This window comes from Acinonyx jubatus, chromosome B3 (assembly GCF_027475565.1).
Source record: "Acinonyx jubatus isolate Ajub_Pintada_27869175 chromosome B3, VMU_Ajub_asm_v1.0, whole genome shotgun sequence".
In the NCBI taxonomy this organism is placed as follows: domain Eukaryota; kingdom Metazoa; phylum Chordata; class Mammalia; order Carnivora; family Felidae; genus Acinonyx; species Acinonyx jubatus.
Window position 1 is genome coordinate 65546304 of NC_069386.1, and position 144179 is coordinate 65690482.

Sequence of the window (144179 nt, forward strand, 5' to 3'; positions counted from 1 at the left end):
TGGTGTCGCAATTCCATATTATGTGTGTGTATATATACACATACATACACACATAACACATCTTCTTTATCCAGTCATAGCTCATAACACTTTGTAGTCATCTGTTGACAGACAGGTATTTCCATATCTTGGCTATTGTGATGAACATGTAATAGACATGGGCGTGTAGATCTCTCTTTGAGATCTTTTTTCCCCACTTCCTTTGGATACATACGGGTATATATGGTAGCTCTGTTTTAAATTTGAGGCATCTCTATGCTGTTTTCACACCGTGGCCGCACCAATTCACACCACTACCAGCAGAGCACGAGGTATCCCTTTTCTCCACAACCTCACCACAACTCCTTGTCTTTTCGAAGACAGACATTCTAACAGGGGTGAGGTGGTATCTCACTGTGGTTTTGCATTTCCCTGACAACGAGTGATGCCGAGTGATACTTTTTCGAGGTATTTAGGTATCTTCGTTTTCGAGTCCAGCCTCCTCTATCCCTTCATGCCCCACATCTACCCTCCTAAACACCGTGTACTTTCTTATCTCCAGGACATCGCACATGAGGTCTCCCAAACCCAAGATTTCCTTTCTGGTCTGTTTGGCGTACCGCCCGTCATACTTTAAGACCCAAATCTTACCTCTGTGGGCAAAGTGAACGTCGAATCCTCACTGTTCCTGCAGGGGTCCATGTGCACAGCTACCACTCTGACTACTCCTACTAATTGTATGCATTGTTGTTTTTTTGTGTTTTGTTTTGGTTTGCCAAGCACTTTATTAGGGACTTTACATTGAATATCTCACATTCTCGTGATTAAAAGGTAACTATTTCTTGATTTGTTATTCCAAGTTAGTAACAGCTAACTTTGTCAGTTGTAGCTTATATTCCAACAAATGTCATATACCAACTTTTGAACAAATTAACATCCTGAAAATTCAGTTTGTGGTAAGCATGATACTTGCCACTCGAGTAAATGGCAGTCTCTCTCTTTACGGAGATAACCACCTAGTGAGGAGGCAGGCATGTAAGCAACAAATAAAATTAGAGAGGCTTAATTCAAGCAGGAGAAGCCTGACGTTATCTAGAGTCCGTATAGGGAAGTGGTCATGTATACACCACTCGAGGAAAAAGGGAAACATGAAAGAGGGGAAGAGCCCAATAAAGCAGGATATTATTTCTCCTGTGACAAACAGGGGAAATACACAATACCTAAACAACCAAAACTTTGAGTCACATTGCAAACTTGGGCTTGCTTTGTAAGTTGGTGAGAAATGTTACAAGGTCAAATGGCAGGTGACAAAACATTTATTAAAGATCAATAATTTTGTCAGTAGATCTGCTCTAAATCTCAGATCTCAACTAGGAAGAGTTACCATCTTGCCCTGAGAGTTTCACCTGCCTTCTAAATGGAACACACTGGGGGCACCTGTGTGGCTTAGTCTGTTAAGTGTCCAACTTCAGTTCAGGTCATGATTTCCCTGAGATTCTCAGGTTCATGCGTTCAAGCCCTGCATCAGGTTCTGCGTTGACAGCTCAGAGCCAGGAGCCTGCCTTGGATTCTGTGTCTCCCTCTCTCTCTGCCCCTCCCCTGCTCATGCTCTCTGTCCCCAAAATAAATAAAACATTTAAAAAAAAATTAAAAAAATAAATAAATAAATGGAACACATGGACATGAACAACATATCTGGGATAACGGTGACCACCTGACTCTCCTCCTTCTTCAGTTGGGCTTTTCCCTTATTACTCCACTGGAAATTTTTTTTAGGTTTTCCACGACTACGAAACAGCAGACATTTCTACCTTTCTCCCTCTGCTTCCAACTCCAAATGGAGTTATTTGACAAAATGAACATCAAATATCACAAGTCACCACAGAACAAACCTCTATCCCAATCTATTATTATTGATAGAATCCAAATTAATGAAATTACACTATAAGACACATTAACATTGTTAGATAAAAGGAAAATATGTCAAAATACATAGTATCAAAAATAACATTTTAATTAGATTTAACAAAGCTTTGCATAAATTAATAAATGACACATCAAAAATGTTATTGAAGGAAATCATAGCGCCCCTAGGAAGTTGTAAGCTGGGGATATTAGAAATATAAACATGTTTTTAAATGCTGAAGCCATGGAGACAAGTGTTTGTCTAAGCTGTTTTGTTCAGTTGGCTAGCGGGTAGGAAGGAGAGAAGAGAATCTTGGTAAAAAAGGTACAATTCTAGTATATATTTAATATATATTATGACTTCTGTATACACCAAAGTTAAGAATGCAATACATGTTAATCTGTTCAAAATTGATGTTTGACATTTGCTGGAAAGGTTCTATTTTCATGCCACAAAATCAGTTGTTACTAACTTGAATTCACAAGTTAGCAGATGACTATACTATAATAGAGTTTAAGATATTCCACGTACAGGGACTAATGTGGCGCTTAGTAAGAAGTGGGTAGACATTTCATACAGTTGTCAATGGCGGATTCAGAACAACAGACACACACGCAAAATTCTGCAGGCGTAGAGCAGACCATACAAGTCCCTTCATCTATGGAAGTTAGATTTGGGTCGTAAAGAATGACTGGACATTCCAACACTCCAGAAAGGAAATTCCAGGCTCAGGAGACAGAATGTGCACAGACATGGAGATAAAGTACATGGCAGTTAGGAGGGCAGATGTGGGTGCACAGAGAGAAGGTAAGATTGGAAAGGAGGCAGAGGCCAAAGTCTCTACAGCCCTTTATGCCATGAGAAGACAGATATTTTATCCATAATTTTTTTCTACAGCCCAGTGGTTTCAACCCTGGGTGTACACATGACTGAACTGGGGAAAATTTTTTTAAATGCTTATGGTTTATCTCTCTCCCAACACATGCAAACACATAGCCAGATTTTGCAAATAAAAATACCAGATACCTAGTTAAATCCAAATTTTAGATAAACACTATTTAGTATAAGTATGTCCAGTGCAAAAGTCTGGACACATTTATAATAAAAGTATTTATTGTTGACTTGAAATTCAAGTTTGAGGGTGCCTTTTTCTTTTCTTGGAACCTACCTTTTCAGAATAATCAAATCAGAATTTCTGAGGTGGAGCCTGGCCACTGGGGCTCTCCAAGTGATTTTCACATGCAGGCAGGATTAAGAACCCCTGGTCTAAGGAATAGAGAGTCAAAGAATTTCAAACAAGGGAGTGACGTGTTTAGAAAGATCACTGAGGGACACCTGCGTGGCTCAGTCAGTTAAGCACCTGACTCTTCATTTCACCTTGGGTCATGATTTCATGGTTCATGGGTTCAAGCCCTGCATAGGACTCTGTGCTGACAGTGTGGAGCTTGCTTGAGATTCTCTCTCCCCCTCTCCCACCTGTGTGTGCCTTCTCTCTCAAAATAAATAAACTTTCAAATAACGAACCATCTCTCTCAAAATAAACTTTAAAAGAACAAATGAACCAAAGAAAGAAAGAGAGAAAAAGAAAGAAAAGAAGGAAGGAAAGAAGGTAGGTAGAAAGATCACAGAGAACAATGAATGTTCTGACCATTTTGTGGAGTAGAAGCTAAACGAAAGAGAGTCTGGCAGCAGGAATCTGCTGAGAGATTTTGCAGGCATCTGGTCAAGACCTACATCTGACTGCAACTAAAGCTGTGATAGCAGATGTAGAGAAGAAAATGAGATTCTTGACCAGCAACTCAGGTCATGTTGGCTAAGAATTCATGGAAACAAAGATCACAGTAAAAGAAGAAGATGACCACTGAATCCCTGTCAGTGTCGCCATTCCTCAGCTCCCTTCCCTCCCCCTTCCTCCACCAGTTTGGGTTTGAGCACAGCTGCATTTTATTATCTAGATGACCTTGGACTCCATACTTAACCTTTGTAAGATTTAGTAGTTCTTCCGTAAAATGGTAAGAGTAATAGTAACCTATTTTGGAACATTATTTGTAAAGAAATGGTAAGAGAGTAATAGTAACCTATTTTGGAACATTATTTGTAAAGATTAAATGAAATACATTTAAAATGTATTAATACATTTAGAAGTCTCATGATTCCTCCAGGTATACTAAGTACTCAATGTATTTTGTCTGTTGTCACTATATTGTTGTGACTATAAATTTAATCTGTGTGATTCTGCTTGCTTTTCTCGCTCACATTCTCTCCTCTTTCTGGTTTCTAACTCCTTCCTTCTTCCCCCTTTCTTTTCCCTCAGTCATAACTTTACTTTTTTTTTTTTTTTTGAGAGAGACAGAGAGAGAGAGAGAGTGTGTGCACAGGGGAGGGGCAGGGACAGAGGGAGACAGAGAATCCCAAGCAGGCACCCTGATGTCAGCACAGAGCCCGACACGGGGCTCCATCCCAAAGAACCCTGAAATCCTGACCTGAGCAGAAATCAAGAGCTGGATGCTTAACTGACTGAACCATCCAGGCAGCCCTGACTTTTTAAATCCTGGAGTATCTAGTGTTACCTGTTTAGGAAGAGATTTGCTGAAGCCAGTTTAGACTCATTTAAGCAAGAAGATAGAACTAGGCCGAGCATGGTACTGTAACTAATTCTGAGAGGAAGTGACTATAAGATGGCTTAGGCAATCCCTGCACTATTCCATTACTCCATTCTAGATAACCAGAGTCAAAGAGCCATAGGTTCTGAGAATATTGCAGCAGAAAGGGTCTTAAGCATGTATGAACCTACTTTGATACAATATAAATTTCAATAATAACCACACTTAGGCACAAGTTTTTTAATTCTTATAACCTGTGAAGATCTGACTCTCCATCCAGTATTCTGGAGAGGCTGTATGTGGAGGAGTCCACAGGGAAGTGTCTTCCTTAATTGGACCCTGGTCAAGAACTAAGTAACAGAAGTCACTGGGCAGGCAATCTGGGAAATTCACATATGGACTGTAGCAGATGACATTATTGAATGAATGCTTATTTTTACGATGTGACAATGGCACTGTGGTTAGATGAGAGAATGCCCTTATTTTTAGCGCTAATGCATCATAGTCACAATAACTTCCTTTCAAATTTTTTTTTAACATTTATTTATTTTTTGAGAGACAGAGACAGAGTGCAAGCAGGGTAGGGACAGATTGAGAGAGAGAGGGAAAGACAGAATCTGAAGCAGGCTCCAGGCTCTGAGCTGTCAGCACAAAGCCTAGTGTGGAGCTCGAACCCATGAACCATGAGATCATGACCTGAGCTGAAGTTGGACACTTAACTGACTGAGGCACCCAGGCGCCCCTGACAATAACTTCCTTTCAGATGGCTTAGTAGAAACCATTTGAAATAAATACATACACAGATACATGCATTCATATTTGTATTTGTGGAGGGGGGGAGAAAGACAATATGACAAAACTGGTGAGTCTAGCTGAAAGCTGTGTGTGGTATATTACCTTTTAAAAGAAAATAAATCCAAGTTTTAAGATAAGCAGCAAGGAAAGTCAATTTCTTAAAAAAAAAAATTTAACACAATAAATAAATGACTACTATTATCCAAACAAGGATGAGAAGCAGGCTCTAGAATCAGACAGACCTGAGCCCCAAATGCGTGGGGCCACCTTTTTATTAACAAGGCAAGATTGGACAAATGAGAAACCCAAGCCTCAGTTTTCCCATCTATAGGACGAGGTTCATGATAACAAGAAACCCTACTCGCTATTCCATGGTCACTGTTGTCATAGTTGAGTAAGATAATGAAAGTGACATGCTTACACCAGGGACTGGCACATGCCAGGAGCCCACCGCAGAGTCCTCTCTTACCACTGTGACCTCAGACCACATGAGAATAAAACCAGGAAGATGTCCTGGGTTCTGTCTATGATCTGCCAGGTTCCTTACAACTGATCTGTCTGCAAGAAACTGAGACATCAGTAAAAAGCCAGACCACTCTTTCCTGGGCCACCAAAGTACAAACAAAAAGCTCTTTTCTGTAGAGTGGGTAGCTTAAGGGTGGCATTCCCCCTCACTGTCATCTCTAAAGCCAGCAATAAACAAATCATAAAAAATGTGCTTGGAAATTTCAGCTCCACAGTAATCGCTGAAACAAAGGCAGAAAATTGCAGCTCTCTGTGTAATAACTAAGCCTCTCGTTATGTGCTGCTGTATTAAATATAAAACATTTTCATTTCCTTTGTATAGGAAATTCAATAGGACCTGAAAAGGGGTCAACCAAGTACTGCGACTCCCACAATAAAATGTGAGTGGTGCTAATATTCCTTTTCCAACTCTCGAGTGACTGCAAATAACCAAACAGATAAAATGTAGCTTTCATAAAACTCCGAGGTTTGGTGGAGAATTAGCATGAGACTTGTACTTGCTACTTGCTAACGGAAGGTTGGCCAAGAGCTCAGATTTATGCCATGAAATTTAAATGGTTTTCTCCTGAGGTTTTCTTGACAATATCATTGTATGCGGCTGAGTTAGTTTATTGGCACGTTTGTACGGAGATTGTTTTTGGAGGAGTGGGGGGTGAGAGGGTAGGGGTGACGGTAACCTATTCCTTTAAGAAACCCAGCACTTATGGGGCTCTGGGGAATTTTAAAGCAGGGAATTTGGAAGAGTAACACATGCAAGAGTCTCCAAATGGTGAGGCAGAATCAACAACATTTACAAAATTACATTGGGGGAAAAAATAACATGGTAAGATCGCAGTTCTTTTGTTGGGGTGTTTATAACATAACACATGGCTTCCTCTCACCAGCCTTCTGAAATAGAATGATATTGCTAGAAGATTTTGTGTGGATCGGGCTTTGAATTTGCATGCAAGTTTGCAGGGAATTTTGTGCAAAGATGAAAACCCTATCTGAATTCAGACCCAGGTATTTTAGCAGCCACCAAAAGGTTATTCACTGCGCGCCCGATACAATGTCGCTAACTAACTTAGAAACAGGAGGTCACAGATTAAAGTTAAAGAGGAAGGTTAGGCCTATGAGCAATGCAAGCAGAATTTAATTACAAAAAGGGTAGCTGAATAATGGCACACATAGCTAAAGGCAGCAATAGATACAGGAATTGTAAATCAGTTCAAGGAAGCTCAGAGAAAAAGGAAATAAAAAAAAAAAGAAAGAAAGAAAACATATCAACTCTCTTAAAAATATCCTAGGGTTAACTGAGCAAGCCTCAGTAGATCAGAGTCAAGGCTTTATCCTTTCAACGTCCCTGTGCTTTGAAAAAGACACCTCAACAGCAGTTCATTGATTTCCGCAAAGGCCGAAGACCTGTGTCATCCACCCAATTGAATTCTTTTGTGCTGTACATGTGCTTACCCTATATTGTCTGTCCCCTTACAATTTTATCTCCCCGTGTATACATTTCTGCCACCCTGAGTAGGACACAATTATTCCATTCTTGCCAACATGAGCCGTATAATCACCTCGGGAACTGACATTTCATTCATGCCCTTGCAAGCCACGAGAGGAATTAAAGGTCCGTGTCCTCTGTGTCTTTACTGTTTTATTCCTTCCATGCATTTCGAGGGTGGTGGCTAAATATCACCGCAAACAAGAATTCATCTCAAGCTGGAACTTTACACAAAAAATTACACATCTAATAATAATTATGCTGTTTTTTTTTTTAAATGACTGTATTTCTGGACAAGGAAACAAAACGAAGCAAGGCCAACGTTAAAATGCCAAAATAGCAGAGGATGTCTGTGAAGTGGAGCTTACAATGGAACTGCCAGAAAGCTCGAGCTAACATTAGAATCATGTGAAAGTTGGCAACCCAGACTCACGTAGAGCTAAAGAAACAGTGTTTTTGTATATTCCAGTTCCTGTTGGTTCTGATCCCTTGAATGTTGCTTGGGGTATTACACTCCCAATTCCAAACAAATTTCAGCGAAACCTCAAAATATTTTCAACTATAAGAAACCAAACACGATTCCCACTAAGCATAATAAAACAGCTCAAATTTCAGGAAAGCTTTAAGAATCTCCTTAGAACACTGAGGTGTGAAAGTTCCCAGGAAAGAACCAACCATTCTCATGTCTAAGGCGCGTAATGCTTCGGTTTCGGCTTTAGGTTGATTTTCTGTTTTTAAGCAATTTCACTCCTACTCCTCTGCACCTCGCAACCCAGTGTCCAATGCTTTTGAATCAGGCTGCTTATTTTTGAAAAAATAACCCAATTGACATTTATTGGGCAGGTGGTAGCCAGGCGTCTTCTCTGTAGGGAAAGAAAATTATTTTAGGTGTTTTCCCCACTCTCCTGCCTTTCGGACTAAGTGAATTTCAGCACCTGATCCAAATCACAAAGGTCATCCATTAGCAGAAAACAGAAACTAATTTGGCTTTCCCTGGCACCTCTCATACTCTGCGATTGTCTAATAGTTTGCATGGTGATAAGTGGGAGGCTTGGAGAAGAATGGTTTGTATGCAGGTCGCGTATCAGAATGTCACCATGTTCTTAGGGCCAACCTGTAACACAGCTTCAGACAGAAGGATCTACTGTGGGAGGGTGGCGGTTAGTTTATTGACTGGCACGCTGTACAATGAATTGGTTTTTTTACTGGATCTCAAATAACTATTCTGCTCTTCATTAATAATCTTAAAACAGCAGCTACCCAAGTAGATTTATGGTGGATTTTCCCCCTTTTGTCATACTGTCTTCTCTCCTCTGTCATTAGTTCAACGACTTATCACTTCAAAACGGTAGGCCTAGGAAAGACATTTGACAGTTTTAAACCAATATTTGATTGGCATCATGGTTGCAGTGACATCCTAGATATAGATGGAATGTGTGGGGTGAATTCACCCTCTGCCTCCCAATGGCTTCTTTTGCAGAAAACAAGAGGACAGATTGATTGAGAAAACCCAGAAGAATAAATAAAGGTGAGAAATCTGCTGATGCAGCCCTACATGAAGAATCGCATTACTTATTTTTAGATTTATGCTTAGAAGACAAAGAAATCTATATGAGCCCCCGCCTGCCTGTATCTTTCCTCTAAGCTCTTTTAAAAATTATATGCAAGTATGTGTGTGTACACATATATATCTATATCTATATATATCTATATCTATCTATCTATCTATCTAGATGGATATTTCAATGCAATCACTTTGACGTTATTCCAGAGAAATACTTTTTTAGTCTTTCCTATTGATTCAGAAATTCTTCCTTTTCTCACCCTTGTCAAAACTTTTCACTTATGACCCAAGAGCTGGGGACCCAAAATCAGTACTGTCCTGTTTTGAGTGTCATTGTGCAGTGATCCTAAGTGGCCCCTAAACACTTTTGTCGATATTTATTGATGGGATCCACGGGCACTCTGAGTGATCCCACTCTGGAGGGGCACCAACCAATGGCAAGGTGAACGGGGGAAGGAGGTGGTCCTGCTGTAGGCCAGAGCTGGCAAAGCAGTGTTGGGATGCTCAGGGGTCATTGACAAAATGTCAAACATTTCAAATTTCTGACTAGCTCTCTGACTAATGCCATACTAAGCAGAAACATGGCCATTTCCTCCAAGGAACCAACAGACACACAGACACATAAACACACAGAAATAAATACAATCTCTGTGTTTTTTTTCTCTTCCATTTGCTTGCTCTCTTGCTTTATGTCTTACATGTGCATGCGCGCACACACACACACACACACACAAATAGTCTACAGGGAAATTAAGCGGTGCCAACGAAACAGTGTACTGAGAAAGTTCTTGGATAAATTAACAACGCAATTACATTACATGACATGCCACAAGATGGATGAGGAAAACTTGGCTGGTATTATGTTCTGTTTTCAAATTGCAATTTATTTGAGGGTTTTAATGGATGCCTTATTAAAACATCTCGGCCCTGGTCAGGTTTCAGCATATGTCACAGTGGCCTGTGATTGATGACACCCTCTGCTGCTTCTCTTGCACATTTGCAGGGAATTTAAGCAAAGAGGGAATGAGCTGAGGCCCAGCTTTGTATTGATCGTGTGGAGGTGCGCTGCCTGGGAGCACAGTCTAATAACATTCTCTTAGCTGAACTGCTTCACATGAAGGCATTTATTACAAGAACTAAAATGTTATATTGCTCAGAATAAAAGAATATTGTACAAACAAAAGAGTTAGCAGTGAGTGGGGGAGACGGGGAGGCAATGGCATGCTATGCAGCCAGGCCTTGTTATCTTTCAGAAGCCACATTTCTAAGTGTTGGTGGAAAACAATGAAGAAACCAAAGGTTTAAAAGAGGTAAAAGAAAGAAAGGGAAAATGCTGTAGGCTTGGTTTTTGCTTATTTCAACCAGTTAGTCATGCAGAACAGCGGAGTTTCACGACAAAGAGAAAGCCAGGTGAGGACTGATAAGGGAGCAGTCTTAAAGTCATTTGAAAAATAACTAAATATCCAAAGAGATCATAAGACATTATTTGGAAGGCCATCTGAAATCCTTCTCATTTTATAGAAGCTGTGGTTAATTTTTAGGACAAGCTCCCACCTAAAAAGCAAGAGCTATTCGTACCTAAGGGGTAGCCATACTCCCATCCACACCGTGGAAATCTGATTTCTGTCATATTTTAATTATAAAACGGGCTCCATTTGCAATTTCAATACTTGAAGCTTTATAAAGTCTTATGTGAATTGTGAAGAAATTTATATTTAATGTTTAATCAAAAAAGCATGATTCAGTTGGATAGGTTATAGACACAGGCACGTCTAGTCATAGAAAAAAGACTAGAAGGATATGAAAGTTATTAATTAGAGAAATGATAGTAATTTTCTTCTTTGTGCTTTTCTGTAGCATCTTAATTTTCTGCAATAAACACATATTACTTTTTAAGTTAAAAGGATAAAAAAGTATTTTAAAGATATTTTTATATCTTGATTTATAATAATTAGCAAAATAGGTATTCTCTGAGAGTCTTCAATAAATATAATCTCAAAAAAAAGAATTCATTTTGCAGTACTATAAGAGACTATTTCTTAGTAAGCAGACTCTGCACTGAAAATGTAAACGAAAAAAATAGTAACAATAGACAGAATGAAAATATCCCTATGCAATACAAAAAAAAAAAAAAAAAGAGTAAAAAGTAAAAAAAAAAAAAAAAAGCCAAAAACAGTAAGGAAAGAAGAAAGTATGTTGCTATTCCAAACTCTGAAAACATTAGGGTTTGTCAATCTCAGTCGGTCTCGGTGGGTTCAAAGGATTTTTTTTTTTTTGGCTTGACCTGCTGATTGCTATTATTTGAACTGCCACATTTATTATTTTGTTAGCCTTTGAGGGCCTATAAAAATCTCACCTAATTATATTGGAATCACCTAGCATCACAGCCGAAGCCAAAGAAGGTGAGAAAATGCCCAACAGCTTTTCCTTGAAATGGAAGGAAAAAATAGTTAAAGAACGAACAAACAGCAGGAACCAAGAACACTCAGGAAAGCCAGCTTTATGAGTCTCCCAAGAAATGGATACAGAAAACATTTTTTAAATGTTGACAGAAACTGTTAAGTTGTAAAAATGGATTTTTTAGCATTGTCAGTCGAATGCACCTTCTAATGTGCGAAATACCAAATTTACAGTCTTTGACTGAATTGTGATAGCTTTGGTGGAGTGGCGCTGGGGAAAAAAAGGACATGTTACTTACCCTCCAAGGCCTCTTTTTCTCTGGGATTGTAGATTTCATGTCCCTCTTCTAGGCCCTCTCATGGTCCCCCATCTTTTGTGACTGAATGTGTATCTGCTGATCAAAAGGGAACAACTTCCTCTCCCTTTTACTGTCGAAGTGGTTACATGGTATCAGAAACTCTAGGTTCTTTTGTTCTCAAAATCTCCAGTCTTGGGGAATTACTTTATTTAATTTCATGTCAATTAGTATTTATTGAGCACTGTCTATCTTTAAGGCAGTGAACACGGCAGGTGCTCCTTCATTGTGAGAGCCAGCTTGAAGAGCCAGCTTCTTCTCACTACAAATGCATACAACCCCACACACCACAATTTAGTCACTCATCAGCTCCAGCTTAGAACTGCAGAACTAATGCAATAAAATCACAAGGAGGTATGGCTTTTGTCAAAGCGATGAAAACAAACATGTATCAATATTTACGCAGTTCAGCTTGTGAGAAAAGCTATGGATAGGAAAAAAGAAAACCCACTCATGTGCTCTATCTTCCAGGATAGCTCACATATTGTATATGGCCTTTGTATGAAGTTTCCAGTAGCATAAAGGAGATTAAGAGCTCAGGGCAGATGTGACAGAACAGCATACAGCAAATGTTACAACACATCGGGAGGCACTTGGGACAGTGCAATTTGTGGGAGCAGGATCTCAGGGAAGTGTGAGACACAGAAGATAGAATCATGGGGCAAAGGGGGAAAATAGACAACAAAGTACAATACAGGAATAAAAAGAATGCTATGAACACCTTAAAGGAATACAATGTTACATGTCAGTTCTATCTTGAAATTGGTGGGGGTGGGGGGGCTGGAGGGTGGGCTGGTGAGAGGAGAATCCTTCACAGGTCCTGAAGTCTCTAAATATTATAGCTGTTCTTTGAATAACTTCCATGCTGAGGTCCACACAACATATACGATCACTAAATAAGAAAAGGAAACTGGGATTCCTACCCAGAGGTGGCTAAGTTAATATCACTGCCTGACTTATAACAGGTTCTATCAACTGCTCCCTGGTAAGGAATATTTGATCGCCAAAACTAATCAATATACATATAATTCACTGATAATTTAACTTCTAAGTGAATCTGTCTAAGTGTGTGGTTTTCTGTTAGTCTCAAGTAATCCCTTCGCATTTCAAAGTCCCAATTGAAGAACCTATGTTTTTGGGTGCTTGGGTGGCTCAACTGATTAAGCTCACAACTCTTGATTTCAGCCCAGGTCATGATCTCATGGTTTGTGAGTTTGAGCCCTGTGTGGGGCTCTGCACGGACAGTGCAGATCCTGCTTAAGATTCTCTGTCTCCCTCTCTTTCTGCCTTTCTCTCTCTCTCCCTCTCAAAAATGAACTTTAAAGAAATCTCTAAAAATAAAAGGATACAGTTTTTTAAAAAAGAACCTATATTATTTAAGATTCTTGGTTGTATTAGCAACCAATTTTGGCTAAATTAGCAAAAGGCAATTTCTTGGAAAATCATCAATAAGCTCAGAGAGTCAGTAAGAATTTAAATAGCTGGAAATGGAGACAGGCATATCAGCTGAGGACTGACCGGTCCTGGATGGCCTCCGTCGCATGTCTGATGATTAATTTTGCAAGAAGCCACTAGTTCAGGGTCTCTCTTCATCCATCATAGCCGACGCTTTTTCATATTGTAGATGGGTTCCAAAAGCAGCAAGTAAAAGAGGGTAGCCTAATGTGCAAGCCCTTTCCCAGTCTTTGTTGCATTTTGTTTATGCCCTGTTGGCCAAAAACAATCGCACGGGCAAGCCCAGAGTCCACGTGCGGTGGAGACACAACTGCATGCATACAGGAAAGTATAATTCGTTGGGGGTCACTACTGTAACTGTTTACACACTCAGCGTCTGGCTTCCATAATAGAGGAGAAGTGCCTGAACTCTTCTTCTGGCAAAGCTTAGTCACGATGAATTAATGGAATAAAAGGGAATAAGGGTGACATTAAGAAGAATAATGGATAATGGGTGGCAAAAATACATGATAAATGGTCACCATGGAACCCTGATTGGATTTTTGAAATGTAACTGAATCCACATAGATACTGTTTTATTCCTCTGAAAATTCTGGGCTGTGGACAGGTATCATCCATAAGGAATTCATAACTTCCCTAAAAAACCAGTTCCCCATTACAATGCATGTGAACTTTCCAAACTAGCCAAGGAAACTATGAATTATAATCTTGGTCTATTTTTTTTTTTGAACAGCCATAATAAATATTCTTCAACTGATTTAGGTTACATCTGTTCACATTTCAATTCTTGTGTCTAAATGAAAAATAATAGAAGCCAAATATGAAATGTATATTTTAAAAGAAACTCACTGCTCTAGAAACTTGTTATCTTATATGTCACACACTGTTTCTTTCAGTTTGATTGGTAAATAACAGATACTGTACATAACCATGCTACTAACAGTACATTGAGAAATGAAAATAAGTAGATATTTTCTGGCATTTTAGTGCACAAATATAACCTCTTAACCTGCAGAATCCGAAGGTTAAGTCTCAAAACTGAGTCCATTAACCTTTCTAAATGGTTGTGATATTAAAAACTGACTCTTAATAGCTATGGGTCATCGTCTAATGCAATAACCATCAGCAATAAAGAATTATGGATTAAGAACATTATCTATCTATAAAATGGTCATTTATGACACTTGTGCACAGACCATCTCTAAAATGTACAGATAACCATGGCCAAGAGTTCAGACCTAATAATATACATTATGCTTTTATTAGTATAGTTATGATATTAGTGAGTTTTAAGAGAAAGTCATTACATTTATAAAAGGCTCAGGGTGTTTACTTCAAACATGAAACTAACAAAGAAAACCTTCCGAATTCTCTTTCATTAAGCTCTAACTCAGCCAGGTGGAACTAGTAGACTCAGAAGGTCAAATAAAAAAGAAAATAAACATGTTTTTAAATTGTCTGGTGTCTGTGCCACAGAGCGAATTTGGACTCATCTACATCATTGAGGAACAGCCAATATACAAAAGCTTCTGTGTCTTCTATCAAATAGAAAATTATTTGGATTGAGCTCTTTTTTGTTGTTTTTATCGTAACTTAGAAAATTCAATATACACTTACAGACTAGTTACTATGTACCATCAGCAAGGATATGCTATGTCTGAAATTCCATAGATATGAATAAAAGAAACTTCGATTTTCTAATAGAGACTTAGCCTCAGTCAATATTCCTAAGGACTTCAGTTAATTTTCTTAAGGAATTGCCACAAAATAATCTTCTGAAGAAATAGAACCATAAAAATAGCCAAAATTAGTTATAGCTTCTAAACATATTTACTATATTAACCTGTCTTTTGTCTTCGGCCCTGCAAAAGCAAAAAACAAATGTACTCAGGGATGAAATTGCATTAAACCTTGTTCACCAGAAATGGAGAAAGACAAAGACACAGGGAAAAAAGACAGAAACTTGGGGTGCTTTGCATCTTCCAATATGTTTTTTAAAATTCTTTTGTTGAAACATGTGCTTTCTTGTATGTTACTTAAAATTTGTTTATTTTGATTTCCTCCTCTACATTTAGTTAATAATTTATATCCTCACTATATGACTTGTTGGATACAGAATTAATGGCCCATATAATTCCAAGTAACAATGAAATTTTTAAAAATGCCACTGTTCAGAAACTTAAAATATAGACTTGTTAATAGAAAAATCTAGAACAGTGGATCCCTAAAATGTGCTTAAAAACACATCTCCTTTAAAAAAATTTTTTTTTTTACATTTACTTATTTTTGAGAGACAGAAAGAGAGCACAAGTGGGGAATGGGTAGAGAGAGAAAGAGACACAAAATCTGAAGCAGGCTCCAGGCTCTGAGACATCAGCACAGAGCCCGACGCGGGGCTCAAACCCACAAACTGAAATCATGACCTGATCTGAAGTCAGACGCTTAACCGACTGAGCCACCCAGGCACCCTAAAACACATCTTTAGCAATCTGCAAATAAACATTCTCCACCTCATGGGGCCACTTAGGTCATCTTTAATAACTTTAATTCTTTTTAAAAGTTGCTTTCTTTTCTTCCCCTGCTTCTAGGAATCAAAGCCCTGATGCATTTACAACCGGTGCCTGCTGAAGAGAGACAACAATGTCTTTGTCAGTGAGGATCCTTGTCTCCATGGTCTAATTCAGATCACCTAGGCCATTCACCTTCCTCCCAAAGTCCTTCATGACATTTATCCCAACTCTCCACGATTCCCTGGACTAGGATGACTAATATCTGGTCCACTACATACATGATTGTAAGGCTCAAAAGCTTTGTCAAATAGAATTGCTAAAAAGAACTTCTTTTGTATTCCTCTGCCCCATATTCACTCTCAACTTACTGCTACTCAGGCTCAGGTCAGACGATTTTAAGTGTTTTTATTTATTTTTGAAGGAGAGAGAGAGACAGAGCATGAGTGGGGGGAAAGAGCAGAGAGAGAAGGAGACACCGAACCCGAAGCAGGCTCCAGGCTCTGAGCTGTCAGCACAGAGCCCGATGTGGGGCTCGAACTCACGAACTATGAGATCATGACCTGAGCCGAAGTTGGACACTTAACCTACTAAGCCACCCAGGCGCCCCTCAGGTCAGACTATTGTAAACCAATGCCAAAGAACTTGAGAAATTCTACAGGATTGAATTAGTAAATCATATTAGTAAGTCACACGCTGGATTAAATTATTAGGTTAATAGAAAAATAATTTCCAAGACACAATGACTCTCTAATAATCATAGAAGCATAGCTTTGGGGTTTTATTCCCTCTTACAGAGACCTCATGTTTATTTGGCATGCCAGACTGTAAGCTCCTTGGAAGAAGGATTTGTATCTTATTAACCTTTGCATCCAGCATATCTAACGTGGCAATCAGACTCCATACATGATATTTGTAAATTGATAATAACAAGTATTGAGCATCCTGTAGTTGAATGTTCAGTATACTTTGACAGATTATCACTGTATAAGCTCTTGAAGTGTTTCCAATCATGTTCTCAATTGGGCCACCACATACAAACAGAGCTGAGAGTAGCTCGCTTTCTTTTGGTAAATTTGCTCAGGATCTGTCCTGTCATGTGGCTAGTTTGCCAAATTGCTTTCACCACAGGATGTTAAAACACCACAATAAGCAACCAAACTATGTTAACCAGACTCCCCAAAGGCATATATCCCATGAAAAATGTAGGAGCAATGCAATTTCACAATAAGTATAACATCGTTTCAAAGTCTGTTGCCAGCAATTCTCAAAGGTGCCTTATGTGTGATCTCTTACAAATATCTGGAATTCTTTTTCTGTAGTTATCCTTGTGAGTTTTAGAATAACCCATTGGGATTTCAAAAAATATTTTTTCTACTTGTTTATCTTCTTCATCTCCTTCACCCTTCCTCTTATTCCTCTCCCCCTCTCCTTTCACACTCTCCTTTTGATTTTCAGATACTGCAAATGATAGTGTAGTCGAGTTCCCATTTCTTCATATTTCATTTCCTCAAATGCTGGGCATCCAACAAGTCTTATTCTAACCACTGTCAGCTAGATTTTTTTTTAATCTTTTTAATGTTTATTCATTTCTTGAGAGAGAGAGAGAGAGAGAGAGAGAGAGAGAGAGAGAGAGAGAGGGAGGGAGGGAGAGAGGAGGGGCAGAGGGAGAGGGAGACACAGAATCTGAAGCAGGCTCCAGGCTGAGATGCCAGCACAGAGACCGACATGGGGCTCGAACTCACAGACCAGGAGACTCTGAGCCAAAGTCGGATGCTCTACTGACTGAGCCACCCGTGCGCCCCCACTGTCAGCTAGATTATTAACCAGGTATTGATATAGAGGGAAAGGGAATATGTTTTAGAGTAAGTGTCTCCCTAAAGTGTGTACATTAAGTCAATTGCCCTTGAATAGTTATACAGGGAATTATTCACAACAGTCCCCTTAGGGGGCTTTACTTACTTCAACAATACAGATGCTGCTAAAACCCTGGAACTTCTCCCTTGAAGTTTCCTTCAGGGCCTCTGGCACATTTTATTGGAGAGACACTTGGATATATAAATGTGAGTACTTTTTATTCAAAAGTGGTACAGAAAATGGGCGGGACAAACTAGCTTGTTAGGATCTCACCATAAGTCAGAAGTTGTTTTTTTTTTTTTTTTTTATTCTTAGTATATTCTTAAATATTCTTAAAGTGAAGCCTTCCTTCAAATAGAAATATGGTTGTGCTTAGGTGACCTTGCAGGAGTTTCCTTCTTGTGGTAGAAGGAGGGGTTTCCATATGCCTTAAGGAACCGAATGACTGATGACAATCAGATTCACCTAAGAAGGAAGCTGTCTCTACAGTCCTTTTATGGCTTGAACATCTTCTAAGAAAGGACAGGAAATAAAGAGCACGGATCTTTTCCACTGGGAAGCCCCTCCCTAAGAGCACTCAGTTATGGTACTTGCAACAGATGACATGGAACAGTAACAGAGGACATGAGCCCCTCCCATCTACGATTTCCAGCTGCATCTCCTGGAAAAATGATGTGTTAGTGCATGACAGTTCACTGATCTTGGCAGAGCATGTCTATTTTGTGCAGAACGGAGGCTCAGAAGTTCACGTGGAGTCTCGTTTACCTTCCTGTTCCCTCCTGTTCTTTCCTCTGGCCCACTATTCCTCATTCCAGCACCAGACAACATGCATTGTATGGAGACATTTGATAAGATAGAGGAAGGAATATATGGCCAACCTTAGCATACTGCCCACTTGTCCTCTCCCACAGATGCACTAAAAGGGGGAACAGGAGTTAGGACACCCCTTAGGATATTAGGATGTCAGATGAAATATCCAGAACACATTGACGTTCCTTCCGTCTTTCCTTCTCTCCAACGTATTTTTCAACAACTAAAATTGTGGGAACTATTATCTGGACTTTAATATAAAGTTATGTACTTTCCTACAGAAAATTTCTACAGTCCATCCTCAATTTCCCATCTTTTATTTATTATTTATATATATATTTTTAAGACAGGATGAGTGAGAGTGAGCCAGCATGAGCTGGGGAGGGTCAGAGAGAGAGGGAGACACAGAATCGGAAGCGGGCTCCAGGCTCTGAGCTGTCACCACAGAGCCCGATGCGGGGCTCAAACCCACCAAATGTGAGATCATGACCTGAGCCGAAGTCAGACGCTTAACTGAGCCACCCAGGTGCCCCTGGGAAAGATTTTCTGTAACAAAAATACACGATACAGGCAGCTGTGCTCTCTGTCTCTGGTAATGGTGTATTAGAGATGTGACACTTGGAGCAGAATGGTCATCTTGAGACCCATAGGGATAATAGCTGTCATGCTGTGGATGGCAGAATAAGAATAGAATCTGGATCTAGTGATGTGGCATTGCTGCTTCATCACCCACCCCTGATATACCCTACCTTCAGACTTAACACATACATGACAATTTTTTTAAAGTCCCATTTGTCATGGCCTGAGCTGAAACCAAGAGGTGGATGCGTAACTGAGCCACCCTGTGTGGCTTCCCATGTCCCATTTGTTTTTTAAAGTCTCATTTGTTTTCTGATGAATTGCAACCTAAAGCATCCTAACAGTCGTCAAGACAATTCAACAAACACCCCCACTTTGCACTCATGAGCCCAGGAATCCATTTTCACGTACTACAGAAGGCTGATCATTATCTAAGGCCCTTAAACTCCTAAGGCTGCTTTACAAGAGGCTCAAGGAGTCCTCTGAAAATCTCCACTCACTGCTACAACGGAGATGGGATCTAGCAGTTTTCAGATATGGAAAGAAATTCCTCTACTGACTTCAGTTCTCTCTCTGCTTTCTGTTTTGGTCACTTTATTACAACATTGAAACTTATTTGTTTTCTGTAGCTTCTAAGAAGGCCAGATAGCAAAGTAGCTTAAAGAATGGGGTCTGGAGTCCAAAGATCTTTATTCAAATCTTATCCCCTCTACTTTGTGCAAATTATAGGACATGTAACTGATAGGGCCACTGTTTCCTATCTGAATAGACATAAAAGAACCTCCTTCCGAAGGTTTTACATGGAACTTAGTAGCCCTGAATGCAGTCATCTTATATTCAGGAAATCTTTAATTTTGCCTCTACAAGCTGACTGCCAATAGACAGACTTCAGGACAATCCAGATAGAGGACTGGAGGATTGGAAGGACTATTTCTGCATGGAAGTATACCTACTTATCTGGGGTCTCATTAAGATTTCTGAGCAGAACTCACAGCTTTTGAAAAGGACAGGAGAAATAAGTTCTCCATCCAAAAGAAGGTGCTCGTGGAGGGCTTCTTCACCTTCGTATCGAAAAGGACACTACTGATGAGCCCCACCAAGCTGAGATGAGCAGGCAAATTGAATACCACCCAGAAGCTCCCCTTAGGTGTGTGGGTTTAATGTCCTGTCTGCAAGGAATGGAAAGAGAACATTTTCATATACTTTGAGGAACAACGAGAAATATTGAAAGCACTGCCTTTTCACTTTGTCTTACCCAACCCCCTCCCGTTTTTTTGTTTTTTTTTTTTTCAGGTCAAATAGTTGCAGCACTGAAAATCCGACAGAGTCATCAGAAGAAATACAAAAGAGGACCTCTTCTCTCAAAATAAGCTTAAGCACCTTATACAGCGGCAGAGCTCACAAAAAATTAAGTAAATAATGGACGAACACTAACACCGCTGTGCATTCAATACATGATTTAAGTCTTGGAACATTTCCAAATGTTTATTTGCAAATATGTGCTTCTGGGCGTTCACATATCCAAATTCCAATTCTGCATAATTTAAATTCTAAACATTATATAGATAATGCAAAGTTTATACAAGGGACACCGAAAATCCATCTTCACAGCACTGACACTACATAAAGCAATATTTTCTGGTAATAATGTAAAAACCTTAAATTTTTAAATTGTTTCCTTTAAAAATAATTGCCAGGGTTAGCACGGCGAACGGTTTGACAAGGCAATAAAGCTTTGTGACTTTACAGCCCTGTGTTTCGTTTAAACAGTTACACCGTGACATTTGGTGACCATTAGGCACACTTAATCTGATAGATTCCCTGCCCTCTGTCCATTCCCACTCCAGACCCACCGACAGTAAAACAAACAAAAAAACCTTTCAGAACATTAGGACAAGTTTTGAACAAAGTTCCATTGTTTTCAGAGTCCTTATCTCACTTCTATTAAGGATTCAATAGTGCATTCCTGGAAGAGGCGATGGAAAGAATCGTGTTTAAGGGTTTATTCCAGAGGTAGGAGACAATCGTAAGTGGGGGGAAAAAACCCACAGAAAAGTCAAATAGCACCTTTTGAATTCTCTTCGAGTAAATCCTAAAAATGTAGGCTATGCTAATTATTACTTGGCATGCAAGATCATTTGTACTTTAGTAAGTCCCCTCTTTTCACTGGGGAGGAGACAGCTACATGTTTTGATATCTGCCTGTACCACAAGGTAGCCTTTGAGGAGTGCTGTGTTAAATAGAAGTACAAACCAGAGCCCATGTGTTTTCTGACCTTATAGGAATTTGATATGTAACTAAGCGTGGGCATGTGTTAAGTCATATTCTGGTCCAAATTAAGAAACTTGAATTAAACTGCTTCAGGAAGGATTTTTTTTTTTTCCTACATGTGAAACTAACCTCAGACAAAACACTGGGGTCTTGCTCAGGGGAAAACTGCTAAAATATAGCACAGAAGCATTAAAAACACCCAGTATTTGTCAAACAGATTTCACACAAGCTTCTCCATTGTAGGGCTGGGTAGTCCTGCCACTTTGGACCTTACCACTTATTTCTCTACAGGGTTTGATGTGGATGAATATAGGCTTTCTAAGATTTTTATGTGCCCCTTTATTTTTCTGATCATCTCTAAACCATGCCCTTAAAAGTAAGAGCCTTTGAGAATCTCTAGCAAGTTAAAATTTATCTTTTTCACCTATGTTCATTTTCCTCTAGAACACACCTATCTTACGGGTGTTTTTTTGTTGTTTTTCTATATAAAATAAAATGCAATCAGCCATTTTCAAATGCACAATAAACCCGGTTTACCCTAATAGAGTTATTATTACAAAGAGAAGCTTATCCATAGCATGTAGGTGGCTAATGAAGGAATGTACCTACAAGTATTTTGCCTGCTCAAGAATGCCAAGACCTCCAGTATTGTTTTTTTCTCTAAATTCTCTGTTAAACTAATTCCGTGTGATAGGCAGATATGTCCTCCACATGCTGGTGAATTAAAATTCAGCTTTCAGTGAATAAGATTAATTGCCTCTTCAGACAAAGCTGGATTTGCGCTCCTATTAGAGAAAGGGGGGGGGGGGGGTGAAGCATGGGGCAGGGTGCCAGCTAGACCGCAGTATTCAGTTACACGTGAAATGATTTGTAATTCTGAGTAATCACTTAGGACAAGCCCTTGCACCATTTTATCTATACATGACTCTAGGCCAAAGTCAATACTCATAGTAAAATAATGAGATGAAGCTAACTGAGCCCTTTTATTAATGCTCCAAGGAGCAAATCTGATGCTTGAGTTTCTCCCATTGAAAGTATCCACTTCTTCCTAAAAAATGAACAAGTGGGTCAGGATGCCCAGTAGCGGCCAGGGTACCGGCTTCAGCAAAAATCATAAATAACCAACCCTTCCTGCCTTCCCACTTTCTGTTTGTACACTAGGCTTTACCCGGCTGCAGGTGAAAACACATGAATTTTGCATTACCTCTAGGCTCATTAAAGAGATCTGGCTCTCTCCTAATAGCTTCCCCTCACTTAGGGGGAGACACACACACACACACACACACACACACACACACACCCCCATCATGAACCTTAAGAGAAACCATGCATAGTACTTTTGCTTTCTCTTCTTCATCACTCTTATAAAGAAAATCAACTGTTCTAGCAAATGCACAGCTTGGTGGCAGAGTCAGCATGCAACTGTGAGGAAAATGAGATGGGTAACCAGCTGTCCCAGTTTCCTGGGAATGGGGTTTGAGAAGGGAAAGGGGAAGGAAGGGTATAGGGAAATCTTGCTTTTAACCCTCAGTGTTGTTTTCCCCACGTTACCACCAGTCCTGTGACCAATCTTGCAAATAGGTATTAGCTTTAAATGGCTCCCTAAGTAGTGATCAATGTATTACTCTTCTCCATGCTGGTTGAAGGCCTAAAGATCCACTAGGAAAACTTAAAAAAACAATATATTATCCTTAATGTCATTTTCTACAACTTGGAGAAACAAACTAACTTATGTGGTGAGTAAAATTGTCTTTTATTAGAAAAATCCCACAGAATATTTCCACTTATCACCTAAAAACACATCCAAACTTTTAGTTATTAAGGCAAAATCTCCATATACATGTACTCCAATATAAGACAACATACGTATACTAGAAGGACATCCACATACCTGTATTCAAATTTCAGAGGGGTCTTCTATTCGCTAGGTGACTCTTCCAAGTCTCTTGATATCTCTGACCACAGCCTCCTCATCTGCAAAGAGAGGACCACACATTTACCGGCAAATTGTAACGAGTAAAGCTTAGTTCAATATCAAGTTCATGAATATGATTACCCACATCCCTCCATCCCCTGGATTATTCTTATTATGAGGGGTGTAAACCATTGATATAAATCGATCGTATAGAGATTTCAATCAAATGACTCCTAGTATTTCTCTAATGAGAGCTTTTGGTTGGTGACCAAAATAGCTTTTTTCTGAATTTCACTTCCATTGGTGTGTTCATTTGTAGATATGCCAGCAAACATGAAACTTCCCTTTAAAAAGCTTGGTCACCGGGTTGCCTGGGTGGTTCACTCAGTTAAGTGTCCGACTTTGGCTCATGTCATGATCTCATGGCTCAGAGCCTAAACCCTGCGTCAGATTCTGTCTCCCTCTCTCTCTGCCCCTCCCCCGCTCAGGTTCTGCCTCTCTCTCTCTCTCAAAAATAAATACACATTTAAAAAATTTTTTAAAAAGAAAAAAGCTTAGTCACAAACCAAACAGTCATGGGAAATTGCTAAAAGGTCCAGGTCCCTACGTACTGAGTACATACCGAGTGCATATTAACTTCATTTTTCTCAGCCTGAGCTTGGTTTTCTCACACAACCTGAACTTGGAGTGGTAGTTTTTTCATGGAGATTTCAGGACGCACAGTTCCTACGACTACACAGGTTGCATGTCCTTGGAGAAACTTTCAGTCTAATGAGGACTCCAGGTATGCAACACACACATCCACATGAACAAACCCATGTTTGGCACATGATTGCCAAACATATAGGGAAAAGGACCTTTAGGTAGAAGACAAAACACACAGAAAGTCACCACCACTTAAGAAAGCTTGGCATTAGGGTAGCCCGCAACTAGTCCGGTGTACGGGAGTGCAGAGAGTAAATGGAGGGAGGCGTGGAAAGAATGGAGAAGAGAAAGGAAAAGCCCCAGTCGGATGGTATTTATTGGCACTTCTAAAGTGTTTGTACCTGATCTGGAAGCCAGATCCTCTGCAATTTTAACATGACAAAGGATCACTTGGGGAGCTTGTTAAAATACAATTGAGGTCCTGCCACCATCAGTTCTAATTCAGAAATCCTGGTGTGACTCCTGAGAATCTGCTTTCCAACAAGCTCTCCAGGTGATTCCAATGGAAGGTGATACAGAAAACTCAATTTGAGAAACATGGCTGCAGGATATGGGGAGTCATTAGGGATTTATCAGAGGGGTAATATAATCAGATATATGACATAAGAAGATAAATAGTTCCTAGAGAATAAATTGGAGGACACCATAACTAGAAGGAGGTGCATAATCCAGTTGGGAAGCTTTTTCACTGGTGCAGGAGGGAAATTATGAGACACTGAACTGAGTACCATTAGATGAGAATATAAGGAAGAAGTATAAAGCTTTAGCAGGACATAGTGGCTTACTGTTTGGGAAGTGGAAGGAATCTAGCATGACTTCAGGTTTTCTGTTTTGTGTTCTGCTGCTGATGATTATGTTGAAACAGCTTATATAGGAAGATGAGTAATCTGGGGGCATAGGAGTTACATTTTTCATATGTCACGTTTAATAAAATGGTTAATGTATGGGCTTTGGAGTCAGATAAGCTGGATTTAAAGCCTACCTCTGTCGCTTAACTTCTGTGTAACATGGACACGTTGCTTCACCTCTCAGATGTAAACGTAGGGGAAAAGTTCAGGGATTTTGATGAGTAAATCAGCTAATGTAAGAAAAGACTTTAGTACAATGCCTGAAAGTGATTAACAAATGCCAGTATTTTTTATTTTTAATGTTATTTTTAATGCCATCATCATTAGCTAGCTAAAGATATTCCATAGCCAGATGAAAATATCACACAGATGATTATTAAAACTTTATTACAGATAAGATCATCCGGAGAGAGAGAAACGAGAGAAACATTTGAAAAAACAAAGACTAATAGAGTCCAGGGGAATATAAATGCTTCAGTTGATAGATGAACTGGATGAAGCCGAGGAGTGATCACACAGAAAAAATAAACAGAAGATATTGTAGGTCAACGGTGTAGAGCAGCTTAAGGTAGAAGAAGTTATCAACAGTGTCGCATGTTTCAAATGGTCAGGAAAAATAAAAGTCAAAAAAAAAAAAGTCTGCTGTATCTGACAAATGGGAAAACACTGATGACCTTAATTAGAATGGTTTCAGGGCAATGGGGGCAAACTTCTTCCCTCAGCTCTGAAACAAAGGACATAAAGAAGTGTTCAGAATGCCAGAAACCGGAGGTGCAGACTATAAAAGATGAATGCGTTCCTGTCAGAGAACACCAAGTTTCTCTCTAAAATTAGGGGGAGATCTCTGGTGAAAGCAAAGTGGTGATGCTGGGAAGCAGGGTAGGCACTAGAGGGAGAGGGGAGAATTTGGAATAAGTAACGAGGGACAAGGGAGTTTACCAGGGACTGTAAAAGCCACCCGGCAGCACTGAGGCACGACTATCTTGTACACTTATTTGGTTTTCTCTTCTTCCAAAGCTTGGGTGGGTGGTAAGATCAGAGAAGATGGATTGTGGGTTTAATTTAAATTTTACAGAGCAGATGTGGGAGAAGCACAGGCAATAAAAAAGGTCGATGTTGGAGAAAATGGAGTTAAAGTAATAGACGGAGATTTAATAGAGAAGAGAGTGAAGGCAGAGGAAAGCTGATGTCTGAGAGCACACTGACAGGACTCGAGGGGGTGGGGGGCTCAGAACAGGCAGAGAAGAGCAAAAGAACAAGGAAAGTGGAAAGACAGAACTGGGGGATTCGAGTGTGAATGAGGGGCATATAATTTCAGAGGTGAAGTAGTCTCAGATGTTGATAAAATTGTGTGAATGGCCACGGAGAGGACTGACACGCAAACGTTTCATGACTGGCGTAGAGAGGTCAAGCACTGTAGCCCCTTAGGCTGGAGCAGAGGATTGATGTTCCTCTACACAGGACCGGGGATTGGGACTGTGGAGAATTTTGGAGAAGTACCATGGGGTGGCGGGGGGGGGGCTGGCAGAGGGGTGGGAACATCGCAGCAGAAAGTGTTCAGCATCGAGTGTTCAACAGCCAGTGTATGCTGGGTGAACAGCAGGTCTACCACGATCTGGTGACTGAATAGAAAGATGAAGATCATTGGGGTAGAAGTTAAGGTGCTGATATATCTTCCACATGAATGTAGACATCCCCTAGGATGACGAATGGAATTGATGTGGAAAAATACCCAAGGTTGCTTCATTCTTCAGTGAGTGCAGACAAGTGCCCTAGTGATTGGTAGAAAACATCCATGAGGAAAAACTGAGAACAGTATAATCTAAGGCATTGCAATCCAAAAAAAAAAAAGACGGGAATTTCCAAATAACTATAGAAAATCAATAATCTGGAAGCCACAACTTGAAATTTAGGAAGGTGACCTCTGGGCTGCTTAGGAATATCAGGAAACAGGAGAGACTATTCAAGGTATTGGTTTTGGTTTTGGTTTTCCTTTTCCTTCCCCAGTGTGTAAATCCAAAGCTAAGGTTTACTTTCTGCCTCTCAGCTTGGATTAGCTGGCGATTGTTTATATCTGCTCTTATCTTCCCTTTTAACTCTTGGCCGCTGCTTATACAGGTAGATATTGTCATTATTGTCATTTTTCTTTGACATCCAAGTAAAGCAGGTTTATGAATCTGTTTATTTCGCTGTCAATAGGAGACATTTTATTTTATTAAGTTTATTTATTTTGAGAAAGAGAGCATGCGTGTGCGTGTGCGTGTGCGTGTGTGTGTGTGCATGCGTGCAAGCTGGGGAGGGGCAGAGAGAGAGGGAGAGAGAGAATCGCAAGTAGGCTCCATGCTGTCAGCATAGAGCCTGATTTGGGGCTCAGTCTCCTGAACCGTGAGATCATGACCTGAGCCAAAATCAAGAGCCTGACACTTAACCAACTAAATCACCCAGGTGCCCCAGGAGACATTTTGTTTGCCTTTTGTCTAGAATGGGCCCATTTGAGCAGAAACTGTGCTGAGGTTTGGAAGTGATCATTGCAACCCTAAAATCCCAGCCATGGATTGATCTCTCCCTTGCATTGTCCTCCTTTCTTCTCTTCCTCCCTATCATCCTAACTTTTTTGGGTTTTGTCTTTCTCTTTCATTATTTCCTCCTTGTTTCTCATTTAAATCTGACATCCTTCTTAGATATTCTGAGGCCCCCTCTCCCTCATCTCCAAACATACAATCTCTAAGAGAAGAAAGAAGCAAAGATAGACTCATAAATAAAACTCTACTTGTTTGAGCACCAGGGCATCTAAATCTATTTGAATAATTAATTTGCCTTTGTATCTTGTAACCCCAAATTTAGTTATCTGCTTCCGAAGTTTTGGCAATGGCCTCTGATAAATCCAATTGTCTCCCTTAGTTTCCCCCTGTAGAAAAATATCTACCATTTACTCCATCATTCTCCCAAAACCATTAACAGATTTAATAATTTAAGCTACTCTGTTAAAAAGGAAATATAGTTTTAAAGTCAAAATAAAGCTGGTGTCACTGCAAGATTGGCATTATTAAAAGCATGTTATTTGAGTGTCTAAGATAGATGCTACACATAAGTGTTTAAAATAATTTAAAATGACTTTTTGTTGTAAATTAGAATATATAAACATTTAAATCCTATCTCCGAGTGAAGATTGACCTATTTGAAGGATTTTTCTCATTTAGCAAACGTCTTATTATCTACAACATAAAGATAAAAGGACGTATTTGTATTTAGGCTTATGCAAACCTAAAAATACATAGATTTGATGCACAGAAATGGACTTAGTAAAAAGGAGTCCTTTCTATGTTGAATAAAACAACAAATAATTCTTCACATTCACTGAACAATACGTTATTAGAAAAAGAGCATCTCAAGACCTATTGTGTCTTTTTCTTCTTCTTCCTCTTTGAGTAACTCAGGCAGGAAACCTCAACATTTTATTTGATTATTTAAGAGTTCCCTTTGGAGTGGAAGTAGATAGAGCTTGATATCACTATGTATAAATAAATAATTCGAAGGTTTCTATGTCCAGATAAAATCCACAATCAGATAAGTGGGTTTCATTTTATCTCTTGTTATTTTAGTGGTGGTAAGCCTAGTTTTTCCCTCCACTCACTGGCCTATACTCCTCCCAAGATCACTCCCTTGGGCTCTCCTGTGGCCTGAGGGATGTATTTAGGATCTCATCAGCCCTTTTAATCTGATTGCCATTCTGCATTTTAATCTTTGCTCCTCGGCCCTCATAAATTGGGAAGAAACTGCATCATCTGCCCTCTCCCCCCACCTCCTACACCACACTCAGGCCACAGCAGCACAGGAGTTACAAATGCCAGATTATAGATCTGCTCCATTATGAAAACGTGTGTGGTGACACTTCTCTTCTGACAGTCAACAATGTTAGAATCAGTAAACAACTTATAACTGTATATGTCATTTGATATCATGATGGCTGTTAGTGATGCCTGCATGCTTTATAAAAAAGGTAAATGGAATTCATCGGTTCAGTTCTTAAACTTTTTTTTTTTTTAACAAATATTTGCTTATGACCTAAAGTATGCCAGGAATTAGGCTGGGCATTAAGAAAACAAAGATGAACAAACATGTTCCCTGCCTCCCAAAAAAAAAAAAAAAAAAAAAATCCTTCACAGTCAAGTAAAGAGGCAGTCATGTAAATAAGTTATTATAATAAAGTAAGACTAAAAATAAAGTATAAAATTCCATTACAGCACAGAGGATGAATGACTAATAAGACCGAGAAGGTCAGGAATAGTTAAGTTGGGTATCATACAGAAGACAATGTTTGAATAATCTTTGAAAGAGGAAGAGGAGAAAACAGAAGGAGGCCATTTTCAGCAAATGCACATATAAAAGAAGAAAAAAAAAGATGACGTAGCTACATACATGTCAATAGTTTGGCATATATAGAACATAAGATGACAGTTGGCATATTGCTGAAATTGAACATTACAAAATCCTTTGGGGAAATAATGACATTTGTTTTCAGTATCAGGATTTCCTCAATTTAGTCAATCCCTGAAGTTTGGCGGTAAAGCAGGAGGAGACAGGTGTGGCTCCCAGAATTGTAGAAAACCACATCAGATTCACGATGCCTTCCAGGAACAGATAATGGGATGATCGAAGCCCAGTTCAAAGGAGTGCTTTTGGCAACTAAGGAAAAGGTAAAGGTGATGTTTCTAAGACAAAATAAAATATATATTATTCTTGCATAGCCCTATCACAGCATTGAACAGAATTTGTGGGAATATAGAGAATTGTGGTACCTAACAGAATTCATCACCAAAAACTATACCACAAGCAGAATCATTCTTTCAAAGATCCTCTTTTCTTATCACACCTTTATTCTCCTAGAGCATTCCCACTGTGACAATTCTTTGATCCTTTATCCTTATTGCTTCATTTCTATTGACCAACCCCTCAGGAATTCACTTCCCTCCTTCAATAGCCCTTGTTCCAGAGTCTTCTTTATAATGACTCTTTTGCAAATACCCTCAATTCCCTGGGCTCTTTCTCCTTCCATCACATCCACTTTGCAAACCCCACTGATGAATCCAGCAATGTGTTTCCTCTGGGCCAGCATCCACGGAGCTAAACACTGCCGGACAAAAATCTTACAACAGGGAAAGCTGTGATCGTGATTCACTGAGGGTCCCCAGCCCCAAATGTTCATTCAACATGGAGAGACTCGAGTGATCTCCCTGCTCACCACCACGGTGGCTATTCAAAACCTTGGCCATGTCCCACCTACTGTCCCACTTTGGTTCTAGCACATCACCTGCTTCGTGGTTCACTGCGAACACAGAAACCACATAGTACATTCCACATTACCTTCTCATTACCAAATCTACATCTGCGGTCATCACTCATCTTCCCTCTCACTACGAAGGAGGAGCTAACCTTTTTTTCAAAATTCTATCTGTTCAGTGTCTCAGGTAACCATACCCTTTCCTGGGGTGCCTGGGTGGCTCAGTCTCAGTCAGTTAAGAGTCCACCTCTTGGTTTCAGCTCAGGTCATGGTCTTAGAGTCATGAGATTGAGACCAGGGTTGGGCTCCATACTGAGCATAGAGCCTGCTTAAGATTCTCTCTCTCTCTCTCTCTCTCTCTTTCTCTCTCTGTCCCTCTCCCATTCACACCCTTCTCTCTCTCAAAAAAAAAAAATCCCCTTTCCTATTTTTTCCACCTCTCTCTAATGGATCATTTTCATCAGCATTCACAGACTCTCTAATAGCTCTCACGTTCAAAAAAAAAAAAAAAAGAGAATCAAAACAGAATGTTCCCTTGATCCCACATCTCCAATTAGTATATAATTTCTCAACTTCCCTTCAAACCCAAGTTCAACTCCACTTTCCCCAAGGCGGTCTTGCTTGTACCTCCACAATCCCAGCTCCCTTTCTGATCACCATCAGTGCATATCATCAAACCAGTCTTGCCTTATTTGACCTTTATGCCACATTCAAACCCTTTCCCACCCTGTCCCTCCTGACATAGCCTCTTTGCTTCTGTGTTAATACACTTTCTGATCATATTTCTATTCCTTTGGTTCTTCCTTCTCAGACCCAAACAGAGCTTACGGTGTGAGGACTTGTGTGCAAGTGGTTGATTTGAGAGATGATCCAAGGGACTTGGTAGAGGAAGATAAGTAAGGAATAGAAGTGTGTTATCAGGGTCAGCATAGTAGGCGAGAGGGATAAAGAGATGAACTCCTCTGAGGTCTCCTGAGAGGTGTGCAGCATGCTTCCTCTTTTTTTTTTTCTTTTTTTAAAAATATTTATTTATTTGGGGGGAGAGCACAAGTGGGGGAGGGGCAGACAGAGGGGGACAAAGGATCTGAAGTAGGTTCTGTGCTGACAGGCTGACTGCAGTGAGCCCAATGTGGGGGTCAAACTCACGAACTGCGAGATCATGACCTGAGCCAAAGACAGACGCTCAACCAACTGAGCCACCCAGGTGCCCCTGGCATGCTTCCTCTTAATTGTCTGAATGACTTTGCTCTTCCTTCCTTCTTTACTATCACTTAATTTTTGTGGTCCTCAGGACTCAGTCCCGGGCTGTCTTTTCTCATCATTTTAAAGGGATGTTAATATCTCTTCCCAATAATCTCAGACATCCTTATGCTGCAAATGGCACCCAAGTGTCTACAACTCATAGATTTTTATCCACCACATAGATTGCAGTTCCAAATATAACTCTCTACATGGCCTCTCCATTTGGAGCTTTATCAGGCATCTCATATTAAGGATCCCCCAAATAATCTCTTGATTTTTCCCCAGTCCTGCCCCAAATCTTCTGCTTCTTTACTTTCTCATAGCTTAATAAATGGAACTTCCATTCACTCCTTTACACACAACAGAAACTTGAGTCATTTGACTACCCCCTTCTTCTCCCTTCCTACGTCCAATCCATCACTAAATTCTACCAATTGTACTGCCATTTCTACTGAAAATTTTTCCACCCTTTATCATCTCATTCCGCATCTAGGTGATTACAAGAGTTTACTTCCATTTCTGTCTTCCTCCAATCCATTCTGGACATAGTAACCAGGATAATCTTTCAAAAACATGTATCAAATTGTATTACTCCTCTTCCCAAAGATTTTCATTGTCTTTATATTATCTTTAAGTTGGTAACAATTTGATTTTCTGGGGACCCATCCTGTTTTATGCCTGTTGTCCTAGCTTCATTGTCAGCAGGGTCCTCTTTCATTCTTCAAAGTATCCCATTTTGGCTGATAAATTATATGGTCACCCTACTCTTTTTTTAAAAAAAAAATTATTTTATTTTATTTTATTTTATTTTATTTTATTTTATTTGTTTTGTTTTGTTTTGTTTTGTTTCAGAGAGAGAGTGTGTATGCGTGAGCAGGAGAGAGGGGCAGAGGGGGAGAGAGAGAGAAAGAGAGAGAGAGACTCTCAAGCAGGCTCCATGCCTGGCATGGAGCCTGACATGGGACTTGATTCCACAACGCTGGGATCATGACCTGAACCAAAATCAAGAGTTGGATGCTCAACCAACTGAGCCACCCACATGCCCCTGGTCACCCTACTCTTAAATACAAAATTCCCATATGACTTACTTCAATCTTATCTCATGTTATTTTACATTAGTCAACTTGAAGGCACCAACCATCTTCCACTTCAGAGTCCTTGTGCATGCTGTCACCTCTGAGAACAACACATTCCCTCTGAACCATCTGGCTGGCCAACTCCTCTTACATCAAGAGTCCACTTAAGGCCACCTTCTAAAACAGGTATTTCTCAGTTTCACAACATAAACCATTTCTACCAGGACACTTACTTCTTCTGTGTCTTCTCCCCTTCACTCTTTGTGTAAATATAAATTCATTTGTACATTTATGTGTTAATACATATTTTCCCCACTATGTAGTAAGTGTGAGGGCAAAAACATCGATCTGCCACTTAGTAATGTATACTCAAGCACAGTCGGGACCCCTTGTGGGTGTTCTTTAATATTGTTGAAAGAACCAAGAATGGGAGAGAGAAATGCCAGCCAAGGCCTTTTTAGTACACCCATTTTCTAAACCTGAATAAATACAGATTCTCTCATCACTCTGACCTACGAGAGCACAGTGAAGATGTTGAAAGAAAATGCCAACATAGGAGGTGCATGTACAATTTTCTAGTACTTTGTAAAAATGAATGCAGCCGTCTAAACACAATGGAGACCAATTCCACAGAAGCAATCGTTGGTAAAGAGGGGAGCTTTATTAGCTCTCTCAAAACAGGAAATTAAATGAAAGAATAACATACTTAATGAAAAATTCAGCTTAGAACAGAAATGCATTCATATGAGAATATATGCCAAATCTGTTCTCTCATTAAAGATCATAAACTGGTTAACATTTCAGAGCCAGAAGGACCATGGACACGAACTAGTTCAGTTCTGTCATCTTGCAGGGAAGGGAGTTGAGACCCAGGCAGCAGAGGTAAAATTAGCAAGTCCACAGTAATGAATGGTCTGCCATATTTCTGTATAATGAGACAGGTCTAGGGCAAATATACTTGTTATTTTCCTAGTGGCTAATTCAAAATCTCCTTAATATGTACCACTTTAGAAAATAAAATAATACTCATTCAATAAGAAGATAGTCTTTAGATAATCCTTTACATTAAAAACTGGGGTTGTATGGAAACCAGTTTGACAATAAATTTCATATTAAAAAAAAAGAAAAAGAAAAAAAAATCCAAAATAATTATTGATTAAAAAAAACAAAACAAAACAACTCTTCTCTATCCCATTGGCCTCCTATCATGAGGAGATTAAGATGCTGTGGTAAAAAAGAAAATACACATTCCGATTTATAGAACACAATTGCAAAGGTGAGTTATTAAATTACATTTCAGGGCATTCTTTTTAATGAAACAGAGTATCAGCTACTGCCATTTAACTAGTAAATTACTTTGTTTTATTTAACTAAAACGTGTTCTTAGGTTTCTCCTCTTTGATGGGTTTTATTTTTCACTCTATGAAGAGCATATCTCTATGTCAGTGATTTTGACAGTGAACTCATAAATCCCTTCCTAAGTTTTAAGCCTTCAAAACTGACACATATTTCACAGAAGGGTACCTGCTTTAAAGAATTTGGTTCTAGCACCAGATACTGGATACTTCCTTTACTATGTGAAAGTCACATATCCGTTTACAGAAAGCTCACACCATTTGTTTTTCAAAACAAACAAAAAAAGTCACCCATCCATCTCCCCACCCTGAACACAAAAGGTCATACCTATTGTAAGAAGTGTGCCTTCCATGGATGACCCACATCATTGCCTCCTAGCCACAAGACGGGCTACAATGACAGGATTAACACAGGGCGTGTAACACTGCTCTATGCCAAGATAAACATCCCATTGTAACTTCTGAGAATGAGGAGCCAAACATTTTCCTTACAGACATTCTATGCCCTCAGAAATTCCTCCCTAAATTCTTCTGACCAAGTCCAGATTTGCTGGCTCAGAGATCTTACACACATAATGTTATTTGTCTGACTCTAGAATGTAATTGGGTCTGCTGTTATGCTGTATCCTAGTTGTAATAAATATGAAAATTATTTTACATTTTTATATATGAATACTAAAGAATGCAAAGCATTTTTAGTATACATTAAAAGAGCATGATTTCTATTCAATGAAAACACAGAGCCTCAGTAATACAACAAATGAATGGAATGGAGAGATAGATATGGAAAAAATTATTTACTCATCAAGACTCTCCAGTACGTGACATTTTTCCAAGCTGGAAAACTTACCACGCAGAATATTCTCCACCCAGAAATGTAAGCCAGTATTTAGCAGTTATGTGAACAATGACTTTGAAGGCTGCGAAAAATCCCACGTGAGGTTTTCATTACAAAGACCTTATTTCATATACGTCAGGTCGAACTTAAAAATGGTAATTACATCTATAGAAGTTCAGGGCTTGGCTTTTATTCTTAGGTATTTTGGCTTCCTTATTTGGGGGGGGGGGGGGTGGTGCGGGGAGGGAGAGTGTCTAATGATGCCCTGGAAACAATTAAGTTAAAAAGAAACAGCTAAGAGTATTTGATCGTCCTTTGATGAAGTGTGAACACTAGGCCCCCTTCCCCCAAAGTAGAACTGGACTAAGCCAGCTCTGAGGGAAGGAAAGTGTAAGTAGAGGGAAAGGAAGGAACGCATTTGTTGTTGTTTCTTTATCTCAGGGAAGCTATTTCAAGTGATCACTGGTGGGAACTGCTGATAGTCAATCTCATATTTTCACTCCACATTTGACATCAATGTTGTCAATACGACATAATCGTCTCTGTCAAAAGCATCATTCATTTCCAAACTGCAGAGTTATTTACAGTCGTGTCTTCACTCAATGTAACACTACCACTCAACACTCAGCTGTCCCTTCGCTGTTTTAAGTAAATGTTTGAGCAGACTTTTAAAGAAGCTCTATTTTAGGTTAGGCTAACAACCTGAAAATGAACCCAAAGAAAAAAAACTTCTTCTCTTGTCCAAATACCATTTGGACAAATGGATAAAGTTTTTCACAAAAAAATGGCATTTCAAAATGAGTTCTGTTTGGTAAGAGACATGGTGCTGAAAAGTGACATTTATAATGACAGCAATATGGATCCCCAATAAAGAAGACGGGGTTGCATTTTGCTCTAATTATAACTTTTTTAGCTGTGTGTGTGCATTTTCTTAAGTTTGGAATCAATTATAATAATGTAGCTTTCCGTTAAGCACCTACTCTAAATCTCTGTTTACAAAAACATGGCCGATATGAGTCTTGGAACGCAACTAAATAGAAAATATTATGGGGAAAACTCAGTCTTATGCTTGTAAGCACCCAAATGAATAGCTATCTACTTCATGGCTTCTGGGCACCCACTGTGGTGCCAGAAACTGTATAGCAGAGGAAATAACAATGGCAATATGAGAGAAACTAGGGCTATTGGAGATCAAACAGGGTTTTGAAAATAAATTTACTTGTTTCTTCCTTCTATTATTTCAGAGAAGGGATTTTAAGACTCTTGGTGTAACCAGAACTCCCTATTTCCAGGAGGTAACTACTCTGCCTTTTTATGGCAGGACATGATAATAGCTAAAAAGAGCTGGATGGGATTTTGAAAATTGGAAGCAGATTTAAAGCTAATTTGACAGACAAACAGAATTTTGGTGGTCTAATGACTTTCAGAAGCCATTTATCCGTAGTGCCTTTCCTAAGAAAAGTATAATTATCCCTATCAACCTGTGGAGCTCCTTTCTCTTCATATAAAATGCATCAAGTATATAAACTAAAAAATAAATCAGGCATTCTAAATACATTTTTGTCATCTGAACAAATTAAAACTGGGTGTCTTTTGAAACCAGTGCATTTTTTAAATAATAGTACCTACTACTTACTGTGAGCCTACTGTGTGCCACTTTGTGTACATGATCTCATTTAGGTTTCCCTCCAGACCGTCCGTTTGTTATCATAACCCCCATTTTACAGATTGGACAACTCAGATGGACAGAGGTCCAGGGATTTTTGTAAGGTTCTGTAGTTACTATTCCTGGTGGTGTAGCTCACATTTATTATCAACATACATACTGTGATTTTTCTCATGGGTTTTCTCTTTTTAAAAAAAATGTTAATGTTTATTTTTGAGAGAAAGAGAGAGAGAGGGAGGGAGAGAGAGACTGAGAGGGCACTAGCCGGGGAGGGGCAGAGAGAGAGGGAGGCACAGAATCGAAAGCAGGCTCCAGGCTCTGAGCTGCTAGCACAGAGCCTGACAAGGAGCTGGAACTCACGAACCGTGAGATCATGACCTGAGCTGAATGAAGTCAGACGCTCAACTGACTGAGCCACCCAGGCGCCCCATGGGTTTTCTCTTTTAATTCTCACAACAATCTGGAGGTAGGGACTATTAATATCCTCATTTTATAGCTGAAGAAACCAATAAAATCTTAGGCTTTCAACAACTTGTGCCATACAACATCTTACTTAGCTAGTTCACGATTGGGCTGGGATCTGGACGTAAGTTTTGTAGTCCAAAGCCAGCGCTTTTCTCATCCAGACACACTCATCACCCCAAGACCAAAATCAGAATTTGAAGCCTTATCTTTTGTTTTCAATATGTGCACAAATTCCACTTTACCTCGCTGTCCTAACAAAAGTTTGAGAATGTCAAAATGCTTGCTTATTGTCTTCGTTTCCCTTTTTGTAATTTGCTTTTATCTCCCTCTTCATCCCATGCTTATGCAAGCCTATCCAGGACTCCTTGACTGTCCATTTCAGGAAAATCTTTCCTTTTACTTTATCACGTGGTGTCTGGGGCAAATGCTAATGTTTGTTTTTCATTGTATTGTGTTTTGCCCTATTTTCCTATAGCATGTCTCTTTTCCTATAGCTTTTCCTAAAGCATGTCTCTTACCAGGAGACCAGGCTCCTAACAATGTAGACTACCATAGTGCCATTTTCACCAGTTCATTTTGTATCTTGGTTTATTGGTTGGTGCCAAAGGACATCTTTCCTAGATATTCTCTGTATCTGGTTATTTTTAAGAGCCTTGCCCTCCCAATCTCTTTCACTGCTGAAGTCGATTGCATTGACTATCTTCTTTCCCCAACAACCCTTTGCCTTTTTCCCTCCCATTTTCCATGTGGGTTGTCTTTTCTATATTTCATTTTCTTTTCTATTTCTATATGTTCACTGATCCTACCACAGTCCCTTTTCCTCAATCCCCATCCATCATCATCCTGCTTTTCATGTACCCCACGTCCACCATTTTCTTTCTCCCTCAAAATGAAAATATTTTAAGCCCCATTTCTGTTGCTATGTACACACAGTTAAGACAACCAGAAACAACATCTCTAGCTACAGAGCAACTCACACATAGTGATAGATGTGAGTTGGTTTTAATAAACACATCTTTTATCATGATTATTACTGTCTTCATGCTTGTCTATAATTATATGTGTTATGCTTCTGGTTCACCTTCCTACTTCTTATTTCCTTGATTAACATTATAAAAATAAAAACTCAAGTTAATAATCACTAGTTATTGAATTGTCACCTCCTCACTCTACTTATTGACAATAATTTGGAAATAGCAAACATCTCGTCTGATTATTAGGCCATCCATTTACCATGACCTGGGGCCACTTCTAAGTGATTAACGATGTGTGAGTTTGCTGCAATATTAAAAAGATCAACCTGAACCTTAACTCAAAGCATAACGACATCTTTAGAGTCTTAGAACAATTTTGCTCGTTGGTGTTTTTTTGTTTGCTTGTTTCTATATGCCTACAATGAAATAAGTAAATCTCTCTCATTTCTTAATTTTGAAAAAAATAGGGTTAATTTATATAAAATTCAGTATCTATAGTTATTATGAAGATCTGTATGTCTTTTGAAATTTGTTAGCCAGTGATGAACAGTCTGGGTTAAACACACACACACACACACCCACACACCCACACACCCCCCACCACACACACACACACACACACACACACACACACACACACACACACACTTCTATAATTCCAAACGAGAAAAATGAAAGAATTCCTTTGGGAACATTTTACTTCTAGGTATTACACCTCTATGGGATATTTCAGATTCCTTCTTGAGTTATCTTTCTCATTTCAGTAGTAATTTACAGTCTTCAATGTCTTTTTTAAAACTTATTTTGTCTTACTTATTTCCTAAAAGGTAGCTAGGGCAAACAATGCTAGAAGTGGAGTGATATTAGGATATTAAATGGTTTTCCAAGGTCATGTACTAATCTGGGGCTTAAACCCAGGTCTTCTGAGTCCTACCTCATGATTCTTTCTATGCTACCATGCTTATCTAAATATTAGATCAGGGGCGCCTGGGTGGCTCAGTCGGTTAAGCGTCTGACTTCGTCTCAAGTCATGATCTCACGGTTCGTGGGTTTGAGCACCGCATCGGGCTCTGTGCTGACAGCTCAGAGCCTGGAGCCTGTTTCAGATTCTGTGTCTCCCTCTCTCTCTGCCCTCCCCCACTCATGCTCTGTCTCCCTCTGTCTCAAAAATAAACATTAAAAAAAATTTTTTTAATAAATAAATAAATAAATAAATAAATATTAGATCAGATACATACCACCAAAAGTGGGAATTAAGCTTTAATTCTTTAAATAGAAAAGGTTTCTAAAAAATATTTCATTATAATCTATTTGACCTGGTACGATGAAGGAAAAGAACATTTTTATTTTCTGGTTTCTAATTTCCAAAAATTCAAACCTGAAAAAGTGACATCATGAGAAAATTGAAACTTTAATCCAAAGGACACTTCAAAATCTTATAATACTTTAAGGTTATAATTTTTTCCCATTAATTTGTACTGTTTGATAGAGATAGTGTCAGCTAAGAGATTTCCAAACAGGACACCAAAGCACCTTTTTCTTTTCTATATGGCATTACTCTCTAGCTGTGTCAATAAAAATACACCACAAAGTAATAAGATTCCCCCCCCCCCAACTCAAAGCAGAAACATATTAAATACTTGCACATTCTGACACAAAAAGCTTTCAATTATGTGAGAGTACTTTAATTTTTCTAAGTAAGGGCTTCTTCTTTCCATTAAAATAATGGTTGCAAATATTTTGAAAATTTAGTTACTATGCTTTCAGATGAAATATTTATTTTTTTAGTGCTTATTTATTTATTTTGAGAGAGAGAGAGAGCGCATGCATACACACAGGAGAGGGGAAAGGGCAGAGGCGGAGAGAGAGGCAGAGAATTCTAAGCAGGTTCCACACTGTCAGTGCAGAACCCATCCTGGAGATCGATCTCAGGAACCGTGAGATGACGATCTGAGCCGAAATAGGATGCTTAACTGACTGAGCCACCCAGGCTCCCCTGAAATATTTATTTTATAGATATGTGCAGTAATAATCATTTCCACTTTGAAAAGCCAAGATCACAAATACATTACATGTTTTATTTTTCCAAATGGCCATAGGTGTTGAGTGAAGAAGATGAGGAAGGTGGAGGCGAAAACGAGTCATAAAATAGAGGAGAAAAGCTAACCCAAGTAAAGGTGTGTCTGGGGGTATATTAATTTCCAACTGATACTTACTAAAATGCCACAGACATGGTGGCTTAAAACAATACAAATTTATTTTCTTACACTGCAGGTGGTCAGAAGTTTGAAATGGGTCTTATGGGGCTAAAATCAACATGTCAGAGAGCTGTGTTCCCATGGAAGCTCCAGTGGAGAAACCATTCCTTGCCTTGCCTGGCTTCTAGAAACTGCCTGCATTCCTTGGCTTATGGCCACATCACCCCAACCTCTGCCTCCATTGTTATCTCCTCTGACTCTAACCCCCCTGCGGATCCATGCTGTGATGGATGGATGCTGATAATCTTGGATAGTCTCCCCATCTCAAGGCCTTTAACTTAATCACATCCATAAAGTCTCTTTGCCATGTAGGTTTGGGATGTTAGGACGTGGAGATCGTGGGAGGCCTTTCTGCTTGTGACGGATCCATGCTGATAATCTTGGATAGTCTCCCCATCTCAAGGCCTTTAACTTAATCACATCCATAAAGTCTCTTTGCCATGTAGGTTTGGGATGTTAGGACGTGGAGATCGTGGGAGGCCTTTCTGTTCATCGCAGTGTACATAAGGCATTATAATGTTTAAATCAACATAGAGATAGGGACATACTTGAAAAAAAAAATACTCTTATGTAGAATTGACTTCTTTAAACGGATACTGGGATCTGTCTAGGAAAAGCCTGACAAGCTAATGCTATATGTTGGTTGTTTTTATTTTATTTTTTAAAATTTTGTTAATGTTTATTTATTTTTGACACATAGAGAGAGACAGAGCATGAGGGGGGAGGAGCAGAGAGAGGGAGACACAGAATCTGAAGCAGGCTTCAGGCTCCGAGCTGTTAGCACAGAGCCCAACACGGGGCTCGAACTCACGGACCATGAGATCATGACCTGAGCCAAAGTCGGACGCTCAACCGACTGAGCCACCCAGGCTCCCCTATGTTAGTTGTTTTTAAAATCAATTCATATTTGATTAGTAAAGCTAATACCTGAAGTGGAAGTGTGTGTTTCCCTTTATAGAGTAGCATGTAAAAATTTTAAATTGTGAGAAAAGTGTTTTAAGCCAATGGGTACTGTGGAATATGTTAATAAAATAAATTTTCCAATTAAAATTGGCATTTATGAGTCTCTGGCTAATAGCTACTACAAGATCAGCTGTGACATCATTAGTGACATAAGCAGTAAGGAAGGCAAGAGTACATGTTAAACTGGTTTCCAATCTAATGGTGTCCCAAAGAATCAGGAGTTAAGAAAATATGGTGCCACCAAAGTGAATTGAGGTAAGGCAAACAGCAGTTTTGCCTCTTATAAAACACTATTTCATCCTATGTTTTTAAAGTTACATTCAATATCACCTAGAAATTGGGCAACTTAAAATGACTTTTTAAAAAGAATTTGAATCAAATAACTTCAATGTTTAAAGACTTGAGGCAAAAATAACAGGATCATCATCAATCATCATCATCATCATCATCATTTTATTATTGTTTCACCCTAATTCTTAATTATGACTCTCTAGGAACTACCATATTTGTCTTTTTTGATAATTTTGTTCTTGAATATTTTAAATTTTGTCTTATCTCTATGTGTATGTCTGCTTGTTCTATTAATTGCACAGTACCTGCCGCACAATAAACATCGAATAAATTATATCATATGGCAAATAAATAAATGAGCTGAGATTTTCTAAAATCCCCAACACAGTGCCTGACACGACATTCATTGAATAAATAATGGTTTATCAAGCTTTATAGATGTTGAAGAATGCCCTTACACTGGTCCTCTAAGTCCTTAGATACACATGATTGCCAAGAGTCAAAAGTACACCTTTTCACAAGATGCTATTAAAAGCTTCCATAGAATTTTGATTGCATAAAGGCCACAGTCTTGGGCCTACAAGAAAGAAAAGAGCATAGGAAGTCCCAGGGCTAGACTGAACTGGCCTAATGCAGTACTTTGGGATCTGGCAATGGCAACAGAGTATCATGGCCTTGCCATTAAACTCTGGAGACAGGTTTCATGGTTTCTGAATTGCATAACACAGTTGCTTGCCAACTCCTATATGCAATCCTCCAGTGTTGTGCAATTATATCCTCTTGCATGGATGCCAACTATATGGCAGCTTAATTTTAATCATGTACATTTGGAATTGAGATGTGCTTCTAGGTTTACAAGAGATATTCTCTAGTGACAAATAATTTATACTCCTTAATAAGTTTTACCCTTGTGGGCTAAAGGCCAAGGGTCCCAAGAAATGCTGCCCAGACCTGGTCTTACTATTGCTCTGTCTGTATTAATGTATGTGTGTATATATGAACATATATATGTATTTTTGTACACACACACATACACATAATACTTCTCATCTTGTCCAGGTATCTGCAGCACTTATGACAGCTAAGGCAAAGCCACATTAAAAGAGAATGAACATCCTCAGTGCCTACGTCAGTTTCTCTTGTAATTAATAAAACATTCATTTAAAAGATTTAAAAAGGTCACGTTTGTTTTATCATGCTAAGTTGTCAATATCATATTCATCTCACTTATGTAGATTGATCACAACTTCCAAATATTTTGACTAGCCAACTTGAAGACATGTACTGCTCTTGAAATGTGTAGAAAGTATTTTAATAAAAATTTCACCTGTAGACAACACCAACCACGCCCATTTCTCTATCAACTCATAGTTAAAAGCAAAAAGCATTATATTTTTTAAGGTTTAGTCATTTATTTTTGACAGAGAGAGAGAGAGAGAGAGCACGAGCAGGGGAGGGACAGAGGGAGAGGGAGAGGGAAAATCCCAAGCAGGCTTCACACTGTCAAGCACAGAGTTTCGTGGGGCTCGATCTCACACACCATGAGATCATGACCTGAGCTGAAATTAAGAGTTAGACGCTTAACCACCTGAGCCACCCGGCTCCCCCAAAAGCAAAAGGTACTATTAAAGTACCATTTAGATACTAACCTAAAAAAAGAATGACCACCAAATGGCCCAAAACATCAGTAACATGAAAATACAAAATCACGATTAATTCTTTTCACAGCTGCCAGGACAAAACTGAGAAGCAACGCTCAGTGAATGGTCTGACTTAGATCACAAATCTTCATGCATGTGTTTAGGTCTAAAAACACTGGTCTCTAATTCTTAGTTTAAAATGTGTTTTACCCAGCCATTCTCTACCCAGACGCGTGGACAGCACTGCGAAGTAAGGCGCACGTTTCAAGAACCGCTTTCAGCCACAGAATCCAGGCTCTGCTATTCATCTTTGTGGCCAGGAAGGAAAGAAAATTCTCAAGTACCTTCAGGGGCTTTATGGGTACTCTGGCTTCAACTTAGTATTTCTAGTCTTCATAAAACAAGAACACTGAGGATGACACAGAAAAGGAGTCAGTTGATCCCAAATGCTGAAGTGCTTACTCTACCTTACACTTTACAAGTTTACAATTTTGGAGTCATTTGAACCACTCGTTGGCTCAGAGGTGCAATATTTTTTTAAAGTTATTTCTGACCGTAATAGACACTTTTAGACCTGCAGTGATGAGCAAGCCCCAGAGGCAAAATACAATAAAGATTTAAGGGGGCTGTTCCGTCCAGCACTGTAGCTGCTTTGTGGAGGAGAGGAACAGAGGTGGGAGGGCTGGTCTGGTGTGGGGTTATTTCTGACAATGCTGTAGTTCATTTAAATTTCAGTTTACGCCAGCCCTTCGGGACCCTGGAAAGGATGATCCAAGGAAAGATAAGCTTTCATCTAAGATGTGAAGGATTTTGTTGTTGTTGTTTCTATGTGATTGTTGTTCTTTTTTATTTTGGTAAAACCACGTGTGTTTGAAGCAGATAAAATATCCAGGAACAGAACTCAAATTACCTCTGTTATGCTCACATCAGCCCCTTGTGATGGGCTTTCTGTGCCTGTGCAAAAGATGAGGTACATTGCATTCTGTATTTCAATTATTTTCTCTGAATAAAGAAAACCCAGCTTATTCCCTTATTCCATTGTTTATTCTATATGATAAAGGACACGTAATCTATTTCTTATCATAAAACTCTGAGTTCACTGCAGTATTATCAGAGATATGTTTGCTGTCTCTAAAGACATCCATCATGGAAGTGTTTGTGTTATCCTTGTTGGTATTTCACTTTACTAGATGTATAAACTGGATTATAAACAATTCAGTTTAGCTTTCATTTGAGAACCATAGAATTTTAGTGGGTCCCAGGTTCAGCCAAATATTCTTTTATGGATGTGTTTAGCAGACGCCTTTCCTAGGGAAAGCAATTAATATGAATTTTCTCATATCCTTCCCTCAAGAGTAATAATGTTTAAAAAATGGAAGGAAAGAAGGAAGGAAGGAAGGAAGGAAGGAAGGAAGGAAGGAAGGAAGGAAGGAAGGAAATGCATTTATATATAATCACACACTATTGATAATATATACACATATATACATACATATATATGTATACGTATGTATACATATATACACATATATACATACATATATATGTATACATACGTATACATATAGACACACATACCTCCCAGGTGACATATTTATTTTTTCAAATGTGTACATACATCAAATGTATATACACAAATGCATATATACATATACATACATATACCCTTCATCACATTTATTGATGGTCTTAGGGACCATGGCACCCTGACAGCGGCTGCCCGCATCAGACTACCAAAGAATTTGCTATTGTGACAATATACTGGAAACTATGGAAGTAGAGGTGAGTAGCTGAAAGGGTTCTACAACCACATAGGGACCTTTGCTCACCAACTCTCTCCTCTCAGTCTTCAACCTTTCTTTGTCCCCTAACTCCCCACTCCTGTCAGCCCAGAGAAATAAAGTCTAACCTACCCATCTTAGAAAAAGAATATTTTCTTTGTGACATGTTGGTGTCCTACTAAGCCTAAGCATTTCTGCCTTTTTTCTTCTTAAAATCAAGCTCCTGGAAAGACGAGTCTTCATTTGGTGTCTCTAATATCTCACCTCCTTTTCACCCTCAACTCTCAGTAATCGGATTTCTGATCCCATCCACTTTTGAAACTAGTTCATTTTCAAACTGTCTTCTAGTGTCACATGATATGCTAATGAGTCCCAAAGGACTCCATGAAGAGAAATCCTCAGGTCAATGATCATCCTTCATCTTACTTGACCTATTGGCAGCATTTGGTGCAGGTTTCACTTTTTCTTAGAATACTGTCTTCAGTCTGCTCTTGGGATGTTATCCTCTTCTGGGTTTCTCTCTGCCTCTGTAATTACTTCTTCTCAGTCTCCTTGCCAGGTTACTTCTCACCTTCCAGACCCCTCAACTGTCAAGTGTTATAGCTATATCTATACTACCTGTGACACTCTCATCCTGTAACAGGGCTTTAAATACCACCTGAATGATATTTAAGTGGATTACTATCAATTTCTATGTCTAGTCTAGATCTTTTATCTGACCTCCAGACTCATACATCAACTATTAAACATCTCTGGTTGGGTGTCTAACACTCATTTCAATCTAACATCCCAAACCAGGGCCTTATCTTCTTCACTCCCCACATCAACTCAGCTAATGGTGACTCTCTTGTTTCCATTTGCTCATGCGAAAACCTCTTAGCCATCATAACCTCTTCTACTGCCCTCACACTCCATAGCTAATCCATTTGCATATACTCTTGGTTCTTTTAAAAATACATTCAGCGTCTAACCACTTCTTTCCTCTTCCACCTCTACTACCCTTTCCAACCACTATCATCTCTCTCCAGGATTATCACAATGGTCTCCCAGATAATTTTTCCGCTTCCAGCCTTGCCCCATTCAGTCTGTTTTCAACACAACAGCCAGAACAATCCTGTTACCATGGGATTCCAATCACATTCTATCTCTGCTCAAAGCTCTATGTAGTTTTCCATCTCAGAGTAAAAGCCAAAACTCTGTGGCCTGCAAGATCCTGTATAATCTGGCCTGCTCTTCACTGCCTCCTGCTAATTCCTCCCTCATTCTTCTCTAGTCTCACTTCTCTCCTTATTTCTCAAACTTGCTGGGCAAGTTCCAGGCTTGGGGCCTTTGCACTTGTTATTCCTTCCTCCTATGACACTCCTCCCTCATCCAAATAACTCACTCCCCTGTCTCCTTGATACAAATGTCATCTCACTGAGGCCTTTTCTAGCCACCTGTTCAAAATTGCAATGGCATCATCCCTAATATCTATAAAAAATGTATTTTTAATGTACTTTAATATATTGAACGGTTATCTGTCTCCCCACTTCACCCTATTCCCATTAAAATATAAACTACATGAGGGCAGGGATTTGGAGCTGTGACCTACCTCCACTGCTGTAACCTCTAGAACAATTATTTGCCTGGCATACAAATGAATAAACAGAAACAGGAATGAAATCTGCATTTCTCAGACATAGGATTTCAACTAGATATTTGGTATCCAAATATCCAAAGTGTATGGCCCACTGCTGCCTCCGACGTAAATCTATAATTAAACTCATCATTTCACCCAGGAGCTCAAAACCCAGTTCTACCAATGACCAGTTACGAGACTACACCGAACCCTCAGTATTTTTTCCTAAAGAGCTAAAATTATACTCAATATTTCTTTTTTTGCTTGCCTTCAATCTCTATTCTGCTTTTCATCTTCCCTCCCTAAGTACCTGTTCAGAGTCTCCTGCTGGATGATACTTATCATCTGAATGTCAGATGATGGTATTTCCTGCTCATTGTTGAAACTTCTCCTAAAAAACTGTTCTCCTGCTAATTCCCCTCTCACCCCCTCTCACTACCCACTCCCACATGCAACTGAGCACCTTGGGTGAGCACTAACACTGTATTTACCATATTGTATCGAGGGTATCTTCTTACCATCCAGATTTCCCCATAGATTATAAATTGTGCGACAGTGATAACCACATATTTGTCTATTTATCATCTTTGGAATCCAAGGCCTAGTGGAGGATCACATCCATGTTAGATGCTTCATATATTATTGCTGAATGACAAATAAGTGAATGAATGAAGGAATAAATGAATAAGGTAAGTTTCCAAAGAATATTAGAAGCAATGGATTAATGTTTTCTTGCATACTTTGGTAACTTTACATGCTTTTATTGGAAGAGTTAGTAATACAGCTTACAGATCAAAGTCGAAAATTCATGATCACATAAAACATGTCTTTACTAGCTAAGCGGGCTAGAAAGCAAATAGACTATGTTAGTCTGACTTGAAGTTATCTAATGAAATTCTTACGTCTACTTTTGCAATTTTCTGGATAAAGTGGCCTCATGGCTTTCACAGCAAATTTATAGTGAATGTAGAAATATAATGCAGGTGCATAAGAGACTCTTAAAAACTAAGAACAAACTGAGGGCTGATGGGGGGTGGGAGGGAGGGGAGGGTGTGTGATGGGTATTGAGGAGGGCACCTGTTGGGATGAGCACTGGGTGTTGTATGGAAACCAATTTGACAATAAATTTCATATATTTAAAAAAAAAAGAAAAAAAGAAATATAATGCAGGCCAAATCGGGGTTTTTTGTTCGTCTCAGTGTTAAATGCAGTTTAAGGTGGTTTTCAATCCTGGCCAATGCCATAGAATTATTTGTTTTTCTCCCCCTCTATACTTCACATAAGAAAGCTGAGTATTTAATCAAATCACCTCCACTACCTATATTTTCATTTAAATGATATAGAGATTAAAAAAGATAATAGTTCTAGAAATATTCTACTCTTCCATAATCCACATTGCCACCTGTGGAAATTGTACAGAAAACTCATAATAAGTGAATCTGATGCTGCGGCAGTAAAATTCACAGTACGCTCTTATTAGGTTTGTTATTCATGTTGCTTCCAAGCACTGTATCCCATTTCTTTGTGAATATTATTAACTTTCGTAATGTATAGCATCCATATACATATGGTTCTAAAGAATAATGCAAAAATACAGATGCTAAAAATCAAGTGTGTAAAAGGAAAGTTAATTGGAAATATGTTATTTTTTAAAAAGGATAAAAAAGAGAAAATTTTCCTATTTTATATAAATAGCATACACATATGATTTAGGGAATGGTTGCATTTATCGACCACGTTTATCATTGTATTAAGTGTTAAGACTGATTATACATTTTCCTCCTCATGGTGTGAGATGTAGATTTTGCTTTGGCTACTTTCTTTGAGTTTTGAGGTTTTTTTGTATTGAATTGGCTTTTAAAAAACTCTTTTAAAGAAAAAAAACACATAAAGAATCTTAATGTTATGTTACCTATAGTGCTCTGAAATATCGAGATTCAATTGCCCCAAGAATCTGAAGACAACCTTTAACTTTTGTCTGTATCATATGAAAGATGAGTTGTGTGAAAAATAAACTATAATGGGCCATTTACGGCATGATGAGAATTATTCCCAAAGATAATTTTTCTAATTTTTGAGTGGCATCAGCTGCCTAGGCAAGGCCAAGGGCATTAATTACAGAGAAGATGCTAGGGAGGAATACTTATGTACCTTTCATTGTTATAGAACCTCATTTGGGAGTTAATATCAGTGCTGTCTTCAATACCATTCATCTGACACTTGGTAAATGAGTTGTCAGTAAAGGTGAAAATATATTAATAGTGCAGATCACTTGAAATGGGTGCTCTTATGTGTTTTACCAGAAAATTCTCCCTTCAGTTAACTCAATATCTTTTCTGACACATTTTCGTTGCACTAAAGTATCTTTTATAGTGTGTCAGAGTTATGAATACTGATAGACCTTCTCCTAAAGTGCCCCTCAAGTTCACTGCCATTTGCTCATTAGGTTTGCTTTTTATTGCATGTCAGAAAGTGCCTCCTTTTAAGCACCTACTAATAAATGGGAATTGATGAGAACCTTATCTCCAGAGCAGGCGGTAAATTCAAAGGTCTTAAATGAGGAAGGCTGTGAGGCATCTAAGACCAGGGTCTGTGCCTGTGGATCTTGATCTGGCTTACAGGGGATAGTTTATTTGATGTTAAGATTGAAGAGGCCCATATTCCTTAGCAGTACTTGAAGTTCCAAAATAGAAACAGTTCATTTCCCCATTGATAAAAGGACATAATAATCTATCTTTTTAAAGATGTCTCCAGTATCATTTTCAATTGCAATTTATTTATATGAGCCACGTGAATTGTAACTTTATAGGAAGTGTTAATACACTCTTTCCAACGCTAACATAAAATGCATAAGGTGAAGGTGGCAGGGGTAGATGACGATGGAGAGACAAAGAAAATGGTGGTGGTTACTAACTGGCAGTGGGGGCAGGGAGCCAATGCACATGATCACTCGGTTGCTAGAAAGGATGAAGCTCCAGCAGGGGACGCAGGGGGGCACTGGAGAAGAGAGTGATGTCTGTCTCAGGTATGGGGCTGTCTTAGGCTAAGCATGCTCTGGAAATCCAACCCTGAGCTACCTAGCTTTGGGAAACTTCTGAAAAGCAAGAGCATCTCTAGAAAGCAGCTCTTTAGCTTATGGGGATGTTAATGAGCTGGCCTTGGTGAACTCTTATTAAATGGAAAAAAAAACGTGAATTAAGCCTGCTCATGAAATGAGATAGAGAGAAAATGTTGGCTATGTGAGTTCCAACGGTGGCAGATAATAGCTTGCTGACTCAAAGAAAGGACAGGAAATCAATAAGCCAGAAAGGTATAACTACCCCATAACAAATCATCGGTAAGAGAAGGGGAACCTAGAACCCTAAAGGTTTTTCAGCAATTCTGAGTTGGTTTGTCCTAGTCATATATTTATCACCATTATTGGTTTCACCGTATCGACAAAGTATTTTTAAATTAACATTTTTATTGAAACCAATTCACTTTTTTACTTAGCCTTGTTCTGTGTAGTAATGTATGTGATATACTAGTCTAATCTTTTCTAATATGTATTAAAATAAATACCTAACTGTTAAAATGAAAAATTTAGGAATCTGTGGTCTACCTTAAAATTTCTCACATTCTGCCATTGGTACAAATCCCGTGCTTTGGGAAGCTCTATTCTAAATGAGAAAAGTCAAGTGTCTGTCACAGATTTTAGAGGGGACCTGACCATCAGGGACAGGGGAAGGGACTTAGTATTATTTGTTTGTAATTTAGACCCTGTCTTCTTTCAGAAGGACTTAGAGATGGCCTAAAATTAAGACATGTATGCAGTAAGATTGTTAATGTAAAAAATATAAATTCCAGAACCATGTAGAAGAAACAAGAAAATCTACTGTCCCTCCAGGCTAAAATAGTTATGAATGTGGAATTAAATTTATCTCTGTGCTTTCTGGAAAGGTCAACATGATATCCAACTCACTCATGGGCTCTATGACCTCTGTTGACCTTTGTTATCTAAGCGAGATACCCATATGGAGAAACAGAGTATACTTCCTCTGTGTTAAGAAACTTCGAAGTTTCCTAGAATTTGTATTGAAAATCCACATACCCAGACATCAGTTTCAAACCTGACAGATTTCACTAACAGGAAGAGTGGGAGAGCTGGGTCTGTCAAGGTGAGCAGTATGTGCGGGAGTCGGTGGGGATTGAAAAGGGTTTGTCTGACAGAGGTGAGAGTGCATCTGAGGTCTGATGTCATGAGTCTGTGGGCAGCCAGGACTGCTGACTTCTGTGGCAGCCATTCCAGTTGCCTATTGCTGTGTATAACAAACCACTTTAAAACGTAATGGAATAGAAACAAAAGTTGATTAATATTTCTCAAAGTCTGTGAGGTGCCTGGGCTCATCAAGACAGTTTTCACTGTGAGGTCTCTCGCGCACTTACAGGCAGCTTTCAGCTAGGACTGGAGTCATCTGAAACTCAACTGGGCTGGATGTTCTAGCTGGCTCACTGCTGATACTGGCTGTCACCTAGAAGCTTAGCTGGGCTGGAATATCTAGACTTGCCTCTGTGTGGCTTCAGCTTCTCACAGTATAGAGACTGAGTTTTGAGAGGAGATGTCCCAACAGCCAACACTCCAAAAAACAGAAGCAGAAGCTGCCAGGCTACTTAAAGTTTATGCTCAGAACCGACACACCATCACTTCTTCTGTGTGTGTGTGTGTTTAAGTTTATGTATTTATTTTGAGAGGGAGAGAAAGCATGAGTTGGTGAGGAGCAAAGAGGGAGAGAATCCCAAGCAGGCTCGACACTGTGAGTGCAGAGCCCGGGGCGGGGCTCGAACTCATGAACTGTGAGATCGTGACCTGAGCTGAAGTCAGATGCTTAACTGACTGAGCCGCCCTGGTGCCCCACTTCTTCATGTTCTATTGAATAAAACAATCACAGGAGTCGCTCAGATTCAAAGAGCTTGGAGAAATAACTCTTAACGAGGGGATGGAAAGGTCATAATGTAGAAGAGTATATGAAATGGGAAATACTAACATGACCATCTTTGAAAAATATAATCTACCACATCTTCCAAGAGCCTTCTGCACTCTGGAATCAAGACAGGAAAAAACAACAACAACAAAAACCAAAAAGCAAAAAAAAAACATAGGAGTAATTGTGCGTTTGGGGGTTGTAGTTTAGGCAAGGTGCAAAGTCATGTAGGCAATGACTCTAAGTTGCAGTGACTTTGGCATGTAAAGAAATTCATTATGTAATATGGTGACAGGAAAGAACCCCAGACTAATATTCAACTCCTGGCCCTGCACTTGATTAGCTCTTGGCATAGTAACTAGGCCTTATATCATTGCCTCTACAAAACAAGAAGTTAGAGTTAGACGATCTATGAGAACCCTGCCCATTCTTAATAATTAGGAAACTATGAACTCAATGCTCACTTGCTTGTTGTGGGACATGGGGAACGATATGCTGAATGAAAGGCTCATAAATGAAAAGAACACATTTGGATCAGGGTTGGATTTCTGGGAATCGATAGTTCACTTTAAATACTGTAGAGAAAGTTATTGATGGCATTGATTGTTAGATTAGTCCTTTGGCTCTAGAGTTCTAGAACTGCACTTCTTAATGATCTTCTACAACATACAAACTTTTAAGTTGTTTTTTTCCCCCACTTTAATCTGAAATCTGGCAAGTAGTCTCTGGCCCACTCACAGATTAGGAAGTTGATTATCTGTAATCAGAATAATCACCTCTTAATAGTGACTTATAAATCAGTATCTCCATTTATTTAAAGACTTGAAGTAGAGATAGAGGATAGCCAAGTCTTTGACTGTGAATGGCTACATGTGATTCCCTACTTAATATGAAATTGTATAATGCATATCTCTGACAAACTAATATATGATAACTGAGTCCAATTGTACGTAAAAGAGGACCAAGCCAGTTTATATTCTGCTTTTAAGAAAAAAATGTGAACAGCATGCAGACATATATCCTGGGCTCTGTGCAGGTGCTAAGGGGACTTGGAGCCATAGTCAACCAGATGGGTTCTCTGCAGTGTGCAACCCAACCAGTGGCTGGAGAGCAAATGTGAAATGGCCAGACATCCTCAGAATAGAGGTTGTAGAGGAGCTTAGCATAGGATATAAGCCTTGATAATGCAGATTTAACAACAATTACAAGTTTAAACAATAGAACCAACTTGCATTATATATATATATAATACATACATATTATATATATATAAACAGCAGTGAGGAAGCAACCTGGACTTCTGGGGCTTCCCAAACAAAACTTCTGAATGTCAGTCCATCTCACTCAAACCAGGCAAAATTGTCCCCTCTCTGACAACCATCCCTCATTTATTTTAAGGAAACTGACAGAACAGTTGGCATGGTCCAAATTCCCTCCTGAAATTATACAGAAATACAACTGTCCACTATCAATAAAACACTCGGTGAGTGACTATTAGATACAAGGCATTGTCCTTGAAGGCTATCAAAGGGTTTTTTTTTTAATTCATTATTACTTTTTTGCCTGTTCAACAAATACTATGAGTGCTTACCTAGTGCCAGGCTCTGTTTGCTGTGGCGGAAGTCACTGGCTTTCTCACTGGGTGAGCCATATGTCTCACCCCCTCACATCCACACCCATCCATAGACACAGCCTGCTAGTAATTTTAAAAGCACCAACTCTGGGGTCAGACCACCTGGATTACAGTCCTTGTGTCACCATGGACTAATTGTGTGACCTTATTTAAGTTATTTAACGTCTGTAAATCATAGATAATAATGGTAACTACTTCATATCCTTATGATGTTTAAATGAGTTAATAACTATAACTAGTGGAACAGTGCCTAGCACAATATAAATGCTATATTAGAGTTAGCTGTTACTACTACTACTACTAATAATAATAATGAGTGCCTGGCTGACTCAGTCAATAAAGTATGCAACTCGTGATTTCAGGGTCATGAGTTCAAGCCTCACGTTGGGCAGAGATTACTAAAAATAAAAAATAAAATAATACAAACACTACTAACAGATTTTTTATTTTGTTCAAGTATGAGTGGCTGTGTTAAAGGAGACTAAGTCCCAGCCCAAAGGTGTATGTTAACTTTGCTTGAACTCAGTCAGGTAAACTTCATTCCTCTTTCCCATAGTTGTCTTAGAAATGGGCATGTGGGTGCCATTTTGTCCAATGAAATGTGAGGACATTATTGCTTGAAGATGTAAACTTGAAGCCACTTTGGGATATAGGACACTAGGCTAAGAACAAATACCAATGAACAAATACTTGATGATTTCATTGAGCCCCTGAATCAACTAGCCCTGGAACAATTATACGAAGACTTATTGTTAGACAACAAAGATAACAATGGTTCATGAAGCCATTTTCAGTTGGGTTTTCTATAAATTGTCACTGAGAGCATCAAGTGAAATGATGTCATTCTTTCCCGATCATGAGGATTTATGACATCATTGAAATTCCTTATTTACTTAAAGAAATATGAAAAACATATCTAAGACATTCTAGTAAGAAAGAATGAAGACCATTGCAGATGATGAAATTAGCATAATATTTACCTTAACTCAGGTGAGTGGTATTTAACTTCATACAAAAATTACAGAAGAGATAAGTATAAATGATATGCAATAGATCCCATTGGTCTTTCCACATAAGAACACTAAGCCCTTTTAGGTCACTCTCATTCTGCACAGAGACATAATACACAAGGGTAAATATCATCATGATTCTGCTCTATAAGATGTTGGATAGGTGATTAATTAATCCATTACTAGGTACCAACAGCAAGAAAGGTTAATTTGAGCCAGAGTTTCTCCAGTTACATAAGAACTACTTAGACATCCTCTCTAGCCCTCTTTCTCAGAGGTTCTGACTCAGCAGATTCAAATGTAAATCTGTGGGGTACATTTGGAGAAACACCAATTTAAGAATTATCTTTCAATCTCAGAGGAATGTAGATCTAAACAACATATAAAAATCATTTCTTGATACTGATCTTCAATTTAAACAAATATCATTTGCTAACAGAGGAAGAAGCCTCAAAATGAAAGTTTTAACTTTTTAGTGAGATCATCCTAATACATATTCTAAATTACATAAATAAAAAGTTAATTTTGGTTAAAAAGAATAAAATGACTTTCATTAACTAGATTTCTGTCAACTCCAACCCAATGCCCCAAATGCTTTATTGATGAGAATTTGGTATCTTGTATTTCCATCTTGAAAAACTACTTAGAATTACCAAGGCAAATTGCACAGAAGTAATTATCACCTTCACAGGAAAAAGATACACACTGAATATCTAAATCATTCATTTAGGATCCAGGCAGCACCTTGACAAAACTACGGTACGATGAATCCAGAGATACATCACCATTTAAAGTTGTCCCACATTTGATGGAAGCATTTGTCTGAATAGTCAGATCACACATCTGAATTAGTGTTGGGTTACTGAGCTCCTAATCTTGGGTTCTAATTCCCCTGTTGCCTTCATCATTTACCTGGCTGATATGGTCATCTTCCTGTCCTCAAATCCACTCCCCACCTTCCCTCACTCTGGCTATATCCCAGAGAACTACTTTTTCCAGTCCTACTTACTAACTTCCAGCTAGGTTCACCTGATAGAAGGCACTGGAAGGAATTTGGAGAGTATGTAAAAGGAGGGGAAAATCTATGCATTTCCCTGTCTCTCTCCCTTTCCCTTAGGTAATATCTACAACAGCAACTGGGCCTCCTCTATGATTCTAAATCATACTAGATATACCTGCCTTACCGGTTCCAGCTATTGTCAGGCATACCTGAAGTGACTTCTTCTTCCTTTTTTTTTTAAATTTTATTTTTTGAATTAATTTATTTATTTTTGAGAGACACAGAGAGAGACAGAGTACAAGCAGGGGATGGGCAGAGAGAGAAGGAGACACAGAATCCGAAGCAGGCTCCAGGCTCCCAGCCACCAGCACAGAGCCCGACGCGGGGCTCGAACCCACGAACCGCAAGATCATGACCTAAGCCGAAGTCGGAGCCTCAACCGACTGAACCACCCTGGCGCCCCATGGCTTCTTCTTCTGAATGTGTTCCCAGAGCCTCAGATCCAAGAATTCTGTTTTCTCCCTTTAGCCCTCCAGCTTAAGAGTGATAGTGGCTATCTGTTCTTGCTAGTATCTGGGTTACCATACTATCATCTGTCTGGCTTCTCAACAGTTCCCTGTGTTAAAATTCCTCCTATCTGGAGTGGCTACATCCTAGATTCAATCTTGACTTCTCCCAGTGACTCTCCTTTCCCAAACACTGGTGATTATTCATCTTTCCTTGTATTCCAGAAGTGACCTATATGCCCCTGATTATATGTATCCCCCCAAACAAGGTCAACATGGCTGAAACACAGCCTTGCTTTATAATATCAGCCTGTGATTAATTAGTTGTTTCATTTGATCTGTGAATAACTATGACAGACCAAGAGGGTGTCAGAATTTATATAAAAGCCATGTTATAATGAACTTCCAATGTAGTTTGCTTAACTGTGTATGACAGGGCTTTCATGGAGAGACTTTCAGATATAAACAGCAGAGAAACTTTTGACATAAAATATCCTACCTAAGAAAAGCCACAACTATTAAACGGCAGATGAAGGGTAACAGAGTAAGGGAAATTATGTAACAGGACAGCTAGAAGTGGACTAAATCTAAATCTTTGAAAAGTCATGCAGGGTTAAGGTTATCACGGGGGAGAAAAGTCTAGAGATGGGCAAAAGAAATTTCAACATGTCAATACATAACCCCAGTATCGCCATATCATCTTTAACTTTTACAGCCTTTCATTTAGGACACATATGCCTCTGAATGTTCAATACTCAAGGAGAATTCTGCGGAGGACCATGTGTTTTATTTGTAATCCCTTTGAGAAACTGCAGAGCATAAAGACCTTGCTCCCAGCCTTCTGTCTTCCCGACAGAGAGGAGTTGCCAGCAGTTCAACAGAAAATGTTATCAGATAAAGGTGATGTGTCACTTAATGGCTTCCTTGCATTTGATTCTGTGTATACTGTTTTGTCTTTGAAACATACCAAGAGATGTATGTAAGCTGTCTGGCACTTAGTGATTTTATAACAACAATTTTACATAATGTGAGCGGCATTCTCGTATGTCTTCTATTCCTCTGTCCAGGCAGATGAGATCATCGGACACATTAGCCCTAGATATAGCGTCTGAACTGGACTAGTGAAAGTACCCTGTGCTGTGGATTTTCTGAAGTCAAAAATGTCAACGATCTAGCGTGGAGAGTGGTGGATGAAGTCACTTAGATTAAAAAAAAAAAAAGGCTGATTTCACTTACTTCAGAACTGATTAATATTGAAGAAGGTAATTAGCTCATTTTCCCCCTTCACGTTTGGAAGGACTGACATCTTGGAATTTTTGGAGTAAGTGCTGGGAGATGGCTGAATGAGGGGATCATCAAGGAAAGAACTTGAGAGAGTATGATGGGGACCCCTGGGTTTGTTTTCCAAACCAATTCCCTAAATTTAAAAGTGACAGTAGAAGGAATGGGGCTTAAGATGTGTTCTCAGTGTCCCATAGGAATATGTGCACAAAATCAAACTCTGCTTTACAATGTGGCAGTTTTAGCAATCTGCTGAATATCTCTATTTCTACCATTACATTCTGGTACCCAATTTAGAAGCCTCTTTAGACTGCAAGTATGCCGCTTAAGGGAAAGAAAAAAAAAAGAAATCTCCTTTCTGGAATATATTATTTCTTTTTGAAAACAAAAGTTTGTGTTTACTTGTAATAAAAACATAATGGTAAAGTTCAAACAGGTTCATATCACCTCTTTTTATTTTGGCAATAATCAGGGAAGACACAAAAAACTTGTAATAACGACAAACACACACACTTTTTTTTTTTTAGACATTTCTGATGCGGAATAGTTTGAATATATATGTCCTGGCAAGGTCTAAAAGTCAAAAGGGAATTGTATCTATGCTGTTGGTAATATTTTACCAGTGATAATATAAACTTCTTTAAATCTACATATAGAGTATAAGTTATACCGTAGGTCTTAAGAAGCAGCATAAAATTATTTTATGCTTTGAGATCTGGGTTCAGACTGTATACTTCTACTTACTAGCTATGTGACTTAGGATAAGGTGTTTCATCTGTCTGAGTTTATCTTCGACTTGAACAATGGAGGTCATTCTTGCCTCTTAAGCTTGTTAGAGTAATCAAATGAGATCATGTTAGGAACACGTTAGCTCATAACCAATGCTCACTTAAAATCCTCATCTGTCTGTCCTTTCCACCCTACTTTGCTACTTCAATATAGAAATCTAAATGCTATAGTTTGAACCATGTTCCCTGAAACACATTATTACAAAAAGCAAAATCAAGGTTATCACTAACCTATAAACAAAGAATTTGGTAATTGTTCCTTCTTCTGCCCTGGTCATCCAATTATCTCCTTACGTAAAGCTTCTCCAATACCCTGTATGCCTAAGACTATTACTTCTATCCCAATACGTAAAATTTCCATTAACAAAAGTATTACAAAGAACAGTGCTAATTTTCACGTTCATCCGAGACAATAGCGAAAGGCCAGAAATCTGACCCCTTTGTCTCCTATACATTGTGCCTTATAGTATCCTAAAATGTCAACACATAGGTAGTTTCCTATTCATTTAATAATGAGGCTTGCTTTGAACCTATATGTGTATATACAGCTGAGTTTATCTTTAGGTCTAATCCTGCCTGATTTTTTTCGGATAGTCTAAAACCAGATGAATAAATGACGTACGGGGCTGACTATAGGTGTGTGAATGTCTGTAGCCTATTGTACATTGGGGCACTGGGGTGCAGGTTGCTGATACACAAAGGAAGGAGTTCACCTGAAATAGTGTGAAAATAGATTGGTCAAAAATATTGGAATCATAAGATTTCAGACAAAGTAGTACTTAATTATTTACACAGCCAAAATGGTAGGTATTTCTTCCTGACTTAAAGCAAGTAAGGAAACGAGCAAAAGGATGAAGAAGTAGGGCCTGAGGGAATCTATTTTTCTTGTCTCACTCACATAACCAGCCTAGTCTTCTCATCCATAGATTATATATCCTTTCACAGAATTTGCAGCCGTCCTGAGGTATATCTGAAAATTATAAGAGTTGACATTGAGGCTTTAAACATTGACTAATGCCCTTTGGTTTTGTTATTGCTTTGCTATTTTAAGTTACAAAGATAAAATTGAAAGACACATCTCTAGAGCTTTTGATCTTAGAATCCCAAGGAAATATTAGAAAATTGCTTGACCATTCTAGGGAATAGTAATAACTGATGTAGGCACCATGAATAGAACCATTTATTAACAGAAGATTGCAGACATGAAGAAATTTTGTTTAGTCTTCTAAGGTATCTTATCCTGAAGTAATATCTCCAAGACAATATTATTAAAGCATGAAAAGTTTGGGGTTTTGTTTTGCTGATATATGCATGTATGGATATACACTGGGGGGGAGTGGGCAGGTGATATATATGAAGGTGGTCTACCAAATGACCAGTATGCCTGACGCTCCTTATGTACTCCCCATGTCCCAACTTCACTAGTTGCTTCGGCATGGGTAGACATAGCTCAAGATAGTCAGTGGTCTTCCACTGGTCTTCCACTATGATGTATTTAGAATTCATCTCTCTATGTCACATTTAACAGACCAAATGAAGACCAAAAAGATATAGACCTACTGCTATTTAAAAAAAAAATCAATTAAATGATAAAAGCTGTTAAATACCAATATTGTCCTAACCTCTAGCACAGGGGAATTTGAGTCAGGGTAGCTGCAATCATCTTAATAGAGCGGTGCTGAACCTACCAATTGCACAAACATGGCTCACCAGCCCGCTTGTTGTCTGCCGACCCTGTGAAGGAGACACAAGTACCACAACTGGTAGGCAGATCAGAACCAAAGGCAGAGCCCTGGAATTCAGATTCTGTTTCAGAGGAGTGTTTCCTGAAGCACATTTAGGTCTTTCCATTTTACAAGGCAAAATTTGAAATTTTCTGGCCCACTCAGGTATGAGACCAAAAGGCAACAAAGCTATTCATGGCTTTTCACATGAAATCCACCTATTTCTAGAAGAAGCTTAAATTGTCATTGATTCTCAAACATGTTCAGCTTAGAAACCCAATGTATTCTTTTTGTACTTCTGTATCTATTCTAAACTTCATCATAAGAGTGAACTTTTGGCAAAAATGGTTCAGGGTTAGCGAAACACCAAATAGGGTTTGCCAAAAGTCATTTTCTCTTAACAATTTAAGCCCCTGCTGGCTCTGGGGAACCCCCCCCCCATGTCTCTAATTCATTTACAATTAACAAAATAAAATATTTTATCAGTGGTCTGCTCTCCAAAAGGGCGTTTGAGAAACTTGAATATTTTCTTTCATTTTTTATGACTATGCTGATTTGAATCCAAATGATTTCTTTTCTAACTAGTGATGCTTCAATAGAAGGGGTTCCTTTCACTTTGAAACCTGGTGAAATGCATATACCCTTGTTTCTCACCTTTTACCTGTAAGTATTTATGACCTGATCATTTGAATAAATTTTTAAATACTTCTTAAAATCTTACTGATTTATATGTTTTTTGAATTGTTAAAACAGGAAGAAATAAAGAACTCTGAACATGGTAAAGCACTTCCCAGTTTGCCAGTTTGTGTCAGAATAAAGACTAAATAATCACAACCTTGTTCTATTAGAATATACATCAGATAATTTACTGTAGATGACACATGTCTTTTTCTGAGTTTTTCTCACTATTAAATATTAATGTATATGATTTAATATGGAAGAGTTGGCTTTTCCAGACCACCCCTCTTACTATTTTCATATACACCCACTCTCTACTCCCCATATCTGATTTTCTTTTGCAAATAATGTAACATGTCTGCTGCAATACTGGGAATGGAAAAACATGTAAATTATGATGAAAGTCAGTTATGTGGATGACAGTCTGTAGCCTGATACACTTAAAAATACTGTGCTAGTTGCAAAGGCACTTTCATGAAATGCTAAACCCCAAGAGCATTGTATGTGAGGAACGTCTATTGAGCTATAGAGTTGAGGTGCTAAAGAATGACAATGAGACTATCTCCCAGGAAAGTAGATTCCTTAACCTCAATCCTATGTCAAAGGGACTGACTCATGTCAGAAAAACTATGTCCCTAAACTGAATTTCTCATATTCAGTGAGCATTGTTCCTCTGTGAACATTCAATCAGCTGGATTCCAAGATCTACTATAGTAAAATGCTGTGTTCTGGAAACTGGTAAAAACCATACGTCCTTAGGGAGGCTGTACAGAAATGAGACACTGAGGGGGTACCTGGGTGGCTCCATCAGTTAAGTGTCCGACTTTGGCTCAGGTCATGATCTCACCATTCATGAGTTCAAGCCCCGCATCAGGCTCTGTGCTCTCAGCACAGAGCCCGCTTAGGATCCTCTGTCCCCTTCTCTTTCTGCTCCTCATTTGTGCTCTCTCAAAAATAAATATTTAAAAAATTAACAAAAGGAAATGAGACACTGAGAACCCATTTATAAATAAATTAAGTGGAGAGCAAAGCATAGTTTCTTGAGTAATTGCATGGATGATGGAGCCAGGTGGCTTGGGTTTAAAACCTTACTCTGTCCTTTACTATTCTCTTTGGGCAAGTTACCCAACTTTTCTGTGCCTCAGTTTACTAAAAGAGAGATTAAAATCAGTACTTTTTTGATATGGCTGTTGTAGAATTTAGTAAATTAATTGCTGAAAAGCAAATATATCCCCCTCACAAATAGCTCATCCATTGCACCCTCTATATCTATATTGTCCACTCCCTGCTTCTTCAAAACCACATTAAATATCTACCTCTTCCAGGAAGAGCTCCAAGATTAATCCAATTTAACTCCAATCTCTTTAATCAATCTTATATTGAAACTCCAATAGTGATTAAACTGTTTTTATGGGAATTTGTTGTTTTGAAATTATATCATCACTAATATGTCTGATTTCTATCTCATCAGTTTATATGTCTGATTTCTATCTCTCCAGTTAGAAAGCCAGCTCTTGAGAGTAAAAATATTTTATTTGTCTTTTGTTTCTTGTTTCACCCTATCTTTCTATCCATACCATGTACACATACTGTAATATTCAAAATAATTTCTTTAACTCATTCATTTCTTTAAGAAGGGCATGTCAGTAAAAGGTGTTTTTACTTAAAAATTTTTAGTTGTGGTAAATACACATAAATTAACTTAATAACTAAAAGTTATTATCTTAACCATTTTTAAGTGTACCTTTCAGTCTTATCAAATATATTCACCTTGTTGTGCAACCAATCTTCAGAACTTTTTCATCTTGTAAAACTGAAACTTTATACCCATTAAAGATCTCCTCATTTTTCCCTTCCCGCAGTTCCTGGCAACGCTATCCTACTTTCTGTTTCTATAAATTTGACTATTCTAGATACTTCATGTAGGTAGAACCATACAATACTTGTCTTTTCATGACTGGGTTATTTCACTTAGCATATGCCTTCAAGGTTCATCCACGTAGTAGCAAGTCAGAAAATTCTTCCTTCTTAAAGCTCAATAATATTTCATTGTGGGTATATATATATATATATATATATATATATATATATATATACCACATTTTGTTTATCCGCTCATCTGTTGATGTACATTTGAGTTGCTTCCACCTTTTGACTATTGTGAATAGCACTGCTAAGAATCTGGGGGGGTGCAAGTATCTCTTTGAGAACCTGTTTTCAATTGTTTTGGAAAGATACCCAAAAGGAAAATTGTTATAAAAATTGTTGATGTCTAATAAATGTAGGCTTTTTCCCTGCAGTTGAAGAGATCATTGATACTTTATTTATTAATTCTATAACTAGTTATTGAATGGCAGACACTGTGCTATGCTAGGTCCTGGAGAGTAAAGATCAATAAGATGTCGTCTATACCCTTAGAGATCCCATTCACATTATTTCAACTTCATTTTGTATGAACAATAATAACATATGTGCAGGTCCTAAGAAGGGAGGAAAGGCTTCTTACAGGAGGTTGTCTCAGCTGGTTCTCAGGTCATAAGTAGAAATTTGCTAGGTAAAGAATAAAGAAAAGGCATTCTAGGGGTAAAAACAGGCACAAAGACACAAGCTACGGAAGAGCATGGCATGTTGAGGGAATCACAAGGTTGGTGTGGCGGGAACATAAGACACGTGAAAGGGACAAGGGACAGAAGAACTAGGTTGGGGCCAAAGTTAGGTCTCATTGTAAAGGACACTGGATGACAATATAAGAGTTCAAAATTTAACTTCTAGGCAAAGGAGCTTCAAGAGAGTTCCGGTAGAAAAGAATGGTGATTTGAATTGCTTTTGGGGAGATGCAGAGTAGTAGGAAAGTTCGTTCCAGAGATAGTGGTTAAGAGTCCACTGAAAAAGTGTAGGTAAGAGATAATGAAGGCCATCTTTTAGTTTTGTTATTTTTGGTAAAAGTGGCCTCGAAAAAGGTTTGGAGGGAAAACCAAAGAGACCAAGCCCTTGCTTTTCACTCATTACCTGCCACTGAACCTCCTTACGATCCTATCTATAAAATATGAACAACATTGCCTAGACAATTATGAGGATTGAGCAAAGAAATGTGTCTGAATGTGCTTTGTAACCTGCCAACATTCTGTGCAAATGTAAAGTAATATCAATATTATCATTATATACTCATCAACCTGATAATTTATTTAAAACAGTGCATTATTTTAAATGTATTTTCCAACTAACAAGGTATCCTATTTTCACTAATAACACAAGGTTGAATAAATCAAACCTCATTAAAAAGAAGTCAATTTTTTCCAGTCTCTTGCATTTAAAATGAATAATGTAAAATAGTGTGGTAGAAAAGAAAATGGAGCTGACTAATCATTTCTGATGTACGTGGATTCATTTTTTGCCCATGTTTTCTCCAAGTTCCATGACCCTTGCTATCAGTGAAGACTGCAAGTTTTAGATGTGCATATAAACCAAAAAAGTTCGTCTTGTGTAACCTCTCAGTTTTCTCAGCCACACACACACAAAAAGATGGAAATATGGAACATTTGTCAAGATGATTTGATACTGTGCAGATGGGCATTATATAAATGCAGATACTGTTGGGATATTTAAAGTACTATGGATGCAAAGGAGGGCATTTTAGTTTTGAACTGACATAGACTCTAGACACAATGATGATAATAGGAGTTAGCAAGACTGTCCATTTATTCCATGCATTAGCAGCCCTGAGTTGTACATTTCCCAGCTACACCATGAGAGCAAGGTATGGCAGCCCTTGAAGGTTCTCCCCCCGCCCCCAAGAAGAGATGGAAAGGAAATGGCAATTATTTTTTGAATCTAGAATAAATTTGCTAAGAATTTGACTTGGAGAAATAAAAAAAAAAAATGGGATCCTGACTACTCTTCCCATCCTGCATGAGGAGTCAGGAGGATAATCGTTAGAATGATTTGGAGGGAAATTTTTAGCTGAGCAAAAGGGTTACATGTCAGTCAGAAGGTAAGTAATAGGTTGTTTGCATCATTGGGTCATGTGTCAATATTTTTGGCACATACAGTTTGAGCAAGACAGTTATCCTTGATATACAAGGTAAATTGCTTAGCATTTCAAATATGCCTTCAGTTTTGGGGAGTAAGTGGTAATGAAGTTCAAAAGGTGGCATGTTGTACCTCATATCAGGTGTGGCTGCAAGCGTGTGTTTAAGGGTCTACCATGAGAACCCTGGGTGGGTTTCTTTTACTGACTCCATGTCTGGTTTAGTAGAGGTGCCATCTAGGATGGCACCTACTCCAAATCAAATACTATCTTTCTGCCTCGGTTTCCTTTGCCATAACAGTCTCATTTCTTTCCCCTTTCAAACACTGTAAATTGATTGTATTTTTTTTTTTTACCTCCAAATAATAGTTGGTATTTTATTTACAATGTATACCTTTCCTGGATCTGGGTCAACATTATGGAAACATTTTATTGCTTATCTTAGTAAATATTGGCACATTTCTGACTGTTTTCTCTCTCAATATCTGAACCTATCTACAAGGAGCTATTTCCGTCCTGCCTCCTGTCATCCACCCCCTTGGGCCATGTCCAATTGGTTCCTACAGTTAGAGGAAACTAATAACCACAATGTAAATATCCTTGTCTACCAAAGGACACCATTGGGTTGAATAATTCCCAGGGGAGTGATTCCGATCGTTTTTTCCAAAGTTACAAATTAACAAGCAAGTGAGATGATTACAAGCCTGAAAAGGTAGGTTAGTCAAGCTCAAGCAAAACCCAGAGCTGAGGCACAGTCAGCAGGGAAAGGAATGATAAGTAAGAGACTGTGTAATAGCAACTGCTGCAAGCCAGCAACGTGTCTTCAACAACTGGGTCCTAAGACACCAAAACGAGTGAATGGATAACAAAGGGTAAGTGACCTCAGGCACCTGGCAGTCCCTCAGTAGAGAACACAAAAGAAAAACAATGTACTTTCTTTAAACCATGCCACACTCCTGACAGCTTCAAATTCTTCATTGGTTTCTTTATTATTTCCCATAGCAGATAACAGCACCTGGCTGATATGCAGACAAAGAATTTGAGGATGTGTTTTGCTTTGTGTTAAAGAGTTCATATATTCATCACAACAATATTCTCTTATAAGCTCCTATTTCTTTTTTTTAATACTTTATTTTTGAGAGAGTGCAAGCAGGGGAGGGGCAGAGAGAGAGGGACAGAGGATCTGAAACAGGCTCTGTGCTGACAGGCTGACAGCAGCGAGCCCAATGTGGGACTCGAACTCATGAACCATGAGATCATGAGATGAGCCAAAGTTGGAGGCTCAACCAACTGAGCCACCCAGCTGCCCCTAAGCTCCTATTTCTTAAATACAAAACAAGGAGAGCACAGATGGTGGTACCACCACTCAAGTAAGATGCATAGGAGATCCTGTAAGGAGGAGGCTGTCCCCAAGCAGGCATGGGAGTATATGCTTTTGCCACTTTTGGCTACCCAGGCACCAACCCCACTTAAGCCTCCCTTTGGGAGAGCAGCCCCTTCCCTTGAGTGCAGTTGCGGCAGGAGCTGCCCCTTACCTCCTATTTGTGCGAAGGGGTTGAGGGCCAACACCTCCCTGCCTCAGGAAGCACCTGATTCAACCTCAGCCACTCAGGCACCCTTCCCCGGGAGGTGAATTTGAAGGGTTACAATGAGGTACACCAGCCTGTTTTTGCTGCAGAATTTTTACTTCAGTTCTTCGTTCCCAGTCCTCCAGAGTTTCTGTTCTTGCTGCTTTTCTGCCTGATCCTCCAGATCTCTACTGATGCAGTAGCCCCAGAGCTCTCTAAATAATCAGGAAATTCCCTTTCGGCTCAAAATAGACAGTCACTTTTGACGCTTGCAGCCATGAGCCCTGACTGATACTATTATAGTTACCAGATGTGAATCTTGCTTGTAGTGTTATTTGGCTCCTCAAGTTCCTTATTCTATGTGTGGTGAGAATTGAACTTGGGAGAGTTCGCTCTGGCACTGGGCGAGTGACCTACTTACTCCGTTGAGGTCCATTGGATCTGACAACAAGGAAACAAGCACAAGGGGTCACAGATACAGCACCAGGGACACAGCACTGCAGGAAGTGCTCAAATGAAAGGCAGACTCCACTCAACCTAATGGATAGAATGACCTGCTGTTATCCTCTCTGTAGGATGCCATAGACACGTAGATGACTTTCAAACTTAAGAATCACTTTGGAAGCTTACTTTAAAAATGTGGTGTCTCTGGGCACCCAGGGGCTCAGTGGGTTAAGCGTCCAACTCTTGGTTTCTGTTCAGGTCATGATCTCAGGGTTCATGAGATTGAACACTGTCAGTGCAGAGCCTGCTTGGGATTCTCTCTCTCTCCTCCTCTCTTTGCCCCTTCCCCACTTATTCTCTCTCTCTCTCAAAATAAATGAAAACTTTAAAAAAATTTTAATAAACAATTTTAAAATGTGGTGTCCTAATCATCCTTTCAGAAATGCTAATGTAAGCGGTATGATTTGCATCCTACTTGAAAGAATCTTTCTTTCGCACTTCCCAAGTTCCCTAAAATTTCTATTAGATTTTTTTTTTTGCGTGTGGGGGGGTGGGGAAAGAGGAAAATAGATATTGTCTATAAAAGGACTCTATTACCTAAGAAATGTAACAAATCAACATACAGTAGTGTTATATCCAAACTATACTTAGCCTGCTGGCAATTATTTATGTAAGCTTAGAGAAAGGAAATAAAACAAATGGATAGAAAAACTATACACAGTGCAAGCATTCTTTCTGCACTCTATAGGACAGAACACATGCTCTTGGTCAGCCTCAGCATCACTGTGCCTTTCTCTGTGACCATCTTACCAAGTTGTAGGTGACTCTAGTATCTGAAGATGTGTACCTTTCTAGCAACATGGCCCCCAAACATGAATCAATTGCTGTAATAGGCATTCAGTCAAACAAGCAATTATCTGTTCTGAGCTGGCAGAAAAAAATTCCACAATGGATTTATTAAGAGACCTCTTTAAGAATCTTCCAGGGTAATTTTGCTAACGGTGATTTTCAACTACATGCTAACTTCAGAACTTGATCTCCTAGTAAGAGGACTCTGCTCTTAGCAAATTCAGTCTCGAGAGAGGCTATCCAGTGTAACGTAAGGGTTAAATGTTTTCACTTACAGCCACATTGAGTTCAAGTTATCCCTCTGGCATTTATTAACTGAGCAACTTTGGACAAGTGGCTTACCCCTCCATGCTCAGCTTCCTCATCTATGAAATAACAGTCCCTCCCTCATAAGGAGGGACTCCAGGTTACACAGTGTCAAAACCACATGCAAATCTAATTACTAAGAAGGATAGGATCCCTTCCCCACCTTCCTCCATTTCCCAGAGTCCTGCAATATTTCCTGTGTTCCACTAATACCGCCACATTCAAATTCAAGCAAAGTGAAAACAAGGCAAATGCTGGAAAAACATCTGTCTTGCTTTCTCTTTGGCAACCACTGTGTCTGTAAGCAAGGTTCCTCACGTGGGCTGAAAAATCCAGAAAGTCTTTTAGTTACAAAATTATCATAGCAGGAACTGTGACTTGGGTTAAAACTGGGTGCCTTCCCTGACCAGCAGCCTAGGTTGGGACCCCCCCATCATATGCTCTCAAGGCATCCTATAATTCTCCGTGGTGATATTCATCACCGTGTCATTTAAATAGTGTCTGTCACCCCTCTGTCTCTGCCATCATTCAGCCCCAATGCCTTAGAATGTAAACTTCAAGAGGACTTTTCCAGTCCTATGCCATCAATGCTTAACACGGTGTCTTGAGTAATGCAGGCACTCAATAAATATTTACTGAATGAATGAATGTGTGAATGACAATCCTACACATGTATGGATTTTAGATATTTTCTATTTTTAAAGTAGAGGCTGAGTAGAGAATGGGACCGATACTCATTTCGATATTGTCAGTTTTAAAGCCAGCCATATGCTTCACCATACTAAGTGTTCACTCAATTCATCTGAATTCAACAAACACTTCTTGAGCACTACCATGTGCTACAGGGATCGGGATACAGAGAAACTCGACGAGTTCGTCCTCCTCCACATCCTCTTTTCCTGTCAAACACACAGGAGGGGGAACTTCATATTGTTCTTTCATAAAATGAGCATTTGTTGAGCAATTGCTGTGTGTTGTAAATATCCCTAGCTCCATATTTCTTACTTGTGCCTGCTTTTAATGATATAGACAGGGATGTGTAGTCTCTTGCCTGTGGACAATTATTCACTTGCTGCATGGGGGTAAATGGGTCCTTCTGGGTCTGTCACCTGGGTCTGGGACAATGATATGTCGTTTTGTACAGACCAGACAACATTATAATTAAAACCCTCAAAATCTCTTGTGTTTCTTACTCTCCCAAGTTCTTTGCAAGTTTAATGGCTCTCTCGGGGAGCTCTCTTCAAGTATTAGTGATCTGATCATTTCCACCTGTGGCTCTACTATCTCAACATTCAGCTTGCAGGGTTGCGATGACAGGGGAACAGAGACAATGAATAACTCACATTGAACTTCTATTCTTTGACCCAGACAGACATCATATCTAGATCTCATTGATCAGGAGTCACATGTCCTTAATTTTGTAATGGATCCAGAAAGGAGAGGGGAACTGGATATGGTTAAGCACCACCAGTCTTTATAACATTGTTGTATTTTATTCTTATCAGAAGCAATCCCTATCAGTGGAGTAAATTGTGAGATAATTGTAAACTACTAAAGCTGGACTAGATATTAAAAAATATCTTCCTTTCCCTATCTTATAATAATGTAAACTAAGGCTAAAAGATCGTCCAAGCTTTCAGAACTAGATAGAGGTAAGACGGACTAGAAACTAGGTGGCCAGAATCCTTATCCGGTATATTCCTCCCACTGCATAATGATCTTCTCACAACACTGTCTGCATGGTATTCTATGTGTCCTCCCCATCAGTAGAAAGCAGAATCGGATAAAAACAGAGCATTTGTGGTTCATCCAGAGCCAAGTGTCTCATGTCAGTTGATTAAATACAGTAGAGCCTTCTGTCTAATTTCAGCAGAAATTCCAGTTCCTTAGACTTTCCATTTTCAATGCAGTATGTTATTTTCAAGGAGAAATTCAGTAGCAGGAACTGAATTTGTTGAGCCCTGAGGCCTGGATTTTAAATTTTATTAAGTATGTATGTTGCCCTCCCACATCAAGCACAGATAGTTAACTTCTGGTTTGGAAAATCTGCTGGCATTTATTGGGCATATATGAACTGGATTGTGTCCTGTAGCACTGTGAGCTTGATTTACAGCTCATTCTTCTCTACCTATCATTTTTACTGGGGTTGGAAATAGATTTAAAATTTGGTAGTTTAATTTCCCATAATAGCTGAAGACACAGTTGGCAGAGGAGAATTTTTTAAAGAGAATATATTTAGAATTACCTAAGTGAGGGTTCAGTTCATAGGAGGACACAATTGTCTGTCTTTTGTCTTTCCCCATAGCCTCTTCTTTCCACATACCTATACCAAACATGCTTCTCTACTCAAAAGCCCCTGCACCCTGACACCAGAGGTGACAGAGAAGATGGTGGCGACTAACCTGTTCTTGGTTGGAGGTGGGAACTCGTGATCCCTTAGACTTGACATCAACCAAACCCCAGAGCTCTCTGTTACACATGTATGCACTCTGATGTGCCTCCAAAACCCTTTCAGGGGCACGGCAGCCAGAAACACATCCTCAGGCCATTTCAAGTAACAGACAACAACCATTTCTGGACCCTTCCTAGGAAACATTCTTCTGTCCTCAAGAGCACCTTCAGTACAGCCTCTCCCATGCAGCCTGCAGCCTGAATAGTTCTGACATCACTCCATTTTCTGTAAGTCACTCCCATATTAGCAAAAAAAGAAAAAAAATGTTTAAAATAGAATGAGGTCTCAGTTTCTTCTTCCTTTTCAAATTCTGCTCCTTTAGCCCAACGCCCTCCAGCTGTGCAGGGAGATCAGTGACTTTTTCAGATTCAAGGCCAACATCAGTCTGAAAATTGGCTGGCAGACAGTGCCAAGAGACCAGGCAATTGGCTAGTTTCCTTTGATGACTGTATACTTTCCCCTCTCCTCTGTAAACCAATGAGCTTTTGAGTTGGACTGACTCCCCGGTCCAAGCCAATGCCCAAAGTGAGCATTCTAGCATGTGATTCCACAGGCTTTTGCTTAGCAATAGGACAACTAATGACAGACTTTTATCACAATGTTGTGTGAATTAACTGGGAGTAGAGCAGGTAAGGTTTGTCAGCATAACTAGATAATTTTCAAAAGAATGTCTCTTCATGTAGCCCCATAGGAGCACAGCATTTGTCTGAGAGAGATTATATTTATCCTTGATCCTGACCATACCAAAGACCTTGGTCAAGTCATTGAACTTCCTAGGTTCTACCCCTCTGAGCTACAGAGTGGAAATCCTAATATACTTGTTTTTCTTTCTCATATGATATGTGAGGGTAAAAGTGAGACTTAGTTATGAAATGCTTTGAATAATTATAAAATAAGGTATAATAATGACAAGCTCATTCAGGTTTGTGGGAATATTAAACAGTACAACAAATGGAAACTTAGAGTATTACTGCATTACTTAGGATTATATCTGGCTAGCTGTGACCGAAAACCTAAAACAATAAGGGCTTATACAAGAAATAAATTCATATTTTTCCAATAAAGTCTCAAGGAATAAAGTTTATTGCTAGTAAAGTGGCTCCAGAAGGGTACCCAGGCTCTGGTTGTTTCTGATATCCCTGTAATGGAGCCCTTGTGTTCACAACCCAAAATCGTTCCTAGATCTCTAGTCATCACATCTATAGTTCTGATGCCAGTAAAGAGGAAAGGAACAATGCAAAAGAAAGGACAAATAGTATATGCCAGCTATCTTTTAAGGTAATATGCTGAAAGCTGCCATACAACATTTCCACTTACATATTATTGCCCAAATTTTAGTTACATCATCCTATTAGCAAGGGAGGATGGGAAATGTCTCTTTAGGTGTCCACGTGTCCAATCAAAAATCAAGAAGAATGAGTTTTGGGGTTGGAAACTATCAGTTTATGCATCACCTAATAAAATTAAACGTGCACATACCTTATGACCCAGAAAGTCCATATTTAGGTATATGCCTGGGAGAAACTCCTTCACACAGCTAGACAGAAAACCCTATAGGGATTTCCACTGTGGCACTGTTTCAAATAGTCAAACATCCTGTCATACTGAGAATGAATATGTAAACTGTGGTTCATTCTTAATATGGAACAATGTACATCAATACACATGATTTAAAATCATTAATTTTAGGGGCGGCTGGCTGGCTCAGTTGGAAGAGCAAGCAACTCTTGATCCTGGGCTCGTGAGTTGGAGTCTCACGTTGGGTGCAGAGATTACTTAAGATAAACAAACAAACAAACAAACTTAAAAAAATCATTAATCTTATTTACTTAAATCAACCCAGATATAACTCAAACAACTTTGATGGGGAAACTGCAAATTACAGAAATCTGTATGAAGTATGATACCACTTATGCAAATCTTAAAAATACATGGAGCGACTATCTTTGAAAGTTAACAATGAAGGAAGCAGTGTAAGACAAAGTAAGTTAGAAAACTTCAAAATGACGCCACGATGCCACTGAGGAAGTAAGAAGACATACAGTTTATGTCATGATTTTCCCAACATTTGCCTCCATTTTCCTAAAATGGATTCTGATCCTCAGTTCAAAACATATCCTTGAAACCATGACCAAGGATTTATTCTCTGCTTTCATAAAAGTTAAATCTTTTAAAGTCTTTAAAATCTTCTTTACTCCCAGAGAAGAATAACATTCTTTTTTTTTTAATTTTCTTAATGTTTATTTATTTTTGAGAGGGAGAGAGGCAGAGTGCAAGTGGAGGAGAGGCATAGAGAGGAGACACAGAATATGATGCAGGCTTCAGGCTCTGAGTTGTCAGCACAAAGCCCAACGTGGGGCTCGAACCCACGAACCTTGAGATCATGACCTGAGCCGAAGTTGGAGGCTTAACCAACTAAGCCACCCAGGCGCCCCAAGAGGAATAGCATTCTAGCTCAACCTGAGACCACACATATATACCTTGTAGGCAGGGATTTTTGCCCTAATCCGTTTTATATTCTCAGGAGACGCATAGTTCAGTAAATCTTGGTAAAATGGATGAATAAATGAGTGAATCTCAGTCAACCGTTATTTGTCAATATGTTTCAGTGCTAGTTCCCTGTATCCATATTTTCTAGAAAGATCTTTCCTTCAGTGCTTGCCAGTTATCAGAGCAGATACTCCTTACCTGAAATTACTTCATGGTGGCTGTGTCATTCCCTAGTATGCTCAGCTCCATGAATGATGGCATGATCTCCAGTTCTTTCAGACTGACTTTTTTTGACAGCTACTCAGAAGAATTCTGTCAAAAAGAATCAAGATATAGCCCAGAGAGGGGTCATAAAAAAGATAGATGAAGAAATACTATGTATTGTTTATGGGTAAAAATATATTTATAGAAAATGGTTAAAATATGTCTGGAAATGGTACCAACTTCAAAAGAGTACCTCAGGATAGAAGGACAGGGGGAAAGGATGGGAGAATTGGTCTTTAACTGCATTCCATAATATCTTATTTAAAGACAAAGAAAGCTGTGAAGCAAAATGACAAATCGTAAACTTCCAATAAATCTGAGCTGTGGGTTTTTTGATATCTGTTTTGTTATTTTCATCATGTTTGAAACATTTCATATTTCTGAACAAAATATTTAGTTGCAGAATATTAGGAAAAATGTGGTACAGTCTTATTGATGGTAGTTGCTGTTTCTTATCGCATAACTTTTGCAACTGTAAGGTAGGTAACAGATGAATGTATAGAATGGACGGTAAAGATCCACCCAAATGAGTAGTGCACATTTGCTGAATTGAAAAAGTCATCTGGAAGGAATTTGGGGAGAAATTCCATTTTCTGGAAGTTTCCCTGAACAGAGGAGACAAACATTAGCAGAATCCAGCGCCTCCCCTCCCCCAACCTCCATTTTTGTCCTTTACTACTTCAATCTCTACGCTTGGTGACACAGATTGTCTTTCAAGCTACAGTCATTCCAAATATGTTTTCACCTGAGGACTTTAAACCTTCTGTTCCTCTTGCCTAATATACCTTTCCCATACAGCCCCCTCAACATTCAGGGCTCTGTGTAAAAGACACCTTGCCAGGAGGCCACCTTGGATTGCCCTAGCTAAAGTTGATTCCTCAACTCCTACTCCAGCAGTACCTATTCCATTATTATGCTTTAAAAATGTCCTTCATATTGGTTGTCACCATCCGAAATTATTCTAATGACTTCGTTTCTATGTATTTGTCTTTCCCCACAAAGTGTAAGCCCTATAGGAAAAGGTACTTAATTTGTTTTGTTTACTGCTGTATCTCCAGGATCTAAAACCATGCTTGGCACTAGCTGTTGAGTGAATGATACATGTCAGAAGATGTTATAACCTCTAAAAGCCAGGGAGGAAAGGTGAAAGGTTTTTTCCAATTAGAGGAATTAATAGCCTAGAAGGCCTTAATCTCAAGAAAGTGTAGTTTCTGTTGTTGATTTTTATTTTCATCGACTATTTTAGAGCAGTTTTAGATTTACAGAAAACTTACATAGAGTTCCCATATCCCCTTACAGAGGGGTCCCATATACTCCTTTCCCCACCACGCACACATCTTGCGTTAATTTGGCACGTTTGTTGTCATTGATGAACCAATACTGATACAGTATTATTAACAGAAGTTCATAGTTTACATTACGGTAAGTCTTGATGTTGCATATTCTATTGGTTTAGACAAATTCATAACATCATGAATCCACCGTGATAGCATATATAGCATAGCTTTGCCACCCTAAAAATGCTTTGTGCTCCCCCTATTCATTTCTCCTACACTTCCCTTAAACAGCCCCCCCAACCACTGATCTTTTTATTGTCTCCATAGTTTTGCGTTTTCCAGAATGTCATACAGTTGGAATCATATAGTATGTAACCTTTTTAGACTCGTTTCTTTCATTTAGCATGCATTAAAAATTTATCCGCATATTTTCCTCTCTTGATCACTCATTTGTGTTTATCACTATTGCAAAGTGTTAACATTTAAATGTAAAATATGTATTTATTTTACCACAATGAGTCATAATCCATCATATATATCTACCATAGTTTGTTTATCCATTCCCCTACTGAAGGACATTCCAATTGGTTGCTTCCAATTTCTGGCAAAAATGAGTAAAGTTGTTATAAACATTTCATGTGTAAGTTTTTGTGTGGATATAAGCTTACAACTCATTTTGGTAAATACCTAGGGATGTGATTTCTAGATCGTATGGCAAGCCCAAGTTTTTGACAGAAACTGCCAAACTGTCTATGAATGAATGACTCTATCATTTTGCATTCCCACTGACAACAAATGAGAGCTCCTGTTTCTCCACATCTTCACCAGCATTTGGAGTTGTCAGTGTTTGCCTTTTAGCCATTCTCACAGGCAAGTAGTGGAATGCCATTTTTGTTTTAATTTAAATTTCCTAATGACATACAATGTTGAGCGTCTTTCATATGTTTATTTTTTTTATCTCTCTACCTCCTTCCATGAGGCGCTTGCACAGATCTTTTACCCATGTTTTGGAAACTGAATTGTTTCTTTTACTTGCTGAGTTGTAGGAGTTCTTTGTTTTCGATGTAAGTCCTTTATCGGATATGTGTTTTGCAAATATCTTCTCCCAGTTTGTGGACTTCTATCTTAAGACTGCACTAGTTTTTATAGAGTCAGTTTCTCAATAATTTTATCTGATACGTTCCTAATGTCCTCTGAGAGTCCAAGCATGCCTGCCTATGTGATTGCTTACAATGCCTGATTTCTGTCCCCCTCCACCGATTTTGCCTCCTGGCACTCACATTAGGAGGATGGGTGGGAGAACAAAACTGGATATTATAACAGTTCCAGTGAATACATCATATGAAAGACACTGTTTTAAAATTGCCTATTAGTTAACAGAGGGCTTTGTACACATCTCTATTCCAGAGGATGGGGCAGAGACCATACCTATAAACAAGGTGCAGCTTATTAATGTTATCTCCTTTGCATTATATTAACATCTTCTGATTTCAGTGCCAGAGATTCTTCCCTTTGGCAATCCTGTGCTGCCCCTTCCCATCCTTCAGAAAGGGGGGAATTCAGGAGACAATACAGTTACAGTGAATTTTCATTGGGAGAAGACAAGTTAAACTTAAAACTAGTTCAGCAAGAAAATTCACTGATAATTATTGTGAAAGAGAACTTTTCTGTTTATTTCAACTGGGGACTATTTTGTGTTATGTTATGTTATGTTATGTTATGTTATGTTATGTTATGTTATGATGCTATGTTATGTTATATTTTTGTTTTAGAGAAAGCACATGAGCTGAGAAGAGGGACAAAAGGAGAGAGACACACACAGAGAGAGAGAGAGAGAGAGAGAGAGAGAGAGAAAGAGAGTGAGAGAGAGTGTCTTAAGCAGACTCCATGCTCCATGCAGAGCCCACGGTGCCCTAACTGGCGGTTATTTAGGTACATAACAATCATTTATTGACACAAAGACTTGTATATAAAGAAACAAACTGCTTTCTTTTAAAGTTTTAGCTTTAACCATCCTCTGACTAAATCCTAAATTAAAAACTTTCCACTGAGGGGCGCCTGGGTGGCTCAGTCGGTTAAGCCTCCGACTTCAGCTCAGGTCACGATCTCGCGGTCCATGGGTTCGAGCCCCGCGTCGGGCTCTGGGCTGATGGCTCAGAGCCTGGAGCCTGCTTCTGATTCTGTGTCTCCCTCTCTCTCTCTGCCTCTCCCCCGTTCATGCTCTGTCTCTGTCTGTCTCAAAAATAAATAAACGTTAAAAAATTTTTTTTTTTTAAATAAAAAAAAATAAAAACTTTCCACTGATTACTAGCTTGTCGCTAAACTTCATCTTCCAAATGACACGGGACTATGTTCTTGGTCTTGGGTGTAGAATTTCTCCCAATAGACTCCTATATGTACAGAAAGCATTCATGCAATCTGAGGGATTCTATAACAGATCCCCAAAGAGGATCTCTTTCCCTTATGCTTTTTTCCCCCTGATTTCAGGCACAGTAAACTAGAGTTTACAAAGGAAATTCCTTTCCTATGCAAAAATCTGAAACAGCAGCTTTTTATCATTTAATAACTTAGCATTAGTTATTTTCAAAGGGGAAGAAGATAGGTGTTATTTTGAAAAGGGAAAGAAGCCAGTGAAAAAATTATAAACATTGTTTAGTTTCAAGTTTTTGAGGGAGCGGTCTCCACAGGAACCAAAGTCATCTGAACGTCCAAAATGGGTACCTTTCTCTAATGGAGTAGACACCTTCCAGGGCTCACTTAGAGAATTTTCAGAATAGCCTCCAAACAAAACCTATTTTCTCCACTGACTTGCCTCTGTGCCTGAAATCCCTACCAGTTCTGTTCTTCCGCTGGGGTCTGCATTCCTTACAAGAAACCTCCTACTCCCTGCTGCCCACAAAGCAGCAAAGTTGACAATGTACAAACACATGATAATATTGGGGCAAGTAATATATCAGATTGTCATCATTCATTCTTTTGGTTACTGAGTAGTATTCCAATTGTGTTATGTCCCACAGTTTTGTTTGTCCATTCGTCAACAGATGGCTATTTGGGTTTTTTCTACTTTGGGACTATTATGAATAAAGTTGTTATGAACGTTCATACACAAGTCTGTGTATGCATGTATGCTTTCATTTCCCTTGGATAAATGGTTAGACGTGAGATTGCTGGATCGTAAGGAATCTGAATTTTTTTTCCAAATTCCCCAGTTCTGACTCCTGTTTGCCTTCATTTGGGGCCTTTGTACCTCTTTTGATCTCAGTTAGTTGGGTCCTTCTTGTTTGTCATCTGCCCAGCAGACCTATTTTTACCTTCGTTTTTCATTAATGCATGGACTTGGGTTTACCTACTTTGTTCAGACTGAAGGTTTTATGCTCTGACACTTATTACAAACCAGCCTAAGCCAATTTGGTCACATCTCTTTTGACCTTTTGGTATATAATTATAGCCACACATACAGTTTCAGTTTCTTCAGTAAGAGCAAGTTCCTGACCAAAGTCTCTCAAACATGCTGCCATTTACTAAATAAATTTTTGCTAACAAGCAGACACAAAACAGTAGGCACAGCCTGTGCTGTAAAGTCAATTAAGACCTAGTTCACTATCCCCTTAAGTATGCCTACCACATTGTGCAGAAGAGACTAAATGGAGGTAGATGGGTCAATATTCTAGAAGCAGGATTTCATGGCCCTGATAACCTACATTAGTACTAATAGTAAGGTACAGGGTAGCGCTGCAGGCACCAACCTTCAGGGTTCTGGCTACACAGGGCCTGCTAGATTCTTAGATTTGTGAAGGATGGAGATTGTCTCTAAACTATTCTATCCATTCCACATACCAAGAATATTATTCATTTCACCAGTGAAAGCTTACATGGTGCTAATTAATGGACCACAAATTTCACCAATGAAAATTCATTTCTAGCTTTCACACTACCACCTGGTGCTAATCAAAAACAAATATAACTGAAGCACTTGTAGTATACACATTTCATAATCTGGACCTTCTTATATCACCTGGTTACCTGTGAAAATTGAATTTCTGATTAGGACAGTGTACAGCATGTGACCTAAACTAAGCAATACCTACATATATCACATATGTCACTTGATATTTGCAGAAGTATTTTAAAGTAAATTATAAACATCATGACAACTCTTGGGGCACCTGGGTGGCTCAATCAATTAAGCATCTGGCTCTTAATTTTGGCTCAGGTCTTGATCTCACTGTTCGTTCATGAGTTTGAGCTCCACATCAAGCTCTGGGCGGGTAGTGCAGAGCCTGCTTGGGGTTCTCTCTCTCTCTCTCTCTCTCTTTCTCTCTTTCTGCCTCTTCAGCATGTATGCTCTCTCTTTCCCTCTATTCCTTCAAAATAAATTTTAAAAATTTAAAATAAATAAATAAATAAATAAATAACATAACATAACATAACATAACAACATAACACATAACAACTCTCAAATGCTGCCTTGGAAATAACATTTATTGAGCACCCACTATATGTTAGGCAGTCTGCTAGGTGTCTTATAATTCCATTTATATTCCTCATCTAGAGAATTATAATAACTCAGTGAAGTAGGTAATGTTGTGAATTTCTGTTTTACAAAGAAGAACTCTAATTTACTCCAAACAATTTGAAGCAATAAAGCTGTAGTTCAAATCTAAGTCTATCTACCTGCAAAGCAATGTTTCAGTCATTGTACAGCTTAAGAGATATAAACACATTTTTTAGTATCTATTCAAAGATGTAACTAAGTCACTGTATATTAATCTTTCTTATACTTTTTGGTTAATATATCTGGAAATCTTGGAGAATCTGTTGACAGCACTTTATCCCCATCAAAATAAACATACATGCCCAAGTTTGTCAATAACATCAGGAAGTTTGTGAAAACTTCCCCTATCTTCCCTATGCCCAGCATGAATCTCAGATTAAGAATCCCTACAACAAGGAATGTTAAATAGTTCTCTACTTTAGATTGTAATATATGCTGTTTGCTCTAGTTTTCATGTTTGTACTTCTGAAAGTGCTATTTCTTTCTAAGTTAGAGAAGCTATCCACCCTGTTTCTAATGGGGCTTCCTATTTCTTCACTTTAAATGGCACCTGGATATAGGAAGTTAATCAGCAACAGAATCCCCTTCTTGGTGACTATACCTTTAATCCTTCTTGGTGACCACACCTGGTAACTGTACTTGAAAGATATAGTTTTCTCTGTATTTATACCTCAGAAACTATACTTAATGACTCTGCCCAAAGCCACTGTAGAAATAGGGTCGCTAAGCCAAAGGCCACATCCCTGACTATTCAGGAATCCAAATGTCCAACAGACCACTTCAGAAAACTGGCCACAAGGTAGCCTCCCTTTCATCATTTGAGCATAAGAGCAAACCTGTATTTTTCTGTCTCCTTCCAGATTCTTCAATGCCTTTGACATTGTATGAACTTTCCTAGGCTAGGCATGCTGCCAGGGCTCTGTGTCATGTGACTGAGGGCCTTCTCTAAAGAGAATGCATGAACCACTCATTAGCATAATTTAAACATTAATTATGAAAACAGTCCCCCAAATGCCATGAAAACAAATAAACCACTGAGCCACTACTGAGCAAACTACCTTACTGCTGAGGCTCAGACAAACAATAGAATGATTAGCAAAAACACATTACTAGACTCAGTTATATTTCACACAGTATTTGACAATACATAGGGCCCACCTCTGATTCCCCATAAATAAGATATACAATTTAATGGTTCTCTTTTATCTTACACATCATAGTGAATCTGTGAGAACATCACTTAACCTCTTCAATCCATCTTTCAACTGCTGTTTGCTTACAGATAAGAATGAACACAAATGTAACTGTTTTTATTTTATTCTATGAATATGTACTTTTATGTTGTCTCTGATAAAGTGAAAAATACATATCGATATATAGAAAAATTGCTTTGCCATATATAAACAATGATTTTAAAGATTACTGAAATACAACCAACTACAGAATTCAGCATTTTTGGTAAATGTTGAATCCATTTCAAGGTATTTTATTATTTGGGATTACTAGAAGGACATCATCACAGCCTAGTTTTTCCAATAATTTAATTTTAAGGCATGTAGAGATTATAGCATGAAAATGAAGGTATAATGCAAACAGCACACCTGAGTTTTATACTAGGTATAAATTAATGAAAAGTAATCTAGTGTTATAATTATTCTCTGCTAACAAAATAACTTCCTTTTTAATCATTCAATACTGATTCTTAAAAGAAGCCAATAGCTATAAAGTGGTGATCAAATATGTTTTGGCAAAACTAGACACAGTAAGCACTTTGAGAAGCTAAATTCTTCAAGAAACAATCGTTTTTCTTTTCATCTAAATTTTCAAAGCATTTTGATCTTAGTTTTTATCTCATTTACAAAATTTAAGAGTCCATAGTTTAATCAACTTCTCGCATACTTAAAATGGGGGCAATAATAGTAACTACTATTGTTGTAATGCATGTTAATATCCTGGCATGGAAGATTTCCAGGTTCTGCTCCAACCTGGAAACAGCCCAGAACTTGTCACTCCTGTCCTTATAACAAGAAAAAGCTGAACAAACTAAATATCAACAACTCTTGGGGGCCCATTAGATAACTTAGGCCACAAGGCAAACCAATATCCACAGTCTGGAAACATAGGCACGTCTAGGGAGATACAGCCAAGATCTGCTTGTCTAAAACAGAAGCAGCTGGAGCCATACACTGGGAAGAGTACTTAAATGATTATTTTGATGAATTGTGGAGGATGAATTTGGATTAATGTAACAGTGAGAAACTTTTGGGACTTCAGTCTTAGGATGGGCCCCACACTCTCATGATTTTTACCCCCATCAATTTCACTAGGTTCTCATGGTGAAGATCAAAGAAGTTCCCCCTAGTTCATCGCTCTGCCTTTAGCAGAGATCGGGGAAGAGTAATTTTAGTGTAATAATCCCAGAGCCTTCTCGGTAACAAAGGCCTACTCTCCAGGAGAGAAGACTTTGCCAGGACATTTCTCCAACACCAGCCCCCCAATAGGCTTCCTGTCTCACTTAAGTAAAAAAAAAAAAAATCCATAGGGTCAAGGCTAGGGAAATAGGTTAGGAATGCTATAGCCAGGGAATAAAATGGGGATGGGGAGAAATATTTGTGAAGGTCACAGCCTAGGGACACAGGCCGACTAAAAGACTCAAATTTAATCATACAATATAGACTACTTCCCTTTCCCCATATCTACTCACCCCATCCATAGGGCTCCTGTTGGTATATAATAGTAGTAGATTATAACTAAAGAACTGCAAGATGTGAACTCTAAGGAGGATTATTTAGGGAAGCCTAAACTCAAGAAGAGAGACAAAAACTAGGACCCTGGAGAAATTGAAGCCTCTGGCTCCTGTAACTACAGCAAACATGAATCACAGCTACTACAGCACCTACTAGGCAGATTAGCATAAATCTTCAAGCTAAATTCCTATTTCCCTCAGTTCCTATTACTCAGTACAGCATGTCTAGCTTTCAACAAAAAATTACCAGGCTAGTGGGAATGCAAAATCGACAACCACATTGGAAGACAACTTGGCAAGTTGTTAAAAGGCTAAACATAGGTTTACCATAAAATCAGCAATCACACTCCTGTGTATTTACCCAACTGATCTGAAAACTCTGTCCACACATAAACTTGCATATAAATGCTTATAGAAGCTTTATTCATGATCACCCTAAACTGGAAGCAACCGAAATGTCTTCCAGAAGTAAAGAGATAAACAAACTGTGGTTTATGCATACAATACAATACTACTCCACACCCACAAAAATAATTAGCTATCAAACCAGAAACAGACATGGGATATTTAAAAGCATATTGTAACTGAAAGAAGCCAGTCTAAAGACTCTAAATACTTTATGATCTTCTATAAAATGCAAAACTATAGAGATAATAAACAAATCAGTGTTCACCAAGGTTTCAGGAGAGCTGTGTTAGTTAGTAGGTGAAACAGGGTTTTTGTTGTTGTTGTTGATGTTGTTATTGTTGTTGTTATTTTGTTGTTGTTGTTTTGGGGGGGGGCAGGCAAACTGATCTGAATGATATTGTGATGGTGGACACATGACATGACATACTTGTCAAAACCCAAAGAATTTCATAGCACAAAAATGAACCTTAAGATATAAAAATTAGCCAAAAATATCATTTAGAAGGTTGGAGGTTCCAGGATGGAATGTACAACGCAACATAACAATTTAACTGTGTTACAAATATATGAAATGACCTCACTGAAGGAAACAGGGGGGAAAAGATGCCTACCTCTATAACTATAGAAATAAGTAGAGTCTGCATGACTAAAGGTAACAGAAACTGTATCTAAGTATTGTACTCTAGTTGATTAAATTGCTTCCCATGGAGGTATGGGCTACCAATTCTGCAACCACTACAGATAAGCAACAGGTGGAGGCTAGAAGGACCCATTGTTTAATGGATTAGAATTGGAAACATCAGTATGAATTTATCTTTAGGTTAATATAGATACTGACAGTAATACATAAAAATATTTATAAATATGTGCATATACAGAGGCTAGTATATACATACATATCCTTGCTCTGTCAGCTGAGAGGGGCAAAAACAATACTCAGGTAAGCAATTCACCCAGATCTTGGTTTCTCATTCTCCAACAAAAGGAAGCTGGGATCCTGGAGAAATGGCTGAGTCTAGGACTGAAGCAGGAAATATATAAGATGAGCCTGAAGCATCTGTAGTGCAAGAAAGTAAGAAAGTGTGCAAAAAAGAAAATAATAATAATAATAACAAATCCACAATAATAAGGGCATGTTAAAGGGACATGGGAGTCAACTAAAAGAGTTCCCAATTGCCAAAGCTGGAACAATTAAAGCAATAAAATAAATAAAGTAGCATTGGATCATAATCTAATGTATAAAGCAAATATCCACAAATCCATACCAATATAACAAATGATTGAATAAGTAAATAAACTGAGGAAAATAGACAAATAACCCATGTAGAAAAATTCCAAATAATTTATGTAGATATTTCACCCTCACAGTGGTAGCATAACTCATCATTTATTAAATGAGTGTGGTGAATAGTGACTTCCTTCCAAAGAATACAGTATGGAGGAAGGAAAGAGGGGATTATAACTTTACAGTTAACAGAACTGATACACACTACCTCAGCCAGAGAGTCAAGGTCAACATCAACAATGATGTCACTTTGATAGTATGTACCCTTGACTTGATACATGACTTTAGCTCTATTGTCTTATTTCCCCAAAGCCCATTACCCCAGTCTAATCATGAGAAAAGCATCAAATAGTAATAGAGAAACACTCTACAGTTGATTATATCTGTCAAGATCATTAAAAACAAGAAGAGTCTAAGAAACTGTCACAGCCAAGAGGAACCTAAGAAGACATGACAATTAAATGTAACATGTTATTCAGAACAGGATCCTGGAACAGAAAAAGAACATTAGGTAAAAACCTAAGGAAACTTGAAAAATGATTAATTTTAGTTAATAATGTGTCAATTTGGTTCATTAATTATGACAAATGTGCCATATTAATGGTACATTATAATGGTACAAATGTATCATTATAATGCATCTATTATTAATTAGTAATAGGTGGAATGGGGTACAGGGTACATGAAGACTCTCTGTATTATCTTCCTAATCTTTCTGTAACCTAAGACTATTTAAAAAAATTTTTTTTTGATTTTAGAAAAGTATATGGTGGCATCATCTCCCTGCCTCATGGGATGTACTCAGTAAATGTCAACTATTATTATTTACACAATGAACACTAAGTTGGCAGGGATCTCTGTGGTCAAAGAAAAGTTAGATGATCATTAGAGATTTAAATAGAATGTTGACTGTAATTAACCTGAATAAACTGGAATCTAAAAAGAAATGTTAAACCATGCATTGGCCATTACCAGACTCTCATTTTCTTTAAGAGTCAACCATAGAATAAAGTAAGAATCAGAATATGAGGTAGAGGAAAAGCAAACCCTAAGTGATTTTCTTTCTTCCCCTAAAAAGGACAAATGAACAATACTGCCTCCTGTAACAAGGCCCTGTATCGCTTTCAAAGTGATGTCATCCAATCCACTCCAGAAGGCTCAACACACCATCCTGTCAGAGTCGTTTACATTTTCATACTGAGCTTCCGAAGATCTAAAGATCCTTAAGATATAAGCAGACATCCAATATTACTGTGGCTCAGATAGGCTCAGGAAAAGTATGGGAAAAGATGAGCGATGTGAATAAACATGATGAAATATTTCATTGGAAAAAAAATGACGTATGTGCTTAAAAAATGATTCCTATGTCTGGGCATTCATCCCTTTTCTCATTTATCAGATAGATCCTTTTGAGAAATTCTGAGTTGTTGAAGAAATTGTAATTGACAATTCATTTATTATCAGGGCCATGCAGCCTGGGGTTGGGGGGTGGGCAGGAAAGTGTCAAAGTTTTATTTTCCCTTTTATTTTCCCTTTATTTTAGAAATCTAAGAAACTCATTCAAATCCTCATAGCTTAGGGTGAGCCACATAGGCAAATTTTCACCTCTGAATTCATTAATTGCTAATATGTGACTCCACCATTTGGGCAAATTAACAGACTGGATTTAAAGGCTTAAAGGCCCTGGATTTAAAGGTTTGTTGCACCGTGAATAGAAAAACAAGTGCACAACCTTATTTTCTGCCATTGCCTATCAAGGTCCCTCTTATTTTAAAATTTGGTAGGTTAACTGGGGGCACCTGGGTGCCTCATTCGGTTGGGCGTGATCATGATCTCAGGTTCCGTGAGTTTGAGCCTTGCGTTAGGCTCTGTGCTGATAGCTCAGAGCTTGGAGCCTGCTTCGGATTCTGTGTCTTCTCTCTCTCTGTCCCTCCCCTGCTCACGCTCTGCCTCTCGCTCTTAGAAATAAATAAACATTTAAAAAGTTTTAAAAAATTTTGCAGGTTAACCAAAACTACCATCTATGTTTAGATCTTTAAAATAAATACTAAATTCATCTATTAATGATGAAGTTCAGATTATTAAAGGAACTGGTTTTTAATACTCTGAAAAGGAATCTGTCCATGAATAAGTCCCTCTGAATCTCCATCTCATCAGGATGCACAAAAAACCAGTATGGACACAATGGCTACAATGGCCAATTACATGTCTGTATCAGCCTGAATTATGAAGCCAGTCAAGTTAGGCATGGGAAGGCTGCATTTGTCACCTTACAGGTGCCATTCTAGAAGCAGTCGCTTTAAACATGATGCCAATGAATCCTTGCCAAAGGGAAAATTTATACTAGATTAAAATATATTCCCTCCTCTTTCAGGTATATTTGTATTTTGATAGCAATGCCTAAAGACCAAAAACAAACAAACAAACAAAACCCAGAAACAAACAAACAAACAAAAAACACCACAAAATTTAAAGGTGCAACTGTTTATTCGGGGAATTTTAGACTGTCAGATGATGAAGAGAAAGGAAAGGAAAAATGTTTGGAATAGGTTCTGAATCATATCAGAGAAGCAGTCTCCTAGTTTGTATCTCCCAATTATTTCCCTCTATATAGTCTCTTGCTACATGAAAAAACTTGACTTTATTTAAATTGCATTTATTGTACAGAGTTTCAACAACATTGAATAGCATTTTAAGAATAAAATTTATGTATAACTCCATGTCAAGCACAATTGTTCTAAGGGTTTTTACATAGCTATATTTCATTGTAATCAGTAAATTTACTTCCTATACTTTACACTTGCCGATGTATTCATCCATTCAACAAATATTTATTAAATGCCTACTATGTGCCAGGCACCATTCTAGGGGTTGAGATACATCACTGAACAAAACAGACAAAATTCCTGATTTCATGGAGCTTATGTTCTACTGAAGGAAAGATATAAATAATAAATATAATATCTAAAAATTGGATATGCTATATTTTTAAATAATTAAGCAGGGCAGGTAGGATTGGCAGTGAGGATTGGGAAGGAGGATATAATTAAAAATAGTATTGCTGGGGTAGACATCCTTGAATAGTGACATTAGAGCACAGGCTTGCAAGAGGTAGTCAAACACGTAGATATCTAGGGAAAGAGACTTCCAGACAGAGAAAATAGTCAGTGCCAATGACCTTTGTGCTGTGAATGTGTCTTGCATGTCTGACTAGCAGCAGGGAAGTCAGTGTGGCTGGGGCAGAGTAAGCAATAGACAGGGTAAAGGCAATGTCAAAGATAATGAAAGCCAGAAAACGTAAAGGCTTGTATACCATTGTAAGGGCTTTGGCTTAAGTATTATGCAGTTTTAGACAAGTGATTAATCATTACAAGGCTCAGTTCATATAATTTGTGAAATGAGGAGCAATCAACTAAAAAAGAGGAACAACTTTTAATCAATAATGGAGAGGAAATGGGATAATAAAAATTAATACTAAAGAAAGCAAAAAAAGAAAGGAAACAAAAAAATTCAGAAAAGAGAAAACAAATAACCAAGATAGTACATTTAAACTCAACCATAAAGTAATGATGATTACATTAAATGTAAATGGTCTACAAACGCCAATTAAAGAGCAGACTGTTAAATGAGTTAAAAAGCAAGACCTACCTACATGCAGTCTATAAGAAACACACTTGAGACATAAACCCCAGAGAGGTTAAAAGTAAAAGAATGGGAAGAGATATACCAAGTAAATTCAACAAAAAGGAATTTGGAATAGCTATATTAATATAGACTTCAGAGTAAGGAATGTTACCAGCATAAAGAGGTACATAGTACGATGACAAAGGAGTCAATATATCAACAAAACATAACAATTCCAAAAGTATCTGCACCTAAAAACATAACTTCAAAATACAGACAGCAAAAATTTATAGAACTTAAAAAAGAAATATATAAACTCACAAGTATTGATGAAGATTTCAAAATCCCCTTTCCAATAACTGAAAGAACAAATAGATAGGAAATCAGCAAAAGGGCTCAAACACTGTTTGCCAACTTAACCTAATTGACATCTGTAGAACACTGCATTCAAAAATTGCAAAATAGGAGTGCCTGGGTGGCTCAATGAGTTAAGCATTGACTTTGGTTCAAATCACGATGTCATGGTTCATGAGTTCAAGCCTCACATTGGGCTCTGTGCTGACAGCTCAGAACCTGGAGCCTGCTTTGGATTCTGTGTCTCCCTCTCTCTCTGCCCCTCCCCTGCTGGCACTCTATCTTTTTTCCCTCAAAAATAAATAAACACTAAAAAATTTTTAAAAATAGCAAAATACACTTTTTTCAAATGTACATGGAATATTTTTACCAAGACAGACCATTTCTGAACCAGAAAACATCTCAATAAATATAAAAGGATTGAAATTGTCAATGTATATTCTATGACCTCAAAATAATTATAGCAGAAATCAATAAGAGAATTATATCTGGAAAATCCCCCCAAATTTGGAAATTATATAGCACATTTCTGTATAACCCATAGGTAAATTAAAAATAACAAGAGAAATTATATATTATTTTAAACTAAATGAAAAAATAAACACAAAATATCAAATGTGTAGGATGTAGCCAAGCATGTATGTTTTAACATATGGCATAAAATATGTATATTAGAAAAAATAAAGATCTCAAATCAAATCTGTTTCTACTTTAGAAACTAGGTGCGCACATGCATGCGCGTGTGCGCGCACACACACACACACACACACACACAATAAAGCCAAAGAAAGCCAAAGAAAGAAAACATTCAGGGTAACAGCAGACATTAATAAAATTAAAAGAAAGAGAAAGATATCAATGAAAGTACGAGCTGTCTCTTTGAAAGAAAAACAAAACAATATAATTGATAGACTTCTAGTGAAACTAATCATAAAAAAACTAAGGAAAAGTAAGTACTGATATCTAAAATGATATATGAGTCATAACTACAAATACTACAGACCCTAAAATGATATAATAAAACATTTTATTTTTAAGTTTATTTATTTATTTTGAGAGAGAGAGAGAGTGGGCATAAGTGGGGGAGAGAAGCTGGGGGAGAGGGAGAGAGAATCTTAAAGAGGTTTCACACTGTCAGCCCAGAGCCCAACACGGGTCTCGATCTCATGAACCAAGATCATGACCTGAGAAGAAATCAAGAGTTGGACACTTAACTGACTGAGCCACCCAGGTGACCCAAGAAAATATTTGAAACAACTTTTTTGGCCAATAGTTAACAACTTAGATAAAATAACAAATTTTTTGAAAGGCATGAAGTTCCAAACCTGACTCAAGAAGAAAAAATAACCTGAATAATCCTATAAATTTTAAATACATTGAATTCATAGTTAAAAACCTCCCCACAAAGAATACTCCAAGCTTAGGGGGCTTCACTGGTAGATTCTGTCAAACATTTAAGAAAGAAATGATAACAAATCTACACAACACACTCCCCACAAATAAAAGAGAACATATTCCATAATATTCAATGAAGCCAGAGAAGACATGATACCAAAACTAGACAAAGCCATTAGAAAAGAAAAGTAAAAATAAGAAGAAAGGAAAAGAAATAAAATATGAAAACAAGACACAGTCATTCCCCATGAATAGTAGCAAATTGAATCTGGCAATATATAAAAATATAATGCATCATAATCCCATGGAGTTTATCCGGCAATACAAGGTAGTTTGAACATTTTAAAAACAAAATTTAATGTACCATATTAACAGACAAAAGAAAAATTATATGATCTCAATAGAGGCAAGAAAAACATTTGACAAAAATCCACATACATTCTTGATAAAAAAAACTCAGCAAACTAGGAATAATAGGCAAAGACTTGCTCAATTTGTTAAAAAGCATTTTTGGAAAACCCACAGCTAGCATGATACCTAGTGGTAAAAAACCTTGTAATATGAAAACAAGGAAAAGATTCTTCTTCTCAGCACTTTTATTCATGTTATATTGAAGGTCCTTGCCAACAAGGAAGAAAAGATTAAAAAGAAATTAAACTTTCTTTGCAAACAATATGATTGCCTATGTAGAATATCTTAGTCAACATCAATTTTATTTATTCATATATATATATATATATGCAACAAACAATTGGAAATTTCTATTTAAAAATACTATTTACAGGGGCACCTGAGTGGCTTAGTTGGTTGAGCAACCGACTTGATTTTGGATCAGGTCATGATCCCAGGAGTGTGGGACCGAGCTCTATGTCAGGCTCCATGCTTAGCATGGAGCCTGCTTAAGATTCTCTCTCTCCCTCTGCCTCTTTTCCCCCCTCTCACATGCATGCTCTCTCTCTCTCTCTCTCTCTCTCTCTCAAATTAAAAAAATAAGTAAAAAATAAAAAATACTATTTACAGTATTAAAAATGTAAAATACTTAGGAACAAATTTTACAAAAGATGTACACTGAAAACTACAAAATATTGCTGAAAAAGTTAACTATGATTAATAAATGTAGAGACATATCGTTCTTATAGATCGGAAGACTCACTACTATTAGTAGGTCAATCCTTCCCAAATTGATATATAGATTCAATTCAATTCAATTCAATTCAAATCCAGCAAGAACTCTTTTCCATTACGAGTAGAAATGTAAAATGGTACAGCCACTTTGAAAGACAATTTGGCAGTTTCTTATATTATAAAGTATAGACTTAACATATGACCCAATAATTGTACTTCTAGGTACTTACCCAAGTTAACCAAAAACTACATTCACACAAAACTCTGTGGCAGCTTTATGTATAACTGCCAAAAGCTGGAAGTAGGCAACTCAATAATAAGACAAACAATTCAATTAAAATAGCCCAGGGGCGCCTTGGTGGCGCAGTCGGTTAAGCGTCTGACTTCAGCCAGATCACAATCTGAAGTCACGATCTTGCGGTCCGTGAGTTCGAGCCCTGCGTCGGGCTCTGGGCTGATGGCTCAGAGCCTGGAGCCTGTTTCCGATTCTGTGTCTCCCTCTCTCTCTGCCCCTCCCCCGTTCATGCTCTGTCTCTCTCTGTCCCAAAAATAAATAAACGTTGAAAAAAAATTTTTTTTTAAATAGCCCCCCCCCAAAAAAAGAATTTGACCAAATAATATATAGGAATGCCAAATAAGCACATGAAAATATACTCAACATCATTAGTCATTAGGGAAATGCAAATTAAAGTCATAATGAGATGCCACTACACACCTAGTAGAAGAGCTAAGATTACAAATACTGCCACTGCTAAGTGTTGGCAGTGAACCTACATTACGTGGCTGGTGGAAATGTAAGATGATTAAGCCACTTAATCAGGAGGTCGCTGGCAGTTTCTTAATAATGCTGCTATAAACATTTGCTGCATGTGTTTTCATTCCTCTTGGGTAATTTCATAGGAGTGGAATGGCCCAGAGGACTTTTCTAAATGGTGGGTAATGGACCACAAGGTAGCAATATGAGGAAGGAAGTACTTTCCCAGAATTTCCCAGAGTTAGGAAAGAGCAGAGACCAACAAGGCAAGAAAGTGAAGGGGGATCCCTGCAAAACCAGGAATGATGAGGGAACTGGTGTGGAAAGGCAACAGCTTCAGACTTGGGTAAAATAAAGGGCCCTGTTCCTTAATATAAACAAGGGGGTATGGCCCTGGAAAGGGGCTGACAGGGGGCATGAGACTCAGTTAAGTTGTAAGCCTGCAATTTCTCCCAATCAGTTCTGGGCCAATAAGCAATCTCATAAATGTGATAGATATGTCAGCACCCACAAAAGACATGAGATCTCATCCTCCAGAATATCAGCATGCATGCCACTCAAGAGCCACAAAACTTAATGCGGTTCCAAGAGCTCCAGCTGCCACGGAGAAGGCTTTCTAGGCTGTCAGTCCTAGAGATCCAAAGACACACAGGAACAGTGGGCTGTATGATAGACTAGCCACATGCAGGAAACAGTAACTTTATTGACTAGAGCATAAAGTGTGTGAAGAGGAAAATTAAGATTGGGGAGTAAACTGAAGCCAGAATAAGGAAGCTCCTGACCCCTCTCCTTATGGTTCTATTTGTATTGTAGATTTATATATTGATAATTGCATATTCTAGAATTTCACAGTTGGAAGAATAGAGAGGAATCTTTGTTAATAAATATGTAATTGCATAATCAAAACATTATACAGTGCAGCATAGCTGTGTCTAATTATTTTTTAGGACACATATTGCTGTTGGCATTCATTATAGGCTGTAAGCACGCTAACTAGACTTTACTGTAGGGAATCTGAAAGACCGGCTCTATCTTCTGTATGCATGAGTCCTAAATTACTATCTGCGAATGATTTAGAAGACAGAACTCAGTCCCCTTTGTGTCTTTGCTCATACTGTTTCCTCTGTCAAGAATATCCATTCTCTGTGTCCCTCCATACCACATCCTATGGTTTAGTGGTTAGGAAAGTGGACTTTAGAGTCAGACAGTGTCTGGTCACATAAGAGCTCAGTAAATGTTAGCTGTTTCTATAAATACCCATCCTTCAAGCTCAAATGCCAATCCCTTGATACTCCCCCCTCCTCTTTGCATGCCTCCACTTCTCTCCTTCCCAAGCCATAAGGACTCTTTCCTTCCTGTGAACATACATATCGCTTTGCCAATATCTACTTTTTAGCTGGAATTCTGATAATCTATGTACATTCATTATCTTCCTTGTTAGATAGTGAGCTCCTTGAAGGCAGAGTCCCTCCATGTTCCACATTCATGCCCCTCATTGTGCCATTGTGCCTGAGGGGACACCTTAGAGTAGGGGTCATTGTAAGTATTTATGGATCATGATGTCACGAAAAGGCACTACTTCGCTTTGAAAGACATTTCCTACTCTGAATATAAAAGCTGAAATTTGGTAATATATGAAAGTCAATGATCATCATGAAAATGTTTGCAAATGTATCAGGATTCTAATATTTGAAACTAATCTGCCTTCCCCATACTGGGATCATCAAATGGAAACGATATACAAAGAAATCTGCACACCCATGCAGTGTATGATAGCCATACTGATTCTGCAGAGATGAAAAGGAAAAGCCATTTCATTTTGTTTTTGCTGAGGAAACATATGACATTCATCAGTATAATTTTATGAGAGATAATTTTGAGAATCCTACATTCTTCAAGAAAACCCTAGTAATTGTTTTTATTTATTCTAAGTTACCAGAGGAAAAATTTATTACTAATTCCTCAATTATTTCATTATGCAGCACTAATAAACAAAAGTCTTGACATCCCCATTATGTTTAGCAAAATATAATCTAATTTAATAAATAATTTTGACTGAAGTGATTATTTACTTAAAACATAGAATATGCAGAAGGAACCTCAAATCATATTTTCCCGGTGCCATATAATAAAATAATTGTGCAATTAGTAATAAACCGCGTGCAAGAATGACAAATGTTTTATTTAAAACTTGGGGAACAAAAGCACATCACTTGCGCTTTTTCCAAGCGAACAAAATCCTATGGTATATTAATCAAAGGGGCTGTTTTATGCCTCTGGCAGCAGTGTTTTAAAGTAAACCCTTAATATCAGATCCCAATCCCCAGTTTCAATTTGCTTTCAATGGAAAGGACATTAGAGTTTATAAAATACTCCTTGATTACTTTTTTGAAGGCCTGAAATCTTGACATGTCCGTGACTTGCTCGCACTGCATCAATATACAGTGGTTGAAAGAGCAATACCCATCGCGAACATTGCCACAGTGACTTATAGAATCATGCCCTTGAGAAAAAGCCAGAGAGAAAAAAGGAGGGCCAGGCAGTGACAAAAATGAAATAGAACTGTCATCTGGCAGTTCCTCATAGTCCGTCAAGGAAACTATTAAAGATGTACAAAGAGCCAGAGAGCGCTTGGGTAAAGGTTGTGAAGCCAGCGCTTCAAGGGCAGGTCACTGCCAGCGGCTGGGGACTCCGTGAAAAGCCGGGCCCGGGCCCGCTGAGGGGGCGCTCAGGCAAAGGGATGAAGCGTCCCACCCCAAGGCGTTTGGACAGAAGGAATGTAAAATACATTGTAAATTAACTCTTAAGTAGATCCTTTCTCTAGCAGCAGTTATCACGGAGATTATCTTGGGTCTGGCTCAGCAAGTACATTTAGAGCCTGCCTCGGGTTATCGAAGCCAGGTTCAAATATCAGTCCACCCACTGCTGGTTTGCAGCATCTTTGCCAAATTATTCAGCTTCTCTTGGCCTCAGTTTCCCCCTTTCTCACACGTAGGAAGTATGAAATCAGAATCTGTCCTTTACCTTTTTTCTCCTTCGCACCGGCTCTATTCCTTTATCCAATATTCCGCTCATTTCTGTGCCCGCACGTTTCTGTGTCCCCCACATTTGAGAGCTTCCTAAATCCTAAAGCCATCAGGTCAGATATGCTTTGTTGGCCAACAGTTACTTTGTCTGAAAAAAAGTAAGAGGTCCTCATGGACACGAAGAGGATTTCCAGGAAACGTCTCCACCTAACCCCCACCACACACACACACACACACACACACACACACACACACACACACACACATTCTGCCCTGAGGTCACGCAGATCAGATTTCTGGGAGGGAAAGTCAATACTCCTGAGGCCTTTGTTTATCCCTCAAATTATTCTAATAGAATTTCACCTAGGAAAGAAGGAGCAAATGATATCATATTCAGGCATTGAGGAGAGGTATTTGGAGAAGGTGACGCCTTACCTTCTCTTCCTATCACCCAACATAGATCCCTATCACTCAAAAAAGAATTGGGGAAATTACCTAAAACTGGAATACACTCAGCCATCACACTATGTAAAACATTGCTGAAAAATATAGTTTGTCCCTAAATCTCATTATGAATTGGGATTTAAAATAAGTAAATAAGACATTTGAATATGCAAGGCAATGGAAAGATATAATTTGTAGAAATTAAAAGATCAGATTTAGTCATATGTAGTAATTAAATCCCTAAATGAGTATGAGAATAATGGAAACTCAAATTTTGTTGTATTTTTTGTTATTTAAAAAAAATCACATTTTTCTAGTCATTTAAACTCCAAATCTGTGAGAGAGAGAGAGAGAGAGAGAGAGAGAGAGAGAGAGAGACCACTCTGTTAAACAGGCCTCTCCAGAAGACATTTTCCTTCTGGATGCAATTAAAGTGTTCACATAATCTAAGAAAGGAGGAAACTTTTTAAAGCCCTTTTTTGATTGTGGGGGATGGAGAAGATCGTATCATGATCTCCTTTTCCATTGATGGTCTTATAGTCATTTTAACTCTAACATGCTATTATTTATCCCCAAATGCATTTCTTTCCAAATAGAGACTGCCATGTCCAGAATAATGTTTGGCTTTTCTTCTAACATGGTTTTCATCCTTAGAATCACTATAGTTTAGGGGGCTGTTTCAAAGGTATTTCTTTCATGATTGTCGTTTCCAAAAAAGTGTACTATAGCTTAGAGTCAGAAGTATATTATAGATTTATAACAGTAATGATTTCTACAGTTTCACTAATCTGTCATGCAGATGGGACATATCATTTTATTCTGGGCCTCCCCCATATTCTTTTGGCAAGACCGAACATACATTATTTCAACCCAAAAGATTTTTTTTTCTCATAACATTAGAAGGTATGTTGTAGAATTCAATTTACAAACTTGGCAACAGATATAACTACAACAAATAACATAATACCAAAAACATCAGTTACAACAGCGCACTATAAAACGAGTAATTTCCTGCTGACTGGCAGGTAGAGGAAACCGGTACAGAATCTAATTTTGTTGAACAGATCGTCAGGGGGCCATCACCACAATTGTCACTAAATCTAAATACTTTTCCTAGTGACCAAAGCTTGTGTATTTAAGAGAATGGCCTCTTACAAAAGAAACTGATACTGCCCTCTAGAATTTACTTTTCATGAGGAATGAGAGACAACACGTGTACATGGCATTTAATTCACATATCATAGTTTTGTGGGGTTTTTAAAAAAACTTTTAAATATGTTCCTTTTTTTTTCCATCCCCCACTTAATGTAATCTACAAACTCTTGTTTCTGCTAAGACAATACAACTTGTTCCTGACTGCTCAATGTAACCATAAAGAGAGCCAGATACATATGAGAAATTAGCAAAACTATAAAGGCCACTGTTCCTTTCAATGATCCCCTAATACTGGAGTTTGTATTTGTTCATAATCTTGCCCAATTCCCCACTATCCTGGAAATCGTGTGTATGTGGTAATGATAATAATGGGGATGAGAAGGAGAAAGAGAAGTAATAAAAGGCTTGCAGGTATTCCACATACCTAATCATATTTAGTACTTATGAAAACTGTATGGCAGAGATACTCTTATTCTCCCCTTTTTACTAACGTGGAGAGTAAGGCATGGCAAGTAACCCATGTGAGGTCCCGCTACCGATAAGCAGCAGAATCAGGATTTGAACCGTACACCGACTGCAGAGCCTGGGCTTTTGTTTCCTACGCTACACATTTGGAGACACAAGAAATGCACACACAGGAGGGTTCATAAATATCGAAGCAGAGCTCTCCAGATCCATCCTCGGATAGAAACGTTGGACCGGGACCATATATTCTTATGTTACTGGTATAATGTGGGTAGTAACTGTAAAGGTGATTTATAAAAGGAGAGCACGATGTAAGTTGGCATTATTGCAAGAAAATGTTTAAAGAAGGTGGAATCTTAGAAGAAGCAAAATCTAGGCTGAGATCAGAGTGCAGGAGTGAGAGATTACGCACAGGACATAATGCAAATATAGGCACATGGGTGCAAGTTGGACATATAAGTCTTTGGTGGAAAAGATAGCTGTTAAACTGCCTCAAATTAGCCCAATCTGGATAACATTTTATTTTTACTCCAAATATTACATGGGATATACTTATGTTAAAAACTGATATTTAAATTTATCTGGACAGCTGGTATTTTTATTTGCTAAATCTGACAACCCCGCATAATGCTTAAATTTACCTGATTTTTTTTTTTTTGTACTGTCTATCCTCCCCTACCCCCATGCTAGAATGTAAGCTCCTTTAAGCAGAAATTTCACTTGTCTTGTTCTCTCACCCTACCCCCACCCAATGTGTATAATAGTGCTTGGTACATATAGATGCTCAATAGACATTTGTGAATGAAAGGGAAAAATATTTTTTCGGTAAGCATTTCTTTATTTAATTCCAAAACTACCATGTCTGAAAGCAGAGGGAGGAAATGAAAGGAAAGGAGAGGAGAGGAGAGGAGAGGAGAGGGGAGGGGAGGGGAGGGGAGGGGAGGGGAGGGGAGGGGAGGGGAGGGAGGGGAGGGAGGGGAGGGAGGGGAAGGGAGGGGAGGGGAGGGGAGGGAGGGGAGGGGAGGGAGGGGAGGGAGAAAGAACAAAAGGGAGGGAGGGAGGAAGAAAGGAAAAGATACTTAAGGCTGGATTGAAGAACGAGGGATGAGGCACAGAAAGGCACTAAGCATGAAGATATAAACCTAGTAAACAAAAGGAGAAAATGCATAGTCTTTTGGAGGGGATTTGGAGCAGAAGAGCGGAAGGGAGGTGGAGGGAGGAAAATGAGGAGAGAAGCCCTTACCTGGAGGAACAGGAGGGAAGGCAACAGTTATTGACAGAAGCAGGAAAGGGGAGGGGACCAGTGTCCGTTTGTTTTAATAATTTTACTGTAATGGCAATGCAAAATCTTAGAGTTCTGGTTAAGGACTACACTTTTTAAAAGAGAGGGAGAGAGGCCCTCTTAAACTCCTGGGGAACATGATGTAGATGGAAAATGACATGAATAGCAACAGATGTTCTCCTTATAATTCTTTTTTCCCCCCAAAATACCAAGATGGATTAGAAATGTGCAAAACAAAAGAGTCAAACTAACCCAAATTCTTCTAATTCTCTAATTGCAGAAACAGGGCTGTAACCAATTTTACTTTTTTTTTTTTTCAGTTAAGAAAGAGGGAATAATTTCATCCAGACTAGTATTTCCATCTTTAAGCCTATGAAATATAATATTGTAGAGTTACTCTTAACTAAAAAAGTCAAATTTCAGTTGGGTACACATTTAGGCTGTTTTAAACAATGGTTCTATAGATGTATTTAGAGGTTTCATGACCAAAATTGAATAATGCAGACTTTCCCCAATTCATTAATTTGAAAAGCCAGATTCTTTTAAACTATTCCTCTCATAGTATTTTCTTACATGTTTGGCACCTGCCATTCTTCATTTATAGGAGAACCTAGTGTGAGATGGCATCTGATTTAGCACAAAATGGTACATTACACAATTTTAGCTTTATATGTCAACATTTTATGATGTTCAGTAAATGCCATCATGATTTCCAGATGTTTCACCACCTGAATCAGATTTAAATCATGGTGAAATCTTTGATACAGATGCTTGAGAAATAAAGAGGAACATATATGTTCAAATATATCATCTTAGGCCAAGCTCAAAGAATAACTTCTCTCTAGTCAGGTTGCCAGTTTCAAAATGCACTTAAAATATCCTCTACCATGGACGTGTATCCTACCCTCTCCTGTTTGTGTAAGTGCAGCAACATTTCCCCCCCTTTCCCCTGGGGTCCACCGATGGGATTAGAAATGCTTAATGTCATGAGCACTACTGGTAGACAGAAGTGACAACTCAATTAAATCAAATTACCAAATAACTCTTGGACAACTAGTTCACGTGAGATAAAGTGCTCCGAAGGTTGCAAGGAGTGATAAATACAACCCCTGCCTTCAGTGAGCTCAGAGCCAAGTTGGCAAAATGACAGGGAAGTATGACCATGTTAACTTATGACAATATTTAATGAAATATCAACTTAAAAGACAGAGGAAAGATATGCATATATGCATTTTGACAATAAGCTGAGGCAGAAAAGAGCCAGCAATTGAAGTGGAAAGATAATGGCAGAGGAGAAGTAGAAGAAAAAAAGATGAGAAGTACAGGAACACATCTCACTCCTGCCTGCCCGTGTGTTAAAGTATTCATTGCCTAATTCCAACTAGTTGGCTTAAAAATTGAAATGCATGTCTTTGTTTTACTATTGCTTTTGGTCAGTACTACCCAGAACTAGTCTATATAATAAAAATATATAACAAAATAAATCATAAAGGGCGACAAGACCACCTTTGTGTCTTCTTCCTAAATCCAAAAGAGAATCAGAAACACAGTAGGTGTTCAATAAATGTTGACTTTGTTAATTGGTTATCTAAATGGTGAAATACTATTATTGGTCTAGGAATGAAAGTGTGATCCAGACATGTATATATCACATAGACTCTCCCAAAGCATATTCTATAAGATATTAATTCAGTTACACGTAGCACTGGAGACAGGGAGGCAGTTTCTGATTTGAAATATATTGACGAAACATACATACTCATACTCTCTTCTTAGATCTTCATTATACTTGTTACTGTTAAGAGTTTGATTTGTAGTTTTTCCAGTTCCAAAGTGGAAAGTTAAATTGTCATGCAGTTAAGACACCTGAAATTTAAAAGAATATACTAGCTTTGGTACAAATAAAATAGAGAAGGGAAGAATTTCATAAAACTTCAATCTTATTTACGTATAATTATTTGATTACTACATATTTTATGGATAATACAGTCACTCTTGGCACTCAAGAAACACATGAATCATGGAGATCAGGAAGTCAGTCATTTGTGGCTTTAAACACATTCCATCTCTATCTCCTAAAATACATTTTTGAAATCTATATAATAAAAAAAATTTAAATAGTAAAGGATATGTCAAGGTGGAGCTCTCATGTACTATACACATATGTATACTATACATATATTTGCAACATTCAAACCATCTTGGCACTCCTGGCTAATTTGGACAATAACAAAGTATCAAATTTACCATTCTAGTACAAGTATATGTGGGCCATACTCAACATCATATAAATTTCAATAGTGTTCTGCAAACAGGTAAGAACAGTCCTGATCACAGTGGTAAAAAGTCAAGAAGTCACTTCTCCTGCCTTATAAATTATGTGAAGACGTCTTTCATTTAAGATCTACTATTGTAATTAAGCGTGCTATTTAGATACTTTCAATTATCTTTTTGATTTCTGGAAACTTGATACTTGGTAGTTGACAACTATGCCCAAGCATTAAGACAATTTACAAATTACTAGTTGAAATCTTCAATTGCAAAGTAAATGTGGGTGATGGGGCCTGATGCTTCAATGAATGGGATAGAGACTCAGCTTTTGGTTTTCTGTAGTATTTAATTAGCTGGTGAGAGATCTATATATTTTTATTTTTATGTCCCCTAACCCCTCAACCGAGAACTTGTCATTAATTGTTTGGAGCAATCTTTCACAAAGTGTGATTCTTTTGATGTATTGACAAATGAACCATGTCTGTATTGATTCTGTATTCCCAGTGCCCAGATCAAGGCTAGGTATATACTAGGTGCTTAATAAACAGTTGTATGTAATGATGGATGTTAATTAATCAAAGAACTGCTAAACCAGCAGAAAGACTACCCAATCTCTCTCTCTCTCTTTTTAATGTTTTTATTGTTGAGGGAGAGGCAGAGGCAGAGGCAGAGGCAGAGGCAGAGGGAGAGGGAGAGACAGAGCATGAGATGGGGAGGGGCAGAGAGAGATACACACACACAGAATCTGAAGCAGGCTCCAGGCTCTGAGCTGTCAGCACAGAGCCATATGCAGGGCACAAACCCACGAACCATGAGATCGTGACCTGAGCTGAAGTCAGATGTTCAAGTGACTGAGCCACCCAGGTGCCCCTACCCATCTCTTAATATTAGATAACAGTGGTAACAGTGCTTTGTGATTGCGCATTTCCAAAAATGGCACCACAGCATCTTCCTGGGTTAATTGGGAACTTCCGGAGACTCAGTATCCAACTTGTTTATCTGATATACTTTAGGATTGTAGAAAATGTCTGTGGAAATTTCATAAAGACCATGTGCAAATCCCTACCTCTGCTTGACTATTTCTAAAGACTTGAAACATGATATTAGATAGCATCCCAGGACCTTAAACTAGTTTCCGAAACTATAATCATTAGTGGACCAACACCATGATTGCTCAATCCCAAAACTCCAGAGCATTTTACAGTTGCAATTGCAGCTTCTACAGCACGAATGGATTGCCATAGCACCGCCTATGTTATACTTATCCTAAGCACTATGATCCATAAAATGCACTGAGTTCAACAAACTTTTATTAAATAAATATTTTCTAGGTGCCAGACATCATCTGCTAAAACTAACTATAACTGACAGAGCATTTCTTCTTGGGAACTCATATTCTGGAGTAGATACATTTTAAAAATGTAATATGTCATTAGGGGATATATGAGCTATATTTTGCCATAATAGTGCAACATAACAAAGCACTCCAATACGGAGTGTCTTAAAAATAATAGGCATTTATTTCCTTCGTGAGTCTGTGGGTCATTTATTTAGAGCTTGGCTGTTCAGCAATTCTAGTCTCCACTGAATTTGTTCATATAACCAAAAGTCAGCCATCTGCAGGCTGATCTAGAATGCTATAGCTGGGATCACTAGGGTGATTAATTCCTGCTCCATGAACCTTATCCTCCAGAATATATTCATAGAAATGGCAGAAGAGTAACAAACGGAAATGAGCACAAGCTTTTCTGAGATTCTTCCTGTGTCATATCTGCTAACATTCCATGGGCCAAAGCAAGTCATAGCCAAGCCAAGTGCCAGTGCCAGAGAATACAAAGTCACATGGCAAAGGGTGTAGCTACTAGATGGGATGACAAATGGGGGCCATTTCTTCACTTTAATACTGTGCATAAAACCTACAGAGAAACACAAAGCAGATAAGGGGATAGAGAGTGAAGGCACCAGTGAAGGGGCCAAATTGGGTGACATTTCTGTGCAAGAGACTTGAATTCAGCAAGGGAGAGAGCTGTGTGGATAGGTGGCAAAGAGAATTCTAGATAGGGAAAGGAAAAGGAACTCCAAAGGCCCTGAAAGTAGTGTATATTCAGCATGGTTGAGAAATGGCAAGGAAGCCAGAGCAGAGAGAAAGGAAGACAGTGGTAGGAGATGGAGTCTAACAAGCTGCCAAAGGGAAATGGAGCAGCGCCCATGGGCCATGGCAACGGTTTAGTTATGGGCGACATGGGAAGACCCTGGAAGATCTTGAGCTGACGCAATCAGTATCTAACTGAATGGCAGGATCCAGTTTAGGTTTTTAAAGCTTCTTTCCAATTCCCATAAGAAGGAGCAATGGCAGGGGGCAAGGGTAGAAGCAGAGAGGTCAGATAGGAGACTGCGGCCTTAATTCAGCAGCGACATCATGGTGGATAAGTCATGGGTATAGTATGAAGATGGCGAGATGGGATCCTGGTATTTCCAAGGTACTGCTGACAGGATTTGTAAAACCTCAGGTCTGGTGTGCTAGTTGGCATTACAATACACACAAACACTATATATATACATATATATACACATATGTATATATACATATACATATATGTGTGTATATAGACACATATATACACATATATACATATGTGTGTATATGTATATATATACATACACACATGCATACACACAATACAAACACTGTGTGTGTGTGCATATATATATTCAATTACTCATTATATATTCAATACATATATATTCAGTTACTCATTAAAACATGTACATAGTTAAAACAAAAAGCGTTAATCCTTATTGCACCTAAAGTCATGTCATGTACCTCCAGAAGGTGGTCCGTGAGAACCATACTTTAGGAAATCCTGTCTTGCCTTTAGACAAACATTTATATTAGTCACTCACATTGAAACTCCTAGCATGAATTAAATGGTCAAAGACTCTTGGATTAAAAGGTCACAGGCTCTTAAATGTTCTCAGTGACTCAAAATAGAAACTCAAAATAAATGACACATTTATTTTACTGGAACCTTATAAAAGAAAAGTTCTCTTTTCCTCCATTAGAGAAAAAGCAAATGCTTTCTTTTGTTGATTTCCCCATTATCACAGAAATTTCTGGCACTGATTCCTTGCATCAGGAGATGTTTCCCGAATGCTTAATAACCCAGTTTTATTTCCTTGGTGTATTATGTTCATAACTGATGAAGTGACCCAAGATTTCTTTTTTGTAGGAATAGAGGCACACACAAGTTTCAAAGTTATAATCACCTACTGCTGTTGGGAAAGGTACTATGTAAATGCAAAGAGAACAGAGTACCAACCCCTCCCCCTAAAAATGATAAGAATATAAATGTTTTATTCTTGCCGTCACTTTATTTTATTAAAACGAAAAGTCGTTTCATAGGTATTAAATTTTCATTTTGCCCCAGAAAAAAAGTGAAATTTTCTGCAAAAATTATAAATTTCCACAGCAGCAACTTCATAAAAATGTATGATCTTGCCCCTCAGGGTGCCTCCTCACTTGTTTGAAATGAAAAGCTGTTTGTACTCATGGTTGGAAATACACACATCAGGAAAAATTAATCATGCAAATATTTGCAAAGTGGGAACAGTAATTGTCGGGAGCCTCTGCAGTGAGCTTCTGCATAACACGACATATGATAAAAATGCAGGGAGAGAAGTCCAAAGGACAACCCATTTGAACAAAGCCAGGATGAAGCCCCATCCATGGACTGACAATACTAGCAAACACATCCTGGATATGCTCCCTAAGAAACTAAGTTTTGACAGTCATATTGCCAAATATTATCAGAGATAAAATAGTTTTTATTAAACACCTGCAAATGGTACAATGGTAGACAAGATTTAGAAACGAGAACTGGCATGTCTTGTGGAGGGTGACTATTTGCTCTGGCAATGTTCTTCTCATCTTTATCTAAGGCCTATTATTATGAGGCTTCAGATTTATGTTGCTTTATAGGTTTCAAAGGAGGAGAGGTACTGTTTTTATTTTTTGTAAGTCAGTGTTAATGTTAATGGGAATTCTAAGTATAATTTAAAATGAAATGTAACTGTCATTACATGAAAGGATAAGACAGTTGACTGGTTCCATTAGCAGAGTATTACCATGATCATTGGGAAGGGACTTTGCTGACTCATATGATGGCTCATATGAATCTCTGCCTACAACTCTCTACCATCCCTCTGCTTATAAGGGATGGAAGGAGGAAGACAGCAAATCAGAGGTTCCTGGTAGAATTGACTGCATTAGGAGTGGGGTTCAGCGAAAAGGAAAACGTGGAGCTCTTTGTTAAAAAATTATTAAGAATCTTGGGACACCTGGGTGCTCAGTAAGTTAAGCGTCCAACCCTTGATTTTGGCTCAGGTCATGATCTCATGGTCATGAGATTGAGCGCCACATCAAGCCCTGTGTCAGGTTCCATGCTGGACGTGGAGCCTGATTAAGGTTCTCTCCCCTTCTCCCTCTGCCCCTTTCGAACTCATGCACATGTGCACACATGCACTCTCTCTCTCTCTCTCTCAAATGTTTATATATATATATATATATATATATATATATATATATAGTTTATATATATATAGTTTATATATATATAGTTTATATATATATATAGTTTATATATATATATATAAACAATCTCAAGATGGGAACAGGAGAGCATTAAGCAAGCATGGGCCATGTCTACTAAACAGATGAAGTTAGTTTTGATTCCTAATATAAGAAGTATATTCCTCGGGGAGCCTGGGTGGCTCAGTTGGTTAAGCGTCCGACTTCAGCTCAGGTCATGATCTCACAGTCTGTGAGTTTGAGCCCTGCGTCGGGCTCTGTGCTGACAGCTCAGAGCCTGGAGCCTGCTTCTGTGTCTCCCTCTCTCTCTGCCCCTCCCCTGCTCATGCTCTGTCTCTCTCTGTCTCAAAAATAAATAAAAACATTTAAAAAAGTAAAAAAAAAAAAAGTATAGTCCTCAAACAACAATGTAATGGCACCTTTTTTATAGTCAGGCCAAACTGCTAATGGGATATCTCCTAGCTGGAAGGAGAGGACTGGGGGTTCACTCATACAGGTGGGTTCAAGAAACATTAATATAATAGAGTTTTCTGGACTGGGTATTTTGAGAACTACACAATTTTTGTGCTGTCTTTTAATTTTCCATTTAAAATGGCCATCTTGGAAAAATATAAAAGCCAGCATCAAAATTGCTAAACGTTAGAAGTCTTTTGTACCTTATTAGAAATTTCAGGGAGCCTGGATGGTTTAGTTGGTTAAGTGTCCGAATCTTGGTTTCAGTTCAGGTCACGCCCTCACAATGGGTGAGTTTGAGTTCCACATGGGGCTTTGCACTGACAGCACAGAGCCTGCATAGGATTCTCTCTCTGTCTCTCTCAAATTAAATAAACATTAAAAAAAAGAAATTTGAAGGTCATAAGCAACTGCTAAGTCACTGGACAGCCTTACCTGCACACGTGGTCATAGCTGCATTAATGCCATGCCTAAGAGGCTCATGCTAAGCTCTCTCCTCTGATTCCGACTGAGCCCAGATTTTCTCATCTTCAATAATTTTACGTAAACATCTGTTATCCATTTCAGATAGATGGCCCAAGGAAGGTATGAGAAATCACCAGAAACAATAAAACTCCATCGCTCAAAACAAAGTAAATCGAATGACAGAATAGGCAAAATAGTACTTTAGGTATAGGCTTTTTGTTTAACCCTCCACTTGTCTTCCGCTTTTCTTTTAGTGATGTCATGTGATTTCCTAAGGACTCAAACCACTAGCCACCACAACACAGTGTATCCACCAATTATAGTGATGGCTGCTTACGGCGATCAAGCTTTCTTGATGTGATGAAAGTCTGCCAGTGTTTGAAGAGAGAAAAAGATATTCTGTTCTTTGCAATGAGTCAACGGTAAAAAATCAGACCCAAATTTCTCAATCAGGTGCCCCTTCATCTATCCAATCGACTCAGGAACACCAATATCCTCACCGAAAAGTCAGAGAAGTGAGAGATAAGATGTTCCTCTCACCTTCTTACTTGTTGCTCAGTGTATCTTCAAGACTGACCATGGTGACCAAGTTGTGCTGTTTTCATCCATAAGGAGGGGGAGGAAACAGCATGACCTTGCCCTCACCCTCAGCTCTGGCGACCCTCTGATTGTGGTGTCAAATGGATTCTAAACAGTCAACCCTCCAGTATCTGCGCTGTCAGTCGTCTGGTGTAAATCTTGCTCTCATGTTCTGCTGGAACAATTGAGCTTGATAGGTAGGCACAATTAACTATCTTTTGTTTATTTTTACATCCTGATGCAGCCTGCCCACGCCAGCAGGAGGACTTCAAACCTTAACACTCAATTACCTTCTCCAACCAAGGAGAGGTATGAAAAGTAAATAGAGCCAGATCCAGGAGAAAAACCAAATTTCACCTAAGCTGATTCGTCATATGAACTCTCAGTCAATTCTAGTTTTTGGCACGGAGCAGAGAGCAGGGAACAACTGTGTGTAAGGAGTGGAGAGATACACAGTGCTCAGACCAACATTGGTACATCGCCGCACAGCTTCCTGATGAAGCTTGTACAGGCATGACTCTGCCAGAACAAGGCTGACTCCAGAAATAACGGGCAGCCGAGAACGAAGTCACAATATCCTAGATTCTGTTAATTCCACAAGCATCACTATCAGGAATCTCCAGGACACTGGGTACAAACATTTTATTGCATCTGATTTTCGCTTCACTAAGCTTGTGGAAAATTCTTTTTGCTGAAGATCACTGATTTCAGCTTGCTGTAACTCTTCATAACATACAGGTCTGAGTTGAGGAGGGAGATGTAAAGCTAAAGGGAGTCAAAATGAAAGAAGCAGTCTCAGCCAGCAGCCTCAGTGTACATCTTCTGCATGAATAAACACCACTCAAGCAGCTCCTGCTTTTTAAACTATGGAATACTGAGGCTCCTGAGTGACTCGGTTGGTTGGGTGTCCAACTCTTGATTTTGGCTTTGGTCATAATCTCAGGGTTTGTGAGTTCCAGCCCTGTGTCAGGCCCCGCACTGACAGCATGGAACCTGCTTGGGATTCTGTCTTTTCCTTGCTCTCTGCCCCTCCCCCACTTGGGCTCTCTAAATAAATAAATGAATGAATGAATGAATGAATGAATGAGCAATTAAACTACAGAAGACATAGTGTTATGGGCTCTTTCTAAAATGATTGCTTAGAAGTTTGGGACTTAAACTTCTATCACTGATTCAAAGTATTATAAATTCCCAGAACAGCAGACCAATGCTTATGATTGAGGACACCTGTGATGTCAAATGCACATTCTGATACTATGTGATCCTGGATCATTCTTGGTGCTAATCCCCTCCGATCAGCTAAATAATCCAACAAATACACAGATAGACATTGCCAGTCACAGGCTCTCATCCCAGAAGAAAATTAACTGTCCCACCATGATAAAGTCCTGACTTATCCTCACCAGTTTAACTGGAAACACCAGAAGTCCATTTATAGTTTGGTAGCTTATTGATTAACTAAATTAACTGATTTCTGAAGGCTTTTATGTGTAGAGGGGAATGCCAGATTGCCCTGAGGAAGGGCAGATCAAATCACAGAAGATAGTGTCATGCTTCTAAAATGTTATGCCCACTGCCTTGTTCTTCTCACCCACCACTACTTATGACACAATACACTTTTCAAACTCGCTAAAAATGCAGCGACAACGTTAATCATCCAAACTAGACCCTTTGACTGCAGAGCTGAACTTTCCTACAGGCAACGCTGCAGACTTCTGAAAAGTTCAGGGATCTCTCTAATTAACTGTCTAAAGGGAAAAGAGGGGATTTAATACTTTATTTTGCCAATCCAAAAACATCAGTCAGATGGCCATAGCCCTTAGCATCACTGGGGTGGCTATAGCTCTTGGCATCACTGGGACTGCACACCTACGTACTCTATCTTGTTAGGAACTTTTTGGTCTTTCATATGACAATGACTTGCAATGTGTAGTCACTGTCTCCTGGCAGGGAGTAAGGCGGGGAGAGAGGGGAAAAAAGCCAGCAATTACTGTGCAATACTCAAATCTGCCTGCCAACAGGAGAACAGTGATTTGTGAGACACATCAAGAGGTACTGGCAAGATCAATCTTCGGAGATCCCTCTGATAGAGGAATAATGAGTTGACAAAGACCAATGCTCAGTTGGGTCCAAGCCCAATAAGATTACTGTTCAGCATCATCAATATTGTCTCTGTTTGGAACTGACACAATCAGACTGGAATCAATTGTATTTTCCACAGCACTGTCACACATGATTTTTAACTTTGGCTCACGACTCTGTAGAGGAGCTTGCAGATGTTGGCAGATTTTTGCTAACTTACGGATGTCATTATTAAGTAGGAGTTGCACCCCACAGTAATTTGTGGTTCTGCAGTCTTTCTCTGAGGTCTGTACATTGAAGAGGGAAGACAAGGAGGAAGAGAAGGAGGAGATGAGAGGTTAACGAGAGAGATTTTTCTGTTAAGTCCCCTCCTCTTGTTTTTGGTGTGTGTGTGTGTGTGTGTGTGTGTGTGTGTGTGTGTGTGTGTGTGTAATGACCAAATACCATATGTAAATGGATAGGCTAGTTCTTAGCTTCAGCTTAATTTAAGAGGGGGATCAAAGATTTTTACTGAAACACAGAATCATGAAAATTTTTCTGCTATGAAGCAACATAACAATAAAATTGTTATATTTCACCATCAAAAGACAAAGGGTATATGTAGATGGTTCTGTATAGAAAATATTAGAAGTTGTTCAAGGAGTTGGAAAGTGTAATAAGCAATTTGATTTTTAAACAACCCCTGAAGTCTCCTCCAGTGTGTTTTATAAGTCATTATTCCCACCACAGAAAGCTATCAACTTTGTGTTTCGTGAGATCCACTTGGGCCTTTAGCCTTGCCCATATGGGCGTCCTAGGCCTCTGATATTAGCTGATTGATCTAGTCATCCAGAAACACGATGTGGCTCATGGTCATAGAATTAAATTCTGGACAATTCAAAAATGGACAGGGACTGGATTTCTCTTTTGCCACAAGTATACATAACAATGGCTCTGCTGTATTTTCCCCATTGACATTGATCTAAATGTAAATTTTGTGAGAAGTACTGTAGAAAGACAAAGAAATTTGCAGTGTTGAATAGGCTTAGGTTTTACCTAACACACTCAGATTTAAACCATTAAATCTGTCAGAAGTCCTATTTCATCAGATATATAATCACAGTCACTACAGGGTCTCTCTCCAGTCCAGGAGGACACCAATGTTCTGGATTCTATGCAAAACAGATATTTATAGTGGCCTCTCTGGTCTCTGATCACCCCTGATGTAGTCTTTGTCCAAGCCCACATGGTCCCTGAGAGGCAGGTGTGAGCTTACTCTTCTTAGGCAGGATATCTTTCTGGAGCCTGGGAACCTTGATACCTATGATCCAGTCTTCTTAGGTGGATGACACAGTCATTTCATCCTGATGTCCTGCCTCCACCCCAAGGCTCCATGAAAATGTGGAAGCACCAGTTCCAGAGTATCCCAAACTGCTGCTGCTGCCCCTCTCAGAGAGCTCCCCCTTCCCTTTCAAACTCACTGCAGCAACCATCCCTCTTCCTTCCAGGCCTCTCACTTCTCTCCATTTCCCTGGTATGACCCCCTCAATGAGTTTGGTTCAGAAAGCAAAGCAAAAACGGTACCTACCAGTCATTGGGTTCCTTTGATTTGCACTCCATCACAAAGAGCTAGAGAACAAGAAGGCCAGATTGGCATCTCAAAACGGGGTTGGAAAAATAAGAAGAAAACACAAATTAAAAGCTTAGTAAATGATCCTGTTATGCCTGCAGCTAGCTAGGTGGCCTTGTGAAAGTTCCACTATAATCCCAGATTTTTTTTTAAAAAGTAGAAAAATAAGACTTGTGAGCACCAAAGGAGGGCAGACATAGGAAAAAATTTTGTCGATGTGAAAATATTAGCAGTGGCAGTTACTTTTTGTTGTTTCATGCTCCTTGCAAAACAGGTAGTAATTGACAGCTGATGGGTGGGAGAGAGAGAAGAGAGTTCCGTCTTCTATATACTTGATTTCTTAGGTGGCTTTGATCTGATCAGAACAGACTACTCTATCGAGCTTCGTGCTAACTGATACCCTGGGGATTCTACAAAGGCCTCACGCTCAGCACTCCTCTGGTGAACTAGGAAATGCCAGTTGCCCCATTAGACAAACTCCCAGAGGAGCAGCTCCTTTCTCAGGAGGGTCCTTGACACCAGCTCGGCCTTAAATATTATGAGCTCTAGGGAAGGAGGCGAGGGCGGGGGGAGAAATGTCAGTGTGTATATTTGGCTTGAATCTGTGTGTGTGCAGCATTGAAGACTTGAGTATCCCTGGAGGGTATTTAAATAAATGCCAATGTTCAGGGCTGGCCTTATGTATAAGTGGATGGAGCCTCTGACTATTTGGTTTAAACACAATAAAGCATCACTGACTGAATATGGAACTCCTATCAGGTACTTTTCTAGTTCTGGAAATACTTCTTTAAGGAAATACTTAATTTAACTTGCATCAGATATTGCTAAATACTAGCTAGCTAGCTAAATAGCAAGGGTTGGTTTATCTGATCAACACACAGCAGGATTTTCTGTCTTATGGATTCAGGAAGGAGGAAGAGTACATTATCACATAAAGAGAAGAAAAGTCCAAGCACAGTTGGGGAATGGAGTGTGGTAAGTGCTGAGTGAAACAGGTGAAGACCCGAGCATCTAGGAGACAGGTAGTTGTCCCAGGCACCAGGTCTAAGAGCAATAAAAGGAGAAAAAGTGCCAACTGGGGGCAGAAAAGAAAAATTAGGAAAGATTCTCTGTCACAAATGTTTGCCAGGAGCTTTCCTCCATTCTCATTCAATTCAACAGAAATTAATTAAATATGAGCATCACACTCATATTTTCAACCCATAAAAGTGTGAAAACATGGTCTGAAAGGGTTATTCCAATGCTAAGAACCAAATACATGGCCTGTAGTTTAAATCCACCATTTATTGGTCACGTATTCACATCATTTACGTTTTCTGAGTCTCCATTTCTTCTGGAAATTGAGGATAATAGTGTCTGTTGGGTAAGACAGAGCAGATCTAAGTACATACTGAAAGGATCCAACCATTTCCCCCACTGATAACACAGAGGAAAAGAAACTACTGACTCTCTTCCACCCTTCTTCTGGCAATAAGATGTAAGAAAATAGGCTAACAAAGAATGGAACCCATGACAAACCAAACCCAGGCTCCCTGCTGGGTCTGTCTGCTGCTTAGACTCCAAAGTGGAAATCATATTTTAAAGACTCCAGTCCTTTCCATGGGCTTCAGATGTTTTTATCCACAAATCACTGGTGAGCAGCTGTGATGAAAGTCGCAAGGAAGAGTCAATCCCGTGTAGGGACCCACATTTACAAATGGTCCTTACTTTCTACCCTTTCTGCTTTTCCGGGTTCCACCCAGAGGGTGAGACTAAGGATTGAAATTAGGATTGTTCAATGAACCACTCAGTACTTTGCGTGACTTACTGTAGAGTAGTTCTTAAACTATAATGTTTGTAAGAATCACCTGGATAAAATGGTTTTTAGATGCACAGGATTCCTGAAGCCTTTCAACCTGCTAGGTTTTATTTTCTCTCATGGACTGTCTAGAAAACATCCTAGGATTAAGAACCATTGCCTCTTCTGCTGCAATTTAATATCATCATTTTCTGTACAATATGCCAAATGTCTTGACCTGTATATATATAATTTGGTGTTACTTTTCTGAGGGTAGATGGCAAAATAGCATTATAGAAAATTTTTCAGAGTTACCCTAGCCTTAACATTACCCTGGAACCTCGGTTTTACTAGACAGTATAAACATGAGAATAAAACACAGATTGATTATATATTCAATTTTATGCTCAAATAAAATAATTAACATGTTTATTTATATGTATATTCATATTTCCTCAAATAACAAAAAAGAATTGGATTTTGTTAGTGACTCTGCTCACGTCAGCATATAACTCCTTTCCCAATTTTCTGCATCTGCTATGACCAGCCTCACAGAATATTGTTCTAGCCGGAGAAGAGCTAAACTGAAAGAACCCAGAGTGAGGTAGTATATTTATTTCTTAGCTCGTGATTCTGTGCAATTCAATGGTCCCCCCATCAAGGCATTTCCTCTGCGCTCCCTGGATCTGAGAGGAAACCTTGACAGTTTGAAGATCTCTTATTGGCCACACCTCCTCATTCTCCCTTATAACACTGGGAGCTGCCAACATTAACAATAAGAGAAGGTGAAGTTTCTCATAGGTAATAGCTCTCTGTGCTTCATTTTAGCGAGAGGCGGGAGAACACAAGGGTTAAGTACACGGCTCTGGAGTCAGGCAGTTCCGGTTCAAACCATCACTCTGCCATTTATTAGCTCCAAGACCTCTCTTTATCTCAATTTCTTCATTTGTAAAATGAGGATGCTAATAGTACATGTCTCACAGGAATTCTGTAGGATTAAGTGAATTAATACATGCAAAGCACCCAGAACAGTGTCTGGGACATGGAGAGCAACAATTAATGCTAGTTATTTTATGAGAAAATATAGGTGCTGTGTTAAGAAATTAAATACTTTATATATGGTGAATCCTCATTATAGATATTAAATGTTATTATTTATTAAAATGCTAAATTAGGTCTTAAAATTAAAACCACTAACAAATTACACTTAAATAATTTAGGGCCTAATAATAATAGGAGAAAAGATTTCTAGGAGGAGTATGTCCAAAACTTTATTTTTTTTTTAATTCTACAGAGAATAGAGAGTCATTTCAGTTAATTGAGACAGAATAAAAATAATGGAGAGGAGGGAAAAGCAGATCCAGAACCACAGACTGAAAGGAATTCTGGACTATGAGAAAAACACATCGATCAAAGGGGAAGTCAATAAATGGGCTTTAGGACAAACACGAAGGGGTCTAATATCACATAATAGGGAACGCAAGATGGTGTTGCAAGACCAATAAGCAGCAAGAGAAGAAAATCTAGGTAATGGGGATTTATTCATAACGTAGATAGGTCTTGGGAGAGATCTGCGAGCAGGTCTGGGAAGCAGGGGTGTCTGTGAGTGGGTATAGAAACCAGGGTCCCAGCTCAGAGCTGGGATATATACTCAAACTTCTGCCATTGGAAGGGGATCTGACAAGCTTGAAGGATTCAACTCTTCCTATGATGCCAAGGCAGGAACTTGGGTCTAGGGATGAAGGAAGATTGATTTATGAGAACTGCACCATGAGCTGGTAGCTAGTTCCTAAACCAGTGGTGAATATTTAACCAGATCTCAGAAAGAAGACCTGACATTTAGAGTTTACCAATTTCCATAGTATAAATCCTCTTGATATGCTGATTTCAAGCCACCTGTGTACCACCCACTAGATTGCAAAATTTCTCAAATATTAACAAGTGGCTCTCGGGAGCCAGAAGTCAGCTCCAGCACACAATGGAGTGTGGTTTTCAGAACTGGGGGAAAAGATTAAAGACAGATAAAGAGTCAGAATATCAAGGCTGAATCCCCAGACGATGAGCTTGACCTTCTTCATTCATCTTGGTAAAGGTCAGGTTTGATCCTAAGAGACTGGACAAGGTTGAGCTTTCAAGAAGGGCAACCAGGTAGCCCTCCTGAAAAGAAAAGTGAGCAAGCTTTGACACAAGCTTTGAAACAGCCATGCTCTTCCAGTACTATTTTATTTGCTTGGCTTGGACGAGAAAATGTGAAACTATGTAACCCTGTACTACCAGCACTGGCTGACCAGCCAGTTCGGGCTCAACACAGAAGCCTGGGCCAGCAACAAGACACTCGCCAATTAAGCATGACCACGGTAGAAGCTCTGAACTGGTAAATGCTCTGCCAGCAAAAGACATGTTTTCTGATCTCCGTCTCATAAATTATTCTACTTTCTTCCACAGTGAAGTCTAAAACTAATTGGTGACAATAGCATTAACAGCATTACTAGGGTAACTTCTACGTGGCTGACATTTTTCAAAGGCACTTTACTTTGTGGTTTCCATTAACCCATATCAAAGTGGGATTCAAACGTTATTCCTTGGAGCCCAGGGCCCTATGGAGGGCCACCAAAGAGGGGAGACAAGGCACAGGCCCTGTGGCTTTGCATTCTTTTTTATTTTTATTAAGTTTATTTATTTTGAGAGAGAGAGAGATGGCAGGGGGGTGTGTGAGGAGGGCAAAGAGAGGGAGAGAGAATCGCAAGCAAGGGCTCTGCAGTATGGGAGCAGCGCCTACATGGGGTGCGATCTCAGAAACCATGAGATCATGACTTGAGCCAAAATTAAGAGTCTGATGTTTGACCAACTGAGCCACCCAGTTACCGTGGGGCTTTGCATTCTTATCACTACTCCAGCAGAGCAGTTCCACTGACATCTATTTTGTACTTAAGTTTCATGTAAGGTTCTTTTTCAGTTAGAGGTTCTACTGATAAAACAATTTTGGGGGGGAACAACAAACCTTTAAAAAGTCTTACAAGATTGTTATATATTTTTTCTTCTTATAAAAAATCACAAACCTATCTCAGGTAAAAGACAAAAATCACTTCCCTAAAGTAAGTACTGTTAACCTTTTGTTGTATACCACCCCCCACCAAGTGAACATTGAACTAGGTTTTATTTCTACATTTACCAGGGGAGGAAATTTATACTTGCCCACAATAACACAAATAAGCAGGGATCCTAACTTAGGTCTCTCTCCTATAGTTCTATTGGGAAAAATAGGCAGTTACCTCTTATTCCCTCATACAAAGACCACGTCAATTGGTCCCTTTGTCTTTCTGTGAAGTCCAGAGGTGCAGCTAATGACAGCATTCACATCTGCCTAGTCTACTACTTATATTGGAGTCAACTGCCCACCCCCCCCAAAGGAGGAAGCCCCACACTAAATTCCATAACATATAATACATACTCATGGAAAGAGAGTAGACCAGATAGATGGTTTACATCCTGGCCCCATGGGTTCATATAGTTCTTAAATGTTATCTCTTCCTTAGGCCAGCCTTTTATCATTAAGCATTAATACCATCTAAAAGAGATAAAGATTGTTATAAACTTTGAAAGGTTTCAAGAGCAAATAAATGCTAGCTTATCAGCTTCAGAGTCAAAGAATATTAAAATTAGATTAAAAATATACAATTAACCTAATACATTTTGAATTTGGACTAATTGTTTGAAATTCAAAAGGACCCCAGGATATTTTTCACTTGAAACGCAGAAATAAAAAATTCATACTAAACAGGCAGAGTTTGCCCTTAAGGTTGAAAACATTAATCATCATGCATCTAACTGTTAACTGTAAAAAATCATTTTTCTTCTGATTTAAAGAGAATTATTTAGTGAGTGTTTTTAACTTCTCTGCTTTCTCAAGCAGAGGCGGTAACACGGGGGTCAGTTTCCGGGCTCCTCTGCCCCTGCACAGCTCCCTTCTCTACAAGGAGCTGTCTTTGATTTACAAGGGAGCTCCTGGCCCAAAGAGGAATACACAAAGCCCAGGAAAAAATGTGAGCCTGCTAGAAATGACATTGAGATTTAGTTACTAAATTTAGGAAATGATTGAACAGCCTGTCTTTCTAAGAAGGTACACATTAACCCTAAGTAAACATGAACTTGAGGTTACAGGTGAATCAGTAGAGATGAGTCTTCACACAACTTTTCAAGTTTTCTGAGCATCTGTCCACAGAATTGGAAAGTAGAAGTAACCCCTTTACAGAAAATGTGGACTCTCCTTAGGATAGACAGGAATGTTTAATATCAGGAGTGAAATAGAATCAATTAAATATACTTTATAGCCCTTTTGTGTAGCTTTCTCATGGTGCCAAACCATTTCAACTACCTGACTGGCCTGTAATTGTGCTTGGGCTCTTTACTATTGAAATTTCCTTAGGTGGGATCCAAGGTAACTTTCCAGACATAAAATTATTTTCCACAAGTAATCTTGGAATAAGGCTCAAAAGGATTCATCATCTCTGACTTGAGGCTTGATATTTGGCTCACCAGCGGTAAGACAATTTCAGATTCTTTTTAGACCTGGTTCTGGATAACATCCTTGTGCTATAGTACTGTGGGTGACATCCTTCCCCTTTATAAGTATGAATTTCAGACAAATATCTATTGCCAATTAGAACTTTTTTTTGTCTTTCAAAATGAAACATAAAAATTTACTAAAACTGTTTGATCGTATGTCAAAGCTAATTGTCAAGATGAGTCTACTATCTTTCTCTACCTGAATATTTGGAGCCATGGAGTTTGCTGTAAAATATGAGGAATTCTAGACAATAAGTGTTTAAAGCCACTGCTATTGACCCCATTTCATTGTTCTTATTTATTTATTTATTTATTTATTTATTTATTTATTTAAAGAGACAGAGACAGCCTGAGTGAAGGAGGGGCAGAGAGAGAGAGAGTGAGAGGGAGAAACCCAAGCAGGTTCTGCACTGTCAGCACAGAGCCTGATGCTGGGCTCCAGCCCATGAAAATTCAAGATCCTGGCCTGAGCTGAAAGCAAGTCAGTCACTTAACCAACTGAGATACCCATGTCTCATATAGTAACATGTAGTAATATGTTCATTTTCTAGGCTAAGTAATTCTGACTAAACCTCCTCTTGAGGAAGTCCAGAGAGCTGAACAAAACACTGCTGGAAAAAAAAAAAAAAAAAAAAAAAAGGAAAAATAGAAGTATGCTTAATAGTTAGCAAAGTAGCAAAACTTAATAGGCCTGAATCTGGAGAAAAACAGAGACCCAGGGCAATGAGTGCATTCGGGGGCTGATTTTCCTCTGAAGTCATCTGTTAATTCAAGAATGGGACTTCTCATAAGTATAGGGGACCACAATGCTCCCTAAGAATGCAAGTCCAGAGGTCTCTAAAAAGAAGAGCTCTTTGAACTCCCCAGCTTTGGGTTAGGATCTGGAGGAGTTGTATTCTCATAGCAAGGGTAAACTAAAATTAGGTAAGACTCAGAATGACTACACATCAGCGGTAAGGAATCTCAATGCCAGACACTGGATTAACTTCTCTGGATGCAAATGCCTCCAGCATATTTTCCAGGCATCTGGAAAAAAGCAAATAAAAGCTTATCTAGAAGAAATCTTCCTAGTCTCCATATTATTTCTGTGAACAAGTTTTCACATATAACATCCAGTGCACCAAAAATAAAATAAAATAAAATAAGACTAACCAGGGACATGCAGAGGCAAAAAATATCAATTTTTAAAAGTAGCAAAACCACAAAAGAGAAACAAATTCACAAAGGTACAGTATAGATCCTACAGATCTCTTTAGCTATAGATGCCACATTTAAAAGACTTAAAATTTAACATATTTAGTTGAAAGTCTAAAAACCAGAAAAAAGAGAGTAAGGCAAGAGCAATGTTTAAAGGCATAATGATTGAGAACATTCTAAAACGGATGAAAGACATGAAGCCATAGATTCAAGAAGCCCTGTGAACTACACACAAAATAAATTGAAAGTCATCTCACATGATATAATAGCAAAATCACTGAAAAGATGAAGACTGTAGTCAATTTCTCAACAGAAGACATGGAAGCCAGAATAAAATACAACAATATCTTTAAGTTGTAGGGAAAAAAGTTACTGTCAATCCAGATCCTAGTTTTCTAGTATTATTCTTCTAGAATAAAAATTATTCTCTTAGAATAAGAGCTAAATGAAGGAAGTTCGGACAAACTAAGAAAATTTGTCACCAGCAGACCTATAATAAAGAAACACTACAGGTTTTCTTTATATGAAAGAAAATAATCTCAGATAGAAGACTTTCCAAACCATGGAAATATTGGAAATCAACAAAATATAAGTATTAGAGTAAATATTAATAAATATTGATTGCAGAAATAATAACTGAATTTGTTGACATATATACTACTAAAAGAGAAAGAAAAAAATGCAACTAAATTATTCAGAAAGAAGATACAAGCATGAATTAATATTAGACATTTGGAAGTCAAGAATGCATGCTGTAATCTCCAATATAATCATTAAAAACGCAGTAAGTGAATTTATAGCTTCTATTATAGTAGGACCAAAATAAAATCATAAAAAATAATTACCCCAAAAGAAAATAGCAAGGAGAAAAAAGAAACATGGAACCAATGCACAAAAAGAAATCATTTGAAAACACAGTAGAATAAGCCAAATATATCAATAAATAATATTAGATATAAATGTACTAAATGCATCAAGACAAAGATTTTCAAGTGGTTATAAATAATGAGACCCAAGTAAATACAATTCTTAAAAAGATTTTTTTAATGTTTATTTATTTTTGAGAGATGAGATAAAGAGCATGAGCGAGGGAGGGGCAGAGAAAGAGAAAGACACAGAATCCAAAGCAGCCTCCAGGCTCTGAGCTGTCAGCACAGAGCCCAACACCGGGTTCAGACCCACAAACGTTGAGATCATGACCTGAGCCGAAGTCAGAGGCTTAACCAACTGAGCCGTCCAGGCACCCCAAGTAAATACCATTTTTAAGATATATTTCAAAATCGTAGGATACAGAACTGTTAAAAATGAAAGATGAAAGTTAGGTGTACCCATATTAATATTATACAAAGTTGATTTTAAAGCAAAAAGCAGGGGTGCCTGGGTGGCTCAGTTGGTTGAGCGTCTGATTCAGCTCAGGTCACGATCTTCTGGTTTGTGGGTTCGAACCCCGCGTTGGGCTCTGTCCTGACAGTTCAGAGCCTGGAGCCTACTTTGGATTCTGTGTCTCCCTCTCTCTCTCTGCTCCTCCCCCACTCATGGTCTCTCTGTCCTTCAAAAATAAATAAAACATTTTTAAAAAATTAAAAAAAAATAAAGCAAAAAGCAGTACTAGATGTAAGGAGGGATACTATTATGGATAAGAAGTTAATTTACCAGAAAGATGTACCAATTCTAAATGTATATGCACTTAATATAGCCTCAGATACATAGAGTAAAAATTGACAGAACCAAGGAAATAGACAAATGAACAATCATAATGAGAGATTTTTCTCAGTAATTGATAAAACACATAAAAATAAGAAATTACATGGAAATAGTTCACAATAGGATCATAAAGAAACATAATCGAAATATATAAAACACTGTAACCGCCATTTCAAGGTACACATTCTTGTCAAGCATATATAAAATTTTCCTCAAACTGACTATATCTTGGGCCATTTTTAAATGGCCCAAGATTTCAAAAGAATGAAATCATACAGAATATGTACTCTGATTTCAGTGTAAATAAGCTAGAAAGCAGTAAAATTAAATAAATAAATAAACTAGAAAATCCCCACATGATTGAAAATTCAGCAATATACTTCTAAATTACTCATGGATCAAAGTAAAATAAAAATAGACATTAGAAAATATTTTGAACCAATTGATAATGAGATTATGGCCTCCCAAAACATACGAGGATGCTGCTGAAGCTATTTTTAAATGGAATTTATGGCTTTCAACGCATATGTTAGAAAAAAAGAGAAACTAAAACTTAATGAAGCAAACATCTACCTTTTGAAATAAATAGAAATTTAACCTAAAAAGAAAAGATGGAGATATATAAAGAAAAAAGGGGCAGTTGTCAATTAAATAAACATGTAATAGAGAAGAGCAATAAAATAAATTGTTTTTTAAAGACTAATAAAATTGACAAACCCTGATAAAGCTAATAAAATTTTTAAATGGTAGGCATAAATAACCAATGTCAATATTACATAGTGACATCTCTACAGATGCTATAGATGTTAACAAGATTATGTCAGTAACTTTGAAAATTTAGGTTAAATGAAGGACATCTAGAAAAATTAACTTAAACCTGACCAAAAAATTTTTAATTTGAATAGACGTCCTGTTATTCACAATACACTAATTAGAGGATAAAAGAAAAACAAACCACACCATGGAATATCTGGAACCCACACTAACAGAGGGCTCCTTTATGTAACACAAAACAATTAAAACTCCAACAAATCAACAAAGACAAGATAGTCACTCACAGAAGACAGATCAATAAATATATGCATTCAATTCCGTTAGAAATAAGGGGAAAAGAAATGAAAACCACAAAAAGACACTACAAGAATGACTATGATATTAAAAGAATGAAAGTAACTGACAATGGTGAGGAAGTAGGGAAATGAAGGCTCTCTGCTTCTAACGGGAGTATAAATTAGTACAACCCCTTGGAAAACCAGGTGGCCATTCTCTTCTGAAGACACAACCTATGTGTCAGACGTTTCTCTTGTAGATATCCACCCAACCAAAGTGCATGCCTGTGCGCACCAGGGGATGCGTGAAGCATTGTTTATGACGGTATTATTTGAAATAGTTCCAAACTAAAAACAAAAGCTAAACTTCGACTTTAGGTGGTCAAACTATAAAGAAAAGAACAAAAGTAAGGATGGTGGTTACTGTGGACGGAAGAGAGGGAGAAGACAGTGATTGGATTTGAAGACTGGATTCGAAGACACTGCAACTGATGCTTGTTCACCTGAGTGGTGGCCACCTGGGGTTTCCCTCCCGGTAAATCACTGAACTATACCTTTTGGCTTCATGATTTTTTTTCTATATGTATATAGTATTTTAAATAAAAAGGATCAAAATAATTAGTTCAAAGACTAAAAGAGTAAAATTAAGTTAGTTTTTACTCTTGGAAATGGTAATGTATGCATTCTTTGTTTTTGCTGTTTTCATTCGAATGAACAGATCCCATTTCATAGATAATTTCAGAACATTATAATGTTGGGCAGCTCACAAGCAGCTGGCGATTGGCATTTCTGAATACAAGTCTTCAGAAAATTCTAACAAATGCAGTTTCATTTAAGTTTGCCCTGTTCTCTGCTAGAAATGGAGTAGGGTGTTTGGGTTAATCACATACTCTGAATAGTAGAGCTACTGTCTATATAATATATTAATTATGTAACATACATTACTGTCTGTACCATACATGTTTCTAAGATGTTAGAATCCATTTTTAAAGACCACTGTATACAAACAATACTAGGCACAGTCAAATATTAGTAATTAATAAAGCAAAAATTTACCTCATTCGAGTCCCTTTAGGAGAATCATAATAAGTATCAGTTGTCATTGTACTGTTGATATACACGAGGGCCAAGTAAACACAAGTTTTGGTTGATAGAATCTGAGGTAAGAGTATTTCTAGTTAGTGTGTTGAAGAACAATTGTAGTGTCTCCTTACCTGGAAAACTGGTTTCACTTGGACAGTATTCAAAGCACATTTTGCATTGCGTCTCAGTGACAAAAGAATTGCCTTTCTTCTCACCTCTTTCCTCTGACAGTACAATAATCTGTCCCAAACTGATTTGTGAAGCCTTACACGTGTGCACACATGCCCATACACATGCATAGAAAATGTTTGGGGTTTACGTTTACACAGATTTTTAGAGCCTACACCTATTCTCTATCTCTCCCAAAGACTTTTCACAATTTCTGTTTTAGAAGGCATAGGAACCACGCACAGAAAGATAATGAATAGTGTTGTATATACAGCATGTTATATAATAGATATTATAGTGCTATAAATTGAAAGACAGTGTTACTATGTGTCCGAGACATTACAGTTCTCATATTAAAGGGAAAAAGGTAATGTAAGTTACTTGAGGGATGAAACTGCCTATTCTCACCTTTGGCTGCTAGTTTTATACCAACTCTGAAAGCTGCCTGAGATTTCTAATTTTTGTGCATAGGTCATCTTAGGTTTTCTTTCCACTTGGTTTCAAAAACAAGGGCCTTAATCTTAATTTAACCTAAAATTTATAGAACTATCCCCTCTTCAATATCAGCATCTAACCCTCCCGACACACACACACACACGCACGCACACACTGTCATGGGGGAAAAAATCTACTTCTAACTTAACTTGCCACATTTTTATTATCGTGGCTAAAGCACACCGAGAACGTTTAGCCATCTTGTAAAATTTCAGTGACAGTAAAAAGTAAAATAGTTCAAAGGCAGGGTGAACTGACTCATAAAGAGCCCTGCCTCAGAGAACAATGGTAAATGGTGTCCTTCCAAGTTCAGACACTAAGAAAAGTTTGAGCTAAATCCAGATGATTTAAATTTTTCTCATGGAGAGAAAAGCGAATTTCCTCTACCTGCACTGTTCTATTCCTATAACTAAGTTTGACATGGCCCTCGTTTAACTACAATAGAAACAAAGAGAGGAAGTTATGCTTGGTATCCTTTACATTTATGTCTTCAAGGTTGTTTGGAAATCTTTTAGGTAGTTTTCCTTTCTCCAAATGTTCTCTTCCGCTGCTGCTTTAACTGGAAGAGGTTTGTTTGTTTTGTTTTGTTTTTTTCATTTTATATACTGTACATTTCCAAAGTATATATGGTTCTGGGCATGGTGTTTGCTTTCCTTAGAGATATGAATCGCTTTTGTTCATTTACCTTCTTTGAAATTCATTTCTAGTAGCTGCAGAGCTGCTGCTCTGAGTGTTAATAGGCTTCTAACATAGCTGTCATTTCAAGTAATAGGTGCCAAGCTTTCAGCAGCTTATTAACACTTATAACAGCAACCCCTATACTAAACAAACAAATTACACAGAGGAGGACACAAGCAAAATTAGTGTGTATAAATATATATATTCATATGTATACATACAGACAGTATATACTTAGGACTCATCAACGTGTTTGGTTCCATACATGATTAGCCCAGAATTGGCACTTTGTTTTTTATGAATATTCACAGGGAGAAAGAGTGGATCGGTTTTGTATTTGGTCCCAAATGTGAGACGAATACAAACTGGTATAATTACTGAAAGATTTCCATCCACTCAGCCCAGCAATGCTCTCAAGCCCGAAAAATTGCAGACTTGTGGTATTTCACATCATGGGACTGTGCTAACGTGATCTTTCAGCGCCACTTCATGGGGGATGCTGCAGAGGAAGAAAACGTGGAAAGAAGCAAAGAAATACACCAACTGGCAAAACTACTGAGAAATAAAGAGATGCAAATACGAAAATGTGCTTCAGAGAGTCAAAATTTGCATTTGGAGATGAACACTGGACCAACTCTCTGCAAACACAAATATATTCTTCCAGATGCAGGGGCAGACATATGTACAGATAAACATGAGAATGTATATTCACGCACGCTTGATATAAATATGCATAAATACACACATACGCACACATATATACACATATGTATGTATCTAGAGATACACTGTCCTTTACAAGTGTTTGTGTATTTAATGGTTTCATAAAAATTCTTAGCAGCTTTCTTGAATACAGATTTCAATAAAGGCTCTAGATTTTACATTGTAGTAAAAGCTGACCTTTTTTTGAGTACGAAAAAATCCCAAAGCAATTTATAATCACGTAATCTGGAGGTTGTAAATACGTTAAATTCAACTTTTAAATCGGCGGCATAATTTTCTAAAATTTACTAAAATTTGTAGTGTTAAGGAGGATGGCTCGATGGCCTCTAGCTCTTCTGCAAGATTTAATATGTGCCTCTTTTACTGTCACTAATAATGACAGGTGGCATTAGTAACTGTTCAGTAAGTACCAGTGCTGAGCTAGCAACTTTATAAATTGCACATATTACCCCAAATGTTTCTAGTATCTCCAGACAACTTTCAAATCTGGGGAAGTGAGAGAAATTCAAAACAAAAAAGCCAAATTTAGTGATAGAATTTAAGCTAATTAAATAATGATTGAATTTTCCAAAACAAACAAATTCCTCCCCAATAGTATTTTTGCTGGACTAGATATAACTTGACATCATAATTTCCTTGGAAGGAAAATTATTTTTAACCCTCTAGTTAAAAGATTAGAAGTGATTTTAAGAAATTCTATTACAGAAAACATCCAGATCATATAGTTCAAACCTAGGAGTGACCATATGAACCTCTTAACGCCTACTTGCCATAATGGCACAATTCAGAGGAATCATTAATGACTGCTAGCAAGGAACATTCACTTTTCAAGGTGGCTATAATAACACGTACTTAATGAAATCCCTAATTTTGAGGGCTGTTCCAGGATTCTCCCAACTGCATTCCTCATGTTAGCTTTTGTCTTACGCCGTCCTTATAATAGCAACGAGTTTGTAATACCACCTTCAAGGAACTCTTCTTGAGTTTAGTACTTCAAGTTATTTTCTATACATAAGGGCCCTTTGAAAACTGAAGAATTCCTTTTATTTGATAATCTGGAGGCCCTCTGGTGAATTATAGTCCTCACAACTTCATTCACTTCCAGACATCTCAGATCATACTGGTATGCATACATGTTCCTCACAGCATTATTCAGTGAGCTATTTAAAGACCATGTCCTCTAGGGGCACCTGGGTGGCTCAGTCGTTAAGCCTGGGACTTCGGCTCAGGTCATGATCTCACAGTCTGTGAGTTCAAGCCCTGCGTCAGGCTCTGTGCCGACAGCTCGGAGCCTGGAGCCTGCTTAGGATTCTGTGTCTGCCCCTCCCCTGCTCGTGCTCTGTCTCTCTGTCTCAAAAATAAATAAAACACTAAAAAAAAGTTTTAAATACCACATCCTCTAGATGCAAGGTCTGTGGGAGGAGCCTTATTTATCTTTGTTTCCCTATGCCAAGTACATTACCTCGTACCTGAGAGCTGTTCCATAAATGTTGAATTAATGAAAAAAATCAGTGAACAAGGACCAGGCTACTCTACATTTACTAATCTGTCTTAGCTCTTACTGCTTTAATCAAATCCAATTTTATTTTCCCATAAATACCTGCTTCTGGTTCTAACAACGATCTGTTCCTTAAGCTAGAGCCAGAAAGAGAGGAGTGTCTGAAAGTCAGGACCTCATCTCTAAGAACTTCTCCTGTTTCCTTGTCTGAGTAAATTGATGCCTACAAAAAATAAATATGCAGTAGGGTCAGGGCCAAGGGTCTTTTTGTATGATTTTAGTAAAAACATATCTTTTGTAGAAAAGTATCTACAATTGCCTCCCAAGAGTTTGGTCAAGTCACCCCAGAATTTGGTTTCCAATGACAGTTATACGATATATGTGTGAAAATAATGGGCAGTGGTTTCAGATTATGAATGTTATTTTGGTTGACATTCCCAGCAACTACCATGATTTTAAGATGGTAGAGCAAAAGTAAAATAAATGAATAAATGAATGAATGAATGAATGAATAAATAAATAAATAAGAGAAAAAGGAAGAAAACAAAAACAAAAAAAAAATCGAGCTATATTTTTTACAGAAACTCCTCAAGCCAGTGTGGAAAGACTGAATGCCACATGACCCATAAAATATGAACTTGCAGTTTTCAATCAAACTGAGGGGAAGTTGCTCTATGTTTCCACTGGAGTATTTTTAATAACGTCCCCTATAAATATATACATGCTTGGACTGTATGATTATAACCTAGTAATAAAGGTCTGTAGCAAAACCTGTTTTCCACCTCAACATTGTTTATGCTATTTTAATAAGTTGAACAAACTTGGGAGACTAAGAAAATGTCACTTTTCCAACTCTGCTAGGGAGAAATCTGACAACTGCAACCTAACCATTGAAATGCTGCAATTTGTTAAAACGCTCCTAATCATTTTTTTCTGACTTTTATTCAAAAGCTAAAGTATGACAGAGAGAGAGAGAGTGAGAGAGAGAGAGAGAGAGAGAGAGAGAATTAGGTTAATGATGATTAACATATTGCAGGAGGGAAGGTTACCATGATGTTTAATTTCAAAGTCAAAGTGCTAGGGAGTTGGTACCTTCACAGAATCTCTGATCATGGGAGGGAACAGCAGTTTGAAAAGAGTGCAGAAAAACATCGCCTTTAAAATAATGAACAGCTTTCCCAAGTCTTCCCATGACAGAAAAATCACCCATATACCATACGTGTATACAATTCCCAGGGGCTTAGAAATTAATTTAGTGACGAATGATTATACCCTGAGTGATAAAGGTCCAGTACTACGATTATCTTTATGGATAATTGGGGCCATAAAATAGTTCTAAAGCACCTTTTATTCGTCATTTGTTGACAATTCAACCAACTCTCCTGTCTGCCATCGTCCAAATTTAATGGGTCCCTATCGAAGTATGCAACACACGCGTTTGTACGAGAAGGATGTCTTCATATTGTTATGCCATTGCATATCCTTTACTTCCTGATGTTGTTCATCAGTCTACCTCCTGCTCTTTTTTTCTCTGACACCTCTGAGATGGTACCCATAGCAACACCTCTGAGAAGAAGGTGAAAGTGAAGATGGTGAAGTCATCCCCAGCACTCACTGCTGACAATACCAGTCATTAATGCAGCAGCTTCTGCCTACTCAGATCTCCCTCACTCCTCTCTGGTCTTGTTTGCCTCCAGTAGCAGCCACAGAGCTCGCTCACAGAGATCCAGAGACTTGCTGTTAATGATTTGTCACTTGTTTAGAACACCTCAGGATGGCAGCTCTGTATAATCTGCCCTCAATGGCACTGCCAGGTTGCATTAGGAAACAATTACCCAGTTTATGACTAGTAATGTAGGCACCAGAATTTCCAATTACACTCCCATGTTTCCAAAGAAGCCTGGATGCCCCTATATTTGAGGAAAGGAAGACACAGAACCTATTCTCTCCTTCTTAAGAATAAGCCATGGGAGAATCAGTGCCCTCTAGATTAATAAAATGAGAGGGACAGAATATAGAGAATGGTTTTCTGTGAATTCATTTATTAACTTCTCATCCTTTGTTACGATCTGGGTAAAATAAAAAAATGGACACAGTCGCCTCAATGTTTTTATAGTAGAGACCCTCCCCCCAAAAAAAAGAAAAGAAAAAAAAGCCTAACACGTAGCTTTGTTACTTCAGTCACTGCCCTCCCTTTGTGTGTGTTTCTGAACCCCCATGTGTAGAAAAGCACATGACCTAGAAAAAAAAGAAAACAATGATTATGGAATTCTTTCTTTTACATTTTGAATAGATAAATGCTAGCATCTATAGATTTTTATCAAAATGAAAAGTATATTTTACTGTAAAAAGTATCCATTAGTGAATCCTTAAAATCAAATATAAGCTTGTATAAATTGACTAATTTAAAGTGTAATTACATTGAACAGATCTTGACTTTAAATACACCCTATGGATTGAAATCATTATATTTATTGAAACAGAATAAGGTTCGTTGGTTTGTTTTTCATAGCTAAGAAAGGTCAAATGTTATTCAACTTCAACTCCAAAAAGTTACAGCCTGGAGTTTCCATTCAATGGGTCTCATAATATCATATAATGATAATAATAATAATAATAACTTAGAAACTTATTAAAAATTCCAGAAGAGTACACAGATATTTAACAAAGGTCTGTGTATGCAAATATCACATACTCTCACATCCTTATTTTGTCCCCTCCCCAAAGAGGAAGAAAACTAACCATTTATCAGTAGCAGTGTGAAAGGAGAAGATTTATCATTTTAAATTTTTCATTGCAGATGGTTTTCATTTTAAAAGGCAGGGAAGCGATTTTTTTGAAATCATTTTTTTTCCCTAATGCAATTGAGCCAGACATTTCTCGTAAATCTTGTTGCTTTAGTAGACAATACTCAATTCTCTAAACTTTATATGCAATAGCCAAGCCTCTTTTTTTTTTAGATGCCCGTCTCCCAGGCATGAAAAAAAAGCCACTTGAAAGGTGGCATCATACCCAAAGTATGATATCCAAAGGCCACTCCCCTTTTTCTTAGCTCGTTAGCCCACAGTTCATCAAAGATATTCATCTTTTTGCCCAAACAAGATTATAATTTTCAATGAGTTTTCAAAGATTTCTTTCTTCCTTTTTTGGTAAAAAGCAGGAAAATAAGTGAGTCTGCCCATCAATGTTTCTTTTGAGTAAAATAGCAAAATGCATTCAGTGATTCACTGAGTTCACTGAGTCAGGGAACCAAAACAAAAAGCAAGCCATGGGGAAAAAGCAGGAAGGGAATGTTGACTTTGTAACAAAACAAAACAAAGAATCTAATATTGGATTTGAATTTCTTGCATGATGTTATTACCCCCTTTAAGGAAGGACGATTTAGCATTTGTGGTACAGCATTGGATACTTTTATTGGGCAAATGACACAGTGGTACCACGCTGACTAGATTCACTATCACTCATAAAGTACATTTGTTGTCAATTTTTGAGGCCCAAAACATGCCTAAAATCAAAATGCTCATTTAAATACCATCAATTGAAAAAATACCATCATCTTTGCATGAAAGGTTTATCATATACATATGAATAAATATAAATATATATATTCATATACATATATAGAGACTATCTTCTAATGGGAGATTCCTTCCCATTTGCACAGATGAAAACATGTTGCTTTTTCAGATGCTGAGTTGGGCCTCTTATGACCATTTACGTTCTCAGCTTCGAAGATAACATGGATTGGATAAAATACAATCACAGTTTGGCACGTACTTTGTAAGCTCCTAGTGGGCAGATCCAAAGATGAAGTCTATCTAAGATTTTACTAAATCAGTATTCATGTTTGCAAATATTTCAAAGAGATGCAACTAACAATCAACATTTACATAAAATCCTTTCTCTTAGAGTCAACAAAGGTGGCACAAGGTGGTCAATCTCTCCTAGATAGGGAGGGGCACTGGAATCTTAGCCCCCAATATTCAGTTCAGTGCTGCTCATGTTACTACCTGTGGCTTCATATAGAAGTGACTGAGTGCTGAACATATTAGAAATGTAGAAAATGATCTTTAATAGACAAGGACATCTTAAAAAAGAATTGTCTTTAAGTTTATTCCAAAGATCATCTGTCTTAACACTTGTTTGCTCTAGCATAGAATATGCTTCTGCTGTATCTCTTTCCCTTTTACACGTGTATGGTATTTTATTATTAAACTATGAAAATTACTGGGAAAAATAATGCCATTTTCCAAGGCCTCTTTCCCTACAGCCCCAAATTATAATATTATTTGCAAGAAATTTTTCTTAAACACCTGGAATGTGCACCAAGGTAATGAATCGATAGACAAAAATCCTATCATCCAAGAATACATTTGTAAATATAATGCTGAAAAGTGTAAACAGGAAGATGAAAAACACCCATATTCCCATCACTAAGATACTATACATCTTATGTGACATATTTTTAAATCAAATCATATTTGATATAAAAACCCACCCTCTAGGATTTAACAGCAATCCAGCACAGGTCACCTTTTATTTCCCCTCCTTTAGGATCTTACACAGAAACTACGATTTACACAATCCAGCAATTTTAGAAGAGGGATCTCTGCCTTTCAGTTATTTGTAATCTCCATTGCAATGATCACAGTTAACTCAAAGGTACCTTCTTGGTTCTCCTCTTCAGTGCTACCCTTAGTCATGTGGATGTCCTGCTGTAGCTTAAGTTAAATATTCTTTCAAAGCCTAATTTTTACATTTGTATAATGTTCCACCCTACCATTGTGCCATGATTTCTTCAACCATTCCTGTATTGCTGACATTTGCATTCTTTCAAGAATTTTTATTATTGGTAGCCCTATACAACACTATATTTATAAATAGCTGAGCATATCTCTATTTCATAAGGATAGATTCTTAGCAGTGGCATACCTGTATTAAGAAGTACACATGGTTTTAAGGATCTTTATTCAAACTTCAGAATTACTTTTCAAAAGTGATGTGAACGTGTTAATACTTTAATCCTTTCAAAATATGTGTAGCAAATTTCCCTGTCCACCTTTCAAATAGAAGCTTTAAGTTTTCATATAGTTAAATCTATGCATATATTTTCTTTGTATTGTTTTCCTTTGTTTTATGCTTAGAAATTCTATATCCTGAGATCCAACATTATTGTAATATTTTAACCTTACTAAAACTAAAATCTATTTGCTATAAAGAATGAACTTAGAATTTTGTTTTTCAAAATAGCCACCTTTTCTTTTTCCCAGTAATTTATGGTATTATTGTTAACATGAAGGATCCAAATAGCCCCATGTCAGGACTAGGACTTGGGTGAGAGGAGTAAGGGATTCACCGCTGGGGCAAAATTTAAGGGGGCACCAAGAAACCTCAATAATCAAGACAAATAATACTGTGATACAGTATTTTAAAAAATCAGAACTAATGCAAAAATTCATAATGAGCAGTATATCAAACTTCTAAGTATAGATAAAGTACTATAGCTTTCTGAGATTATTCTTTACAATAAAAGCTAAATGAAGTAACATGATTACTAGCAGTGTCCCTAATATTTCCAGAGATTTCTGTGGAGACTTCCATTCTCTGGGTGCTCACCTCTCATACCAAATTCTTGCTCAATTGCCAAACCCTTCTAAGCATCTCATCACTGCTCTACAAAGCTTTGTTCTTAGCACGGACACAGTTCCTTCATCTTTATTTCCCAAGGCACTGCTAACACAAGGCTGTTATGCAGAACAGGTTTTTACTGAAAGTTTGGAGATAATTGAGGGAGAGTAGAACATCGAACGGGAAACGCCCTAAGATTCACTATAAAACATCGTTGTGTCTGAAACTCCATAGTGACACTCGCCAATCACTGTCACAATGATTTCTCCTTAGATTGGCCAGATGCTAAGTTGCTTTCTGCTTACTGAGTTCTCTCACCTGTCATATATGTCTCCTGAGCTCAGCAATTATCAGCCTTCCTTTCCCATCTTTTTTTTTTTTTTTTTTTTTTTTTTTAGTCAATTCAAGTTATCGCAGGAAAACTGAAAAGTCTTATTTCTTGGCTATAGAAAGTAAACTCCCAGGTACTGGCTTTTATATTAGGTACTGTTTGTTTGTTTGTTTGTTTGTTTTTTAATCTCTATCCTCTTACCCTTAGCACTTCAGAGCTCACTGGCCTGACTTCTAACTGCCAACACCTGCATTTATTGCCTGAGGCATTATCTGGCCATCAAAGTTTGTTTGATCCATAGGAAGAGCAGGTTGGAAGTGCCCAGAGATCCATGCCTGCCCTTCTACCAACCCAGCACTCCTTAACCAATAACTGAGAGAATTTGTTGTGTAAATACTCAAGTTTTTTCACCTTCAGGAATTTGGAGTGGATTAGTCTAGGTGCATGTTTTATACTGACTCCCAGATTTCGCAAGCAAGATCAGGCTCCACTTGTCCACAATGGTAAGGTGCTTGAGAACAAAAACACTCTTGGCTGTCTTCCCTCCTTGTCTTATTTCTCTATTGCCCTGCCCATATTTCCTAGGATTACCTCCCGAATCAACTACTTGTACTCAAAAATTTATCTCAGGGTCCACTGCCTAAGACAGCATTCATAGCCAGAAGAGCAGTCTGACCTATGAATTTCCCTTTGCAAAGAATAGACAACTTTGGAATCAGAGTTTGTTTTACAATGGCTTAAAGGTTAGTGGATTAAATCTCTTGGTTGAATTAATTTCCCACCAACACCTCTTAAGCAGAAGGGGAGAAGATGTTGGGCAGGGCTTAAAAGAGATGTTTTTTATTCTCATGCTATTTAAAGCAAATTCCAGGGTATGGACTCCTTTTATCTTTCCATTTCACCTAAATTCTAGTACATATATATCGAGGTCTTTTCCCCCTGGTTTCCATGTTTATTTTCATTGATCCATATGGCAGCACCATATTTTTTATTACTATAGCTTTTCATCACATTTTTAAAAATTGTATATAATTTTAGCTCTGATTTCTGTCTTCCCCTTTTATTTTCCTGTTTAGTCTCACTCTTTCATTTTTTCAAGTCAACTTAAAAATAAAAGTAAAATTTAAGAAAAAAAAATCCTGCTGGGATCTGGAATAAAATTGAATTAGAAATAGAATAGAAATTAGCAAGAAGTTAGTCTTTGAAAAATTTTTCCTTCTACTTTGGAACATGGTGTGTCTTTCCATTAATTTTAGTCTTCTTTTATGTTTTCAGTAAAACATGGGTTATTGTTTCAAATAATGAAGCACATCTTTCTTATTGCAAATATGAAGTTCATTTGGCTGCAAATATGAAGCACATATTTCTTAAAGTGATATAAGACCTAGAGTTAAAAATAAGTAAAGGTTAAAAAAAGGTTGTTTCTTTTTATAGAGGACTTAATCACAATATGATGCAATGAAATGAATACTTTCCCCAAGTATAGTGATATATTTTCATTTATGGATAAAAGTTCAAAAAGTTATAATTTAAAAATGGCTTCTAGCAGATGGGCAGTTTTTATCCATTTTCAGTGCAGTCTTACTATCAAAGATCTGGAACCTTTGATTTCAGAGACCTTCAACAGGGTAAACGATGTAACACCAACGTTATGACTGATATTTTTGATTTTTGAAATTTCATATGTTTCCACTCTTTTCCAAAACAAAGGACGTGGAGGATAAGGTTAATTAAATAAGAACCAAGCAAAGGAGAAGGAAACATTTGTTTCTTTTCCCACAGAAATCTTTATTTAGATCCAGCCTTATTTCATTTAGATACTTTTGGTTCTGAGTTCAGTACTAAGTGACTCTGCTTAGTAGTGCCTTAAAAAAAATCCTAAGACTACACTATGCCTGAGAGGTCACTAACTCTAGAAGATATGAACCCTGAAAAGCATGGGGCAATGCAGTCAACTCACAAGAACTTCAAGTGACAAGTTTTGCTCTCATCTGCTTGAGAGAATGGACTTCAAAATCTGCCTTTGCCTGTAACTCACTGTGAGATAGTAATCAAATTACTTAGCCTCTCTGGGCCTCTAGTTTTTGTAAGTAGAGCAGTTATAAATTCTCTTTCAGCTCTCAAATCTTTGGTCTGAAATGACTCTGAATAGCTAAATAAGGGTGATTTTCTAAGCCATTTATGTTTATTCACTTGCAGCAATCCAGAAAAAGTACTTACTTTTAACACCTTTATTGGAATATAATTTACATACTATACATTCGTATCACCCATTTAGCGTGTACGATTCAATGGTGCTTTTAGTCAAAATTCTAATTGCTTCCTCAATTCGGATAAGGTGGGAGGGGTTGTTTAGACCATAAATTCCTCTTATTAAACATATGGCCAGTCAAGTTCAGTAAACCTGTTGGTAGAATGAGAAGATCTCTCTAGCCATATTTTCTCAATGTGCTTTCATTTTATTTGATGCATTTCAAATTCCTATAGCAGACATAATACTTAAACAGAAGTCTAAAAACATTTCAGAGATAAATTAATGTATTGGGGGGATACGCAGGGTCCTGCTTAAGACATTACGATAGGTAAACCAGTTCGAGATACAGTTAGATACTCACATAGTAAAGCTCAACATCCTAACAACAGAAGAAAAAGATGTATTTCCAACATTAAACTACCCCTAGTCTGCTATGTGATCCTTGGCAAATCCTCTATGCCTTTATTTTCTCATTTGAGAAAATGCCATCAGTTATACTACAATTTCTATTATTATTTTTGTTTTAATTTTGAGAGACAGAGAGAGATAGAGCATGAGTGGGGGAGGAGCAGAGAGAGAGGGAGACACAGAATCTGAAGCAGGCTCCAGGCTGTGAGCTGTCAGCACAGAGCCCGATGCAGGGCTTGAACTTGTGATCTGGGAGATTGCGACCTGAGCTGAAGCCTGACTCTTAACTGACTGAGCCACCCAAGCGCCCCTATTATTATAACATTGATAGACATTTTTATTAATTAAATATCATGTCTTTATTAATTAAACATCATACACAATTAGGGACTTCTGGGAAGATGGTGGAGGATCCTGAGCTCACCTAATACTATAGACACATGGAGACAGATCACTGCCACTAGCTCTGAATGCAACTCGAAGACTGGCAGAGCAGACTTTCCACAGTTAATCACAGACAGGAGGCCACATTGAAAGGGCTACGAGGGGTGGAGACCTGGTCGGGAACCAAACTCTCAGTGAGACTAACCACAAATGGGAGAGACACCACATGGATGAAGATGTGAGAGGTCAAGAGTCCACACCCCAGGCATGGATGACCTACGCTGGGAAAGGAGTCCCCATAACATTTGGGCTTTGAAAACTAGCGGGGCTTAGCTTTAGGAGGTTTTATCAACAGTGAGGTTCAACCCCAGGTACTTTAAAAACTATCGGACTTAGCTCTGGGAGAACCAGAGGGAGATCAAAAACTGAGTGCTCAGCCTTAAAGAGCCAGCATAACAGACAATCCTATTGAGATACAACACAGAAGCAGCATTTTGAAAAGTACCTGGAGTATATGTGAAGGGGTTTATTAACTAACCTCAGAACATGTGATAGAGGAGCCAGGATTGTTAGGAGACTTCTCCAAGAAGGAGAGTGCTGCCAGGTCCAATTTCTCATGGAAAGCTTTCCCCCAGCTTGATGCTTATGGGAGCCAGCACAAACACTTCCCACCTACCTTTCTGGAACTGAAAACGGTGCCCTCACATTTTTCTATGGATTTGCCCCATCTGACCCACCCCACTCCACAGGTGTCCCTTGAGCACACACTGCAAGCAAGCCCAGTAGGGACTGGCACCATTCCAAAGTGACTCCCACCTGGGGGAGAGAGGAAGCTAACCACACACACCGCTGCACTTGCAGTCCCACCAGCCAAACCTTCTATTTGGCAGTGCAGAGAGTGCTCCGTCAACCGTAGCGCTGGGCACATGGACTGGGAGCAGGCATTGGGTCTCACTGTCAGCCCTGCCCATGAAAGCAAGCTTCATCAGGGGGCAGTGCAGGGAGAGCACCCAGCAGTTTGATATGACTGCAGCCCTGGCAAACAGGCTGAGGGCAGGCATCTTGTTTGACTGCTGCTACGGCCCAACTACAAGCCTGCACCAGCCCAGACTGGCCCCCTTAATGGCACGGGGACCAAACCCTGCCCAGTGTGCCCACAGCAGGCAGAGTGAGCCATTGCAGCTGACTGAACCAAAGGTAAATGATGCTCAGCCACAATAGCATAGTGCACACAATCCACATGGGGGAAGCACCTGGGTTTGGCGACCAAGGGACATCGTGCTACAAGGCACCACAGAATTTCTTATTCGTAAGGCCACTACTTCCAAGATCAGGAGACACAGTGGACTTCCCTAATGCATTACAAAACCACAGAGTTAGACAACATGAGAAGACAGAATAACATCCCTCAAAGGAAAGAACAGGACAAAATCACAGCAAAAGAGTGAAAGGAAATGCAGATAAGCAACATGCCCAATAAAGAATTCAGCCTAATGGTCATAAAGATACTCACTGGACTTGAGAAGAGTGGAGGACCTCAGTAAGACCTTAAACAAAGAGACTGAAAATATAAAAAAGAACTAATCAGACATGAAGAACTCAATAACTGAAATTAAAAATATACCAGAGGAAATAAATTGCAGATTAGAGGAGGCAGAAGAACAAATCAGTAATCTAAGAGATATGGTAATGAAAAGCAACGACACAAACAACAAGAAAAAAGAATGAAAAAATGAGAATAGGTGAGGGAACTTAGTAACATCATCAAACATAATAGCATTCTCATTATACGGATCCCAGAAGGAGAAGAAAGAGAGAAGGGAGTCGAAAATTTGAAGATATAATACCCAAAACTTTCCAAATCTGGGAAAGTAAACAGACATTCAGATCCAGGAAGCACAGAGAGCCCCCAAAAAATTAACCCAAGGAGGCCCACACCAAGACAAATAATAATTAAAATGATGAAATGTAATGATAAAAAGAGAATTTTAAAAGCAGTAAGAGAAAAGAAAATGGTTACATACAAGGGAAACTCCATAAGGCTATCAGTTGATTTTTCAGCAGAAACTTTGCAGGTCAAAAAGAAGTGGCATGATATATTCAAAGTACTGAAAAGAAAAAACTGCAACCAAAAATACTCTATCCAGCAAGATTACCATTCAGGATAGAAGGAGAGATAAGGAGTTTCATTGACAAACAAAAGTTAAAGGAGTTCCTCACCACTAAACCAGCCTTATAAGAAATGTTAGAGGGCAATTTTTAGAAAGAAAAGGCCATAATCAGGAGTATCAAAATTATGAAACAACAAAAAAAATTCAAGGTGAATGTAAACATACAATAAAAGTAGTAGATAAATCATGTATAAAACCAATATGGAGGTTAAAGTACAAAAGCAATAAAATCAATTATATCTACAAAAATCAGTCAAGGTATTCACAAAATGAAAGGATGCAAAGTATGGTATCATATACATAAAACATGGGGGTGTAGTAAAAATTCAGTGCTTTTAGAATGGGTTCAAATTTAAGCAACCATCAACATAATATAGACTGCTATCACATGAGATGCTATTATATGTGAACCTAATAGTAACCACAAATCAAAAACCTATAAGAGATACACACAAAAAAAAGACGAAGGAATCCAAGCATAGCACTAAATAAAACCATTAAATCACAAAGGAAAAGGGCAAGAAAAGAAGAAAGGAACAGAGAAAAACTATAAAAATAACCGTAAAACAAGTAACAAAATGGCAATAAGCACAGACCTATCAATAATTAATTTAAATGTAGATGGACTAAGTGTTCCAATCAAAAGACAAAGGGTGACTGGATAAAAAAGAAAGACCCATCTATATGCTGCCTACAAGAGACTCACTTCTGACCTAAAGGCACACTCAGAATGAAAGTGAGAAGATGGACAAACATTTACCGTGCAAATGGAAGTGAAATGAAAGTTGGATTAGCAATACTTATGTCAGACAAAATAAATTTTAAAATAAAAATTAAGAGCTTAAGAAGGACACTACATAATGGTAAAGAGAACAATCAGAGGATATGATTGTAAATATCTATGCTCCCAACATAGAAACACCTAAATACACAAAGCAGCTAATAACAAACATAAAGAAAAAAGTTGAAAGTAATACAGTAAAAGTAGAGAACTTTAACACCCCATTTAACATCAATTCATCCATAATCCAGATGGGAAATCAACAAGGAAACAGTGGCTTTGAATGACACATTGACCAGATGGACCTAACAGATATATTCAAAACATTCCATCCAAAAAGCAGCAGAATACACATTTGCAAGTGCACATGCAATATTCTCCAGAATAGATCACATATTAGGCCACAAAACAAGTCTCAATAAGTTAAAAAGACTGAAATCATATCATGCATGTTTCCATACAACAATATGAAATTAAAAACCAATCACACACACACACACACACACACACACACACACACACAAAACTGGAAGGATCACAAATACATGGAAGCTAAATAAATGCTACTAAACAATGTATGTGTCAATCAAAGAGGAAATCAAAAAATATATGGAGACAACAAAAAACTATGGCTCAAAATCTCTGGGATGCATTAAAAGTAGTTCTAAGAGGTAAGTTTATACCAATACAGGTCTATGTCAAGAAGCAAGAAAAATCTCAAATAAATAAATTAAACTTAAATCTAAAATGAGCTAGAAGAAGAATAAATGAAGTCCAAACCAGTTAAAGGAAGGAAATAATAAAAATTAGGGCAGAAATAAATGAAACAGTTAAAAAATAGAACAGATCAATGAAACCAACAGCTGGTCCTTTGAAATGATACACAAAATGAACAATCCTTTAGCCAGACTCATAAAAGGCAGAGAGAGAGAGAGAACACAAATAAATAAATAGAAGAGGATGAAACACTTTGAAACTCGTTTTAAGAGGCCAGCATTACCCTGATACCAAACCAGACAAGGACACTAATAAAAGAGTCGATGAGCCAATATCCTGAAGAACATAAATGTAAAAAATCCTCAGTAAAATATTAGCCAATTGAATTCAAGAATACATTAAAATGATCACACACCATAATCAAGCAGGATTTATTCCAGGGATCCAAGGATGGTTCAACATCCACAAATCATGGATACACCACACTAACAACAAAATGAAGGATAAAATTCATATGATCATCTTGATAAATGCATAAAAGCATTTAATAAAATTTAACGCCCATCTATGATAAAAACTCTCAATAAAGTGGGTATAGGGAGAACACACTGCAACATGATAAAGGCCATACATGACAAGCCCTTAGCTAATATCATATTCAACTGTGAAAAACTGAAAGCTTTTCCTCTAAGATCAGGAACAAGACAAGGATGTCCACTCTTACACTTTTATTCAACATAGTACTGGAAGTCCTAGCCAGAGCAAGAGGCAATGGGGGGAAAAACGCATCCATGTTAGGAAGAAGTAAAACATCACCATTTGGAGATGACATGATATTACATACAGATAACCCTAAAGACTCCACCAAAAACTGCTCACACTAATAAATTCAGTAAGGTTGCGGGATACAAAGTCAATAAATCTGTTCCATTTCTATACATTTATAACAAACTGTCAGAAAGAGAAATTAAGAAAACAATCCCATTTATAATTACATCAGAAAAAAAATACCTATGTATAAACTTAACGAAGGTGGTGAAAGACCTGTATGTTGAAAATTATAAGATGTGAATGAAAGAAATTGAAGACACAAAGAAATGGAAAAATATTCTGTGCTCATAGATTAGAAAAAATCAGTACTGTTATATGTCCATATGACCCAAAGCAATGTACAAATTCAATGCAATCCCTATCAAAATTTCAATGGCATTTTTTACAGAAATAGAAAAAATAACCTAAAATTTGTAAAGAACCACAAAGACCCTGAATAGCCAAATCAATCCTGAGGAAAAAGAACAAAGCTGGAGACATCATGCTCTGATTTCAAACTATAGTACAAAGGTTCAGTAATTAAAACAGTATTACATTAGCATGAAAACAGAGATACAGATCAAAGGAACAGAATAGAGAGTCCAAAAATAAATCCACGCATATTTGGTCAATTAATTTACAAGAAAGGAGCCGAGAATATACAATGGGGGAGAGGGCAATCTCTTCAATAAATGGTGTTGGGAAAACTGGACAGCCACAGGCAAAAGAATAAAACTCAACCAATATCTTACATCATACACAAAACTTAAGTCAAATGGATTAAAGATTTGAACATAAGACCTGAAACCATAAAACTCCTAGAAACAACATAGGTGGTAAGCTCCTTAACATAAATCTTAGCGATGATGTTTTTAATATGACACCAAAAAACAAAAGCAACAAAAGTAAAAATAAACAAGTGGAACTTTATCAAAATAAAAAGCTTCTGTACAGCAAAGAAAACCATCCACAAAATGAAAAGGTAACCTATTGAATGGGAGAAAATATTTGCAAATCATATCTGATAAGGGGCCAATATCCAAAATGAATAAAGAACTCACACAACTCAATACCAAAAAATCCAAACAATCCAATTTAAAAATGGCAGCAGATATGAATAAATATTTTTCCAAAGATGACACATGGGTGGCCACTAGGTACACGAAAAGATGCTCAGCATTAAACATCAGGGAAATGCAAGTCAAACCACAATAATATCTCAAGGGGCACCTGGGTGGCTCAGGTGGTTAAGCATCTGACTCGGTTTCAGTTCAAGTCATGATTTCATGGTTTGTGAGGTCAGCCCCATATCAGACTCTGCACTAACAGTGTGGAGCCTGCTTGGGATGCTCTGTCTCCCTCTCTCTCTCCGCTCCTTCCCCACTCGTGCTCTCTCTCAAAATAAATAAATAAACATTAAAAAACAGTAATATATCACCTCATACTCGTTAGAATGGCTATTGTCAAAAAGAAAGGAAATAAGTGTTGGTAAATATGTAGAAAGAAGGAAATCCTTGTGTACTGTTAGTAAATTGGTGTAGCCACTATGGAAAAGAGTGTGGAGGTTCATCAAAAACTTAAAAAGAGGACTACACCATACAATCCAGCTATTCTACTTCTGCATTTATCTGAAGAAAGTGAAAACAGCAACTCAAAAAGATATATGTACCCTATGTTCATTGTTGCATTATTTACAATAGCTAAGATATAGAAATAATTGAAGTGTCCATCGATGGATGAATGGATGAAGAAATTGTAGTATATTTACAGTGGAATATTAATCAGCCATTATAAAAGAATGAAATCTTGTCATTGGCAACAAGAGGGATGGACTTCAAGGACATCACGCTAACTGAAATAAGTCAGACAGGAAGACAAATACCATATGATCTCTCTTACATGTAGAATCTAAAAGACAAACAAAATAAAACACAACACTGAGCTCATGGTTACAGAGAACAGATAGTGTTTGCCAGAGCTGGGGGTCTGGTGAAAGGGGTCAACAATAATTAGCAAAAAAATGTAATTAAAAACAGATTTTAAAAAAGTATGTGGGGGTGCCTGGGTGGCTCACTCAGTTAAGCGTCGGGCTCTTGATTTCAGCTCAGGTCATGATCTCATGGTTTGTGGGTTCAAGCCCTGCATCAGGCTCCACGTTGACAGTGTGAATCCAGCTTGGGATTCTCTCTCCCTCTCTCTCTGTACCACTTCAAAATAAATAAATAAACTTTAAAACAAATTAAAATATATATGTGTGTGTTTTGCTGGGAACCAGTAGCCATGGTTCGAATTTTATGCTGCGATTACAGAAAAGAAATAGAAAAAAATTTTATTTGGTCAAATGATATAAAAATTCATATTCTTAATTACAGAGTAATTTATAAACAAATGCTTCCATTTATTTTTGTGGTACTCCTTTACTACATTTATTTGAACTCCCCTTGTACAAGAAGGTTCTGGATATGTCCCACCATATTCAGGGAAGTCAAATTTAATTTCATGGTTGGACTGCATTAGTTTGCTCAGTAGCTAGGGCTACTGCTCTTCACACTGGGATCTCTGGTCTGAGTTGAGGTAGAGAGTGAGGTCAAAGGAAATGGGTAGAAGTGAACATGGGGACCCTGAGCTGGTGGCCACTTCAATAAGAGGTCCCACACTGGTCATTGCTGTCCTTGCTGCCACACCGAAAGAAGAAATTCAAAGGTGTTCACTGAACATAGATGACTTTCCAAACCGTGTGGTCTGAGAAGTGAACAACTCCTCCCACCAGCGATCAGTAAAATAAATACTTATCGAGTGCCTTCCCGTGGGCAAAACACTGTGGCATGTGCCAAGATGAAGAACAGAAAGTCCCTGGTTTACAAGAGGGTGGGAAGTGTGCAAAAGTAACCTTAAGACAAGGCAGATTGTGAGGTGCATTGTAAGAAAGCAGGGGAGACAAACCGAGGATTCAGAGAGGCTTCTTGAAAGAGTGGAGATTTGAGCCAGGGTTTCAAGGTAGACAGACCTTAATTAACTACCTTAGTCTGAATTAAGTCACAGGACTAAATAATTTCTTTTAAGTTTTTTTTTTAAGTTTATTTATTTTGAGAGACAGAGAGAGCAGAGGAAGGGCAGAGAGAGAGAGAGAGAGAGAGAGAGAGAGAGAGAGAATCCCAGGCAGGCTCCATGCTGTCAGCACGGAGCCCGATGTGGGGCTTGAATCCATGAACTGTGAGATCATGACCTGAGCCAAAACCAAGAGTCGGATGATTAACTGACTGAGCCACCCAGGAACCACCCCCTTTTTAAAATTTTTTTAAGTTTATTTATTTTGAGAGACAGAGCAGATGAGGGAGGACTAAATAAATTTTAATCAAAGGGCTTCATCCTCAGTAAAACATTTGCCAAGTCTCCTATGTGTATACAAAGGAAATATGAAACCACGTACTGGAGTATATTGTATTTGTGGAAAACCCCATAATATGAATATTAGAAAAATTAAAGCACAATAGTGAATGTAAACATGAGAAAAGTTACCCCCTCACGTATCAAACCTAATCCCACACCTAAATATGCAGATACAAACACTATCCTATGGCTTCCAGCAGATATAAGATATGGGAATAAGAGGCTGATTTTTTTAAAAAAAGAAATCAAACAACAGCTTCTCGAGCAATGCAAAAGTTACAAAATACGTAATCAAGAGCAAGAAATTTTAACCTGGAGTTTAATGCACTGGAAATAGTTGGATCTCAATTGGCAGTGATCTTTTCTGACCATTCAGCTTTCATGCTACCATCTCAAGTTCTGGGTCAGTGAGCATACCACCCTCCAGGCCACAGCCCCACCCTCACTTGCCCAGGATGCCAGTGATGTATGATGCTAAGTCATCATATAATGAAGAACCAAGCACTCAGCCTTTTCTAATTTTCACAGAAAATGAACTTTAATTCAAAACTATGCCTGGCTAATTAAACTTTCCTGTGATCTAATTTGCTCTAATTATTTCCATAAATTGAGATGTAACAGGGGTTATATAAAATTATCGTAACAGAAAATTGAGTTTGAGTCTGAATTTTAAGCAAAGATGAGGTTTCTGAATCGTTGAAACCTGTTGCTGAATTTAGATACAATTATACAAAATTCAGAACTGTACAAAATAAAACAAAATATATTAAAATTAAAAAAGCTTTTTTTTCTTCCTCTTGAAAATCCTTACGTCAAGTTTCACCCTGAAAATATTCATGACTTAGGTTATACCACACAAATGAGGCTGAACAAATACTTTGATGTAAATCCAATGAAAAACAGAGTCATCTAAATTCAACACATTGACCATTCAATACTAACTATAAGCCAAACTACCTCCTACTTCCTAACGGGTATAAAATCTAGTTATATGCTATATTAGAAAGCATGACCATTCTCTATCAAATTATATTTTCATATCTCTCTGGCATCAGAATGGCAACTTTAAAAAAAATTTTTTTAATGTTTTATTTATTTTTGAGACAGGGGGAGACAGAGCGTGAGCAGGGGAGGGTCAGAGAGAGAGCGAGACACAGAATCTGAGGCAGGCTCCAGGCTCTGAGCTGTCAGCACAGAGCCCGACGCGGGGCTCGAACTCACAAACCGCGAGATCATGACCCAAATCGAAGTTGGATGCTTAACTGACTGAGCCACCCAGGCACCCCCAGAATGGCAACTTTCGAAAAAGGTCCCCCACTTTTTTTTTTGTCGGAGGTAAGGAAGGGAGAAGACACCTCCCTTCAACCTATAGAGAAATGGAAATGGTTATCACAAGTGCAAACATATTAAACTGAACCACAGAACTTTACCTAGAGTTAGGACCAACTCTCCAAAAAAGATAATGAACAGAATGAGTTCACACCCCAAGCTATCAAAACGACAAGAGTTGGGACCTTAGTATATATCCTTCATTTTGGCTAACTGGATCACATTTCCACCGATGTCGGTGTATGCTTTATAGTAACACAGGGCCTGGATTCCACCAATAGGAATAATTGCCATTTGCAGAAGTCTTAAGAAATTGCCTGATAAAAGTTTTTTTTAATCAATTAAATAAATATACCAAATTAAACTCATCTATATTTCTAATGTACCTCATTGTAGTTCATTATGGAAGACCCCCATATGTTCTGTATCATTAGTGAGACATTCTCAGCGGTGTAATGATGTAGTGCGTACACATGGGGTAAAGTAATGCATTTTTCACTTCTTCTGCACATTTCATTACAGGGTGGAGATGAGGCAATTTTCCACTAAAGATTCCATTTTGGTGGGAAAGGGAAATAGACCTAGAGCCAGTGCTGTGTCCAATTTCTCTAACTTCCTAAGTCAGGAACTGACCGTTTGCTGAGGGTAACTGTTCATCAGCAGTCCTCTCCCCTTCAAGACGCAAAAGAGGAGGGATAGAGGCTGCAGTTCCTAGCCCTTTTTCTTTAAACAAACCAGAGGTGTTGGATTTCTGAGGAAAATGAATCCACTCATTCTTATCGGCCATTTTTGGCAATATTAATCGCAGTTCTGATGCTATAAAGGGGAATTTCAGTTTACAGAAAATGGGAGATGTGGGACCCCATTCTTTTCCAAAGTTAGCTCGCTTGAGTATTTGGGGATGATCCATTAGCATTTACATTTTCTTTTGCTTCGTTGGTGTAACCAGATCTTTGTGAGGACTTCATCCAAAAGGACTGCTCCAGAGGAGTCTAGAACTCTGCAGGGCAAGATAAAAGGCTGCTGGATCACAGCTCATAAATAGCTGTGCACTGATCCCATGGCTTTTTTTTTTTTTAATGAAAGATTACAAGCCACACAAAGATACAAAAGTGAAATGTTTTCCATGGGATGTTTCAGGAGCCCATGTGTTTATAATTGCTTCTTCTCCATTTGCTGAGTCTGTTTGCCTTCTCCCTTTTCAGTTATCCACAGCAGGGAAAGGGCTTCTCAGTTTGAGTGTTGAACTGGCTGTGAACTATCCTCACCCACCTCCCCCAACCCCCTTGTCACCTTGATGCACGTAGGCAATGCAGCTGCAACATGAGCCCCGACTCGGTCTTCCCTGTGCCCCTATCCCTGACCTGCACAAAAGTCAAGAATGAAGTCCTTCAAGAAGGAGGTGTGTTATTACACATCATTTTATTAAACGACTCCCTGCTGAGGGATGGTCACATGGGCTCAATTAAGTGTTTCTGGTGATGTTTGTGTCTGTGTGTTGTGGGTTGATAGAAGATAACATGCTACATTGTACCCAGCCCCATGCACTTTTCCCTCTCACCATTTGCAAATATCTGATCTGTAATATATTTTCCGTTTCTAGGTAGGGAAGAGAGGAAGAAAGAAGGAAAAGGAGGGGGCAGAAGAGACTCCCCCACCATCGTTGGTGGGAGGAAAGGAGAAAAAATAACAGCGAACAAGCCAGCAAGATCCAAGCATCCACTAGGTGCCCCTTTAATAATAGGACAGGGAGACAATGATGCGGAACGGTCGCTGTTTTCTGTTCAGCATCACCTCCTCGTCTGACATTAAGCTGATGTCTACAAAGGCCACAGCAGACCCAGTTCCATCTGCACTCCTCAAGCTGAACACTTGCAAGGGAGTCAGGGCACAGATGATGCAACGGCTGTATTTTGTTGCAACAAGAGCTGATGAAGAACAAACACCCTGGCAAGTGAATGAGCTGGCTTCTCTAAATGCCCACTCCAGTGTCATGTTGTCTTTTCTTCTTTTTTTTTTTTTTTAATTTATTTATTTTGAGAGAGAGGGGGAGAGAGAGAGGGAGAAGGGGGGAGAGAGTGAGTGAGAGAGAGAGAGAGAGAGGAGAGAGGAAGAGAGGGAGAGAGAAACCCAAGCAGGCTCCATAGCTAGTGTGGAGCCTGACGCAGGGCTTGAACTCACACACTGTGAGGTCATGATCTGAACAGAAACCAAGCGTTCAGCCACTTAACCAAGTGAGCCACTCGGGCTCCCCTGTCCTGTTTTCTAAAGTAAATTTCTCTTCACTGAGGAAGGGGCCCTCAAAGAAAAATCACTACCAAGGCCGAGCTGGAACACAGGACTATGCGCTGCCTCTCTGACAGATTTCCTGTCAATTCCTCCAAAGTGCACAGCATCTACCATGCAATATTCTGTGTGGAGACAAATCATGAGCCACATACAGCTGTGCACATTATCTGGCAGGCAGATGTTGGATTGGGGCTGCAGTTGATACAGTTCACGTGCAGAAAGAGAAAGAACCGTCCATTTGTGCTAATTCTCCTCTTTCTTAACAAGTTCACTATTTGAACCAGACCCTCCACTTGGTTTATCTGTAAAATGTAGTAGATTCAGTTTCTTCTTGATGTTCTCCTGTTTCAGAGAGGAGTTAATCGGGTTAAAGGGTTTGGCCTTTAGCTGAAACCTTTGATTCCAGACTTTAAACAGGAATGCTCTCATTTTCCCCCTTGTCTCCATAACTATGTTCTCTGGGGACTGGGGAGGTTGAAGCTGAAATTAGAGGACTACAAGCACTAACACCTGCTGCCAGTTCATTGGCTTTTGCTGGTTTTACAGCAGCATCGGGTGCTTCAACAGTTTGTGCAGTAGAAGATGGAGAAGGGAGCAGTGGCCCTATCATGGCGTGCCATTTTTTTCTCGGTGGCTCTTCTCATTTGGCTGCTGTCACAGCCACGCTGTGACCGAGCACGGCTGTCCTCTCTCTGGCTTCTAACTCATTACCAATGCCTGCCAGAGTACGACCAACGGAGGTGGCCACAAACGCCTTCCTCATCGGAGGGAGCCAGGCGTGCATGAAGGGGACTTTAAATTATTAAAATTATTTATAGATT

The 144179-nt window shown here is 38.3% G+C and overlaps 1 long non-coding RNA gene across 1 annotated transcript; it reads right to left on the reverse strand.

Moving 5' to 3' along the window:
* Positions 1-20739: 20739 nt before the first annotated feature.
* Positions 20740-98034, reverse strand: LOC113601768 (uncharacterized). Its single transcript, XR_003423026.2, has 6 exons — positions 97641-98034; positions 92534-92683; positions 86203-86240; positions 81869-81993; positions 71921-72034; positions 20740-23063 (listed from the first exon to the last, which is right to left on the reverse strand). It is a non-coding gene; the product is annotated as an uncharacterized LOC113601768 (long non-coding RNA).
* Between the last annotated feature and the right edge of the window lie 46145 nt (positions 98035-144179).